The sequence below is a fragment of the Schistocerca gregaria genome, chromosome 8, assembly GCF_023897955.1.
Source record: "Schistocerca gregaria isolate iqSchGreg1 chromosome 8, iqSchGreg1.2, whole genome shotgun sequence".
Lineage (NCBI taxonomy): Eukaryota > Metazoa > Arthropoda > Insecta > Orthoptera > Acrididae > Schistocerca > Schistocerca gregaria.
This window is the reverse complement of record NC_064927.1, coordinates 439,413,216-439,557,394: the sequence shown is the minus strand read 5'-3', so window position 1 is coordinate 439,557,394 and position 144,179 is coordinate 439,413,216. Positions and strand designations below refer to the sequence as shown.

At 41.1% G+C, this 144,179-nt stretch overlaps 2 protein-coding genes across 2 annotated transcripts; one reads left to right on the top strand and one right to left on the bottom strand.

Annotated features, from left to right (window-relative positions):
- Positions 1-24,006: 24,006 nt before the first annotated feature.
- Positions 24,007-82,991, top strand: LOC126284367 (protease inhibitors-like). The gene is made up of 5 exons (XM_049983238.1): positions 24,007-24,146; positions 50,649-50,750; positions 65,456-65,605; positions 73,277-73,396; positions 82,794-82,991. Exons 1-4 carry the CDS (start codon positions 24,068-24,070, stop codon positions 73,387-73,389), a joined length of 444 nt encoding a protein of 147 aa, XP_049839195.1. The 5' UTR covers positions 24,007-24,067; the 3' UTR covers positions 73,390-73,396; positions 82,794-82,991.
- Positions 82,992-103,440: 20,449 nt separating this feature from the next.
- On the bottom strand, positions 103,441-140,791 carry LOC126285234 (uncharacterized). The gene is made up of 5 exons (XM_049984532.1): positions 140,652-140,791; positions 140,461-140,577; positions 129,708-129,812; positions 117,178-117,288; positions 103,441-103,606 (listed from the first exon to the last, which is right to left on the bottom strand). Exons 1-4 carry the CDS (start codon positions 140,789-140,791, stop codon positions 117,231-117,233), a joined length of 420 nt encoding a protein of 139 aa, XP_049840489.1. The 3' UTR covers positions 103,441-103,606; positions 117,178-117,230.
- Positions 140,792-144,179: the final 3,388 nt, after the last annotated feature.

Sequence of the window (144,179 nt, the reverse complement as noted above, 5' to 3'; positions counted from 1 at the left end):
ACTGCAAAGACGTTGAAAAATAATGATTTGTGGAATCGATAACTACATTATCGATCGAAAGTGCGGAATGATAACTGGAATTTAGGTATATACACTCCTGGAAATTGAAATAAGAACACCGTGAATTCATTGTCCCAGGAAGGGGAAACTTTATTGACACATTCTTGGGGTCAGATACATCACATGATCACACTGACAGAACCACAGGCACATAGACACAGGCAACAGAGCATGCACAATGTCGGCACTAGTACAGTGTATATCCACCTTTCGCAGCAATGCAGGCTGCTATTCTCCCATGGAGACGATCGGAGAGATGCTGGATGTAGTCCTGTGGAACGGCTTGCCATGCCATTTCCACCTGGCGCCTCAGTTGGACCAGCGTTCGTGCTGGACGTGCAGACCGCATCAGACGACGCTTCAGCCAGTCCCAAACATGCTCAATGGGGGACAGATCCGGAGATCTTGCTGGCCAGGGTAGTTGACTTACACCTTCTAGAGCACGTTGGGTTGCACGGGATACATGTGGACGTGCATTGTACTGTTGGAACAGCAAGTTCCCTTGCCGGTCTAGGAATGGTAGAACGATGGGTTCGATGACGGTTTGGATGTACTGTGCACTATTCAGTGTCCCCTCGACGATCACCAGAGGTGTACGGACAGTGTAGGAGATCGCTCCCCACACCATGATGTCGGGTGTTGGCCCTGTGTGTCTTGGTTGTATGCAGTCCTGATTGTGGCGCTCACCTGCACGGCGCCAAACACGCATACGACCATCATTGGCACCAAGGCAGAAGCGACTCTCACCGCTGAAGACGACACGTCTGCATTCGTCCCTCCATTCACGCCTGTCGCGACACCACTGGAGGCGGGCTGCACGATGTTGGGGCGTGAGCGGAAGACGGCCTAACGGTGTGCGGGACCGTAGCCCAGCTTCATGGAGACGGTTGCGAATGGTCCTCGCCGATACCCCAGGAGCAACAGTGTCCCTAATTTGCTGGGAAGTGGCGGTGCGGTCCCCTACGGCACTGCGTAGGATCCTACGGTCTTGGCGTGCATCCGTGCGTCGCTGCGGTCCGGTCCCAGGTCGACGGGCACGTGCACCTTCCGCCGACCACTGACGACAACATCGATGTACTGTGGAGACCTCACGCCCCACGTGTTGAGCAATTCGGCGGTACGTCCACCCGGCTTCCCGCATGCCCACTATACGCCCTCGCTCAAAGTCCGTCAACTGCACATACGGTTCACGTCCACGCTGTCGCGGCATGATACCAGTGTTAAAGACTGCGATGGAGCTCCGTATGCCACGGCAAACTGGCTGACACTGACGGCGGCGGTGCACAAATGCTGCGCAGCTAGCGCCATTCGACGGCCAACACCGCGGTTCCTGGTGTGTCCGCTGTGCCGTGCGTGTGATCATTGCTTGTACAGCCCTCTCGGAGTGTCCGGAGCAAGTATGGTGGGTCTGACACACCGGTATCAATGTGTTCTTTTTTCCAGGAGTGTAGTTCAATTGTAGTAACCGATTCCTAACATTCTATGGTTCATTAAGCACATCATTTTTCCATATATAGCTCAGTTCTAGTTACCGATTTCAACCATTATGTGGTTGAATTGTTGGATTCGGTTCTAAACATTCATGGTGGTGTCTGTTTGTTCCATATCATGTCTCCCTACCACTTTCGCGCAACGACGCTCTGATCGTGTTTTTTAGGGAATTAACTAGTTTGAACCTGGGACCTGTTGCTGGTAAGGAGACGCCAGACCACACATGACATGTAGAATTCAGAAGAGTTCAGTGAGACGAGTGATGATATAACCAAATACTAAATGATCTCAGCGTCAGCTCCACTGCACTCCCTGTAAAAGAATCTTAATACTAACTAAATTTAGTGGAAAGGGTTCAAGGCTTTCCTATTTTTAGTTAGCTGGTAAAATAACATCGAAAAAGCAGTTAAGTTTACCACTGGAAATTTTATTCTACTCACAAAACATCGTTTATAAATTGCACTATTGATAAAAGGAAATGTTTTAATACAGGATGGTAAAAACCAACTGCGTTCAACAAAAATGTGAACGAATAATCCCTGAATGGGTTTCCAAGTTCTACAATCGATCGAAGGATGACCTATGCCATATCACATCTATAATATAGGTTTAAATTAAGTTTCACAAAAGAGAAAAACTATCAAAATGGTCTATAGTGACCCTCAATTATCTTTAATTACTTATCTAACTTTTCGTAAATTACAGTGGCTGATGTGGCTTCTCAATAACTATATAAAAGAAAAATCATCGCGTTTCAGATCTGTTCTTCAAGTGGCAAATGTGAACACCATGAGTTTTAATTAACGATCGACACTAGTATTACGCAAAAAGGGGGTGTAACAGATGAGACTTCTGCAGTTCTGAGTGAAGCCTTATGCGCTCAAAAAATGCGGCATCGCGTGCGTTCATTACCTTGTCGGTGTTTAGGCAGCGTCAGGGCAGCGGCGGGCAGCACAGCTCCGCTCACCTCGCCATCTCGGAAGCAACTCTCTCTTAACTTCTCCTTACTACTGTGGCTGTGGCTGTGGCTGTGTTTTCATCTGACCAATCAGGGTCTCAATGTTAACCTTAAGCTCCACCTACAAGAATTCTGTCTATCCAATGAGAAACGTTATACTTTTCGTGGTGGGGCAATGTTTTTAAAGTTTGCAACGTAACAGAGGCGCTAAAAAGTCTCACTCTAAAGCCTGCAGCTGGTGTGGTCCTTTTAGCGTTATCGTAAGATCTATGCTGTTCTTCTGGAGGGCTCTATCTTTTAACATGGGCTGGGGAGTGATCGTAATGTAACAGACACGCGAAAAGGCTCACGCTAAAACTTGCAGGTGGTAGTGGCCCTTTTTGTGTTATCGTAAGATCTATTCTGTTTTCCTGGAGGGCTCTAGCTTTTAACATGGGCTGGGGGGTGGTCCTTGATGTAACAGAGACGCGAAAAAGCCTCACGCTAAAACGTGCGGATGGTGAGCCCTCGTGGATAGCTGGCGACGTGGGTATCCAGTCCGTCCCTTATCGTAGGGCCTTCTAGCTTAACACGGTTCTGCTCTCGGCTTCTGTTCTCGTTTCTCCCCTCGGAACTGCGTCAGTCTCACGGTGGGAAGGTACGACATGCATTTAGGCATTATTGTGATAGTCTGTGGTATTCCATTTGCTCACTCGTTACTCGTATTACTTTGGTTAATTTAATGTCACGATTTATTCGGAGCTATGTGACATACTACTGGATTTGCTTATCATGTCAGGGTTTTCATGGAAGGTGTTGGATTTGCCTGACACCTTACACGGTAACTGGAACTGCTCTCCAGTGTAGGTCAGCTCTAGTAGCATTCTATAATTCACCAACAAGTTGGTTTTTAAGCAGTTTTGGCAACTGTAATAAGATATCTCCGCTTTTAATTTCTCTCTGAATTACCGCGAAACATTTTGTAATATTGGAATCGGTAACTAGAAATTACCTCCTATAAAAGTCAATTCCAGTTACCAATTCCAACTATTCTATGGTTCATTAATTAGATCGTTTTTGCAGGACATGTGGTAAATACCATTTCTGCACTGGTAATTGCTCTCTGAACTTCTGCGAAAAAGAGATATTGGAATCGGTAACTAGAACTAACCTCTCAGGTAAATTCTAGTTACCGATTCCTACTATTCGATGGTTTATCAACTGGATTGTTCTTCGCAGCAGGTGTCTCAAATTTAATAAGATTTTTCCGCTAGTAATTGCTCTCTGAATTGCCGCGAAATGGCTACGAACGTTGGAGTCTATAACTAGAATTGACCTCCTACAAAGGCCAATTCCAGGTACCGATTTCACCTTTTCGATAGTTCGTACATTAGATAGTTTCCCGAGTCGTGAGTTAAATGTAATACCATTTCTGCACTCGTAACTGCCCTATGAACTTTTGCGAAAAAAATATTAATATTGGAATCGGTATCTAAAACTGAGCTCATATATAGGTTAATTCTGGTTGTCGATTCCAATATTTCTTACTTTTTATGGATTTTTCCTTACTTGTGTACATGCTTTTTTTTTTAGGATTTAGGGTGTTGGTTTCTCCATATATCATGTTAGTAATTCGTATCTGTTATCATTCGCTTTATTTTTCCGTTGTTCTGTTGTAATTTAGTTTATCCACTCCCAAAACCCCAACTTTTGTGCGTTTCATCCGTTTAAATGAATAAAATAAATTTAAAATTAACGCAATTTTATAATAGCGTTATTTCACCATGCACTATACTGTAATGGAGTTTAATGGTCCTATGTGCCCCTCCACTCGCTCGAATTGTGTTAATAATTCTACTCAAACATAAACTTCTTCCCCTCTTGTTCTTATTAATTTAACTTATCTTCGACTTGGTTAGATGTAACTCGTGCGTGAATAATAATCGCGTTAAATGTGAGTGTAATTTTATCGCATGGTACATTCGCTTGTTTACGAGGATGACCCGTTCCTTTCATAGATTGCCTCTATGCAGCATCTTTGCCTTAGGTATGACATCATTGGTCAAAGCCAACGAGTGGAATCGGACACTAGAATTTATCCAATTACTCCACGTGGCAGTACCCACGATAACAATACAGAGGCCGTTAGTGATATAAATGCATACACTGTGATCATTGGTACCTTCATTTATTTCTCTACGTCTAATAATCTTCCCGCAAACACGTCATATACACTGAAGAGCCAGAGAACCTGTCACACCTGCCTAATATCGTGTAGGCTTCCGGGAGCACGCAGAAGTGTCACAACACGACGTGGCATGGAGTCGACTAATGTCTGACGTAGTGTTGGAGGGAACTGACACCATGAATCTGCAGGGCTGTTCATAAATTAATAAGAGTACATGGAAGTGGATAACAGCACGTTGCAAGGCATCCCTGGTGTCCTCAATAATGTTCATGCCTAGGGAGTTTGGTGGCCAGCGGAAGTGTGCTCCTGGACCAACTCTAGTTATTCTGGACGTATGGGGTGTCGCACTGTCTCGCTGGAATTGTCCGTCGGAATGCACAATGAACATGAATGTATGCAGGTGATCAGAAAGGATGCTTACGCACGTGTCACCTGTCAGAATTGTATCTAGGCTTTCAGTGGTTCCATATCATTTAAACTGCACACGCCCCACACTATTACAGTCCCCTGCTGACATGTAGCATCCATGGATTCATGAGGTTCTCTCCATACCTGCACACGTACATCCGCTCGATACTATTTGAAACGAGACTCGTCCAACCAGGCAATATGTTTCCAGTTATCAACAGTCGAATGTCGGTGTTGACGGGCCCAGGTGAGGCTTAAAGCTTTGTGTCGTGCAGTCATCAAGCGTACACGTGTGAGCCTCCGGCTCAGGAAGCCCATATCGATGATATTTCGTTGAATGGTTTGCAAGCTGACATTTGTTGATGGCCCAGCATTGAAATCTGCAGAAGGGTTGCACTTCTGTCACGTTGAACGATTCTCTTCAGTCGTCATTGGTCACGTTCTTCCAGGATCTTTTTCTGGGCTCATGTCGGAAATTTGATGTTTTACCGAATTCCTGATATTCACAGTACACTCTGAAATGGACGTAAGGGAAAATCCCCACTTCATAGCTACCTAGGAGATGCTGTGACCAATCGCTTGTGCGCCGACTATAACACCACTTCAAAGTCACTTAAATCTTGATAACCTGCCATTGTAGCAGTAGTAAACGATCTCACAATTACGCCAGACACTTGTTGTCTTATATAGGCGTTGCGGATCGTCGCGCCGTATTCTGCCTGTTTACATATCTCTGTCTTTGGCTACGCATGCCTATACCAGTTTCTTTAGAGCTTCAGTGTAGGCTATTATCTGATGTTTTCTGCACGTTTGTAACTGCTCCACTAAGTGGACTATGAATGTCAGCATAGACTACCGTTTTGCGTTCACGTGCACACACCACAACACCTGACCTGCTGCCCAGGGAAAATAAGAATTAATTTCTTGCTCTTTTCACATCTACTTGGAGCTACTAACCAACCTGAAAACATACTACTCTTGGTAGCCATAATTTTTAATCTGCGAGTTAAGTAAACACTTATGTAACGTTCTTCAGTACACCGTCCTCAGTTACTAATAAAACCATCTGCACACATATCCCTAACACCCTGTATATTCGCACGAATCGTAAGTTTGCATCTAGTCCCGCAAATTTATTTCTCCTCAACACGAAATACTTTCGCATCAATCTTCATATGTCTGTTAAATATACTTCGTAATTACACTACTAAATATTTACGAGTACTTGAAGTTCATTTGGCCATTTACCGCTACTGTTTCCCCGTATGTTAACTATACTGACTGAAAACCACCACTGACTCCTAAGCTCGTTGCTGTTAGTATTGTCTGTGTGACACGACAAAATCCCGTCCACCAGAAAAGATGCGTAACGACAGAAAATATTATAAGGGAAGGCTCATCGGCTACAGCATGCTGCTAAATTGGCCGATGATAAGGCTATCGGTAGCGGTACCCTTACAGGAGGGGTTTCACGGAGTGTGAAGCCTGGAACTGCCCTCAGTCAAGAAGTCGTCAATGAAAACTGCAGGAGAGTACTGGAGAGGCCCTCAGATATTTCGCGGAAAGCCCCGAGTGTACGATCATTTGTTTGTCATAATTTGCCTGTTTCAGTGGTCTCACCATTATTACAACCTGTGGTACAGTGAAATAATAACAAGTCTGCGTAAGTCAAATAGGAAAAAGTTAACGTAGATGAACTTACGAACTTCCATAGAGTTGATGAGCATAAAGCACTGCTTGTGACAATCCCACAAAGAAAATGACACGTAATCACAACGACCAGCTCGCAACGGACGCAAGTGCTGACTGGTTTGCAATAGGACGTTTGGTGGACGACGATAACAAGTGAAACTCGTTAGAGACCCTACAAAGGGGAACTCGTACTCCAGGGACAAAGTTTTGGAGATTGTTTACTGATATTTTCTGATTTAATATAAGAGATCTGTGGCCTCCAGTGCTCATTAGTAAAGGCATCATCATCATCATCATCATCATCATCATCATCATCATCATCATCATCATCATCATCATCATCATCATCATCACCATCACCTTCAGTTCGTGGAGTCGCCCGGGTTCCTGGGTTCGATTCCCGGCGGGGTCAGGGATTTTCTCTGCCTCGTGATGGCTGGGTGTTGTGTGATGTCGTTAGGTTAGTTATGTTTAAGTAGTTCTAAGTTCTAGGAGACTGATGACCTAAGATGTTAAGTCCCATAGTGTTCAGAGCCATTTGAACCATTTAGTCCGTGGAGTAGGCTGCAAAAGCTGTCAACTTGGGTTGTAGTTCATGACGTTTCTAGGCAGACGAACTTCTTGCATTTTTTCTAAATGGTTTCACCAGTGGACTTTATACTTTTTAATTTTGCTTTACAAATAGAAAATCTGTTGCCCTTGTCGTATTTGTTTGTTTTAAACTTTGTCGATCAGTGTGAAAAATTTCATCTTAAATGGTTCAAATGGCTCTGAGCACTATGGGACTTAACTGCTGACGTCATCAGTCCCATAGAACTGAGAACTACTTAAACCTAACTAACCTAAGAACATCACACATATCCATGCCCGAGGCAGAATTCGAACCTGCGATCGTAGTGGTCACGCGGTTCCAAATTTCATCTTAGCTGACGTCATTTCTCCGAGAACATCCACGTCTCGCCTCTATATAATACTGCCGGTATTGTCATTGTTTAATATATCTTCAATTTAATTTACTGTTTGGTTTTATATTTAAGAGTCCTATGGATTGTGCGAGATATTTGTTTAAGTTTGCAAAGTTTCGTTTCTACGTTGCGATCAGTGTTGGTGATATTTCACAGCCAAGATAACTTAAAGCCAATATTTTGCCACTTATCTCAGTTTTCGATCTGATTGCTTTTATCTCTATGATTGCCATAAATTTTGATTTACGTGGAGATATTAGTCCATATTCTTCTGTTGCACATTTCTTAAGCTGCACACTTGGTAAATTACCTTCTGTCTGTTGCACAATGATATTATATGCACTAAAATACTAAGAGCATTGTACCTCTTATAGTGGTCTCATCCACATGGATATTAGAAAGTAATGGTATTCGTTTCGTTTAGTTGTTAAATCCACATTTGTCTCTAATTCTGTGTTGCACTGAAAATACACTGCCGGAAAAAAACAGTACATCCTTCGAAAGGTTTCTAATTCACTCAGGATTTATTGTTCCAACAATGCATATGGGGTGCATGAAATAAAAGGTCAATTGCAAAAGCGATTCTGAGGTACCCATCAGTACGTGGTGTAGCTTCCACAGGCGGCTACACAGGCGCTAACTATGGCATCTAGTAGATCGTAGAGATGGGGAATATAGTCCTGGGATACGTTATGCAACGCTTGCCTGACCTGTTCACGTAGTTCTGTATGAGTTGTTGGTTAATAAATCGCACGAGTCATCTCTCATCGCATCATATCCGACACGTCCTCGACTGGAGACAAGTCCTGAGATTGTGCTGGCCAGGAAAGTTGTTACACGTCTTGCAGAACACACTGAGTTCCATGGACAGCGTGTGGGCCAGCATTGTCCTGTTGGAACAACACATCACCTTCCTGTTCCAGAGACGGCGAAAGAACGTATCTAATAACAATCTGCACATACCGAACGCTGGTTAGCGTCCCCTCCAGAAACACCAAAGGCGAATGAGGGCGTAGCTTTACAGCACATCAGACCATAAAGCCTGGGATGGGACGAGTGTGGCCGGCCGGTATGGCCGAGCAGTTTAGGCGCTTCAGTCTGGAACCGCGCGACCGCTACGCTCGCAGGTTCGTGTCCTGCCTCGGGCATGGATGTGTGTGATGTCCGCGCAGATACATCTGTGTGGCATGGTTACCTGGTTGCTTCACGAGTTTGACCACACTGTCTTCTGGTTGTGAATATTCCCTATTAAACGGTAGACAGAGATGGCGCTTTGGCACACGCGGCTACGGTATCTATTGGCGGACGACGTTGTAACCACTATCAGTGCATCTAATATCTCCCGGGTGGCGAATGCCGTCATCGGATCGTCTTTCCAGGTGCACTAATTTTTTATCCCAGCAGTGTTTTCCACGACATTGCAAATGGGGATAGTGTGTTTGCTGTGTGTTTGTCTGGAAAGGAACGTGTTCCATTCATTCACGGTACTCGCTGTTGGCAACTATAATGCACGCAGTACTGCAGGAGATGTTGTTATGATCTATATTATGAGGAGACGGCTGCTTGATAAGTATACCAAACGCATGTAAATAATAAAAAAACAGGAAATATACTTTGGCAGCATTAATATCAGCCTGTCCTAGAATAAAACATGCCCATTGTTGTTGTTATTGTTTTTGTTGTGGTCTTTAGTCCGCAGACTGGTTTGACACGGCTCTTCACACTATTGTATCCTGTGCAAGGCTCGTCATCTATCAATAACTTGTAAAACCCACATCCGTTTCAAGCTGCTTACTTTACTTGTCTCTTGGTCTCTCGCCACAATTTTTAACCCCCCCTCCCCCTCATTTCCCACCAATACTAAAATGCAACCGTTATGTCGTTACAAGTTTCCATTAAAGAGCAGTTATTTATGACCGAGGGAACATTGTTACAAAAATAAATAAGTAAATGAATGAATAAATAAATAAAGAAATAAAAATGTGATGAAAGCACTATGCTCAACTGTCACCAACATTAACATTTGTAAATATACATAAACTTACAGTACCAGCATTTCCCTCCGTGCCCATTCACACGTTCGTTAAACTGCACAACAAGCCGCGTGCTGAAGAGAGTGGGGAAGCTCGCATGTGTTCGACTTGCACAAAACGCATGGCAATAGACTCTGCTGCATGGACAAAGAGCAAGCTTTCTTTGCGACCACTTTGTTATGTAGCTTAGCAGTGAACAACATGATAATAAGAAAGTGATCATAGTGATTGGAAAAGCAGTTGAGAAGATGGGGAAGAGGGGAAGTTTGACATTTATTTGAAGGCACTAATCCTTCTTCTGAAATTAATTACCAATGTTTGATGATAATTTTCAACAACTACTGTAGTTTGAGGACCAGAAATTAATATAGTAGGACACTGATGAGAAAATTCACAGGAGTTCAGTCCGTCAGTTCACCTGATGATGGCGACATGTTTGATCGCCGAAATATTGTGCCCGTCGGACACTATAGACCGGCAGTACACCCGTGGGTATTTTTATTATCAAATACGCCGGGAGAAACTCAAGAATCACAATAAATTACTTGTTCCGAGAAGTTATCAGCTACTCTAAGATTTTATGGCTTTGGCGAATCGAAGTCTGCCAAAAAGACTGTACTTTTGGTACGTAAACATCCTCACTGCTAAACATCCTCAATGCCAGCACCACTTCTCTTAGAGGTCTAAATTGTATGTATTTTTTGGCAGTTCTGTGAACGAAGAGCTTTTATTTTCTTTTTGATTTCCTCCACAGTTACATTCTGCCTATACTCTTTTAACGTACAGTGTATTTCGTTTAATGCTGCATTACATTCGCCCATATTTTGGTAATGTTTCTGATGCGCAAAAGACACGGCTTCAGGTCACGTTGCTGCAATAAAAAAACTCTCGTCTTATTTGTACCAGGTTGCCACATTCACCCTTATTATTCTCAGAATCACTGTATCAGCACGCCGCGACGACTGTGAAGTACACAGCCGCCGAATTCTTTCCTTCTTGAAAGCACAACACTGTGAATGAACGCTTCGGTTTCTACCGGCAACATTCGTATATCATCGTATGCGCTTTCGCGCTGGGAAACAGACTTGATGTCGGTTCGGTGCAACATGCATCATCAGGCTGGAATTAACGAGTTTAGACAGTGTGCGCAATTCAGAGGACTCTTGCTGCAGGCTAAAAGGAATGTGCAAATGAGCACTTGCATCACAAGTGTCAGAGTAATGAAATCGTTTAAAAAACTGCCGTGAGCTGATGTTACAGGGGCAATACTTGCGCTTTCATGTTGAGCATAAAACAAAAATAGGTAGGAGTATATTTGAAATTGCCAACGGCCTTGCCGTTGTGGTAACATCGGTTCCCATCAGATCACCGCAGTTACTCGCTGTCGGGCTGGGCTAGCACTGGGATGGGTGACCGTCCGGTCTGCAGAGCGCTGTTGGCAAGCGGGGTGCACTCAGCCCTTGTGAGTAGCGGCTTCGCTCACGAAAACTGTCAACGGCCGGGAGAGCGGTGTGCTGACCACACGCTCCTCCACATCCGCATTCTAACAATACCACCACTTGCAAAGTAGGTTAGAAATCAGATTAATAATGTTGCTCACGCAGCATTTGATCGCTTTATCGGGCAACAACAAAGTTATTGACTGAGGATGGTATCGTCAGAATGGAAATAATGAACTCACTGTAAGAAAGTTATTAGTTTTGGCACTTATCTTGAATGGATTCCCACCTAGATTTCGTCGAAGTTGTTATGGCTCATCTTGTTGATTCTAGGGTGATTCCACTTTGACTGCTAGAAGGTCCACATCTGTATTTTAGCAATATTTGAAGACCTAAGAATTGCGTTTTTCAGGAAATTCTTTGTGAGCAAAGAATCCCAGATTAGAATAATGATATGGCAGAAAATATTTTTGACTTGATGTTCACGATCCACATTTTTATTAAACTTCTTGTAAATTCACATATACTTCTTCTTAATTCTCACATCTTTAAGAAAACAGTTTTGTATCAATCTTCATATATTTAATTTCCAATTTAACCAAACACAAGACTTGACTGTTCTTTTACAAAGCGAAGTAACAACTTAACTTCTGCAAAGTGAAACAAAGACTGCTCTGTGCGCATTCGCGCCAAAACGGTTACAAGTAAGTCAAAGATTATGACAGTCCCACAGAAATGAATACACACAAGAACCATATCACTGTAATATATCGATACATCGGAGTGCCAATACATTAATAAAACCGAATGTGAATAGTGTCACAAAAATATGTCTGTTACTTAGCAGAAAGTTTGTACGATATTACTGGTATGGAGAACTGGTACTGGAGTGCCGTAATGGTCACGTAAATAAGGAACCATTACAGCATCCAGTGACACCTATAGGCGGAGGATGATACGGCGATCGGTCAGCACATTTAGGGTCTTCCGCGACCTGTTCGGGAGGATTTTGTTTAGAAATTACACTTCCGCTAGATGACTAAGTGTGACGTACAGATCGTTCGGCGATAGTTATACAATTTTGTAAGAGAGGAGCAAGGACGAAGCTAGAATTTTGTCAAAGTGAGGGCGGGGATCCGATTTATTAAACAGGACCTAAAAAAACTCATTTTTTTCATTTATTCTAAAAATTGCCTATAAACCATTTTATTCCACAATGATCTCAGAGTTTTCGCTCAACGGTGATATAATCTCGTTACTTTGGAGAGCTTCATTTTGGCAACAACTAAGAAGCTGTCACGCTCCAATCTCCCTCATTTGGATTAGTATTTATTTATCAAATGGATTTTAGTGCCGGGAGCCTGCGAAGAAATGCTCAGCTCGTCTTCGATGCAGCTCTTTTCATTTGAGCGGAAGGGCTGCACCTTTAAGGAAACTCTAATCTGTCTGGAAAGAAAGATATTCGAAAAGAATTGTCTGTGGCCTGTAGTAAGAGACAAATCCAGGATTTGCCTAAATTTAAAATGGGAAACAACAGAAAACCATTCCAAGGTTGCCGGCAGATGGATGTAAACGACCTCGCGTAGCGAATCTAAGGATTGCTGGCTCAGCGGCTCAACACACAGAGCTGTCCCAAGTTGGTGGAGAATTTAGTTAATGTATATTGTGTTAAATTAAAATAAAATGAATCACACCAAAAGACTGATTTCTGAGACTGTATGTTTTTTCTTTACGCGTGCTCGTTTAGTCATTTGATAGCGCATGAATGCATGTATAGCTTAAGATTTAATTGTGCATGGAATTGCTACCTTCAATTATTATAGTATTACAAGAGCGTAAATTGATTTTAGATGAAATGGGGTGGGAGGGATCCAGGGCACAGTCGGTTTGGAAGAATTGAGGTAGCCTGCTGAAAAAACCATTTAGAAACGAATGAACTACACATAGTGCTGTCATCACATCAGCTTCCGCTCTTCACAAACCCCTTCCTATCGTTCCATACTGGAACTGATTTTCATAATTGAGTACTGCTGGAGTGGGCAGACTGGGAAATATTTTCCCACCTGGACTACTAATGATAGAATATCTAGCAACTTTTTTTTAACAAACGGAACCATCGTCATTTGGCCGACGTTTTTGTCGATCAACGCGATTTTTGAGCGTCACGGACAACTCCAAGTGTAATTTTATGCACCGATTTAGTGTGTCACTCCAACGCCTTTTGAAATACTGAAACAGTGCAAGCCAAAAGGTCTACCAGGCTCCAAATAACGACTCCAGAGCTAGCATTAAATTGCTATAGACTGATAATTAGGCTCTTATAGTAGCTTTTACAAAGATTAGAAACTATCGCAACAGTACAGAAATAATAAACGGTAACATTTACATTAAATTAATGTGCAATTAAGAACTGGACTGATTAACAAAACAATAAGTGAGCTCATGATAGGAAAACGATTGGGCTTGACTAAAATAAGGATGAGCGATAGCCAATAGTGCTATGGCTGCAGAGATAGTTTAAACCTATTATTGATTTTGTTGACTATCGATAGTATGTATCTTTTTTTGTCGTATGATTGAAAATTAAAATATGTTTCAGTTTCACGACATGGAAACTATACCATGTGAGCAGGTCCAGAGCCCCCCAGACTCTAACTTTGCTTACGTCCTTGCGAGAAGACACCATGTGCTCCATTTGACGAACCTGATGAACTATTATGACTCTAAGGTGGCAGCTTGAATCAATGTCAACTTCACACCTTACATGAGATTTTATTCGTCATAACAAGGAGATGGATATGTCACCCAACATACATTGGCGGTTGTGAGCAGATTTGCCTATCAAAATGTACATCACAAAGGGATGACACTCGATTCGGCAGTATTATCGCACTGAACCCAAATCCTGCATGTCAATGAGCAAAACGTGAAAAAAAGCTGCTGGAAGGAACGTTTTAGTTTGGGGGCAGACGAGCGTTGTGTCGTCACGGCTGGCATACAACGAAAGGCTTCTAACAAGGGGTTTGTGACCCACGGCAAAAGGGACAACGAACGCTCCGGGCGATTCTTGGAGGGGAGCAGGTAGCGCCCCAGCGCTGCTTGCGACGAATAAATCCTTTAGAGAACCGCATTGGGGAGTTTCCAGATGGGTAGAAACAGACCAGCGATGCAGTGGGCCGGCCGGAGTGGCCGTGCGGTTCTAGGCGCTGCAGTGTGGAACCGAGCGACCGCTCCGGTCGCAGGTTCGAATCCTGCCTCGGGCATGGATGTGTGTGATGTCCTTAGGTTAGCTAGGTTTAATTAGTTCTAAATTCTAGGCGACTGATGATCTCAGAAGTTAAGTCGCATAGTGCTCAGAGTAATTTGAACCATTTGATGCAGTTGATCACGTGAAAGGCTCGTGGTATACTCGTAATGTACGCGTGTAAGTTTTAGGCGTCAGGAGCAGGTACAATATGTCCGATTGTCTGAAGTAAACTCAGAAGGGGAAAAAGGGGCGATATTTCAACGTAGTTTAAAGGTAGGCCCTTTGCGACTAGCAGGGATAGTTTCCACAAGATGGAAGGAACGCTCCCATTGGTTTAAAAAAGTCGTGACCTGAAACAAAAAAGGACACAGGTGGGGGACAGTTTGCCTCGAAAGACACAGTACCGAAAACTTCCAGGACTTTTCTCTGAACCAGCGTCAAGTGTAGAACAGGGAGCATCATGCTCTGTATAACGCCAAAAGAGGAATTGTGTGTCAACACTGCGTTCACTTTGGCTGACATTCAGCTAGGAATAAGCTGAAGATTCGGTGAGATCCGATAGCGGAGAAACGAAACAGCCACGTGGTTAATTGGTCTTGTGAGAACTGAGAGGACATTGAAGTATAGACGCTGCTCCATCTATGCACGTGTATATCGCCATATTTTCCAGACTAGGGATGAATGCATGTTTTCTCGCCTAACGAAAAACATACGTCAGTTTCAGCTGATAAAACCAGTAACGATTTTGATTAGCTTTTTATAGGATTTTCAGAGGGCGAGAGCAGCCATGCAGCCGACAGCACATCTCAGCTGAAGGTAAATGCTCCTGAGAGACGCGTAAACTTGTCGGTTCACCAGCTTGCGTCCAGTGTGAGCGCGAACAACCTTGAGCAGTCTTTTACTCATCTTACCACGAAAACTAACCATCCTCCGTAGACTTGATTGTCATCCTAAACAGTACCGAACTTAGAACCGGAATCGGATGATTTGTCGTAATATCGACCAATTCACTGCCGAGAAGTAAGAAAAATCTTGTAGAGAACCTTCTATTTACATTTGATATTGTTGTGTCATTTCTGCTAAACAGGACGTAATGCGTTATCTTGACAACTTGGTTCAAATGGCTCTGAGCACTATGGGACTTAACATCTATGGTCATCAGTCCCCTAGAACTTAGAACTACTTAAACCTAAGTAACCTAAGGATATCACACAACACCCAGTCATCACGAGCCAGAGAAAATCCCTGACCCCGCCGGGAATCGAACCCGGGAACCCGGGCGCGGGAAGCGAGAACGCTACCGCACGACCACGAACTGCGGACTCTTGACAACTGTCCTGAAATTGTCATGTCACTATCTACGTAAACCCGTGCTCTTCTTTAACAACAAAAAAGGAATAAAACAATAGTACAGCTAAACACCGTAGTGCTCTGTTATAGAACAAGGGTCCACTTCTAACTCCAAAAAGTTATTCTAGTGACGCTAACGCACTTACAGGGTGTTTTTTCTGATATATGACGAACGTGAAAAGGAGTGGAGTGTCAGAGAACGTCAAATATTTTAGTCCATATCCGTTCTATATTAGATTATCACAAGTGCCAAGTTGTTTCATAGTGTCTTGAAAATGACTGAAGAGATCGATCGTGGAATAAGTTGAACCTCATATATCTTGCAGTCGTCTGGTGAAAATGTTGTCTGCTCCGCAATTCTGGCGCTGACCAAAGGGGTCAAATGTATACAATAGGACTTACACAACTGAACTTGAAAATGTGTTCCATATTCCTTGCTTTCTCTGCAAATGTACATTAGCTTTACATCTCTGTCTTCGTGTCTACGAAGTATATTTCAGTTGTTCGTTAGTTGACGACAGGTCATCTAGTTTTGAGTATTGGGCAGGAGCAGTGTCCCAGTACGTAACTACGAAATCTAGAGCACATAAATCAGCAACTCTTAGCCAGATTGTAGCATACGACAGAAACCATCTCTATTTACGTCTTGTCTTTCTGTGCTTCAGAAACCGGCTTGTGTGCAGAAGCAAGTGAAGAGTCTGACAGCGGGCAGTTCCCATCCAAGCTTTAGACAGCATGTAAAGTGTGGACACATGTGGCCTCTCTCCGCCAGATAGTCACGTTGACCTTCGCTTTCTCATTGTTCTATTGGAGAACATTGTGTACGTGACACAATTCCGACCGGAGTGTTATACACGTGTCACTATGGACAACTGAATAATTTGTACGTACCTCAACTAAGCACAAATCTACTGTCAGCAAAATACCAGAAAAACACTGTTCGATTTTATTTCGCAGGTAAGGCTGTCGCAATTACGACGCATGCTAAAGAGTAGTTCCTCGCATTCGCAAATGGAATTTACCGACTAGATCAAACATATGACAGAAATTTTGAAGCAAAATCAGTATTGCATCAAAGTAGTCCAGACTTTGGAAATTTTGAAGCAATGCGAACACTGGGGCATTTCATTTGAGGGAGCAATAAACACTCCATTTTCAGTTTTCATAGAGGGTCAACAAAGAAGACTTCTTGTTTCACTGCCTAGATCTAGAGCTACTGAAATTCCCAGGTTAGTACGCTCATTTTTGTGTTGGTCCTTACAAACTAGGTAAATTCGAGGGGTCGGATTCTTCCTTATTTCTATTGCCGACTATTCCAGGAAGGTGTTTTATTTAATCTCAGTAATACAGTGTCTATTCATATTAATGTGAACGGCTGTCAAAAGCAGGAACAATCACCTTTTGCAGTGCGAACCACTTCCAGACGTGCAGAAGAGAGCCAGTGAAATTTTGAAAGGTACCGACAGGGGAGAAATGCCGACTCCACTACTCTGGCTAGCTGCGCTAGGTTTCTGAGCTGAGGATCCATGGCGCGAAAAGCGCAACTTAAGTATTCCTACAGAGTGGATTTAAATCCATGGAGTCTGGTGACCAGGGGAGTACGGTAAACTCATTCATGTGCCCTTCGAGCCACGCAGGCACACTTTGAGGCGTGTGGCACGTTGCGTTTTCCTGCTGGTAGATGACATCTTGCCAGGAAAAACCATCTGCATGTAGGGGTGAGTATGGAGGTGAGTGATACATTGCATTGTCCTGCTGGTAGATGTCATCTTGCCAGGAAAAACAAACTGCATTTAGGGGTGAACATTGAGGAGTGTGATACATTGCATTGTTCTGCTGGTAGATGTCACCTTGCCAGGAAAAAAAAATTTCCTTGTAGGGGTGAGCATGGAGGAGTGTGATAATTACATTGTCCTGCTGGTAGATGTCATCATGCTGAGGAAAAACAAACTGCATTTGGGGATGGGTATGATCCCCAAGGATAGATGCATACTTGTGTTGACCCTTTTGCCGTCCAGGGTATGCAACTGCAGAATGTCCCACGTCATTACCCTCCCCCCTTCGGTCTCGACCACTGGTGGTGCCTGGACCTCTTTGTTTCCAGACGTTTCATGCCATACACATCAAAGACTATCTGCCTGATGAAGCATAAAACGTAATTCATTTGAAAAGGCTGCCTGTCGACACCCAATGAACATCCAGGTGCGGTACTGGCGTGCATATTTCGGCCTTCGTCGTCGATGAACAGCGGTCGGCGTGGGTGAATGAGCCAGGCACCTGATGCAGAGGTCCACACGCAGCAACTGAACGGTGATTGAGGGAACAGTTTTGGTACCTCATTGGTTATTCTGGGCGGTCAGTAGCTCAGCAACTGCACGTCTATTCGTCTGTACACATCTCCGCAGCCGTCGTTCACTGCAGTCATCCGTGGCCCATGGTGTATCACGGGTGTCCCGGTGCCAGTTTTCGATAGCGCCATTTCCCCGTGCATAGCGTACTTTAACCACACTATTCAAAGACAGTGAAGTCACCGCAATTTTTGCTGGTTCCATGGACATTGCAAAAGGCGGGACTTGGGTACTATTAGGGAGTTTGATCACCACAGACAGCAAGGCATGCTCTGTAGCGTGCTTCCATGATGCCGAAAAAGTTAATAACGAGCTCTTGTGGAAGGTCGTTAATTTCTCCACGAGCACAGCTGACAACTGCTGCATGTGCATATAGAGCTGCTGTAATATGTCTCCCAATCACGTCCAACGGGCGCTTGATGGGATTAAAGTTGGGGGAACGGGCAAGCCAGTATATTCGCCGAATATTCTCCTGTTCCAAGAGCAGCTCCTTCATCTGCGCCGTCCGATGAGGTCACGCCACGTCATAATTAAAAGTCGGGGCCGAGTGCACCTCTGGGAGAACAAACATTCGGAAGTTGTACTTTGACCGGTGAGTGGATCATGTTCAAAGATTTGGAGATGAGCACACTCAAGCAACAATGTTCTTACTCATACCATAACACGTGGTCCACGAAAACGATCCTCTTCGAGAGTTTACCTGGGTGCATACGTAAAATTAAATAATTAAGAAGATAATAACATCACATTAATAAGCGTTGCGGTATTTGATTAGCATTTATAGCAATGGAAGGTGTTCGTACAAATGTGTGCTCACAGACGATGTCTTAATGTCACAATCTGTAGTCGGAATGAGATGAAAAAGCTATGGGTGTATTCGTACAATAGGTGACTTTAGTTAGAGTAAATGCCATAGCATGATATTAGGTGAAGGATAGTGAATCTTACAAGTGTATTGTATCACCACCAGAAGTTAACATTGTGTATGAACTACTAGATCACAAATAATATTCTGCGGTTCCTCTCCATGGTAGGTGTTATATAAAAGTTACGGCTTTAGAGTAGACACACAAAGCTTTGCCAGCCATAAAACTGCTAACACGTTAAGAAGTTATAATTTTAATATTGTTGTTGTTGTGGTCTTCAGTCCATAGACTGGTTTGATGCAGCTCTCCATACTACTCTATCCTGTACAAGGTTCTTCATCTCCCACTACCAACTGCAACCTACATCCTTCAGAATCTGTTTAGTGTATTCATCTCTTGGTCTCCCTCGACGATTTTTACCCTCCACGCTGCCCTCCAGTACTAAATTGGTGATCCCTTGATGCCTCAGAATATGCCCTACCAACCGTAGTGAAGTTGTGCCACAAATTTATCTTCTCTCCAATTCTATTCACGATTTCTTTTTTTCGTTAGGGAAGGAAGGAATAAGGTGTTCGATTTTAGGAGGGACTACAGGGCTTTAGTAGGATATATAATTTAAACTGCAGAACTACATGGATTGTTTATAAACACATACCCATGAGAGATGACCAAAGGCGGTAGCAGTAAAAGATGTAATATTTCGAAAATAAATAAAATTATTTAACAATTATTGTGAGAGTCCGTACACTATGGAAACACAGTTAATGTTCAAATTAAATATCTCAGCATCTAAATTGCCTGTATTACTTATTAAAATGTACAAAACTTGAATACATATAATATGCAAGAAAAAAATCCGAGCATGAGTAAAGTCGTGTAGTATGTAAGAAATCGTACACTGTGCAGGCACAGGGAGGCATCAAATACACTACGATAAGCCATATAAAATGTGCTTTTTGCACAGATTGAATAAACCTTACGTATTTATTGCTTAAACGTAAAAATCACATCTTCTGATGCATTTTAGAACATTGTGATGTTTCTGACAAGCGTCATTAATGAGATAAAGCAATTAATTTTAGCCTTACAAAGATTTTATTGTATTAAACCTGAACTAGGTCCCAGATAATCGACGTCAAAATGGCAATTTTTGCGTTGACAAAAGTATTTTTCAGAAATTTTAAAGTATTGTGACGACACAGATGTGCAAAACATTTAGTTTAAGGCCCTGTTGTTTCATAAACTAAGAGTGGTGTATAGCTGGAACGTTGATTGTTTTTACCCAATGCAGACACTGGATGGTGAGAGTAAAACTCGTGATACAGAGATGAAACTTAAATCGATTTTTAACAATGGATTCATCTGTGAAAAACTGGGATGTCGAGCGGTACTTGATTTTATTAGGCATTGTCAGGAGGAATGATATTAAAGGTAAAACTTCTATTCAACAACTACATATTCCTAATTTATTATTTATATTGAATGAGCAAATTCTGTTTTTTTTATTATTTATAGAGAATAAGATGTATACTCATTCCAATATTTTACAGCGAATGATATATAGCTTCGAATGAAATTTAACTATGTGGCTAATGATACAGTCCGTAAACAACTTTTTGGAAGTAAGTAATGCCAACATAGCTGACAACGTTTCGGTAATTTAGGAAATTCATATTCGTAGCTACAGTGTTTGACAAATATTTTGGATGCGTTTTAGTATATCCCAGATGGGGCTACATTGTACTATCGGTACTAGGCTCTGATTGGAGGAGAGGAGAGGAGGGGAGAGGAGAGGAAGGTAAAAGACTGAGCAATGTGTATGCACCATTTTACATATATGATGCATATATTTGACCTTGCAGTCATTTTACCGTTACTTCTGCGGTGTGTGTGTGTGTGTGTGTGTGTGTGTGTGTGTGTGTGTGTGTGTGTGTGTGTGTGTGTGTGTGTGTGTCTATACTAAATAATGTAAATTTGTCACTATTCTAACCGCGCGACTGCTACGGTCGCAGGTTCGAATCCTGCCTCGGGCATGGATGTGTGTGATGTCCTTAGGTTAGTTAGGTTTAAGTAGTTCTAAGTTCTAGGGGACTGATGACCACAGATGTTAACTCCCATAGTGATCAGAGCCCTTTGAACCATTTTGTCAGTATTTTTGTGCCAGAGGCAAATGTTTTTTCTGAAATAATGAATATGTTTGACATTAATCTGAGGGTTACGTAATTTTTTACTGCTTATTTGATGGTATTTATCAGACTATCCTCTGACTGGTTGGAAAGAGGAGGCGATTGGGGTGTAAAGCACACAACCGGTCTGTCTCCATCAATCTGGATTTTTGACTTGCGATGAGCAGTGGAGTACTGCATTTTGTGAATGGTTGGAGATACTGGAAGGAGTGAGATTTTTAAACTGTTTCCAGTGACACAATTGGACTATTTCCGCCAAACTGGATTTTGCGTGGGTTGTTTCTTTTTTAACACTGCGCTATGACAGGATGGAGACAGGTTGGAGGCAACTGGAGGGGGAGAAGGATGAGGAGGCGGAGAGGGAAATGTTGGGGTGTAGGAGGAGAGGAGGGAGGAAAGGGGAATGGGTTTGGCTTGGCGATGCCACGTGTACAATGTCATTGAGTTTGTTACTGAGTATAGTCATCGGTAGTGGATAGGTCAAACAGCGCTGGGTAGTAGAAATTCATATTAATTTTATAGAGGAGATTTTACTTCTCGAAACACTTCATAATACATGAGCATAAGCTACGTCCATAATTTTACAACAGATTGGCGTCAGCGGTATAGGGCTATGATTATGTAAATCCATTCTGTGATGCTTCTTGAAAATGGGGATGTCCTGCTCTTGTTTCGTCGCTAATTACCTTTCGCTGCTCCAGCGACACCTACGATAAACTGCTCCCAGAAGGCAAGCAAGTTGTTTCGCATTTTCTCTATAGAATCTTAAACAAAAATTGTGTTTGCACAAGGCAAACACTTTTTTCCATATTTATATATTTGGAAGTAAGTGCGGATTAAAAATGACCTTCTGTTACAAGATGAAGACAAAAATTCTTTTCTGAATTTGGTTAGTATAGCATCGTATCTGGCAACAGATGCTGTGATGTGTAGTGTCTTTCTGGACTTTCAAAAGCAAAGATGATAAAGATATGAAAGAAAATGAACTGGAGTAAAAAAATGGCAGGAATTCCACTCGAAGTTCTTGGCTGCAAACAGTGCTAATGGACAAGTCAATTGTTTTGAGCAACTCCTCAGTCAAATTTCAATAAAATCTCATAAAAAAGATATTCCCAAGTTCATGCAACGTGATTTTTTTTTCATTCGGATGGGTGATTGTTTTTAGATATGTTTACAGCAAATAAAATTTTTGAAGTGGTAAAATTTACTGAAAACTTTCTTCGTAAAATTCACCAATTGGTTCTTCACATTTTTAACTTGCAAACTGCACTTTTAATGGGTTGGCATTAAGTTATTACTGTTCACTTTCTGGGAGAATTAACGAAAGATACTGAGAAATATTCAAAAAATACAAATTCGGAGGGTTAAAGGGGTTCAGTTTTTGATATTAAGATCTGTATTAACAACGTTCCTAGTTTAAAGGGGTTGCGTTTTTGGTATTAAGATCTGCATTAACAATCTTTGGAGTAATAAAGTATAACCACCTCAAAAATTGGACTATCTCTCTGCGCAATAGTTTTACTACAGCACGACTATCTCTCTGCGTAATAATTTTACTACAGCACGTCATCGACACAAAGGGTAGGCTCCAAGGCCGGCCGGAGTGGCCTTGAGGTTCTAGACGCTACAGTCAGGAACCGAGTGACCGCTACGTTCTCAGGTTCGAATCCTACCTCGGGCATGGATGTGTGTGATGTCCTTAGGTTAGTTAGGTTTAATTACTTCTACGTTTTAGGCGACTGATGACCTCAGAAGCTAAGTCGCATAGTGCTCAGAGCCATTTGAACCATTTGGTAGGCTCCAAGAATACTACCGTCTTTATCTGAGTCGTAGTTATCTATATCATCCTCATATTCATAAAAATCAGCTCTGAAAAGCATTTTCCTGGCACTAGCACTCCACACATTACCATTACTGCCGAGTATGTTTTGGGCAGTGTTTTCAAGCACACGTCCGGACAAAGGTGTAATTAGCGAGATTCTGAAATTAGTACAGTTGTTTCATACAAGTTCGACGAAGTACTGAAGTGATGTTTGGTATATTTTTGTTTTGTGTTTTTAAACTTTTATCTACTGTAAAAGAAATTTCATTTTATAGCGCTAAATGATACATCTGTATTTTTCTCTTTCACTTTACTGCAATGTCTCTGTTTCACGTTACAGATCAGTTTTATCATATAACCTGGATTAAATATTGTGAACTTCAGTTTTGCATTAAATACTGTTTATTTTTAAGTAACGGAGAGGAGGATAAGTATGTAGAACAGATGTTCCGTAGGTTATGTGGCCCCGCATATATCTTCACAGGTTGTAGACAGTTGAGCGCTTATAGTTTCAAGTGGAATATAGCAAGATTCTGATCGCTTCCAGAAGAAAGCGATAATTTTGGCGCAATGCCTGATAGGTAAGCAACACACCTAATGTAGAGGTAACGTGGGTACGACCTTAACTGTCCAAAGTTACTTATGAAAGTGTACGGCGGCCTACGGTAGTTTTATAACTCTTAGAAATTAAAGACAGAACTGCCTTTCTCAGTTTCTCGTAGAACTGTCAACTAATATTAATAAAGCACGTCAATTACCATATTTTGCAAGCAATAACTCAATTTCACATCGAGTGTCCCGAACCACTATATCTAGCCGAAATTTTCAACAGAGGAAGCAACGCAACGAAAAGCTGTGTACTTGAACAATGGTGCGTTGTTTGCATTACGATTTCCCACAAGATTGCGGGCGGTGCGCGCACAGGGTCGGTGGCAGAGGCTATCGTGCTGCGTATATAGGACGGCGCGCGGGCTCCGGAGTGACCAATAGCGCTCGCGACAGCGGCAGCAACAGCAGCAAAGCTACCGGCAGACAATGAGGACTCGAGCCGCGCTAACTGCCGCCGCCCTCGTGGTCATCCTCTGCGTGGGCGTCGCTGCGGGCTTGGACGAACGTGAGTCTGCTGCTGCGTGCCATAAATCGTCCGACGCTTCTCTGGTCTATTACGTACGTGAGTTGAAAAAAAGAATGTTCTTTCAGGTGGAGCACGAGCAGCACCTGTTCATGGGGACCACAGTAAGGCGCTGCGATAAAGTTCGTGTTGTTGTTGTGGTCTTCAGTCCAGAGACTGGTTTAATGCAGCTCTTCATGCTATTCTATCCTGTGCAAGCTTCTTCATCTCCCAGTACTCACTGCAACCTACATCCTTCTGAATCTTCTTAGTGTATTCATCTCTTGGTCTCCCTCTACGATTTTTACCCTACAATGCTAAATTGGTGATCCCTTGATGCCTCAGAACATGTCCTACCAACCGGTCTCTTCTTCTTGTCAAGTTGTTCCACAAACTCCTCTTCTCCCCAAATCCATTCAATACCTCCTCATTAATTACGTGATCTACCCCTCCAATCTTCAGTATTCTTCTGTAGCACCACATTTCGAAAGCTTCTATTCTCTTCTTGTCCAAACTATTTATCGTCCATGTTTCACTTCCATACATGGCTACGCTCCATACAAACACTTTCAGACACAACTTCCTGACACTTAAATCTATACTTGATCTTAACAAATTTCTCTTCTTTAGAAACGCTTTCCTTGCCATTGCCAGTCTACATTTTATATCCTCTCTACTTCGACCATCATCAGTTATTTTGCTCCCCAAATAGCAAAACTCCTTTACTACTTTAAGTGTCTCATTTCCTGATCTAATTCCCTCAGCATCACCCGACTTAATTCGACTACATTCCATTATCCTCGTTTTGCTTTTGTTGATGTTCATCTTATATCCTCCATTCAAGACACTATCCATTCCGTTCAACTGCTCTTCCAAGTCCTTTGCTGTCTCTGACAGAATTACAACCTCAAAGTTTTTATTTCTTCTCCATGGATTTTAATACCTACTCCGAATTTTTCTTTTGTTTCCTTCACTGTTTGCTCAATTTAGAGATGGAATAACATCGGGGAGAGGCTACAATTCTGTCTCACTCCCTTCCCAACCACTGCTTCCTTTTGATGTCCTTCGATTCTTATAACTGCCATCTGCTTTCTGTACAAATTGTAAATAGCTTTTCGCTCCCTGCATTTTACCCATGCCACCTTTAGAATTTGAAAGAGAGTGTTCCAGCCCACATTGTCAAAAGCTTTCTCTAAGTCTACAAATGCTAGAATCGTAGCTCTGCCTTTTCTTAATCTTGCTTCTAAGGTAAGACGTAGGGTCAGTATTGCCTCACGTGTTCCAACATCTCTACTGAATCCAGTCTGATGTTCTCCAAGGCCGGCTTCTACTAGTTTTTCCATGCGTCTGTAAAGAAATCGCTTTAGTATTTTGCAGCTGTGGCTTATTAAACTGAATGTTCAGTAATTTTCACATCTGTCAATACCTGCTTTATTTGGAATTGGAATTATTATATTCTTCTTGAAGTCTGATGGAATTTCGCCTGTCTCATACATTTTGCTCACCAGATGGTAGAGTTTTGTCAGGGCTGGCTCTCCCAAGGGCGTCAGTAGTTCTAATGGAATGTTGTCTACTCCCTGGGCCTTGTTTCGACTCAGGTCTTTCAGTGCTCTGTCAAACTCTTCACGCAGTATCTTATCTCCCATTTCGTCTTCATCTACATTCTCTTCCATTTCCAGAATATTGTCGTCAAGTACGTCGCCCTTGTATAGACCCTCTATATACTCCTAGTGAGATAAGCCTCTACATCCTTACATTTGTCCTCTAGCCATCCCTGCTTAGCCATTTTGCACTTCCTGTAGATCTCATTTTTGAGACGTTTGTATTCCTTTTTGCCTGCTTTATTTACTGCATTTTTATATTTTCTCCTTTCATCAGTTAAATTAAATATTTCTTCTGTTACCCAAGGATTTCTACTAGCCTTCACTACTTCATCCCTCAGAGCTACCCATTCTTCTTCTGCTGTATTTATTTCCCCCCATTTGTGACAATTGTTCCCTTATGCTCTCCCTGAAACTCTGTACAAGCTCTGGTTTAATCAGTTTGTCCACGTCCCATCTCCTTAAATTCCCACCTTTTTGCAGTTTATTCAGTTTTAATCTACAGTTCCTAACCAATAGATTGTGGCCAGAATCCACATCTGCCCCTGGAAATGTCTTACAATTTAATACCTGGTTCCTAACTCTCTGTCCATTATATAATCTATCCGATACCTTATAGTATTTCCAGGATTCTTGTATGTGTACAACCTTCTTTCATGATTCTTGAACCAAGTGTTAGCTATGATAAAGTTATGCTCTGTGCAAAATTCTACCAGACTGCTTCCTCTTTCATTTCTTTCCCCCAATCCATATTCACCCAGTATGTTTCCTTCTCTCCCTTTTCCTACTCTCGAATTCCAGTCACCCATGACTATTAAATTTTCGTCTCCCTTCACTACCTGAATAATTTCTTTTATCTCATCGTGTTACTTGTGCAAAACGCACAACTCTTCGGAATCACTAATGTATTAAATTTCGTGGTTCATTTAAAGACTGCCCATCTGAAATGATTACGAGGCTGCGCTTATGGATCACATCAGTGACAGAACTGAGCTTTTAAATATCTAAGTAGAAATTCTCTCGATGTTACGGTTACGATTATTTTTATACTTTTTGAGCAAATGGTGAAGCTGCTTCCCCACGTATTCACATCTTGTGCTATTGACAAGGGATTTCAGATCGATTCCGTATTCCTGGATTTCCGGAAGGCTTTTGACACTGTACCACAAAAGCGGCTCGTAGTAAAATTGCGTGCTTATGGAATATCGTCTCAGTTATGTGACTGGATTTGCGATTTCTTGTCAGAGAGGTCACAGTTCGTAGTAAATGACGGAAAGTCATCGAGTATAACAGAAGTGATTTCTGGCGTTCCCCAAGGTAGTGTTATAGGCCCTTTGCTGTTCCTTATCTATATAAACCATTTGGGAGACAATCTGAGCAGCCGCGTTCGGTTGTTTGCAGATGACGTTGTCGTTTATCGACTAATAAAGTCATCATAAAATCGAAACAAACTGCAAAACGATTTAGAAAATAAATCTGAATGGTGCGAAAAGTGGCAGTTGACCCTAAATAACGAAAAGTGTGAGGTCATCCACATGAGTGCTAAAAGGAACTCGTTAAACTTCGGTTACACGATAAATCAGTCTAATCTAAAAGCCGTAAATTCCACCAAATACCAAGGTATTACAATTACGAACAACTGAAATAGGAAAGAACACATAGAAAATGTTGTGGGGAAGGCTAACCAAAGGCTGAGTTTTATTGGCAGGACACTTAGAAAATGTAATAGACCTACTAAGGAGACTGCCTACACTACGCTTGTCCGTCCTATTTTAGAATACTGTTGCGAGGTGTGGGATCCTTACTAGGTAGGACTGACGGAGTACATCGAGAAAGTTCAAACAATGGCAGCACGTTTTGTATTATCGCGAAATATGGGAGAGAGTGTCACAGAAATGATACAGGATTTGGGCTGGATATCCTTAAAAGAAAGGCGTTTTTCGTTGCGACGTAATCTTCTCACGAAATTCCAATCATCAAATTTCTCCTCCGAATGTGAAAATATTTTGTTGACACCGACCTACATAGGGCGGAAGGATCACCACGATAAAATAAGGGAAATAAGAGCTCTTACGTAAAGATATAGGTGTTCATTCTTTCCGCGCGCTATACGATATTGGAATAATAGAGAATTGTGAAGATGGTTCGATGAACCCTCTGCCAGGCACTTAAATGTGATTTGCAGAGTATCAATGTAGCTGTAGATATTTCCATATTTCTACGTACTTGCTACACACAATATCCTATGTAATCCTTTCTGTATATTCTACTCGTTGTCTGCCCTCACTGTTTTTTCCTTATACTTTCTCTTTTCAGCGCTGAGTTAACTTTTCCTGAATGCAGTAGTAGACTTGCCACTAATCTGTTCTTTCTTCTCCTAAGGGACTTCCATGTGACACAGTTTATTCTCCTTTTTCCACCACGTCCAGTTCCCAAATTTGATTTTATATTGTTATTCTCCTTCATGCCCCCTCTTCAAATATACCCACATTTAAAATATACCGTTTATTTTGCCGTCTCGGATGAACGTTTTTAAAACGATATGACTGATTTTGACTAAAGTTGATTATCTCCACACTTGATCTTGATACGAATATTTTCTTCCATGCTACCACTTGAATTTAAATAGAAATTGCTATTTCATAGACAGTCTCTGTTTCGCAGCAGTCTTCTTTGAAATAGTGCATATCTATGAAATGATACTGATTGTTTGAATTCACGGGTGGCAGGAAAGAAGTTAGTTCCTTCAAGATCCAAGCTGAAGATGATAATATTGATCGAAAATTCCTTTGTCATGAAAACAATGATCAGCTCACATGACAAAATAGAAGAATAATTTTAAACGTCAACACATCTGCTTAGTCTCTCGTCACGAATGTTTCAATAATAGCGAAATGACTACATCCTCGTGTCAACCGCATGTCTGTAATCTCTATACCACTGGTTACCAACCTTTCTGAGACCATTACCCCTGAATTCAGTTATGTTAGCTATAGTTGAAATCCTTTCTGGGCCCCTCACAACCTTAGTAATGAACAAAGATGTTAATTTTTCCTCTACTGTTGTAGCTATAGACATTACTATTTAACTGTGTTGTATCATGTATTATAACTTTCATCAGTGAACACATGTACTGAGACGGTGCATGCAGAACGTTCAACTATTTGAAGAGGTATCTACAAGATGAAAGTGGGTGAACAGCGCTTATCATCCCCATTGTTCTCATTAGTGCAGTCACTACTTCCCCATAAACGACACCCCAAGTAAAGTGTAAAACGTGAGTGACTTGAAATTTGCAAAATATGTTTAATATATTGATCTATTTGTTTACGAAAGCAGGAATTATACGAAGAGCATAAGCTGATGAACTCAGCTTCTTGAGAAGGTCAATAACATGTTTCTTACAGTTCTAATTTTCGTCAATATATTTGTCAAAAATTTGTGCCATTCTTATCTATTCCCTGACTCTTGTCCGTGTGCTACATTATTTATTGATGTAGCATTGTAGCACAGAACTGAATATGCAGTGCTTTCCCAAAATTATGGAAAATTCCATTTGTAGCCTTGGCGTACGTCACCGCACTCCACCTTGGAATGAGGCGTTGCCTAATAACACTTGATCACTTGGGTTGATAGTCCGTGGTAAGAGGCTCTCTCCTCCCTCTCATCCCCCCCTTTCCCCCCCCCCCCCCCCCAAGCCAATCTATGATATCTGAGGTATACTGTGGGGAGAGCGCAGAAGCTAATTTAATTGATATCTGCACTTTGTTTTAGCGATTAATGAGACGAGTATTGCAAACAATTTCAAATTTTTGTGTCGTGCCTGGACTTTAGCCTAAGATTTTAGGCCGGAGATTTTAGTGTGTTACGGCACGACGGCCTCATATGTTTTATTCCAGCTACAGCTATTTACTGTACTGTTTTATTTCTTTCCACTAGAAGACTCTTCTTTATTCTAAGTTTTACAACTGACAAAAAGTTAAATCTCTTACATAATTACTTAGATCCTAAGATGAACAACATTGATCGAAATCAGTGCCAGCCATGCCATGACATAAATGTGCAACTAAGGCGGCAAAATAAACGTTAAAATATTTTTCCAACGTATGACTGTCATAATCACTGATTTTTATCGGGTGGTAGTTCATTCGTTGTACATAAATTGTCCATTGAATAAAGTTTAATTTATAGTATTAAAAATCATGTTTATTCCACAACATAATTGAAGAGTACTCAGTTTAACATTTTCCCAGCCAATGTCAAGCCCTCACAAACATTAGCATTATAGCCATTTAACCTGTAATATTTTGTAATTTAATTGTGTTTAACACTGTCCATTGGGTAAAGTGTAATTTCAGTGTCAAGAAAGAAATTTGATGCACAATTCTCGATGCAAGTGGGTTTTATCTTTGCTTATAATGTCTGGTTACGTAAGAGCTAATGTTCCTTCTGGACGTTAGTCAGCTGCTCCCTGGAGATAGCGCAATAAGCAGAGAACTAGTTTGAAATAAACAAAAATCGGTGGAACATAAACAGTGTGCTTGTTATTCAAGCTTAAATACTCTTCTAAATCATCATTTTCATTTTCTGGTGCCTTCGTCCATTTAATTATATTTTGTGTCGACCTCTTTCGGTCCACGTACTTACTATATTCATATTTCTTAACTGTCTCTTTCTATTTTGGCCTTTTTTTGATACATCGGCGTTAGAGTCCGCTGGTTATAGGTAATCGCCCGTACATAACTTATAAGTTATTTTTATTTCCTTTCTTTGTCATCTATCCAGGTAGCAGACATTCGTGTGAATCGTGATTCGATGGATAGTGTTACCTTTAATAACTGTGTTTCCATATTTTACTCATTTGTTATATGTTTTCCATAGCTGAATACTGGAAACCGACGAGTGTGGTAAGCAGTTCAGAACTGGCGTGCAGGATGTCTGGTGAATCAGACTAAAGATTGTTCAAATCGCCCTAGAATTCGTTTATCTCCAAGTCTTCCAAACATTCGAGCTGTAGCTTAAGATAATACGAACCGCTGCGCCTTCCACTGTACTTGAGGGAGCTGCAGCGGGAAATAGTGCAGAAGAAGGCAGAAAGTGGAATATTGGAAGCAAACAATTGAGGACGTAGGGTGAAAATGCTACTCTGAGATGAAGAAATTAGCACAGGAGGGAAATTCGTGGCGGGTTGCATCAGACCAGTTATTATACTGGTATTTGAACTAACAGACGACCCTCTGAGAAATCTCTCAAACATATTCAGAACGTTCGCTGTCAGTGCCATCTGGTCCTCATTTCGTCCTTTCAGCGACAAATTAAATGCTTCACATCGACTCAAATGTCCCACTGAAGTGACCATTATTCTGCACATCTGTTTCACATACTTTTTTCCTCGCTAATTATAATCAGCGCCATAATGTTACATTCGTCATTTGTGCGGTTCATTTCCTGCGTTTCACCGTATTACGTTTCAGAATAATTCCTGTTTTTAACTTTCTAACTGTCATTTGGGTGCAAAAAATTAATCAGAAAGATTTTTTATGGTAATCAATTTTGAAGTGACGGAGTATCAGCGACCTTCTTAAACAGCACAACAAAAACAGTCAGTTTCGACTCCAACAAGTACTTATTCGTTCTGGAAATAGGTTGCAGTCAAAAACGGAGATCTACACACCACAAACTCCCTGGAAACTGCAATTGCTGATTGGTGCCTTTTGGTACATAAAGCGGCTCCACGCGTCACAGAGGAGATTGTCGTTTTTGCCTGCAACCGATGACCAGAAGGAATAAATATTTTCTGCTATCCAAGTTGTCTGTTTTTGTTATTCTATGCATTGAGGCATTTGCTCCTTACAAGAGACCGTTTTTGTCTAAATCAAATATTCAGACCCAGATAATGCTCATTCAGTGGAGTTCAGAGTGCTATGTCGAAAAGACCACATTGCCCAAATAATGCACCAAAAATCCTATCTTTTAACTAAAAAATACATAAAAGTTTTTAGTTATTCATGAACTCATATACAACGCCACTGTGGAATGGTGCAATTATCCACAAACCAACATGGAAAGTGGTTTCACCGGCATCACCGTAACATAATCGGCATCCAAATACACTATGTAATCAAAAGTATCCGGACACATGGCTGAAATGACTCACAAGTTCGTGGCGCCCTCCTTCGGTGAAGTGGAAATTCAGTATGGTGTTGGCCAGCCTTAGCCTTGAAGACAGCTTCCACTCTTGCAGGCATATGTTCAGTCAGGTGCTGTAAGATTTCTTAAGGAATGGCAGCCCATTCTTCACGGAGTGCTGCACTGAGAAGAGGTATCGATGTCGGTCGGTGAGGCCTGGTACGAAGTCGGAGTTCTAAAACATCCCGAAGGTGTTTTATAGGATTCAGGTCAGGACTCTGGGCAGGCCAGTCTATTTCAGGGATGTTATTGAATTGTACCACCCCGGCATTGACCGTTCATTATGAACAGTTGCTCGATCGCCTTGAAAGATGCTACTGCCATCCCCGAATTGCTCTTCAACAGTGGGAAGGAAGAAGGTGCTTAAAACATCAATGTAGGCCTGTGCTGTGATAGTGCCACGCAAAACAACAAGGGGTACAACCTCCTCCATCAAACCACGACCACACCATAACACCGCCACCTCCGAATTCTACTCTTGGCATTACACACACTGGCAGATGACCTTCGCCGGGCATTCGCCATACCCAAACACTGCCATCGGATCGTCACATTGTGTACCGCGATTCGTCACTCCAGACAACGTTTTTCCACTGTTCAGTCGTCCAATGTTTACGCAGCTTTCACCAAGCGAGTCGTCGTTTGGCATTTACCGGCGTGATGTGTGGCTTATGAGCAGTCGCTCGACCATGAAATCCAAGTTTTCTCACATCCCGCCTAACTGTCATAGTGCTTGCAGTGGATCCTGATGCAGTTTAGAATTCCTGTGTGGTGGTCTGGATAGATGTCTGCCATTACACATTACGACCGTCTTCAACTGTCGGCGGTCTCTGTCAGTCAACAAACGAGGTCGGCCTGTACGCTTTTCTGCTGTACGTGTCCCTTCACGTTTCCACTTCACTATCACGTGGATCTAGGGATGTTTAGAAGTGTGGAAATCTCTCCTACAGAGGTATGACACAAGTGACACCCAATCACTCGACCACGTTCGAAGTCCGTCAGTTCTGCGGAGTGCCCCATTCTGCTCTCTCACGATGTATAATGACTACGGAGGTCACTGATATGGAGTACCTGGCAGCAGATGGCAGCACATCGCACCTAATACGAAAGACGTATGTTTTTGGGGTATCCGGATACTTTTGATCCCATAGTGTATTGTGTGTTGGTGCAAATTCAGATGGGTGGATGACATCAGAATACCTTCCAAAATTAATCTGAAATGTCTTTCCAGAAAAAGTAGATGTAAGAACTCTAATAATAATCGATAGATGGATCGGTCACAAAGATGAACTTGCATCCGATAGAGTGATACTTGATGGTAATATAACTATCAAGTTGGTTTCCTCTGAAACAGAGTATTGTGTGCATAATTGTTGGTTTTTTATTTTTGTCAACCTAAGATTTATGCCATACATTATCATGATTTTCAGCCTTCATTATGACTCATCTCGCAAATCTCTTCATTTTAGGGTGGCTGTGTGTGTTTCAATGCAAAACATGCTATCAAAAAAAAAAAAAAAAAAATGGCTCTGAGCACTATGGGACTTAACATCTGAGGTCATTAGTCCCCTAGAACCTAGAATTACTTAAACCTAACTAACCTCAGGACATCACACACATACATGCCCGAGGCAGGATTCGAACCTGCGACAGTAGCAGTCGCGCGGTTCCGGACTGATCGCCTAGAACTGCACGGCCACCGCAGCCAGCAAAACATGTTATCACTTGCTTGGAAAACGTCAGGACACTAAAATTAACAGATTTGACAGCGTTCTCAATAACGCGACTAGCAATGGATAATGGCGTCGAGTTGCCGATGAATGTGAAGTTTTCCCTTTTCAATTTTCAATTGATTTCAACTCATTGATTTAAAAATATCATGTTTGCTGCGAATAGTTGATCCTTCCTGGTTGACTGATACTTTTTTCCTTGTGCCCTGTAAGAAAATTTCGAAAATGGCAACAGTATTAACAGATTTTCAGCTCGCTATGCTGAAACAATATCATATTACCATTACTGTTGCCCTGCTTGGGCATCGGGGCTGAAGTTGACAGACGACCGGTAAGAATTTTTTTGTGTGTTGTAGTGGGAATAGAAAACAGAACTCCTCTCATCGGACACTAACAGTCAAGGGAAACCACGGAAGACCTAAAGGTGGATAGCCATAGGGAAATTAGAATTTCACACCTCCAGGATGTGAACCATTCAACTACCTCACTCGGCGCATCGGCCGGAGACCACATGAGACCGCAATGATTTTACTCTAACGCACGCCTGTGTGTCGACAGCTGCCCAGAGTCAGCAGTGAAGATAAACAGTGACCTCTTCGATAAGCCGCTACGTTTGCCAGCAGACATGGTCGGTTTATAGATCCACTTCTGGAGGAACGCCTTGATAAAGTCGGCCGCAGTGCTAGACGAAACGATACGAAACAATCTATTCCTTGTATGATTGACACAGGTACCCGAAAATAGACCGTCTGTCACAAATATTTTCCTAAGTGATAAGTTACCCGTTTGTTAGCCCGAGTGTTCTTCCAGCTTGGGCAAGGGTCACAACGTCCACCCAACGCGCCCCAGTTTTTATCTCTGAGACAGAAACCTTGGCTTGAAATGAAATCCTTGTCTTCGTCAACAAAGTAGCCAAATGACAGAATTAACGTACAGATGAAACCGCCACAGGTCACGTATTATATCGGTCGTCAGATCGGAGCGTCGTCAGGTGGGTGAAAAGTACAGAAAACATTAGCATCAGGTAAAATGGTGCCGAATGGTCCTTTAAGTCTCTACCGCATTGACACCATAACAACGAATGTAAGTTACCAGGTTCTAAGCCAATTGTACTGTTTAGCTTTGCCTGATGCTATTGCCCTATACGTCAATTTTTAATCATCCGAGAATGCTCACGTCTGACGAGCGAAACTCGTCAATAATTCAATTAGAAAACGAGCGACCTGTACAACGATCGCTGTATCGCCTGACGGTCATTCCTGCACTACACAAATAATAGTGTTACACTGTTCGTGTTCAACGCAAGGTTACGCACGAGGTGTATTCAAAAGGTAGCGGGAATTTTGTAAGAACGCGTATTGCATTATGCCGATTCGATATTTTTCGTTGTTGTGTTGGTAAACATGAGTAGAACGTGTCTGTTTAATGTCAGCCATATCCGACATTAAGTCTGTTAACAGCTGTCAAAAGGTCACAAATGTTTTGGTAGTATCGGCGATTATTTATTTTGTATAAAAGTCGATCTGTTGCATGTTGCTTTTGATGAGTCTGCCATGAGCAAAAAAATGATTAACGAGCGGTGAAGGCTGTGAAGACTTTGTATTAGGGTTACGAGCAGCTTGGACTCCGAGCACCTCATCAGACAATGGAATCGTGGAATAAACGAAAGATATGGTTATGAACTCTCGCCGATTCACAAGTAGACAAGTTGCTGGTGATGTCGCCATACTGGATGGCTCATGCCATAAAGGTTTTCACATTTTTTTGTATTAAACGCGTGATAGCGAAATTTGTTCCTTAAACTGCTGAATTTTGAGTAAAAAAAGCGGCACAGCAAATATAAAAAAATAGAGCTATTAGTGAAAGAAAATGAGAGTTTTGAAGAAAAGATAATAGAAACTTGATTAAAACCATTTGCAAATGTCATCGAGCGGATGTGAGAAGTTGCAGTGAAAATCAGGTAAGAGAGACAACTGAAAACAATATAAGTTTGAAGCAACCAAGACCGAAACGTAAGCTGTGTACAAGATATATTTCATTAATTAAGATGGCAAAGTAACAGCAGAGAGAGATGTTTGTACAAGCATTCCGAGACGTTTTTACTTATTTGTGCAGTCTATTTCATCTGGCAAAGTTAAGGCCTTCAGGCTCCCTTTTATACTCAATTAGACAACCCCAGTGAGTTAACATAATTATGAATAGTATGTTGTTGTTTTTGTCTTCAGTCCTGAGACTGGTTTGATGCAGCTCTCCATGCTACTCTATCCTGTGCAAGTTTCTTCATCTCCCAGTACCTACTGCAACCCACATCCTTCTGAATCTGCTTAGTGTATTCATCTCTTGGTCTCTCTCTACGATTTTTACGCTCCACGCTGCCCTCCAATGCTAAATTTGTGATCCCTTGATGCCTCAAAACATGTGCTACCAACCGATCCCTTCTTCTAGTCAAGTTGTGCCACAAACTCCTCTTCTCCCCAATTCTATTCAGTACCTCCTCATTAGTTATGTGATCTACCCATCTAATTTTAAGCATTCTTCTGTAGCACCACATTTCGAAAGCTTCTATTCTCTTCTTGTCCAAACTATTTATCGTCCATGTTTCACTTCCATACATGGCTACACTCCATACAAATACTTTCAGAAATTACTTCCTGACACTTAAATCTACACTCGATGTTAACAAATTTCTCTTCATCAGAAACGCTTTCCTTGCCATTGCCAGTCTACATTTTATATCCTCTCTACTTCGACCATCATCAGTTATTTTACTTCCTAAGTAGCAAAACTCCTTTACTACTTTAAGTGTCTCATTTCCTAATCTAATTCCCTCAGCATCACACGATTTAATTTGACTACATTCCATTATCCTCGTTTTGCTTTTGTTGATGTTCATCTTATATCCTCCTTTCAAGACACTGTCCATTCCGTTCAACTGCTCTTCCAAGTCCTTTTCCGTCTCTGACAGAATTACAATGCCATCGGCGAACCTCAAAGTTTTTATTTCTTCTCCATGAATTTTAATACCTACTCCAAATTTTTCTTTTGTTTCCTTTACTGCTTCCCTTTCATGCCCCTCGACTCTAATAAGTGCCATCTGGTTTCCGTACAAATTGTAAATAGCCTTTCGCTCCCTGTATTTTACCCCTGCCACCTTCAGAATTTGAAAAAGAGTATTCCAGTCAACATTGTCAAAAGCTTTCTCTAAGTCTACAAATGCTAGAAACGTAGGTTTGCCTTTCCTTAATCTTTCTTCTAAGATAAGTCGTAAGGTCATTATTGCCTCACGTGTTCCAACATTTCTACGGAATCCAAACTGATCCTCCCCGAGGTCCGCATCTACCAGTTTTTCCATTCGTCTGTAAAGAATTCGCGTTAGTATTTTGCACCTGTGACTTATTAAACTGATAGTTCGGTAATTTTCACATCTGTCAGCACCTGCTTTCTTTGGGATTGGAATTATTATATTCTTCTTGAAGTCTGAGGGTATTTCGCCTCTCTCATACATCTTGCTCACCAGCTGGTAGAGTTTTGTCATGACTGGCTCTCCCAAGGCCGTCAGTAGTTCTAATGGAATGTTGTCTACTCCAGGGGCCTTGTTTCGACTCAGGTCTTCAGTGCTCTGTCAAACTCTTCACGCAGTATCGTATCTCCCATTTCGTCTTCATCTACATCCTCTTCCATTTCCAGAATATTGTCCTCAAGTACATCGCCCTTGTATAAACCATCTATATACTCCTTCCACCTTTCTGACTTCCCTTCTTTGCGTAGAACTGGGTTGCCATCTGAGCTCTTGATATTCATACACGTGGTTCTCTTCTCTCCAAAGGTCTCTTTAATTTTCCTGTAGGCAGTATATCTTACCCCTAGTGAGATAAGCTTCTACATCCTTACATTTGTCCTCTAGCCATCCCTGCTAAGCCATTTTGCACTTCCTGTCGATCCCATTTTAGAGACGTTTGTATTCCTTTTTGCCTGCTTCATTTACTGCATTTTTATATTTTCTCCTTTCATCAATTAAATTCAATATTTCTTCTGTTACCCAAGGATTTCTAGCAGCCCTCGACTTTTTACCTACTTTATCCTGTGCTGCCTTCACTGCTTCATGCCTCAGAGCTACCCATTCTTCATCTACTGTGTTTCTTTCCCCCATTCCTGTCAATTGTTCCCTTATGCTCTCCTTGAAACTCTGTACAACCTCTGGTTCTTTCAGCTTATCTAGATCCCATGTCCTTAAATTCCCACCTTTTTGCAGTTTCTTCAGTTTTAACCTACGAATAGTATGTAAGCAATACATAATACAATATATATATATAGTAATGCATATACGGAATTTAAGAAATATCAGTCTTGCCCCTTTCTTCAATGCGTTCTTGTTGAATGTGAATCGTGACATCTGACAGCAACGTCTGACAACTGCATAGAAGGAATTAATCTGAAGAAGAAACTGAATAGTAAGAGCGAGAGCGGAAAATAATGGTATAATATTAGCAGACGAGATGGAAGGAAGAAAACAGAAATAGCAAATGATGATAAAAATATAAATACCTTATAATATGACAGAGATACGGATCACTGTTGGACAGAAAGGAAACAGCTGGGATACGCCAAGAAGGAAACTGAATAGTAAGAGCGAGAGCGGGAAATAATGGTATAATATTAGCAGATGAGATGGAAGGAAGAAAACAGAAATAGCAAATGATGATAAAAATATAAATACCTTATAATATGACAGAGATACGGATCACTGTTGGACAGAAAGGAAACAGCTGGGATACGCCAAGAAGGAAACGACGCTGATCAAACAGGTAAAGATTTAATCTTTTCTTGAATGCAGAGTTGAATAAGACGTAGGTTACAGGTAAGTTCCTCCGCAGTCGTATGGCTGAAATGGACAACAGACAGAGAAAGAAAAAAGTTGTAGCCAGGACTCTGGACATAACCGATCGCTTATTGCAGTTACGGTTGTGTAGTTCAAGAGGTAGATCAGATACATAAATCGCTGATAATGAAAATGACGTGCTGGAAGTAATACGAGATGAGAGGCATAATGCCGTCCGAAGTATGAAGAAATAAAGGTGCGAAATGTGCAGAAGCAGTCAAGTGGACAATTTAAATGGGAGGAAATAATGGTCAAGCGCAAACACACATCCGCATTGAATCTTCTCAAATTTCCACGTGGTCACGAAAGATGACCAACACATAGTAAGTATTAGTTCGCTACTCGGCCGTCTAGAGGACGACATGGTTAAGTCAGCTACGTTCCTGCACCCCAACAGGCCCTTCCATTTGGACAGCTCCTGCCGTTAACATCAAATGTGAATCATTCCCGCCACAGGTCACCAGCGCTGCACGCCAAGCACGCATAGGCAGAATCATCCTAGAAAATCAGTCTCATACATGTTTTATCACTGTACTTAGAATTAAATACCACGATCGAGGTCTCAATTGAATGACATTCGACAATGAGTGAAGTATCGGAAATACTCCCTGCTGACGGGTGTGGTTCTGGAAATAGAAATATCTGTACCATAATTATGACTTGACATACTCTTCCCTTTGCTGTCACAGTATTCCAAATCAAATCCATACCTTCCTTACGACTGGACATAGTCATTTACTTTGCACATGTCGGAACACACACATGCACACTTTACAAGCCTGATGCTCAAGGTGAACCTATGATGCATCCCCTACTACTAAGTACAATACTCCGCCAATAAACGATTGCCAGCGAAATAATACTGCGTGTTAGTATAAATCATGTTTGTCGACCTTACGTTGCTTACCTCCTTCAGCTGCTTTTGCATAGCATTCGAGATGATCGATTCAAAGCTTGTTGTAAGGAGCAGTCAAGAAGTTTCCGTTTGATGACGTTGTTGCAGCGTATTTGCAACGCAGCGCATCACCGATGTGGGTATACAGGGTGTTACAAAAAGGTACGGCCAAACTTTCGGGAAACATTCCTCACACACAAATAAAGAAAATATGTTATGTGGACATGTGTCCGGAAACGCTTACTTTCCATGTCAGAGCTCATTTTATTACTTCTCTTCAAATCACATTAATCATGGAATGGAAACACACAGCAACAGAACTTACCAGCGTGACTTCAAACACTTTGTTACAGGAAATGTTCAAAATGTCCTCCGTTAGCGAGGATACATGCATCCACCCTCCGTCGCATGGAATCCCTGATGCCCTGATGCAGCCCTGGAAAATGGCGTACTGTATTACAGCCGTCCACAATACGAAGAGTCTCTACATTTGGTACCGGGGTTGCGTAGACAAGAGCTTTCAAATGCCCCCGTAAATGAAAGTCAAGAGGGTTGAGGCCAGGAGAGCGTGGAGGCCATGGAATTGGTCCGCCTCTACCAATCCATCGGTCACCGAATCTGTTCGTGATGAACACCAATCTGTTGATGCTACGTACTGATGTACTGATACTGTAGAGAAATGAGTCGCATGTCAACACAAGCACCGAAGTCAACATTACCTTCCTCCAATTGCGCCAACTGGCGGTGAATCGAGGAAGTACAGTACATACTGACGAAACTAAAATGAGCTCTAACATGGAAATTAATCGTTTCCGGACACACGTCCACATAACATCTTTTATTTATTTGTGTGTGAGGAATGTTTCCTGAAAGTTTGGCCGTACCTTTTTGTAACACCCTGTATTATCAGACCAACAGCGCGGTTACACGTCACCGACGGTACACCCTCGTAATAAAATTTCCGAATTTCGAAGGTGACTCGGCTAAGGAGCATGGTATGAAACCGGTATAAGTAACTCCCTCACGCCGCCGCCACTAGACATTTTTCCAGTATGTACAATGTATTCTGTCTCGATGCTATGTCAGAGGTTCTGCAGTATATCCACTGAGTTATGGGCGATGATTGATTGAGAAGGATCGCAAACAGTAGTAGATGGTGTGCTGACTGAGGTCTTATGAAATGTACACTAGGATTCCAGATCTCTAGTGCTACGCTTTCGGTAGAAATGCTATCTGGGATTTTGGATCAAGTCGTTCCATTCAACCACATACCTGCGTTGGATTCTATGGAGAAGTCCTTTTATGATTACAGCCACTAGTGAATCATATTTCTGGTACTCTCATACATCGAAACGAGTCACCTTTCTCGAACATGTCTGCTATAATAAAATCCAAAAGTGGTTTTAGATAGTCCCTACGAATCTTGCAACTTCTGACATTTCTGCAGCATGTGATCGTTCCAATGTAAGTCCGTACTCAGTAGAAGTTCGAGAAAGCTATATCTACCACCTTCTGCAACCTGTGTAAAACTAGTTTAAGCTGAGTTACTGCGAGAGAACTGTGTTTTGACATGAAGCAGCATAAAAGATTGCTGTATGGTGTGTCAGGTGGCAGTTGACGATAAATAACGAAAAGTGTGAGATGATCCACATGAGTTCCAAAAGAACTCCGTTGGAATTCGATTACTCGATAAATAGTACAATTCTCAAGGCTGTCAATTCAACTAAGTACCTGGGTGTTAAAATTACGAACAACTTCAGTTGGAAGGACCACAGATAATATTGTCGGGAAGGCGAGCCAAAGGTTGCGTTTCATTGGCAGGACACTTAGAAGATGCAACAAGTCCACTAAAGAGACAGCTTACACTACACTCGTTCGTCCTCTGTTAGAATATTGCTGCGCGGTGTGGGATCCTTACCAGGTGGGATTGACGGAGGACATCGAGAGGGTGCAAAGAAGGGCAGCTCGTTTTGTATTATCGCGTTATAGAGGAGAGAGTGTGGCAGATATGATACACGAGTTGGGATGGAAGTCATTACAGCATAGACGTTTTTCGTCGCGGCGAGAGCTTTTTACGAAATTTCAGTCACCAACTTTCTCTTCCGAATGCGAAAATATTTTGTTGAGCCCAACCTACATAGGTAGGAATGATCATCAAAATAAAATAAGAGAAATCAGAGCTCGAACAGAAAGGTTTAGGTGTTCGTTTTTCCCGCTCGCTGTTCGGGAGTGGAATAGTAGAGAGATAGTATGATTGTGGTTCGATGAACCCTCTGCCAAGCACTTAAATGTGAATTGCAGAGTAGTCATGTAGATGTAGATGTCATGTAGATGTAAAAGACAGTACGGAAACTGGGAGGAGGATGAGGATTTTGCTACTGCATTGCAGTGCGTTCCCAAACTACAAACAGGTACTACAGACCCTTGTCCCTCAGGGCCCATTCAGGTCTATCAGCCCTACATGTTACCGTCGTTATTCTGTTCTATCCAACAGAGAAATATTATGAACTATTAAAGCTCCACTAACTTCATCCGATATAGAACTTGATAAGATTTTTACCTCATCCCTCCCGTATTTCGAAAACATACCATCTGCATGGCGGCTTCGAGCACATGTGACGATCCTATTAAATATACAGGTATTGATCCACTGCACAGACCAGTTTAAAGTTTCATCGCCTATACTGTAGGAGGATGACTGGACCCCACAAACTGTACTATAAGTCCAAGAGACCCTCCCTGCGACTCTGTATCGTTGTTTGAAATTTTTTCTGGTGTAACACGCTTGTTACACTGTCATACAGACTTCGAGGTCTGTGTCAAGTTCTAAACTGACATCAACACTTTCTGATCCATTGCTTCTCACAAAACTAGACGTCGCATGGTATAAGTCAGGTTGTGACTGCTGCTACCGTAACACACCAAACACACAAACACTTGATGATTTTAAGTAAAAGACAGTTACATCTTAAGGAAACTAGAAGAGTATGGCGGTGTTATGGAGACTTTCCAAACTGCAGTCCGAAGATGATTGACGACTTCTACGCTTAAACTTAATTAGTTTGATACTTAACTTTAATCCATTAATGATGAACGTCGCTCTTGACGGCACATGAGTCACAATAGTATCTGCTCAGAAGACATAGTAACTGAATATGGCGCCTTGCTAGGTCGTAGCAAATGACGTAGCTGAAGGCTATGCTAAACTGTCGTCTCTGCAAATGAGAGCGTATGTAGTCAGTAAACCATCGCTAGCAAAGCCGGCTGTCCAACTGGGGCGAGTGCTAGGGAGTCTCTCTAGACTCTGCCGTGTGGCGGCGCTCGGTCTGCAATCACTGATAGTGGCGACACGCGGGTCCGACGTATACTAACGGACCGCGGCCGATTTAAAGGCTACCACCTAGCAAGTGTGGTGTCTGGCGGTGACACCACATTTATCTGTCACAGTGACGGAATAGCTGATGGCTCTGCATTCTGTTTCGACTGATTTCTCATTTTTCGGTCATGTATGCGATTACTGTTTCGGTGCTAGCCATCCCCAGAAAGTGATGCGCCTCGACCAAAACTCTTTCTCCAACTCAAACAAGCGATGTCAGTCAATCATTATGTGGTAACCACTAGCGTACCAGAGGACAGATGGGATGGAAAAGACACCGTCGGTGTACTGCAGTAATAAGCATTACAGTTTGAAACGTCCTTTTTAGAACAATTTACACAAGACTGTGCTTAAACTGACACACAATATTTTTTTGCGCAACGCAATCTGACTTTCAAAAATCCCTACAAAAGAATGACCCTGACTAACATTAACCTATACCTTTCACAAATCACTTACCTTACCAAAAATCTTCGTTACTCGAACTACTGCAATACAGCGAGCGCCACTACTGCCAGCTAAATAAAAGATTCAAACTACGGAAGGCACTAACTACTGATAGGCATAGTTAGCAAATGAAATAATTCGATAGAGAACAAACAGTGTATTTACCTTAATAGTCAAAATATATATGATAGTTCATGACATCCAGTCTTACAAATTACAAAACTCCGCCATCTCTCTCCCCACGTCCACCACTGCTGGCGGCTCACCTCCAACTGCGCAACGCTACGCTCTGTTAACATCCAGCTGCCCAACACTACAATGGCGAGTATTACAACAATGCCAACCAGCCGCTGACTGCACACAGCACAGCCATTGATTTTTCATACAGAGCGCTATGTGTCGTAACCAATAAAAAAAAAACTAAACAGCCTACTTAGAAGTTGATAGCGCGAACAGCTTTAGCAGTTTTACAGTAATTTCAACACCGACCAATGATGTGGCAGTATGTTTCCCCAATTTCAGTATCATAGGTAAAGCGCCCCTTCTCTAGTTTGCGAGTATCATTGCGAATGTAAATAGATGACTGTGCAGTACGTTCATTCGTTGTTAATTCTCGAACACATTCATCATCAAAATATACCAGAGAGCGCTCTACATATTTCTAACACCTCGAGCATAGTGCATAATTTAGTCCTCACCCATCCAAGTGCACAAGATTTCCCCAGATGCACCCATGTCGAGGAGGTTAGCACTCATTGTGGATGGATGTGTTGTGATGTAATAGCAGACTGTTAAGAAGAACAAGAAATGGGTGATTTTTATGAGCGGTGGAAATCCAGATGGATGGATTTCGAAGCATTTTACATAAATCAACTACGCTATCAATTTTAAAATATTGTTCTAGTGTCTGTGATCAGTACCAGGAGGGTACTGGTTAGAGAGATCATAAACACACGCACTCCTAAGCCTACGGGTTCTGCACTTAAAACAGGCTGTAATGTTAGATCGCTTGAGTTTCCAACCCATCAGTCGTGTGAAATGTAGCACTGTTAATATTTCAATGTAAGAAATATATTTCCAGCGCGTGGTATACATCCTTCTTGCAGGTTTCTCTACGATAAACTATGGCAACAAACTGCAAAACAAAAAACTACTTCCTTAAAACAGTGGCTCTGTGTGATGCATACACATGTAGCTTTCCAGAGATGTGTAGCGTCCACTGTTCACATCCGATCACGGTTCAGAAATTGTACTACGCCCACATCAGTCCTATATAAAATGATCGTTAGTAACGGAGAATACCTCTTACAGGGGAACAGATAAACTTATAGCAGCAGTGTCCGACATGTGAAATTGCAAGAGATGCAGCCACTAACTCTGTAAACAGCACATCTGTCACGCAGATGAATACACGGGGATTGCAGTGTCTCACAAAAACCTATCGCTAGCTTAGTTATGAAACTGACGTATCGATTTTACACGCAAGATGCGACAGAGGAATGGAGTACATCGCAAAAATCTTCGTTCGTTTAGAGGAATGTGTCACGTTTCATCACACATGAGTTGGAAGTCCTCTGATGACCGAGGGGTTTACTGTTAGCGATTGCAAGTAGATACTGCTCTGAAACGCACACAGAACACTCGGTTGTATACGAGTCGAACGCAGGCTTTATCAAACAACTGATGCTTCCTGACAGAACATCAGTAAAAAATGGTCAAATGACCTGCAACAACTTTTCGCAGTATCTCTCTAGAAAGCATCATCAGTCTACCATTAAATCGTACCTCGTTACAACACCGTCTCAACCGACCACTCCATCCACTCTACGTCATCCTTTACCGCAGATGCAAGTACGTTTAGAGGCAGATGGTTCTCTGTCGTCCTAAAAAGCATAATATACAATAGTCAACTTCCGTGTTTCGCTGTTACGTCAATAGACATACAGTAGAATGCTGCCTCGACGGAGAAAAGTGATTGTTTCCCTGGTTCCCTTCTCTTCCATGTCGACGTTTTCTCCGATTCATCTTGCTGTAGCATACTTGTTCCCATATACAAATTGTTCAGTGCCAACCAGAAGACACGCAAGTACTTCCTTAATTTATCCGCATTTCGGTGTATATTCCCACAATTTTTACGTATTTTTCGCAATTCTATCGTATTTATGTCAGTTCTACCCATGTGATCATGACATAACCTATCGTTCCGTGTTCTAAAATAGCTTGTAAATGTAGCACAGCTGCCAACACCTAGCGCAAATGCACTGATCGGGAGGCATAGTATAGGACTGTACTCAGTTGTAGCCAGTCTCCTCCACTCCACATATTCCACATTTGCACAGCGTCTGCTCTGTTTTCTATGTGTCTGTGCATGTGCATGTGTCGCAGATATAGAAGTAGCGGAGAATGTAGACCTTGGAACACTTTTCACACATTCTGTAATAGAATTTCGGCATCTGTACTTATTCCGTTGTGAAAGGGTAGCATTCACTTTATGCGTGCTACAGTCTTTCTCTGAAATCACAAAAAAACTGCGGAAACTTAAGGTTTTTCTCAAATGTGGGAAACGTTTCCAAAGTACCATTCGGTCATGTGCCTAGGAAAAGTATTCTGTTCAAATTTAAAGGTGTTGCAATCGAGATACGTCTGTCACTACTGTTTATAACAGTCTATGCAGTTCGTTGTTACTCTGCTAACTACAATAATCAGTAAGTGAAATCCACGGAAGAAGAAATATTTCCAAAGCTGGTTACAACTCTGAAAAATTTTGAAAAATATTCAAGACAAAAGGAAAAGAAGAACAAAAAAAAAAAAAAGCGACGCACCACGAAGGAATTGGCCGAATGGAACGGAAATTTTAAGACATCATTTACATGTATAAAACGTTCTCGGTTTTCCAGCTGCGTCAATTGGAATATAATCCTCGAGCTTTCGACGGCCATCTCCGCCATCGAAAGCTTGAGGATTTAATTCGAACTGACGCGGCTGGAAAACCGAGAACGTTTTATTCATGTATGCCGTCGTGAAAGACTTCAAGGACACATAATTTACATGTACTAACAAATAAATGATTGCGATTTCACAAAAAGTGTATGATTTATTCAAGTGAAAGAGCTTCAGAAATTGAGCGTTAATAATGCGTTGGTCCACGTCTGGCCCTTATGCAAGCATTTATTCGACTTGGCATTGAATGGTAGAGTTTTGGAGTTTTTGGATGTCCTCAGGGATATCGGGCCAAATTATACCCAATTAGAGCGTTAGATTGTCAAAATCACGAGCTGTTTGTAAGACACTACCAACAATGCTTCACATATTCTCATCTGGGTAGTTCCTCAACTGGGGAGTGATCCGGCGACCTTACTAGACAAGTCAGGGTTTGGGAAACACGAAGACAAGCTGTAGGAACTTCGCCGTGTACGATCGGGGATTATCCTGCTGATATCTAAGCGAAGGGTGGCTTGCCATGGAGTGAAACAAAACGTAGAATATCGTGGACGCACCGCTGTATGATAAGAGTGCTGCTGATGACAATCAATGGCGCCCTGCTATGAAATGCAATGTCACGCAAGACCATTAGTCCTGGATGTCGGGCCGCAATGTGGGCGACAATCAGACTGTCATCTTACCGCTGTCCGGGGATCTCCAACCATCTCGGAATTTTGACGATCTAACACGCCAATTGGACAGAATTTGGCACGATATACCTGAAGAAGACCAACAACTCTATCATTCCTTACCACGCCGAATAACTTCTTGCATATGGGTAAGGTACGCCATGCATTACTCACTTCCTTAGTGAATCTCTTTCTTTTGAACAAATCATCCAATTTTTATAGAATTGTTATAGTTTGTTTGTATATATACAGCACATTCACTGATTTCTGTCGTGTTCGGATGATTCTTTAGTGGTGCTTTTTTTTGTCTTAGAGTGTATAAGCTATTTGCAACTGACACAAATTTCTATTTTCAAGATGGGGAAAATTTTTAAGACATCAAAGGAAGACACAGCTGACTTGAAAATGTTGCATAATAGACAACCTTCTTCCGTTTGGAAGTAGAGGATGGTACAAGACCGACGACGTATATCTCAACCGTCCAAGCATGATGTAACTACCTGAAGTTGTTGTTAGATCAGTTACTGCTACAATGGAAAGATATCAAGACTTAAGTGAGTTTGAACGTGGTGTTATAGTCGGCGCACAAACGATGGGACACACCATCTCCCATGAAACGATGAAGTGGGGAATTTCCGTAAGACCATTTTACAAGTGCGCCGTGATTATCATCCATCCGATAAAACATCAAATATCTGACATAGCTGCTGCCGGAAAAAGATACTGCAAGAACGGGACGAACGACGACTGAAGAGAATAGTTCAACATGACGGAAGTGCAGCCCTTCCGCAAATTGCTGCAGATTTCAATGCTGGGCCACCAACAAGTGTGAGAGTGCGAACCGTTCAAGGAAACATAATCGATACGGGCTTTCGAAGGCCCACTCGCGTACCTATGATGACTGCACGACCCCAAGCTTTACACCTCGCCTGGGCCAGTGAACATTGACATTGGACTGCTAATAACTGGAAACATGTTGCCTGGTCGGACGAGTCTTGTTTCAAATTGTATTGACGGGATGGACGTGTACGGATGATGAGAGAACCTCACGAATCCATGGACCCTGCATGTCAGCAGGGGACTGTTCAACCTGGTGGAGGCTCTGTAATGGTGTGGGGCGTGTGCAGTTGGAATGATATGGGACCGCTGGTGTGTCTAGATACGACGCTGACAGGTGACAGGCACGTAGGCATCTGGCCTTATCACCCGCATCCATTAATGTCCATTGTGCATTCTGACGTACTTGGGAAATTCCAGCAGGACAATTCGACACTCCACGCGTCCAGAATTGCTACAGAGTGGCTCCAGGAACATTCTTCTGAGTTTAAACACTTCCACTGGCCACCAAACTCCTGGGCATGAACATTTTTGAGCATACTTGGGGTGCCATGCATCACCCTATTCAGAAGAGATATCCAACCCCTCGTATTCTTACGGATTTACGGACAGCCCTGAAGCATTCATGGCGTCAGTTCCCTCCAGCACTACTTCAGACATTAGTCGAGTCCATACCACGTCGTGTTGCGGCACTTCTGCGTTGGGGCCATACACGATATTAGACAGGTGTACCAGTTTCTTTGGCTCTTCAGTGTTGTTTTAAAATGCAGAATTTTACTCATCATAAAATTCTGCAACGGAAGATTTAGTAATACCCTCCCGATAGATTTTATATACAGTGTTATACAACACTAAAATATCTATAACTCGTAATATTTACAAACGCTTCACAATAAGAAAAACAGTAGAAATGGCGGGAACTGGTTGCACTGGTTCCTAGTGGTGATTCCTTAATGTAATTCTAAACTCTGTCAGTAGACTGAAACACCGACAAGCAAATATTATGTCTTCCTAAGTACACTATTCTCCATGTAACAATACTCTCCCCTACGTATTAATCGAAAGCCTGTAAATAGCTATCGTCTTGCTGACACTGTACTGTTACCCTCTAGTGGATATTATCGTCAGTAGCAAATGAAGGAACTACGTAGGGAATCTTTAAAAGTGTATATGAAAATCAAATGTATAGTATAGGGAGGAAAATATTACACATTTATAATAATGTAACGTTGAAGAGTTTATAAGTTTCGTAATTAGAACAGCTGAAAACAACGAGTTGAATAGAGTAAAAAGAAATTGAAGAGTGGTTTTGGTCAGCTAAAGAAGAGTGCTTTTAGTCAGCTAAATAGCCATTTCGAAATTGTTTTCCTTTACTGTTTTTTCGGTACACAGATATAATAACTTTGGGGACAGATTGTAAGTCTGTCTCACTTCCTTCTTAACTGCTGTTTCCATTTCATGAGTTTCAATTATTTCAGCTAAAATCTGGTTTCTGTGCAACTTACAAATAATCTTTTGCTCTCTGCATCTTATCCCTACTACCCTCAGAATTTCGGAAATGTGTTCAAATCAACAGTGTCAAAAACTTTCTTTATGTCTACAAATGCTGTAACGGAGTGTTGTCTTCTTTCAGAATATCTTCCAAGATACGAGTAAGTCGCAGGGTCAGCGGTGCGTGGCCTTGCGTTTTCCTACCCTTCTTTCCCTTGATTTCGGCTTCTATAAGCCTTTCCATTCTCCTCGTAAATAATTCGTGTCAGTGTTTTGCTACCAAGGCTTATTCGCAACTGTCAACACTTGCCTTCAGATCAGTTAAGTTATAATTCAGTCCATCTTACACAGGTATTATTTAAATCTATTGAACCTATTGAAGCGTACAAGTTTTAGTTATCTTTTTCTTAGTGCATACGTAGCTGCTATTCATTTTGAACCTAGCTAATAATTATTAGCAATTTTTGTGTGAAAATCTACAATGTCGAACCAGTTTTTCAACTTTCGGCAGTGAAAGAATCATCGTCCTTTTCTTATTCATGTAATCTTGTACCAGAACGAATATCGATACAGTAAAAACTGCAAATTTTTCGTAGAAACAGGTTAACATGGGAAGGCCATCAAATCAGAGTAATACGAAAATGTCGGGTAGTGATTAATATCAGAAAAATGTATCCATGAAAATAATCCAAATGTAAAGCTATTACAATCTTCTATTATGTGCCCCGTCTTCCCAAAAGGTTCCGGGACTGGATAGTAACAAAGAAAAGTAGAGATGATTGTTTTAATGCTTCGCGTGTGCTGCATAGTCTCCTCTCAGGTGGGTGCAACGCACAGAACTTTCGTACACCTGTGGGAAATTTTCAGAAAATTCCTGCTTTGGGATGCTGTTCAACTCGTGCGTCATATTCACAGCTTCTTTGGGCTTGGCGAACCATTCTTCACTATGTCGTTTTGTGGTACGTTCTTATTGACAACACCAAGCCTCGTCACCCGTCATGATTTTTTCCATAAAAGAGTTGTCCTCGTTCTGAATTTCAATCAAAAAGCGACAGGCATCCACTCGTCGTGTTTTCATTCGGCAGTCAAAGCGACGAGACAAACTTTGTACACAATTTTGCCTTCTTCAAACCATTCTGAGGAATGTCTTGACTACCTGATTAAGAAATGTTCAGATCGTTGCTCCACTTCGATTTGCGACAGTACTTGACACACTGGGTGGATACGCCCAGTACTTAACACTGCCTGCTTAGAACTGACAGCTCGATAGCACATCTGTTGTTTACAGCTGTTTGTTCAAACTTCCACCGTAGTTACCGCTTTGACGTCGCTTGTACGCTAGGAATAAAATCAGTCTCGGACCTTTCTGGACGGACGGTGTAAAACCTACTCTGTTTACATTAGTGCGAACGGGGAATGTGTACATATGCATAATGTTTGTGTTTTCAGCGTGCACTCCCGGTGAGGTGAAGACGAAAGACTGCAACACCTGCAGATGTAGTGGTACTGGCATATGGGGATGTACTCGCATGGCTTGTCCACAGCCTGAAGGTAGGTCTGACGTATGTCAACATGGTCTTTATAATCAAAATCAATATATAACATCTGTAAGCAATTTGCTATAACGAAAACCTGTTTGACATATATACGTCGTAGAGGAAATACGTTACTTAAAAAAATTCATTTCGTGACACTGATTGCTCTGTCGCTTATTGGATTAGTGTGGACTAGATTAAACAGCAGTACGTAGTAATTCAAGTGGAAATGTACTTCCTGACAAGTGAAGAGATGTAACATTGTGTATCTGAAACCTCTGAACAACTTCTCACTTTCTGTATCCTTTTCAATATGGAATACTTGAATCCAGTATGTACCAGAATTGATGTATGAGCTAAAACTCTCATAGTTTATCTAATTTATAGTTCTACATAAGAAATCATTTGTACGAGAACATTCTCTCTTTATTTCCTTCTTTGTTACTTTGTTGTGCACACACTGGAACAACTGAAAAGCAAGCAGCAGAAACGGGGTAAGTCACATTTTCACATTTCTCAGGATTGTCTATTTAATCTTTCAAGAGTACAAAAAACATATAAAGCTCTCCAGTCGAATGCAACCAATATAAATATCAATTGAAATTATGTGATAAGTACATCTTTACCACGAACAGAATATGGTAAGTCATTCATTTTTTTTTGTATTCTTTCGTTCATCTTTGTGTTGTTTGTTTTCGTTAGTCTTGGATTTTGGTCCATTACGTGGTAAACTGAAACAGAAATTTCTTGCGGCTCGACCACGCAACTGTCTAGGTTCTTGAATCCCAGCATAATTTTCATAAGGTACTGACAGGAGCTTGAAAATATACCCCTAGATTTCTTTATTTGCAAAACTGTCGTGTTTACCTTACAAAAAGTTTCATATTACTAAAAACTTACCATGCAATGCTCGGTGGGGCCATAAGAATTTGTCAGACCCTTCCGGTTGATACCCAGGTTCGACGTCTACCTGTCGACCACTAGAACGTTCGAAATCTACTGGTCTTCAGGCGTCATTGTAAGTGGCCACATAGTTGAACAGATTACCTTTCTTCAAAACCCGAGCTTCTCTAAGCCATCGCGTCTTGAAATAACACTTTGGTTTCTAACATGCTTTTAAGAAACGTCGCCCAATCTCGTACAATTTCTTGTTGAACTTGAATGACTTTTTAAGGCTTTGGATTCAGTCTTCCAGTTTGCAAAGCGTTAAACCAGTCTTTTGGTAACTCTTCAATAACTTTCTTTTTTATCAAAGTTTTTATAAGTTATTGAAAATACGATTTTGACACTATCTAACCTCAAACGGTACGAAAGAGATACTGAAAGGGTAAAACACTATATAGTTCTTATTCTGTCCTGAACACGAATCACAGAATATTACAAGAACTCTTACTTTCGAATCAAGGATTTCACTCACATAATGATGAAAAAAAAAAACTTCATTCTTCCCTTTTTTCCTATGTATTCAGTCTAATTATAAAATATTGCATCAGTGTAGGATATATGATAAGTATTGGAACTGCAACACCGTACTGAGCGATGAAGACCTTTTGAGAAATAAGAATTGCACTCATGGTATCATTTCGTTTGTTTCTTACAATGTCTGGGAAAGAGCAGCCTCTGGTATTGGAATCATTATGCCTAAGCTTTCTACGATAAATTAAAGTCACAGAAATCACAGTAATTACATAGGAAGATTGATAATTCCAGCTACCTAACAAAATTCTTGATAAGCTGTTCTCCTCCGAGAGGTCTGATTTGTTTGAAATACTCCAACAACGAGCATTTGCAGTCGCTCCCGTACGAAGACTGATTAACAGATAGCTTTTCAACTTCAGCTTGGGAGAATCCACATGTTTTAAAGATCCAAAGAGAACAGCACTACTATCACACCTCCAGATAAACACTATTACTGTAAGGAAATAACACAGACTAAGAAAATCAACCGATCAAGTTTCATGTCGCAACCCAACTGACCTAACAGGTGCAATGCAAACATTGGAAGCAAACCTAGGACTTGCCTCGTTCTTTGTCTGAGAAGATCAACTTACAATGTTCTTTCCCTTACCACTACAAGTACAAACATTTGTATATCGGCGACTTGCCATGTTATTAGAAAGACATTTCAACTACCTTGCAGTACAGAAGATTGGCCATTAGAATATGTCATAAACGCATTTCCTAACTAAATGGACTTACCTCGTTTTTTCTGTGTGTTCTCCATTGTTTTGCTTTCCGTTCGAATTTTCCGATTCGAAACAAATTATATGTGTTTTGAGCAGTCAGTTTTTCTAGAAATATTCTTAATTTCATGCTATTAGGAATGTTTTGCAAAATACCCATTTCCTGCGTCTGACAGATTGTTCGAAAGAGCTGAATATTCCGGTTTAAATTGCGAACTAACGACGAGAGGCTGTCCCGTTATTATTGGTTATTATGATGGTTGAATCAGATATGGCGTTTTCGCGCATCATTATTGCGGTGGCGGCGCCTCTTATTTAACAGAATCTGCATATCAGCAACGGCCCATTGCTTTTTTTTAGTCGTCAGTCTTCTGGATGGTTTGATGCTGCTCGCCTCAAACTCCTCTCCTGTGACAACCTTTTCATCTCAGAACAGCACTTGCAGCCTACGTCAGCAATTACCTGTTAGATGCGTCCCAGTAACTGTCTTCCCCTACAGTTGCCACCCTCTGCATCTCCATCAAGCACCGTGAAAGTCAAGGAAGCGTACATCGTTAGCACTGGCGCATTCCAGCACGACAACCTCTTATCTCTCAGGCAGCGTTTACGCCATGCGTTGCTCGCTCGGGTGTAAATCTTGCACCACACAACAGGAACAAGATGCATTCTCTGCCAGTGTCGGAAGCCATCTACTGGTGTCTTAACACATGTACTCTAATTACGTCCCCTCCCCCTTTCTTGTCAGTGTTTCCCCTTTGTTTTTGTCTTCTCCGATTCTGTGGAGAATTCCTTATCTTGTCAGTCAACCAAGCATTAAGTGTCCTTCTTTAGCACCACATTTCAAACGCTTTTATTCTCTTCTTTCCCGGCTTTCCCACTGTTAATGATTCACTACCATATAGTGGTGTCCAGCAGGTGTATATTCTCAGAAATGTCTTCCTAAAATGAAGGTCGATGTCTAATAGTAGCGATTTTCTTTTGTCCAGGAACATCCTCTTTGCCTGTGCTAGTCTGCTACTTAGTCGTCCCTGCTTCGTCCGTCCTATGAAATCCTAAACTTCATAAACTTCGTGGTCACCAATTTTGTAGTTAATTTTGTCGCTGTTCTCATTTCTGCTGCTTTTCATTACTTTCGCCCTTCTTTGGTTTACTCTTAACCATTATTACGTATTCATTAGATCGTCCATTCCATTCAACAAGTCCTGTAATTCTTCTTTACTTCCACTGAGGATAGCAGTACCCTATCACTGATATCCTTTCACATTGAATTTTAGTCTCGCTGGTCAACATTTCTGTTACTTCCGTCATTGCTTCTTCATTGTGTAGATTGAACAGTATGGGTGAAAGACTCCATCCCTGCGTTACACAGGTCCTTTTTAATACTTAATACGAGCTCTTAGTTCTTGGTCTTCCACTCATATTGGTCTGTCTTTAGTTGTTGTGACGTATGTTACCTGTTTTTCCCTATGTCTCACTTCTATTTTTCTCAAAATTATTTTCCACCGTTTTACGCTGTCGAACTCTTTTTCTTCTTCGACATACCCAAAGAATGTGTCTTCATGTTTATTGCGTCTTACTTCCATTACCAGTAGCTACATCAGAATTTTCTGGCTTGTATCTTTACCTCCTCAGAGGCAGAACTGATCGTCGTGTAACAGATTCTTAACTCTCTTTTCTATTCTTTTATAGATTTTTCCTGTCATCAACTTGGATGCATAATCTGTTGCGCTGACTGTGCGATATTTCACTCACATGTCTGCCCTTCCTATATTCGGAAATGTGTGGATGATGTTTTTCCGTAAGTCTGACGGTACGTCGCCTGTCTTATAGATTATACGAACCAGCTAGAGTATTGATTTGGTTGGCACTTCCCACAATGACTTTAGAAATTCCGAAGGAATGTTACTTATGCCCTCTACCTTATTTGATCTCAGTCTTCCAGAGATCTTTTAAATGCTGACACTAACATTGAATCCTGTCTTCCATATGAACTCCCATTTCTTCTTCTATCACGTCATCAGATAAGTTCCTCTTAGAAACTTTTAGTGCACTCTTCCCACCTACCGGCTCTCGTTTAACAGTGGAATTCCTATTAAATTCTTAATGTTGACGCCTCTGCTTTTTATTTCGCTGTTTCGGAATACACGTGCCAGTTCGTTACTCATCTCAAGCCAAGGAAGTGGACACTGAGTTCTGTAGAATAACAATATATTATTTGAGGTCATGATTTTTCAGGGGTTACAATCAAAGCCGAGTGAAGCTTGGCACGCCATGTCCGGTTCTACTGTAGTGAATATCACGGAAAGTATGAAATTCTTTTGGCAATCAGAGCACATTGCCGATGATAGGAAAATAAATTTAACTCTCCCCTTACACAAAAAGTGTAGAACTAATGTAAATAACTATAAAGGATATTCATTACTATCAGTCACAAGGAAAATCAAACATCCCTGTCACGAACCCGAAGATTCGCTTGAACATAACAATGGTTTGCTAAATACCTGGCAGATAAAAAAACCCTAGGGATGACCAAACTGGCCCACTAACAAGTCACATACAAAATTTTATACGCAACAGCACGACCCAAAAAGGCGGAACACATTCAACAAGATTTAGATCAGATAGAGCTCGTTCGGAGCAAATTTTCGACCAAAAAAGTTTTAAGGCTTCAAAACATTTAACTTTTGACTTAAAAAGAAAACTAAATTACTCTTCAATTGTTCATTATTCTAAATTTTGAATGACTTGAAGTTTTAACCAAGACATCATTGCAATCATAAGGAGTAGCAAATAAAAATCAAAAGTGATATATATGGGATTACCTCTCTTAGTTAAAACTGAGGCGCGGCAAGAAGAACGAGTATCTCCGTTTTTCTTTAGCTTTATGCCCGGGAAAGCAGCTTGACATGTAACATATCAGCAGACAACAAACAGACTGAAAAATTTGAAAAATGGAAAAAATAGATTTACAGGGTCCAGACGGAATTTTAATGCAATCATAATGATACAGATGACATATCGAACAATCAAGCCAGTCGCAGAATTTAAGTTTCTTAATGACATAATTAAAGAAATTTAACTGAAAAGAAAAATTATCGTCTCACTCATAAAATCTTCAAATAGAAGCAAATTTGCAAGCACACAAAGCAGAAACATTAAAATTCCATCATTAAAATAGAATGTATGTAAGTAATCGAAAATATAATTTTGAACGAGGAAAGAGATATCGAAAACACTGAAACAGAACAAAAAAATTGCGTTGACGCAAATGTATTATCAGGGCTAAGATGCAACCAAGGCAAAACAGTCATAGTGAAATTAATAATTGCAGTTCAAAAATGAAAATAGTACCAAGAGAATGAATAAAGACTTAAAGATAAGAAGTTGGCTTATATGAAAACAAGAGTAAAGCAAGCACGGCCAATGAAATTGCGTGGCGTATTAAAAGAAATCTGAAACTGGGGATTCCCTTTGTGACATTTCAACGGTGATGGAATTTTCCATCCAGCTGGAAAACTTCAAAGATCACAATACATACTTTTAAAAGATGTAAATAAAAACACAGAACGTTTAGGAAAGTGTACGTCTTTCGAGAATCAAAGAATAACACGTTCACTGCAATTGGTACTGAAATAAGTAAAATGACTCAAGTCGTTTGGACCAATGCATTACAGTCCTCAGCAATACACGTACACATTCCTGGTGGATGTTTTCTGGCGTCATACACTTGCTTCCTGTTTGATTGTTTTCCGGTTCTGGATTTATCTCCTACAGCCTAGGAAAGTGCTTCCTTGTTATATGGACCAGTCACGAACACGGCATTTCATTTTCTTTAGTCACAATGACGTGCTCCACTCCAGTCTGTTTCCCGATTCATTATTGTTTGTTTTCTGTGTCTCCCAGTAATTCCTATCATACACCTGTCCGTTGTTCATTAAGTAGACCTCAGCTGCTGAGCGGCATTCACTTCTTAAGTCCACCATTTCTGCCAGAAGTCGATACTAATAATACTACAGCGATCGGGGTACACTTCCATTTCCGGACAAACTAGGACGGCCATCTTGTCTTTTACCCTTTTATTAACCATCCAATGATTGTCTTCGGTTGTCCTAAACATTAAAAGTAGTAATAGTAGTGTTAACGGTAGATACACATTATTTGTCAGGCTGCGAGCTAACATCCCAAAGATGTTCGGGCACACATGCAGTTCCTCTTCGTCGAAATGTCTTGGCTCTAACTCGTCTCCGGGTTGAACCGCACGTGTCGCATTACACGCCTTAAATTAGACACTTGTGACTCTTTGGTTAAATTGTTTGGCTGAAGCAAGTTTGCGAAATACAAAAATAACATAACATATGATAACAGTAATAATAATATCGGGAACTGAATTAACGACCCGTAAATGATGTAGGCCACACAGTTGCGATTTGGTTAGGATAATGTTTGTTCAAAAAGAAAACTAATAGCGAAAGTGTCGTATTTAGAATTACTCTTACAGTCGAGCGCATATCCGTTTGACACAGTTCGATCACTCACAATCTCATCGCAAAACACAAGTCCAACACTCCACCTCGATATTTACACTAGAAGTTACAGTACACATTAGGCGCGCGGCTGCTCACCACTCAGAGACTAAGTACCGCGATACCACACAACACGAAATTTCTTGAGTCGTTTCACTTCCTAGCTGCCTAAAGAATGACTGTCCGCTTTCGCGTCTCAATCGGAACTGTCCAGTTTGGTGTCTCCACCCGAAGTGTCCGCTTTCACGTCTGCACCAGCCCTGTCCCTCTGTCAGTCCCCTGCCGTGTTTCCCGCTCGCCGAATATCCTCGCTCAACTGACTAGGGCAGTTCCCTTTCCTGAAGCCGTCCATCTGAATGGCTACAGCTTATTCCACATTATTTTACGATATTTAAATAATCAATGCTTGACAACTTTCATGTTCTAAATAAAGAAACAATAACATCCATTACACAACAAACGTAAAATTGTTTTACATAAAACCCGTACAGTTTCGTTCTTTGCTTTGACTGCCACGGCCAGTAGCACTGCACCAATGAGCTCTCTGATAAATAAACAAAGAAAAAAAAACTATTATGCACTAAATTTTACAACAAATATTCTATTACCCAATGATTCAATAAGGTGTCGTGCTGTCATCGTTCAATGTGTTTTGTGTGGAGGAAATGATGATGCCAGCCGGAGTGGCCGTGCGGTTCTAGGCGCTGCATTCTGGAACCGACCGACCGCTACGGTCGCAGGTTCGAATCCTGCCTCCGACATGGATGTGTCTGATGTCCTTAGGTTAGTTAGGTTTAATTAGTTCTAAGTTCTAGGCGACTGATGACCTCAGAAGTTAGGTCGCTTAGTGCTCAGAGCCATTTGAACCATTTGAAATGATGATCTGATGCTTAACTGAAAATACTGATAATTTAAATTTACTATATCTTTTAAAGAAAAAAAGTTGCAGAGTTGTTATTTACAACGTTTGTCATTTTAATGATGCGCTTTTATATGAAATGTCGATCGTTAAGATCGACCAAAGCATTCAGATTTTAGCATTCAGTTCTTAGTTACAAAACTTGTTAATTTCACTTTAACAGTCAATCCTAAACTATTATAGATATGATCAATATTCAAGTTTTATTGAGATCACCATGAGGATGGCAGATTAAAATTATTGTGGCTTCATTCCCTTCATAAGTACAGAATTAAATAGTTTCCATAAATGTTTCCCCTTATGGCCGATCTTAGGTCCGCCATATTAAACACTGCTATGTCTCCCTGGCCACAAACGCCTCTACTGGGTTTACCTATGACGTAGGTTCTCGTGTGTCTCACTCGCACACTACAACACATAGGTCTCAATAGACAATAGACGCCTGTGAGTTTCCCCATCTCACGGTGAATCTGCGCCCTTTGTGGCACACGGTCCTGGATGACAGGGTTCGTTTCACAATTCCTGTATGCTGACTTTTTCGACAATATCTTTAAATGAGAGTACAATGCTCTGTAACTCACAAGGACAACTAACTTTTACTGAATGCTGCACTGCACTTCAAACTGAGGTACATGACACTATTTTTCAACATAGCCACCAAGTCTTTGAAAACAACTGTCACGACGTTCTACCAACTGTTTCAGTTGCTCGACGGCAGTAATCCACTGCATGAATTATATGAACGCGAGGTGTAATCCACTCCTTGGTGACGGAGCCATTCGAGAATCTCTGTGCGAAAGTCCTTATCGTCAGAAAATCTGCGTGTGCTCCGAATTAGCTCTTCGACTGCTTGGACATTTCCGTCTGTAGGCGGTGTCCAGTGGCCTTCTTTCACTATCATCATTGCCCACATCTGTGCGGCCTTGGTCACATTGTTGGCATCATTTAATTATGGCTGGCCGTGACGTTTCATTTGATTCATATACCGCCAGAATACCGGTTAATGTGTGCACTATTTAGATATTTTGCCCTCAAGAATCGTAGTGTCCCACGTGCTTCAACTTTTTCCACTTGGCAGGTCTTTCCACTCCCACACTGTGATACAGCCTGTTGTCTGTACCGCAACAGAATTGTGTTTGAGGGAAAACCCCGTACATGTGCTCCCTTCTGACAATGCGCCACCCGTGTTACGCAGTTCCTAATGCGAGACTACATGTGCGACCTACTTTTTGAAGTCCTCGTAGAAGTAGCACTAATAGTAGTAGTAGTAGTGGTAGCTCTATTCCATGGATCAGTCTTACAAGGACTTTGGATACGATATTATAGCCTGTTAAAGCTTCAGGCGAAAAAACCCTATTTCATATTTACTGGCATGTACTTACTTACAGGTCTAGTTTGACAGGGATGGAACAAGTAGATCGTGTGGCCTTATGGTAGGAAACAACCTGCTGGTATTTTACTTGAAGTAAATGAGGGAAACCACTATAAACCTAATTCACGATGGCTTCGGTGTGTTTAAAACATCTTAAACTCATTCGATTTATCCTTCCGGTACAACAATTTCATGCTGGAACATTTTTGCAAAAGGATATACTTTATGACGTAAAAAGATTGTGCTCCACTGCTCATTCATTTCTCAACACTAACAAGTGTTAAAACTACACACCACACGTATTATTTATTAATGTAAAAAGCTGATGCTGCACCTTTAATTCATTTCTCAACACCAATCGCTGTGTTTACAACACACACTCTATCGTTTGACAACAGGGTCATCACGATGATGTCTGATTTCTATCTGATGTACCGTAGCTTCTGTTTTTCTTGCATGAAAAGTTGTTGAGCTCAAGAGGATAAAATGTTCTTGATATTCATTGCAGAACTTTAGTATAAGGCTTCCCATAAAACTGAAAAAAAGTATTGTGGTGCAACAGTGCGCTGTAAAGTGACATATTCTTTTATTACTAAACGTATTACATTTTTTACAAACCTCTATATTATCTAGGTATCCTTCATTGTATACTTTATACACTTTTTAATAGTTGTTAAAAGGGTTTTAATAATTTTTCAATATTTGGCACTTTATTATGCAATTTTATGTTTCAGTAGAAAATGGCTTTTTGAGTTTTATCTCTATTCATTCTTGGTAAACGGAAAATCAGTCTACATGTAGTTCTGGGTAATACATAGAGCTGTATGTGCATTAATTATCAAAGGTATTTTTATGTTCATAACTGTTTGGAAAATACACTCACGATAAACATTTAAAATAACAAATGATTTCACAGATTTTTAAGTGAGCCTGAACAGCCTTTTTTCTTATTATTCATATGGCCATTTACTGTAGTTTGAAATTTACATTCATGTTTTTTTTATCTGTCCCCGAAAAAAGAACTCCATAGGTCAGAATGTATGAACTGTAAGTTACTAAAACACATTGGCTGTTTCATAATGATAACAGGAGTCTGATAGCATTGCCTTAGGATGACACTGTGTTTGAAAGTACCTTTATATGCTCACACTGAGAGTCAATAATCATTCCTAGAAATTTTTCTGCCCGTTACACATTCCATACAGTTACCGTCTACATTTAAAGTAACAGTGTACTTTTCTACGATACTGCAGTGCCTGTGTTATTCCGAATTACGATGCAATGTTCCTTTGGACATGCGAAAATTTGTGCCGGACTCGCACTCCAACCCAGATTTCGCTTCTACTTCGAGCGGTCGCGTTACCATCAGGCTTTCCGGTCACGGCTCCCCGTCCGAAGCAAACTTCCATACGCCGTAAACCATATGTGTACACCCGTACTCGTACATTCATTGTGTGTACTCCCGTGCAGGCTAGTCATTTTACCGGAAATGCGCTTTTTCGGTGTCGGCGGATAAACGCGATATTGCAGTGCCTATGTTATTCCGAATTACGATTCAGCGTTCCTTTAGACGTAGATGCATGGATGACAAAATATGGACGTTTGACTGTAGCCGTGAGTCGCGCTAGGATAGCCTAGTGGTACCGCTCACGATAAACGTGCAATCTGGATTCGATACCCAGTCCGGCCCAGATTTTCACTGTCGTCATTCCATTATATAGGTGATGGTTGTCCATACTCGCAACCGCGAATACATCTCATGTGTAATTTTCTCTTTTCACACCGAAATTCCTGGAATATGTTTCCTGTATATTGAGTGTAACTGTACCCTTATTCTATTATGATCAGTTGCAAATTTGCTTGTGGTTTACACTTTTTTTCTGTGCAAAGAGTTCTATTGTTTTCCACTTGCTATAATATTGCTGTCAACTCTGAAAATAATATTTTCCCCTTACTAACACTACTGGGAAGGTCATTTACGTAGCTCGCGAGCAGTATTGGTCCCAATGCGCTACTTTGAGAGTTCTTTTATTAATTTACGTGAGCTATTGTGAAAATGTGAAACATCAAAGTAAGGCAACAATTAAGCTCTTCAGAATGGCAATGCGCTGCCAAAAGACGTCGTGGAGACATATTTAGTACATACTGAGTTGGGCAGCAAATTGTTCCACTTCTATTAATATCATTGTGTTACACAGATATTACCAGTAAGAACGTCAAGAAAATTTAACATGTGACTGATTGCTAGCATTTAGCAAGCAGTGTACGTATGTTGATTTCAGTCAACAACATAGTTTTATGATTCAGTAGCATTTTAATATCAATATTTAATAGGCGGACATTGTTCGGCAATATTGTCTTATCGTCGGATGCTCATATACTGACTGTACATTAATTTGTCTTATTACATTTACCACAGTGCGATGTTTTGTTATTGTTGGATGTGTCAGCGAGGTTATATGGCGAAATTCTGTCAGATGTCTGAGAGAAAAATGCAGTCAAATGGCTCTGAGCACTATGCGACTTAACTTCTGAGGTCATCAGTAGCCTAGAACTTAGAACTAGTTAAACCTAACTAACCTAAGGACAGCACACACATCCATGCCTGAGTCAGGAACCTGCGACCGTAGCTGTCGCTTGGCTCCAGACTGTAGCACCTAGAACAGCACGGCCACTCCGGCCGGAAAAATGCAGTCCATTTCGGACATGTAGCGCTCTGAACATAATAAACATCGAACTTATTCAGATCTTTCTTGGAGGGGTTGGATCCAATAAGTACACATCACGTATGTCAAATACTAACAGATAAAATAATTTAGCCGGCCGAAGTGGCCGTGCGGTTCTAGGCGCTGCAGTTTGGAACCGCGGGACCGCTACGGTCGTAGGTTCTAATCCTGCCTCGGGCATGGGTGTGTGTGCTGTCCTTAGGTTAGTTAAGTTTAACTAGTTCTAAGTTCTAGGGGACTAATGACCTCAGAAGTTGAGTCCCATAGTGCTCAGAGCCATTTGAACCATTTTTGAAAATAATTTCCACTCAGCAGATGAGCACCTGATAATGGTAGAACCGCGTTATTCCTCGAATGATATTGAGATCAAAACGTTACTGAAGCAGGTAAGAGTGTTGTTTATACGCTGAGGTGACAAATGTCATGGGATACGTCCACATGTCGTCTCAGACGTTTTTTGCCCGGAGTATTGCAGCGGCTCCACGTGGTATGGACTCAACGAGTTGTAATAAGTCCTCTGCAGAAATACTGAGCCATGCTGACTGTAGTGGCGTCCATAACTGCGAAAGAGTTGCCGATGCAGGACGCTGTGCACAAAGTGAACTCTCTATGATGTCCCATAAATGTCCGACAGGATTTATGTCGGGCGAACTGGGTGGCCAAATTATTCACTCGAACTGTCCAGACTATCCTTCAAACTAATCGTGAACGATTGTGGTCTTGTGATAAGACATCGTTGTCTGGGAACACAAAGTTCAAGAATGTCTGCAAACGGTCTCCAAGCAGCTGGACATAACCATTTCCAGTCAATGATCGGTTCAGTTGGACCAAAGAACCAGTCCATTCCGTGTAAACGCAGCCCACACCATTATGGAGCAACCAGCAGCTTGCACACTGTATTTTTGACTGTTTGGGTCCATGATTTCGTGGGGTCTGCTCCACGCTCGTACCCTGCGATCAGCTCTTACCAACTGAAATCGGGACTCGGCTGACCGGGTCATGGTCTTCCAGCCGTCTGACGTCCAACCGATACGGTCACGAGCCCAGGGGAGGCGCTGCAGGCGATGTCGTGCTGACAGCGAAGCCACTCACGTCGGTCGTCTGCTGCCGTAGCCCACTGTACTAACATAGTTTAGTTTAGCTTAATTATGTCATTTTCCGTAGATCATTTTTCACGATTATGCTATCGACCTGATGTGGAACAGGTCAGATTACAAGATATATATACACACATGAATAATATTACAGAAATTTTTAGTTCTACACATGCAACTACATTTAGAGGTACAATTTTTTTTTACCATTTCTGAAACAGAAACTTGTCCATGGAGTAGAAGGAGTTGTCCAAAAGAAATTATTTTAAGGTAGATTTAAAACTTTATCTGCTACCTGCCAGACACTTTATGTTGTTGGGGAAATGATCAAAGATTTTCGTTGCTGAATAATACTTTTTGACCAACTGACAGCTTCAATTAAAGCATAGGAAAGGTCATTTTTCTCTGTAGTGTAGTACGTATGAACGAACATCAATGTTCTTCGCAAATTGAGATGGATTATTTGTAAAAATTTCATTAGCGAATATATGTACTCTGATGGTACAGTTAAAATACCTAACTCTTTGAAAAGGTGCCTACATGACGTCCTTGGGTGAACACCACTAATTGTTCTCACTGATCCCTTTTGTGCAATCAATGCTTTATGTCTAAGTGGTGAGTTACCCCAGAAAACTATTCCATAAGACATTATTGAGTGGAAATATGCAAAGTACGTTAGGAGACTGATCTGTTTATTACCAAGACTAGCGATTATACGAATAGTGAAAGAGGCTGAACTTAATTGTTTAATAAGCACAGTAATATGCTTCTTTCAGTTCGTCATCAATGTGAAGACCCAAAAATTTGAAGAAACCTACCCTATTCACTGAGACCTGTTAATATGCTACATCAATTGTCGGTGTGACTCTATTTTGTGTGCAGAACTGGATATAGCGAGTTTTTTTCAAAATTAAGGGACAGTCCATTTTCTGAAAACCACTTAATAATTCTTTAAAAGACATTCTTAACAACTGCTTTTTCTGGAATGGAACATATTATAACACTCGTGTCATCTGCAAAAAGTACTAGTTCCGCTTGCTGAACGTCAAGTGGGAGGTCAGTCATATGAATAAGGAACATCAGAGGACCTAAGATTGAACCCTGTGGGAATCCCTCTGTGATAACTCCCCATTCACTAGAATTTACCACCCTCCCAACATTATTTGTACTATTCAGCACAACTTTTTGCCTTATGTTCATTTGAGTATGATTCAAATCAGCTGTGTGTATAGCCTTCAATTCCATACAACCTGAGTTTTTCTAAGAGTGTAACATGATCCACACAGTCAAATGCCTTGGAGAGATCACAAAAAATACCAACTGCCGATAATTTGTTATTTAGGGCTTGTACTGTTTGATGGGTAAGTGTGTCATACGTCCACATTGTTTTATGCGGTTATTTCATGCAATTTGGCCTGTCTGGTGGCATTGGAAACTCTACTCTGACGCCGCTGCCCTCGGACTTTAAGTGAAGGCCGTCGGCCACTGCGTTGTCTGTTGTTAGAGGTAATGCCTAAAATTTGCTGTTCTCGGCACACCATTGACACTTCGGCTCTCGAAACTGACGATTTCCGCAATGTAATGTTCCGTCCGTCTAACTCCAACTACCATTCCTCGTTCAAAATATGTTAATTCTCGTCGTGCGGCTATAGTCACTTCGGAAACATTTTCACACGAGTCACCTGACTACAGATGACAACTCCGCCATTGTACTGCCATTCTATACCTTTTGTACGCTATACTACCGCCGTCTGTACATGTGCATATCACTATCCCATGACTGATGTCACCCCAGTGTACAGTCGATTAAGATCTCATACAGATCCACATAACACAGTGAAATTTAAGCATCTTGACTGCTGACTTATGGTGATGCAAATCTAAAAGTTGACCAATGTCCACAGATGAGGGCGTGAAGGTGGCTGTGAAGCGGAACGCGCAGAACTGCGTCCCCAACACGACGTTCAAGCTGGACTGCAACACGTGCACTTGTAACAGCGCTGGCACCGGAGCTCTCTGCACCCTCAAGGGCTGCCCGAAGCGCAGCCGCAGAGGTACGTGGTAGCGGCAGCACTCAACAGGCGAGCGGTGCACCACTGTGACGATATCTCTATGCTTGGACATTAGTATTATTATCAAACTGAGGATGAGTTACGTGACGAACATCGTAGCTTTAGGAGAACTAAGGCCATCATAAAAGACAATTCTGAAATTGCTGTTGATAACTTACGAAATACGAAAGTGTCATAAGATTTTACGACTTAGAAATTACTTACGGGAATATAGAGTGTTGCATGATGTTCGAAATCGTCAGTAAAACACCATTATGCTATACAAGACGGATGGCCCGCAATATTTTGAATTAGAAATACAGTCTAGATTGTGCAAGTTACGTTTATCGGTGGCCGGTTTCAGTCCAAAGGCGGACCATTTTCAGACTGTACTCCAAAATGTAGAGTACTATAAATACAGAGGGAGGAACTGATAAAATGTGAACAATGTAAGGAAAACAAAACGAAATTATACCCAAAATCGTGTGTAGACAGATCCACGGAGCAGGAACTGCTAAAGCCTCCAGATTCTGTCAACTGGTGGAGAAGCAACGATGTATTGTGGGTAAATAGCGTAAGCTCCACCCCTAGCCGTGGCCAACAGAATTAATGCATACTGAATGAGTGAGGATAAACTTTAGTTACTAACTTAAAAATGATATCTATTTATACGAGTACTACTAGATAAGTTATTTGAAACTTCCTGACAGGTTAAAAATGTGTGCCGGACCGAGACCCGAACTCGGCATCTTTGCCTTTCGCGGTCAAGTGCTCTACCATCAGCGCACACTGCGCTGCAGAGTGGAAATCTCATTCTGGAAATATCCCCTAGCCTGTGGCTAAGCCATTTCTCCGCAATATCCTTTCTTCCAGGAGTGCTAGTTCTGAAAAGTTCGCAGAAGAGCTTCTGTGAAGTTTGGAAGGTAGGAGACGAGGTACTGGCTGAATTGAACGGGTCATGAATCGTGCTTGGGTTGCTCAGTTGGTAGAGTACTTTCCCGCGAAAGGCAAAGGTCCCGAATTCGAGTCTCGGTCCGGCAAACAGTTTTAATTTCCCATATCAGCTCAGACTCCGCTGCAGAGTGAAAAATCTCATTCTGCAGTCCAGTGATGTTTTGTGAGTCCCTCTCGAGTTCGCAGACTTGAGTGAGGCCTTGTGTCATGAAGAACGAGAATTTCGTGTGCGTTTTTATGGCGACGAATACGTTGACGTCGTTTCTCCAATTTCCTTCAGAGTTGATCGTTGCTCCATGAGGGAGGACATCAAACAGAATAACCTGTTCAATATCCCACAACACCGTCGCCATGACATTACCGGCAGAGCGTGCGACTCTGAACTTTCTTTTCTGAGGAGCTGTGGTCTGGCGCCACTCCAAGGACTTCCGTTTTGTTTGTGGTTAGAAGTGATGAACTCATGTTTCATCACGTGCGTCGACGTTCAAGAAAAAATTGTCACTCTCAGCCTTGCAATGCGCAACCAATTCCGCACAGATGGTCCTTTGTTTCTCTTTATAGCCGACTGTTAGACAGTGACGAACCCACCCGCCACACACCTTTGAGTACCCCAACTGGTTGACACGTATGTCAGCCCTACCAATAGAGACGTTCAGTTGCGCAGCGAGGTGTTTCAATGTGATCCGTCGATCACCTCGAATGAGAATGTCCGCACGTTCAAACAATGCAGGAACCACAGCTGAGGGCGGTCGGCCGGCATGCGGAAAATCGCACAGGTGTGCACCACCTTGTTGCCGTAATGACAGACGCCTCGCCGAACAACTCACCGTGATTTTGTTCAGTGCCATGTACTCCGTAGACATTCTGCAAGCGCCTATGAATAAGTGTGATTGTCTGGTTTTCCGCCCAAAGTAACTCAATGAGAGCTGTCTGCTTGCAACGCGCCTCCTTTATAGTCGCCATTTTGAAGGCCCCCCCCCTCCCCTCTACTGGAATTTCATTAAACTATAGTGGCTAAAGCCTGAGTATTCTGCGATGTCCCACTTCAAATTACGCATCTTTTGAACAGAAACTGGCTGAGAAAAAAATGCGTAACATTACTTACTGAAAGCCCATCATAGTATTGGTTGTAAGATTAAGCACTATTATATTTGTAACTCAAAGAATTAGAACATAAAATAGCATACATTAAAAAAATAATTAGGTATCACGTGGAAGCTGGTAACCTAAAATTTTGTAGACACGTTAACCTATATAACTAGTCATTTCTTATAAATATACATAGTGTTCCAGGGAGGGCAGTCTGTCATTAGCTTTTTACTGTACGCTATTTTATGTTTTCATTTTTTGGGTCTCAAATATAATAGTGTATAATCTTACAATCAATACTTTACATACATGGTATTTTTAAGTTAGTAACGAGTGTTTTTCATCATGTATTCAGTTCATTATACTGGACATGCTGACGTGTGGAGACGACTAGGGGCAGAGCTTCTGCTGTTTAACCACAGCACATGGTTGCTTCTCCAGCAGCTGACAACATCTGGATGCTTCTACAGTTGCTGCTCCATGGATTCACCTCCGCACATCAACTCTGGATGTAACTTCGTTTTATTTTTATTGCATCGTTTACACTTTATCCGTATGTCCCTCTGATGGCCTACCTTTGGATTTAAACCGGTCATCAATAAACGTGATTTATGCGATCCAGAATGTTTTTTAACTACAACTGTGAAAATCCATCGCTGTTTTCTCCAAAATGCTTTCGAAAACATGTAGTATTTTAAACTTTGTTAATTAGAAATGATTGATGAAGCTCTACCGCGTTATAGCAATGCCCCTTTTCGTTGTTAAGTACTTTTACTGCTGCCAGCGACGATTTTCTTTCATTTATGTCTTGTACGATTCGCTTCGGGAAGCAATTTTCATTCTCAACTGAGATTTTCGTTTATTTACGCGTGATGTTTTCGATGTGTGAATGGCTGCATTATTCTGTTGCCCTCTGGTATTCTAGCAGTCCGCTTATGCGGCAACTCACACGTAGTAAACAGAACTCAGATAGTTTGCAGTGCACAATGCTCGTTGAAAATAATGTTTCAGTTTTTCGGGTATCAGAAACGAATTTTCCAAAAAAAGGAGAAAAAAACAGTGATTGTCAGCCGCAAAAGTTATTTTTATAAAAAAAACAGATGTAAAGTATGTACAAAAACCGAGGAGGGTCAATAAGAACGGAAGACCAAATGAAACGTGCTCGAATTGGAAAGGATGTATCGCACAGGCACAGTCTTTTTCTAGTGCTCCTTAACCTGTACGTCGGATAGCCACTGACGGAAAACGATAAAATGTCGGGAGTGAAATTCTGTGTAATAGGATACCAAGGATAACACTCCATGATGAAATTGCTATCCTCTATGTAAGTGAGGAAGATTTAGAGGACTTGTTGAAATGAGTAAACAGTCTAATGAACACAAAATATTGGCTGATAATACAACAAAGAAAGCCGAATGCAATGACAAGCAGCAGAAATGAAATTAATCAGTCACTAGTACATTTGTAAATAGAATATATTGTAAACTAAAACAAATTCCCATTTTCAAAACAGGTAAAATAGTTAAGACATCAAAGAAGTTCAGTTCATTTGACAGTATCACGAGTTCCTCAGTAGGAAACCGTCTTCTGTTTTAAGGTGGACCTACAAGGTGGTGTGCGACCGATGAATTACGACTTAAGTGTCCACATGTTATGTAAATAGTTCTAAACATGCAGGGTATTTGTTTTAACAGGAGAAAACTCGATGACTGGAAAACGATGCATCGTACGAAAAATGTGTTCTAGGTGAAAAGATTATTGTTAGTACAGGCGGTACCGGTCTGTATTATAACTAGCCACCTCCTAACCATCCTTCCTGTCTGGGGGGGCGGAAACTTTGTATTTTCATATACGAACCTGTCATTTTTATTATATATTCGGATTCTACGCAAAAAAATTACGTACGATTTAATCATACGATTGTGCTCCATTCATGGTAGGCGGTACTGTAATCCACAAATATCGCGTGTGCCTGTTTTTGCAATTAAGAACCGATGCATTTGATTCTACGTCTCATTTACGACGTATATGTAAATCTTTGTGCTATAAAGGTCAATATTTATGTCACAGATTTACTTTACTGTTTTAAATTTGACTGTACAGTGCCAGATCATTACCCTTTTCAGTATCTGGTGAGAAACCACGTTTAATGTGATCCAACGACGTGGAAGTACCAGTAATAGTTTTCTGTTCCAATCTGGATGCTTGATTTCGGTGAGTCCTGTTATCTGTCATAAGTGGGATGCTTGGTTTCGTTGAGGTGCGGCTGTCACTATCACTTCATGGACAGTTTACCTTATCGCAGTGGCTGCGGTTTGTATTCTGCCGGTAAACGCGTAGCGCCCAGCGCAAGAATTACGAGAGTCGGATGGAAACACACACCGAGATCAGTCACCCTGATAGCGGGGTTCGAGAACGGCCATCGAAATCAAGCATGGTTTGAGGACTCGACTCAATCAACCTTACAGAGAACAGAAAACTACAGTACCACTCAAGTAGCTTGTTAGTCAGAAATGTCAATGTGTAACACATTATTTGTACTGTACAAGCACATTTGTAACATTCAAGTAAAGTTTGAACGTCAGTATCGGCCGTTAGAACACAACCATTGACATTTACATAGTGAATGAAATGTAGAATCAAATGTGTCGGATCTTAATGGCAAAAAGAGGTGCTGGTGATACATGTCTATTACAGCGCCATCTACCACGAATGGAAAACAATGGTTAGAGTTTTTTAGGGTAGAATCCTAATATACAATAAAAATGAGAGCTTCGCATTTGAAAACACGAAGTTGACCACGCAGGAAGCTTGGTTAGGAGGTGGGCAATTGTAGCACAGATAGAACACCTTTTCCGTAAGATGCATTGTGTCAGAGATATTTAGTAATCTCCAAAGACTCTCGGTTGGGGAGTGGGGGGAATGTAGCATTTTACTCACCACGGAATTCTATAAAGTGATTAACTTTAATATTCGGACACTAAGAGATTTTTACTTTGCTGCATCATAATTGTATTCTGAATAAAAGAAAAATGTAATATACCCATGTATTATTAGAAGGTAGCTGTCTGGTAAAAAATGGTATGAATGATGTTTACACAATGTATACCAGTCGTTAAAAGAATACGATTGAAGTAAAGCACTCCTCGATGGTCATGTTACTTTAATATCCTGACAGATGCAGTGCCGCAGTTGTTTTCACCGTTCACACTGAGGTAAATTCTTAGAGTCAGAAGGCAAGTGTGTGTTTACAAGCGCAGTCGACTGTTCAGACGGTACGATGCCATGCAAAACTAATACTAGTTTTCAGATACGACAGCTCGCGATTTGTCCACAAAACGAAAGCGAAATCATATAAACAACTTGCTGCCACGCTTAAGTAAGAGTACTATGGCAGGTATCGTCAGACGATTCAAAAATGAGGACCGTATCGACTATATACGGCAAAAAGGCCAGCCACCCAAGCTGTATGCACGTGACAGGAGGCAGCTAATACGGAAAATAAAGAAGGATCCTGCACTCAGTGCACCCAGATTAGCACGAGAGCTGCTAAACGAGACTGGCTAGAAGGTACATCCTCAAATGTTCAAGTGTGTCTGAATTTCTAAGGGACCAAACTGCTTAGGCCATCGGTCCCCAGACTTACACACTACTTAAACTAGCTTATGCTAAGAACAACACACACACCCATGCCCGAGGGAGGACTCGAACCTCCGGCGAGAGGGGCCGCGCAGTCAGTGACATGGCGCATCTAACCGTGCAGCCTCTCCCCACGGCAATACACCCTAAAACGGTTCGCAGAGCATTGAATGGAACTGCCTACAGCGGAAGAGTGGCCAGGAAGAAACCGTATGTAAATGAACACAATCGAAAGAAGAGATTGTACTTTACCAGGGAGTTTATTACGAAGGATGAAATATGGTGGAACGACATCATTTTTGCCGAAGTAAGTAGTTTTAACGTTTTTGGGTCGGGTGGACGAAGCATGGCGTGGCCCAAGGAGAACAAAGAATTTACAGTCACAAGTATTAAACTGACTGTAAAGCATGGAGAGGGCAGCGTTCTTGTCTGGGGCTGTATATCGATATTTGGAGCGGGCGAATTGCTGATCATCGACAGTACTATGGACAAATATGTCCGACTGAACATATTAAAGAACAATTTACGAAAAAGTGCTGAAACCATGGGGATTTCAAACAAGTTCAAGTTTGGCAAGGACAATGACCCAAAACATAAGGCTCGCAATGTGCAGGAATATTTGTTGTACAATTGCCTCAACATCTTACAACCACCACCTCAATCACCAGATCTCAATCACATTGAGAATGTGTGGGGAGAACTGGAGCGACGTATTAGAAAAACACCAGTATTGTCCAAGGAAACACTGAAGAGATTAAAAGAAGAATGGGACAGCGTACACGTGGACTATTTAAAAAAAGATCATTTGCCGCAGCGTTTTAAAGAAGTGATAAAACAGAGTGGCTACCCGACAAGATACTTAAACATTTAATGTTACGCAAAATCTTGTCTTGAAATCATTAGTTCAGCAAAGTGTCCGAATATTAAAGTAACTTGAATATAGGACCAAGTTGTATTTTAGTAGTATTACAAAAGAACTTACGTTCGTTATCTTAATAAAGTTTATGTTATTATTTACGAGACACATCACGGTATATAATACTTGGTTTATGTTTTGTTTGTTTTGTTACGAATAAAGTAATGATGCTACAAGGTTAACGTATCATAATGTCCGAATATTAGTGATTCACTGTACCTCAAGAATTAACAATACATTCCAAATAGCTGTAATATATTAGACAGCACTGAAATATGTAGAACGCGAAATATTTACAAACTCTGCGCAAAACACGACCTCATGTCTACCCACAAAAAACCTGTAGAAAATGGTGGAAACTGCTTATGGTGATTCTAAAATCTGTCGCCAAAGTGAAGTATCGATCAGAAAACACCATGTGTTGCAAAGTACTCTGCTTTATAGGTACATCTCTCTCTCTCTATACAACTGGCCTGTAGTGGCAGCTTACGCCTGTTAATGTATAGCTTTACTCATTTGAAACTCATGAATGCTCTCCTTCATGATGAAATTTGAACTAATATTACTACGAGTACTTCTGACATAGCCATGTGGACCAAAAACTGAGACCATTTAGTTTTGAATAATACAAATAATTTCAATGTTGATTGTAGCTGCGGCGAACAGCAATACAGCGACGTGCTTTAGTTTGATGATGGCGTCTAATGACTCATGTAGGAACTGAAAGCTAACAGTCTTGTGAAAGCTGATCTCACCACCGTCAGGTACTGCAGAAGAACACTGCAAATGGTGACACGGCCCAGGTTGGAAAATGGAGCAGGCACTTCGTGCGCCGGAGTAAGAATTAGCACTGCTTGTATACTTTATGTACAGATCACTGCGATGCCACTGGTATGCATGCGGTACTTAGCGTGCAGCAGTACTGTAGTAACAGCATTACTTCCGGGCCTCTTACTTTACGTTTCCCTACTTGATACAGTTTTTTTGTGATCTTTGCCTAATTTGTGGAAATCAGCTTGCATATTTGTCGCGTACCAGCTGTGTGAGTATCTGGCGAGCGTGTTCACCTGTTGCAGCGATCGCGTGCACTCCGGGGTCGGTTTTCAAGAGGGGATGCAACCTGTGCCAGTGTATGCTCGACGGCCGTTCCACAGTGTGCACTCACATAGACTGCCCACGAGAGAATTAGTACTGCTGTGAGTACCTACATGCTTGTATTTATTGTTGTATATTGTTTGCCACTCGGAAAAAATAAAAAAAATGCGGTTATAGACTAAAACAAATACCTTTTCTGTGCTGATTGCTGTTGCAACCGACAGTATGTCGAGGATCTGTAACGTGCTGTATATCTTTTTTATTGACACAAGGTCACTGAATACGACATTACATAAAATCAAAAATTTCTGAACAGAAAAAACTACAATAATAAAAATAAACAATACATTGAACGGAAGGTAAAAAGTACAGTTCTGCAAAAAGTATAGTTCTGGACGGGTAGGATCCGACCGACCGCCATCTCAACGTCTACCAATGGCGTCACTGGATGCTTTGCAGAGGGGTACGTGATCAGCACACGGCTCTCCTGGTTGCTGTCGGGTTTATTGGACAAACACATGTCAAAATACAATAAATGTGAATAATCTAAGATCATTATAATAACAACAACAGTAATAATAATAATAATAATAATAATAATAGCAATAATAACAACTCACAGTATTCAGTCTGGTTCTAAAGTCATCTTCTTTCAAACACCTGCCATAAAAGACAAGACCTGAACACCTCCAACCTCCAACCTCGGCGAATTCCAAGTTCTCCATTTTTCCATGTAACGGAAAGCGCAACTAAGGATCAAGAACACAATGGTTGTTAGAAATGCCAGCGTAGATTCGGATAATTACTTTTCCAATAACAAAGTTAGACTAATTCTGAGATATACCAAGAAGATTCGCCCCCCCCCCCAAAAAAAAAGTTCGATAGGGACAAGCTAAGCAGCATCCAAGGATTCACCTACAATCTGCAAACTATAAATCTGCAGGTCTGTGAGAACAACCACAATAGGGTACAGCCACAGGACCTAAGTGCACTGTCCAACACACGAAATCAAGAAAGCTAGCTTAATGAGACAATGAGTGAGTTGCGCCAGTAAAGCTAGGACAGGATGCTTAGTAGAAATGGAATTGGGAGAAAAATGAAGCGAATAGGATCAGTTTCCTAACTAAACGTGAGAAAATCTGGATCAGTAATCACCAGCGGGGTGAAGCTTACTTTAGATAAGAATTAATAGGTACTGATTGAGCAAGACATTAAAAAATATCACATAATATCTATAAATACATACAGCACAATGTGATCAAATACAAACCCCCAAACATACATTGCAAAGAATCCAAAGGAAAACTAGTTCACAGTGTGGAAGGTAACTGCCAGATTGTAGGAAGTTATTTTGAATGTCTCACCAAATGTTGGTCTCCAGGGATCCCATCATTTGCGAAACAATTCCAGTATCAATCCTCGTTCATCTCTACCAACGTAGGGGGAAATCAGTAAGATCATCAACGTACTCAAGGACAAGGTACCATCTACATATACGGCAGATGGCTCTTGAGCTATGAAAGTATACAGGACAGGCAATCGATAAAGTTGTTGCAATTATTAAACAGCTTTGGGAAAGCGAAAGACCTCAAGTGGGCGACCACTCTCATAATTCATCTTCTACATAAGGAAGGGGACAGAACACATGTAAGCAACTTCTGTGGCATCTCTCTCTCCTGAGAAAACACAATTTATGAGAAACATAAAATCAGCTCTGGTATCCCTAGCTGTGTAGAGAGGAATATGTGGTAGCTTTTTAAAATTGAGGGTGAAACTGCTATAGGAACATTGCTTGTTATTTCTTCTGTTTATTTATATTTGGACTGATTACAAAACTATTGTCACCTGCAAAAAGAACTAATCCTTCTTGATGTATATTTGGCAGAAGATCGTTTACATATATCAGTGCAATAGTACACCTAAGAGTGATCCTTGTGGTACCCCATTCATGATTTCTCTCCATTCAGAACAATGTCCTGGGACTATATTGTTTGAATTACTATGTACAGCTTTCTGCATTGTTTTGATTAGATGTGACATTGTCTATTGGTCAGCTGTACCACCAATCCCATAAAACTTCAATTTATCTGGGAGAATTCTATGCTTCAGAAACTGAAATAGTGTATCACAAATACATACTATTATGCCACCTTTATACAAATTGAGATATAGACAGGGTAAACCCAAACTCCATTAACAATTCTTCAAGGATACTTTCCTAGTATTTTGGTATAAGGTGCCTATGGTTTGCCGTGGATAGTTACACAGTAATAATGTAACTATGACTCATTCAGTTCGTTAGGAAAGATACCATTGTTGCTGTGAAAATACCTTGAAAATAGTGGAAAACCTGTAATATACAATAACAAAAATGCGCAACACAAAACACAGAAGGAAAATTACTGTGATATAGTTGCAGTCACTGTGAAGCAGCTCAGCATATGGTCGTTGTGTCGCTCTTCCACTGTATTCTGTACGATATACGTACATACTTACTTAGTTGGCTACCTAGTTAGTTACTAATTTGGCCCCACAAACTGCAGTCGGTTTTTGGACTCGCCAATCAGCCTCCTCCTTCTAGATCTGTCCATGTACTCTTCTCCAGTTAGTCCCATCGTAAACACATCTTCTCTGATCCCATCAGTTCGTCTGTGTTGCAGTATTCCCATCGGTCTGTTGCTTCTCATGTCTTCTCCCAGCACCTGACTGGTGATCTGGCCTTCTTGATGCTTTATGTGCTAGTATCACCTGTCTCCTCTCTCTAATCACAGCCCCAATGTGCAACGTTTTATAAAATTCCTAAACTTGGCGGTTTTACATTTTGTGTTATGATTGTTTCCATCTTTTATTGCTCCAAAAATCTGCCTCATAGCAGCATTCTGAAATGTTAGGAGTGTCATAGTGCAGGTCTCTACGCTGTATAGGATGATGAGTTGTATTTCTGTACAGTAGTTTGTCGATCTCTGTGGAAACTGGGACTTCAGTAGCTTTCTATGTGCAAACCTTGTCCTGTTCCCTGCCTCAATTCATTATTTCCTGCTCCATCTCAATCCTTTCACTGAGTTTTGCCTCTGGAGATTTGAATTTTTTTAACTCTTTGAAAGATTTTAACATCTACATCTAAAGCTCTGTCATCTTTCTCTCTACTCACAGTGAGGTATTTGGTCTTATACAGACGAGTAGATAGAATTTGTTGCTTCTGAGTCACTTATTTACATTGTATATGTGATTCATTTGTAAATAGCTAAATTTTCGTTTTCATTCTTAACGAAATTGAAAGTTGAGATAACTTTGTATATAATTTGAGTAGGTGACTCAGAACCTACAGATTACATCTACGATTCCAACCTTTATTTCTAGTTCACCTGATCAAAATTATTAATAAAAAAGCGAAATTTTCAATTTTTTCATTTTTTGGGAGTAGAAAATAAGGCCATTAATAAAGTTATGAGAGTTGGGTATCAAGCTCAAAATTGTAGGATTACTACAGAAAAAGATATGTCTAAAAATTTAAGGAAGGGAAACAAAATATTTTAACACAAATGTCTAATTTCCAGACTCATGGTTGTGGCTGGACATTAAATATAATTATTGGTGAGAAACTAGGAATTAATAGACATGTTCCACAATGAGGCACATCTGACAACGAAAAGCGAGAAAAAATAAAAATAAAAAGCATCTGTTACTGTGGAAAATAAAAATAAAAAATCTTTTCTGTGAGCTATAAAATTACAGTGTATCTGCAAATGGAAATATGGATAGAGTCATGAAACATTAAAATGTTAGGGCTGATATTGATCAGAAACTTGAAAATTTTGAATTTGCCATAGTGGTTGATAACATTTCAAAAATTGAGGCTAAAATTAACAAACCTATTAATGTTTATTTATTTGATGAAAAATATCAAGTGTATCGATTAAAAATAACAAAACATAAGAAAGAGCAACATATAAAATTCACATGATTGGTTCAAAAATTATATCAATGCTTGTTTTGAGGCAAACTGAAAAAAAGTAAAATTTATTTGTGATGTGTTGATTCTCCACTTCATCTGTAACGCAGTAAGTCTCAAAAATTATCAACACACACAGAATGTTTCATTTGTTATTTATGCAGATTTTGAGATTTTGATATTAAAAGTGCCTAATTGTCACCAAATCCAAAAATGAAAAAAACTTTAAAGTTTATTCAAAATTATTCTGTTCTATCAGAGTATGATTTTAACAGAGAATTGTACAAGTATATATTAAAAAATAAGTATAAATGTAGCAACAAAAAGATAAATTTAACAAAATTAAACTTAAATAACTGGTTTTATACTATTTATTTATTATTATAAGAATAAATGTGCACAAGTTGTATACTATGAAATATAAAAAATTTGAACCAAGTATTTTTATTGCTATATCAATTACCCTGTAAACACAAGGACCAAGTCTTATATCAAGGATCAAGTTATCATAAAAAATACAGTGAACACATGAAAAAAGGGTTTGAAGAAATTGGAAGGATTTATCCTGAAATTGAAGAAATGAGACCATTAATGGTTGCAGAACAGTCAAGACATACATGATCTAAAATATGCTCATTATCTAGACAGTATTATACAAAAAACAATAAGATACTTCATCATCATGGTCATTTAAGAGGAAAATATATAAGTCTATTATTTAATGTATGTAATTTACAACTGAAGAAATCTAATTTTGTAGCAATATAACTGAAGATTTCTAATTTTGTTGCAATTTCTGTACATGATCTCACAGAACAAAATTCTTATTAGTTCATAAAAGAACTTGTTTATGATAAAAAACAATATATTTGATACCCAGTAATGAAGACATATTAGTTTTGGCAAGACAACAGAAAATTTGAAGATGAGATTTACTGACATATTTACATTCATGGCTTCATGTCTTGACAAACTGTCGTCAAATTTATGGAAGAATAAGATGAGAAACATTAGGAAATTTTTCCCCGATGATTTAGACAATCTAGTGATAAGAAAAGGTGTCTATCCATATTATTATAAGGATTCTTAGAAGAAATTCGGAGGAACACAGTTCCAGCAAAAGCAGAATTTTACAAAAACCTAAATGACTGTGAAATAAATGATGAAGATTATAAACATGCAAAATTAGTTTGGGAAAAATTTAATATAATTTTTTGTGACTATCACGATTTGTATCCTTAAACTGATGTTTTGTTATTGGTTGATCGTATGAAAATTTTAGAAAAACTTGTATAAATAAGTATGACATGTTCCATCTTGGAATTTTCCTGTACCTGGGTTAAATTGAAATGAAATGCTAAAAATGACTGGACAACCACTACGATTATTACATGAGGAATAAGAGGTGGTGCATCCCAATGTTATGAAAGATTATGATGTAAAAAAGTTTTCAAATTACTTGGCATATTTAGATGAAAACAATCTGTACAGTTACACAGAGAAAAACTTCCTGCACCTTTCCTCCTGATTCAAGGGATGGCGCTGCAAGCAATGTGGGATAGAAACTACATCTATGGAAGTAGAGGGCACCACTTCACTACGCGCCATTTCGCTGTTGCTATGATGTATTCCAGCCAATCAGAATCCGTCCCTTACATATAAAAGTGGGAGCCTCGCTAATTCACGACAGTCACTTTTAGCCCTGATGACGACCATGGAGGTAGTGGTCGAAAGCTTGGAGTGTCCTGAATTGACGCGGAATGTACACCAAGAGATTTTTATTCACACTATGTGGGATTTGAATGGGATGGTCCAGAATCGTATGACTCTAAAAAATAAGACACTTAACTGGGTATGTATTTCAAACAGATCTAAAATATCCTAAAGAACTGCCTGATTTACGTAAAGACATACCATTAGCTCCTGAAACTAAAATTGTGCCTGTACCTAAAGAAAGTAAGTTGGCTTCTCTGGACAATGAAAATAATTATGAAGTTCACTATACAAACCTTAAACAGTATAAAGTGTTTGAAAAAGGACTTTACAACTTTAAAAATTCGTATAAATGTATTGAAAGATGATATAGAGCAGAGTTTAGTGTTATTTTGTAGGGAAACGAAAGATGTTGTCCCTTAAACTAAAGATGTTATATGTGTCTTCCATTGGTTATCCTGCATACGTCCCATCAGAAGTTCCTCCCAAAAACGGTAAGCACTATGGGACTTAACTTCTGAGGTCATTAGTCCCCTAGAACTTAGAACTACTTAAACCTAACCAACCTAAGGACATCAGACATCCATGCCCGAGGCAGGATTCGAACCTGCGACTGTAACGGTCACGTGGTTCCAAACTGAAGCATCTAGAACTGCACGCTACACTGTCTGGCAGTTTCTTCCCAAACTCACTGTATCATAGCAGATGTAACTTGCTCAGTGGTGGTGTAAATTCTTGCTCTACGTTCAGGTAGAAAAGCTGGCACAGGAGGTACAAACACGATATCTTTGATGAATCCGCTTACAAAAATCGAATGGTGTCAAGTCGGGGGAAGTGAGGGCCATGCAATTGGAGCATCACAACCAATCCATTGACCTGAAAAGCGGTCACTGAGAAAATCCCAGACGTGAGCCAGGTAGTGGGGGTGGTGCACCAACATGCATGAAGTACACATTTCGTTCTTGGTCATCTTCATAGATCTGTGGTATCAAAAATTGTTGTAATGTATCGATGTACACTATTCCATTGATGGTTCTGTCATGGAGAAACTTACTGAGCACCCTATTTCTACAAAACATTTATGCCCTCATAAATTGTAGGTCTACTTAGAGGATCTTTAGCGCACTTGGTACGAAAATTATGCTGGGCTGTTGTCGCTGACTGCGATTCAAAACACACAGCTAGTATGTTCGGGTCCAGTGACTGCAGCCATCTTTAACACAATTGCTGACAGCGCTCCATACCGTGCGATTCGGCAATAGCGAACTATCCGAGAGAAAATTTGATGTATTTCCATACAAATTGGCACTACAGTCACCTCTGTATATACTATGATTTATTTTATATGTATTTAAACGGTTTGGTTGATTGAGAAATGAAAGCAAAGAAAGATTTTGAAAAAGATTTCAACAAACTGATGGACATTTTAGTATTTGGGAAAACGATGTAAAATATTAGGAAAAGAGTGGATATAAAACGAATTTCAGATGGAGATAAATGTTAGAAATTTGTGGCAAAGCCAAACTTCAAAGGAAGATCAATATTTTTTTGAAAATTTTGGTGCAATTCATATGAATAAAACTAAAATTTTGTTTAAGAAACTTGTCTGCATTGGTATGAGAGTATTTGATTCATCTACAGAGGTGATGTATGATTTTGACTATATAGTTATAAACTTAAAATAGAATTAAAATATGATAAATTTGGTTTTAGCGACCATCCAGCAGATGTATATTTCACAAGAAAACAAGAAAGTTGTAAAAAATTGGATGTTGTAGAAAAAATGCATGTAACAGAAAAGAAAAGGAAGATATTTGTGGTCTGAGAGCAAAAATGTATTCTTATAAAGTTGGTGACTGGATAGAAAAAAATCGAATGGTATTAGGAAACATGTTGTTTAAAATAAAATAAGCTAAGAAGATTATATAGATTATTTGTTCAACAGCACAGAACATTACAGAAGTATGAATTTAAAATGAAGCATGAAACATCAAATTTCTTCAATTGAGGTAAACAAAAAGCCATTGAGTGCCTTTTATGATAAAATTTCTATTCTGGAAAATAAAATAGATGCATTGCCACATGGATGTTATTGATTATTCTGTAATTCTCAATGTGATAGGGTTCACAATTGTGCTGAGTTTTTTTTTATTTCTGGAAGCCTTCAGCCACCATTCTCTTTATTTCATGTATGATCATATAATTTCGGCTTTAGGCCATTTTCAAGTATGTTATGGATGATTTATTTGTAATAGATTACATCATGTATGTCATTGCCCCTAGACGCTAATAAAATAAATCCAATATGTTCACACTATATTAGGAGTAACAATGTACATAACAGAATCTACAACTAAAAAATCATCCATAAAATACTTGAAAATGTCCTAAGGCCGGAATTGCACAATTATACGTGAAATAAAGAGAATGGCAGCTGAAGGTTTCAAGAAATCTTTCAAAAAATTATTCATTATTATTACATTCAGAATCAAATACTTCAATTCCAGTGTATTGCATATGGTTTCTGCTCTCTCTTCAGAAGTATATGATATATACAATTTAATAAGAAAAACAAAAAAAATGTTTAATAACATTTTTTCTGTATAAGTGGAGCCTCTACTCGAGAAGCTTAATAATGCAAGCAACTCTATTTTTTTTAAATAGTGAGCTAGAAGTAAATGTTTTATATTATATTACTGGATGTGAATATTTTAATAGCAGATGGAGAAAAATTTGTATGGGGTTTAATAATGAGTTTAAGAACTAGATATTTGAAATTAATAACTAATTGTGACTTTCATTTTTTGAAGATGGGCAGATTAAATCAGATACAATGGATTAAATACAATGAATAATAATAATACTGAGTTTCATGATTTTGAATTTTTATTTTAACTGAGATTTTTTAATTTTATTACTCTTACATGCCAGTGTGCTGGCACTTACATTTTTTCACAAATGAGTCAGATCTCAGTAGTTTCTTACAAAATCTTGATTGATGCCGAAATTATTATTTGAAAAATAAAATTGTTAAAAATTTGTATATAAAAACTGTTTTTATTATAAAATAATGTTATGACAGGGAGCATTGTATGCTGATAGACCAACTGTTCCTCTACTGTGCAGTGTACACAATGCTAGGAAATGTGTTTGTGTCCTTACACATTTAGTATTTACATATTTTAAACGCCACACCGTAACACTGCCTCCTCTGTACTTCACTGCTGGCACTACACATGATGGCAGGTAATGTTCTTCAGCCATTCGCCTAATCCAAATCCTTCCATTGAATTGCTATAGGATATAGAGTGATTCATCTTTCCCAATCACTCGTTTCCAGTAACACAGTCATTGTGCTAGCTACCTGCTGATAGCACTTTGAACACACAAGTGATTTTTTACGCTTATTTCATACCATTTCTTATAACCACTCTTCATAGTGGTCGATGGTCCCAGTCCATCAGCGTGTGGGGTCTGCCTGGTCTTGGTTTGGTCATGGCTGTTCCTTAGCGTTTCCACTTCTCGTCACCAACAGTCAGGGAGCTTTAGAAGTATTGAAAAGTTGCTGACGGATTTGTTACTCAGGTGACAGCCAATGACTAGTGGACAGTCGAAGTCACTCAGGTCTCCTAGCCGGCCCAATCTCCTCTTTCTGCGTCTTTGTTGAGAAGAAAGTATTCCCAACCTCCATTTACACTGGTGGGTTTGTCTCCCATGATATCTAGTGGTCAATTGTCGTGCTGTTATGATACAGGATACCATGAACTGATGTTGTCTTTGTGGAGCTCGTGACCGTATTGTCAAATTTCTAATAATCGACTCTCTCTTTGCAGTTACCAATCAACGAAGGATTTTGGAGCTGCCCTGACTCAACAGCCATGTGGTGAAACGCTGGAAACTTTCCTGGGCGTGGGAGCAACAGCCTGTGATACTCGTTTCTCATCAACTCTGTCCTCCTCTTTCGCACCTTCTGTTTCTGTTTCAAACAAAAACCAATATATTTTCTGTTAATAAAATGTCAGGGTTGTGTATCTTCGCCATTCACTGACAGTTTCCCTACTCTCTCAAGAGTCGTACTTCTACTTTATTAAACACAGAGGAAACAATGAGACAACTGTGGTAATCGCTACACTGCAACCATCTCATATTATTTCTTACAAACATTAGTTTTCTACTTAGGTGATATTAAGTGTTGGTTATTATTTGTGTGGTTTCCAGTGCCAGCTACTACTCTTTAGTTCATGAGAAGTTTAGCAATATTATATCCTCTGCATAGCAGATATTCTTCAGACGTTTCAGTTTCTATATTGCCTATACGACTTTGTTTAGTGGGGAAACCCACATCGAAGTAAAATAATCGAGAGTTTTCAGATCATGTTTCACAATCAATTCGACATAAAAATTTTCGTTGTGATATTTTTTTTCGAGCAAAGACCTTATACAGCAGGTCTAGAGCCTCTGATATACAACCAAAGAAACAAGTTACCATGGTGGAAGAAGGGGCGAAATAATACGTTTTTCCCTTTATTGTTATTTCATCCCTCCCTCACGCAGGAAGTAGGTCGGCGGCGGTTGGGAGGATTGGAGGGGGGATAGGGACGGGGCTGTTATGATTCACTATCAAGAAACATATATGAAAGCGGTTTTAAGAGCTGACTAGTTCTGAATTACTAAATTTTATAAATTGCATTTGTGATGACTTTTCTGAGGTGTTCTTAAATAGGAGATGCCACTTTCTTTAAATGCTTTTTTGCTAATTGAGAAGTCAGTAATAGGCGTTGAGTGTTTAGAAAGAATGTGTGGCTGACGGAGGTGGCCCAGGAACAGAGCTGTTCGAAAGTAAGAGAAAGAAACGGGGATATGAGGCACTCTTTCATATGGGGGGGGGGGGGGAGGGAGGAGTGTGCTGTTAAGGCTGGGAGGATGGTTAAATCACTGGGCGGATTTCGTGTTTAGTTAGGAGGTGGTGCTGTAAGTTTCGTTGGATGAAAGTAGATGTGAGGTGGGCTATGCTAATGCCAGCGGTGAATAGTAGTAGAGATAAACAGAAATGTTGGTGTAAAGTCTGAGGCAGGTATAGGAATCTCAAGGTGTTCTCTCTGAGAGAGGGGGATAGGGTTAGGGGCGGAAGGATTAAGAAGATTATGCAGGAGTATGATGTGGCAGAGGACACAGATACAGAAGACGAGGTGCAAAATGTTCGAGGATTTGGAGGGAGGGTTAGAGCTTTTTGTGTTGCGAAAATGATGTCGTCTTTGGCGTAATAGTGGTTTAACTTCACATCGACAAGTTGTCAAAAGCACATATTCGTCTTTAACACTGAATAGAAGACATGTCAAACAAAATCATTTTTCTTTTTGTTCAACATTTATCCTTCCGCTTGTGATGGACAATAGCCCAACCGTTAGTTGGTGATTATTACAATTATGTTAATTCTGTGCCCATATACACCAGTTACGAAGGGGACGACAATGGTGTCCGCTCTCTGCTGTACTCTTTGTTGTGTACAAGGGGAATTCAACAAAGCAGGTTGGTTTTATTCAGGGTTCTAATACACCACAAGATTCCCCATTCTTTTGGCTACAAAACCTTATTATTTCCTCAAGACCTGTATGCTCGTATGGTAAGACTCTACACGTTAACGTCGGAGCCAAAGTTTTGCTGCATAAATAACCTACCCATAAACCACGTACCGCTTCCCATCTTTCATTTTGCACAGGTGGTCCTTCGTTGCTCTTCTGTAGGCGGCGAGGAATGCATAGGGTACACACACTGAGTGTCCCAGCTGTTGGACGAGTGTGTCAGCACTACCAACAGAGACGTCCAGTTGAGCAGCGAGGTGTTCGACTGTAACCCATCGATCAACTCGAGTGAGAGTGTTCGCACGTTCCCAGTTTGCAGAAGTCGCAGCTGTGTGGGGCCGGCCGACCTTGCAGATGAAACACACCTCACCCGACTGCTCACCATGCTTTTTTAACTGCCAGGTTTCCCTTTACATTCTGCAAGCGCCTATGAATATCTGCGATACTCTAGTCTTCCGCCAAAAGAAACTCAATGGCATCACCGATACAGACGCCATTTTGAAGGCTAGACAGCGTCGCCACCTATCCGAACTTCATGAAATTGTAGGGGCTGAAGTGGAAATATTCAAAGATGTCCCACAACAAATTCCGCTCTTTCCAATCAAAACTGACGGAAAAATTTGCGTGTTGCTTTTCTGGGGAGTACATGGATAGCCAGTGCAAGTGATACCTAGGCCGAGTTTTCTGCAGATATGCAAGGAAAGCTGAGAATCTGACTTAGGTTGAATATAGATATCAAATCATAAATTAAAAGATTCTAAAGTAATTAATAATAATGCGCAATGGCCTCGTCTAGACCAAGCATTCGTAACTTATGTTGTAGAGTATCCTAGCTTAAGAATAACGACGAAGATAATGATACTCGTTGTTATGCACTACCGGGAACGTATAGAAATTAAATAAATTGTAAAGTGATTGTAGAATCGTACAGAAAAGGGCAATAAAGAATAAAAAATTGAAACTACAACAAATTGTTTCTCACCACACATTAACATAAGAAACTATATCCAAATACTTGTGGCGAGAGCAGAAAGTGAAGAACAAGCTGGGGAAATACGCATTCTCGACTGCGTAAAAGATAGCAGAAAAGGAGACACTATTGACACTGAAGATACATGCAAAAAAATGAAAATAAAAGTAACTCCGAAGCACACTGATGAATATAAACAAAAATGCTTCATACAGAAACAAATCCAGAGACCACAATACCAGCCAGAGTTTGGAAAGACATGACGGGAGAAACATGGGACTACACATCTGAGTACGGGTGAAAGTGACGATGAACTTACTTTAGCCTTCGTACTTCGTTCCGTGTTTTCATCAGAGAAGTTAAGAGCCATTTCATTAATAGGAGAAGATGCTACGGAAAATTGTAGATTAAGTATGTGCAAATCTGGACATTTCCTATTTTTTATTTATTGTCTTTCAGTAAACCTGTAAAATGTCTAATAAGACAGGCAATGAAGATAAAAATAGCGAAGAATGCTTACATTCTAATCAGTAGCAATCAGCGCTAATATTTTCAGTGAGTTTATATACACGCATCAGATTGAAAAGCCAGGTAAGAGGATGGTGCGTGTTGCACTGAATTGTTGTTGTCTTCACTTCGAAGACTGGTTTGGTGCATAGCTCCACGCTAGTATATCCTGTTCAGGCTTCTTCATCCCGAATAGCTACCGAAATCTACATCCATTTCAACCTGATTACCGTATTCAAGTCTTCCCTCTACAGTTTTACTTCCAAAGCTGTGTCATGTACACGAATACCATAAGAGTACGTATCACCAGTCACTGCTCATACTTTATGTTGCTGAGCTACCCATACACGACTGCCCTCTCAGCTTGACTTCTGCAGGAGCTTTTTGGTATTGTATAAACTCTGCTCACCTCGGTATCTTTTTGGATAAGCACCTCCCAGAAAAATGAATTGATGGAGCGTGTTTTAACCCCTGCCTATGGTCTGCTTCACTCTGGAGTCAGCTGCGCGACGTTGTGAAACTTTATGTATGGTCAGAACTACAATTGTGATGGATGGACATGAGTCTTGGATATGTAACCCAGTAAGAAATACGGCCGCGAAAGCGGGATTTAGGTTCCAATGCGAATCACTGTGAAGTGTGAGGCATAGGATAATTTTCATCGCAACTCTTATTAAGTTTATATCCCGTTCGATTCACGCATGGTAACTGAGAGACTGGTTGCTTTTGCGTCTATGTGCACTTACAAATACAGAATTAATGTTGCACAATAACGTTTAATAGTTCGATATGAACCGGCTTCCGGGTTTCTAGGTCATCCTCAGATAATTTAAAACTGAACAGGCAGTTCACACGACATCATCTGAGTTAATAGGCGGATAAAGATTGTTTTTCAAAGATATGTGACATTTTACTACTATACATCGATACAAATATAGAAGCATATTGAAACAAACGCAGAGGGTCTGAACAAATGAATCACATTATTTCATACTCAAGGGTAAAAGTGAAGGATTGTATAGGCGAAAAACGTCGAACAAGTGAACAATGGCACAAACTGTTATCTTACATGGACGAACTGGGAAATGTGATGAAAAACCCGTGAAAAAGCGGAGGGGGGAGGGAGTGGACGGGGGAAAGGAGTCTATTAAAATGCGGATGGGGAACGCATAAAAAAGGCATATTACATAATGGTGAGAAAAATATTAATTGGATGCTGCTTAGTCTGTTTGGTCACTAAGAATCATCTCAGTTTTTTCTTGGTGTTTACTAATAGTCAGAATTTCAAGTAACCTTATGTTTTTGCCTCTAATTCCTCTATGGAGAACATCACATTTAAAATAACAAGAATGACATTCAAAGGGTATTCAGCAAAGGTGCAATTTTTCTTTTTTTCAGTCTCCAGTTCTTTTCATTCTCATTCAGATTGGTTCTACACCTCACACAGACTGCGGAAATATATAAATTACACTCTGTTTTAAAGGTAGAATCTTGTCTTTACTGTTGAAAAGAATTTGAGCAATACTATTGCTAGCATAATTTTTTAATTTAAATTTGTTGCGGAATATGTTCAATGCTTTAATAAAAAAGGATGGAAGTTATTGCAAGTGATCAGCGGGAATTACAGGATGTTTCGAAAGGACTGATCCGATTTCACTAAGCTATACAGGGTGGTTCATTGATAGTAACCGGGCCAAATATCTCACGAAATAAGCATCAAACGAAAAAACTGCAAAGAACGAAACTCGTCTAGCTTGAAGGAGGAAACCAGATGGCGCTATGATTGGGCCGCTAGATGGCGCTGCCATAGGTCAAACGGATATCAACTGCGTTTTTCAAAATAGGAACCCCCATTTTTATTACATATTCGTTTAGTGCGTAAAGAAATATGAATGTTTTAGTTGGACCACTTTTTCCGCTTTGTGATAGATGGCGCTGTAGTAGTCACAAACGTATAAGTACGTGGTATCACATAACATTCCGTCAGTCCGGACGGTATTTTCTGCGTGATACATTACCCGTGTAAAAATGGACCGTTTACCAATTGCGGAAAATGTCGATATCGTCTTGATGTATGGCTATTGTGATCAAAATGCCCAACGGGCGTGTGCTATGTATGCTGCTCGGTATCCTGGACGACATCATCCAAGTGTCCGGAATGTTCGCCGGATAGTTACGTTATTTAAAGAAACAAGAAGTGTTCAGCCACATGTGAAACGTCAACCACGACCTGCAACAAATGATGATGCCCAAGTAGGTGTTTTAGCTGCTGTCGCGGCTAATCCGTACAGCACAAGCAGACAAATTGCGCGAGAATCGGGAATCGCAAAAACGTCGGTGTTGAGAATGCTATACCAACATCGATTGCATCCGTACCATATTTCTATGCACCAGGTCTGCCACCGGGAACAAGAGAAATCACGGGGACGATGACAGATTCTTTGCACGCGTTCTATTTAGCGACAAAGCGTCATTCACCAACAGCGGAAACGTAAACCGGCATAATATGCACTATTGGGCAACGGAAAATCCACGATGGCTCAGACATGTGGAACATCAGCGACCTTGGCGGGTTAATGTATGGTGCGGCAGTATGGGAGGAAGGATAATTGGCCCCCATTTTATCGATGGCAATCTAAATGGTGCAATGTAAGCTGATTTCCTACGTAATGTTCTACTGATGTTACTAAAAGATGTTTCACTGCATGACAGAGTGGCGATGTACTTCCAACATGATGGATGTCCGGCACATAGCTCGCGTGCGGTTGAAGCGGTGTTGAAGAGCATATTTCATGCCAGGTGGATTGGTCGTCGAAGCACCATACCATGGCCCTCTCGTTCACCGGATCTGACGTCCCCGGATTTCTTTCTGGGGGGAAAGTTGAAGGATAGTTGCCATTGCGATCCACCGACAACGCCTGACAACATGCGTCAGCGCATTGTCAATGTATGTGCGAACATTACGGAAGGCGAACTACTCGCTGTTGAGAGGACTGTCATTACACGTTTTGACAAATACTTTGAGGTTGACGGACATCATTTTGAGCATTTATTGCATTAATGTGGTATTTACAGGTAATCACGCAGTAACAGCATGCGTTGTCAGAAATGATAAGTACACAATGGTACATGTACCACATGGGAACAACCGAAGTAAAATGTTTAAACGTATCTACGTTCTGTATTTTAATTTAAAAAACCTACCAGTTACCAACTGTTCCTCTAAAAATGTGAGCCATATGTTTGTGACTATTACAGCGCCATCTATCACAAAGCGAAAAAAGTGGTCTAAATAAAACATTCATATTTCTTAACGTACTACACGAATGTGTATTAAAAAGTGGGGGTTCCTATTAAAAAAAAGAAAAAACTGTTGAAATCCGTTTGACCTACGGCAGCGCCACCTAGCGGGCCAACCACAGCGCGCGGCGCGGGATTAGCCGAGCGGTCTTAGGCGCTGCAGTCATAGACTGTACGGCTGGTCCCGGCGGAGGTTCGAGTTCTGCCTCGCGCATAGGTGTGTGTGTTTGTCCTTAGGATAATTTAGGTCAAGTATTGTGTAAGCTTAAGGACTGATGGCCTTAGCAGTTAAGTGCCATAAAATTTCACACACATTTGAACATTTTGAACAACCATAACGCCATCTGGTTTCCCCCTTCAAGCTAGACGAGTTTCGTTCTTTGTCGTTTTTTCGTTTGACGCTTATTTCGTGAGATATTTGGCGCGGTCACGATCAATGGACCACTCTGTGTATCACCTATATCGATGCAAATAGTGTATTGGGGGTTCATTATAAGTTACCCACAGTAGTGCGAAGTTATTAGTTTCAAATCTACCGTCTGTTGTTACAAGAGTTTATATTTTACATTCATGCAAATATAACAGTGGCGTACTTCTTAAATTACCTTCCAGATAAAAGTTGTACGACAGACCAGCGCTTCACAGTGAGACTCGTGCCACAGTTTTGAGAGCATGTTTGAGTCACTGCATTCAATGATGTTCCTATGTGGCAACGCACTCCACCCAGTGTCGTTGAAAGCGTATGCGCAAAGACGCAGAACCTGAGGCAGCTCACTGTTAAGAAATCCTCTTACACGAAGGTGCAACTGACCTGCACCTGCTGAAACGGATAACAGAAGACGTTTGTAGCTGTTGTGTTGCCTCCTTCCTGACTAGCCACGCATTGGGTGAAATCTTATGGGACTTAACTGCTAAGGTCATCAGTCCCTAAGCTTACACACTAAAAACCTAAATTATCCTAAGGAGAAACACGCACACCCATGCCCGAGCGAGGACTCGAACCTCCGCCGGGACCAGCCGCACAGTCCATGACTGCAGCGCCTGAGACCGCTCGGCTAAACCCGCGCGTCTGTGCGATGAACAAGCGAGCTATCTCAGTCTGGGAGACACCTATCTCCAACTGCTAGTATAGGCAACATATGGCAGGTGAACGTCTATATTCGACGCTGCAATTAAAATACCACTTAGGTTTCATCTTCATTAAAACAGTCTTGCAAAAACTGACGAATCTTTTTGAAACATCCCGTACAATAAATTACGAAGTTTATAGGAAGATCATCTGTCTGGGTGGAAATCTGGAAATACAAGCATAGGCAGATGATATTACAGCTACAGGAGGTGAACAAAAGGTATAGGTGCACCAAAAAAACAACACACATTACTATGCCTAACACGGCGCAGTGAAACCACTGGCATTCAAAAACAGCTTCCAATCCTCTCGGAATTGATAAATGCAGGTGCCGTATGGATTTAAAGGGAATCTTATACCGTTCTACCAGCAGAATAGTGGCAAGTTTGGGTAACGATGATGGGGGTGGGTAGCGATCACGGACCTCTCTCTCTAAAGTAGACCACAAAGCCTCAGTGCTATTGAGATCTGGTGACTGTGACAGCCAGGAGATATCTGACAATTCATCCTCGTGCACACAAAACCAATCCTGGGCGATGTGATCGCTGTGAACAGGATCCCTGTCGTCTTGGAACACCGTTTCGGAACAAACATTGCACCATAAACTGGTCGCCCAGCCCTTGGCAGTAATGCCACCTTGAAGGGTAACCGAAGCTCCTATGAAATACCACGATATGGCTACCAAATCATCGGTGAACCCAAGTTATGTTCCACTCTTGGGACCTAAACTCGGCCGGAAGTTGGAAACAGTGGTAAACAAGACTAGTGCGCCATTCTTCCATTGCTCCCCAGTCCAGGTTTTACGGCTTCGGCACCGCGTTTTCCTGTTAAGCGCATCTGCATCTCTGATGAGTGGCCTTTGAATTCAAACTCACCCTGCAGTTTCCTGTTTATGGAGAGCCCTTTCTCATATTTTGATGCCGACAGGGTTCTCGAGAGCAACATTCAGTTCTGCAGTGACTTTTGTAGCTCTGGTCTTCTTATTTTTCGTCACCGTCCTTCTCAATGACCGTCCATTGAGATCACTCAACACACACTTTGTCCGCGTTGAGACTTAGCGGATGATAGTTTCCTTCTTTTTCTGTATGCAGTTTAATATCATCGATCCAGCGTCTGTTGAAAGACCAGACACGACACTTCGGCTCCATTGGTTTAGAAGTGCGCACCATGCGAGCACCAACAATGTACCTACGTTCGAATTCACTTAGCTCCAACATAATGCACTCACGACTACATTGCTCTGATTGCGACTGACACTTGCAACGTACTGAGGACGTTGCACATGTGACGTTCGTGGTCAAATACAACAGCACAACCTGTAGGCTTGGCTAGGGTCTGCATTTTTGTTCAAGCTCGCATTTCCCGCGGCGTTTTCATACTTTTATCATACCTTGTGTAGTACAGTCAAGAGGAGAAGTGATGAAAAGAGTGAAGCAGTGCAAGGAAGTTGGGCTTGTGAATCAACATAGAAAAGTTTCAAATGATAGAAGGATGAACAATAAAGTGCCTGGGGATCTACAGGCGGGAGATATGAGGTTGTAGGTACTTGAGAACTATAAATGCTTGGTATCATGATTCAAGTGGAGGAATAATGTCTAGCTAGGAGTAAAGAAACGAATAGTTAATGCTTCCAAATCATATAACAACCTAACATCAATCATTAAATAAAGGGTAATCTCTGTTGTTGTTGTGGTCTCGAGTCCAAAGTGTAATCTGATGGAGTTGATGGAGTTCTCCGTGCACTTACAGCAGAGCAGCACGTCCTCGAGAAAAATTACGGCAGGTAGTTTCCTCTTGCTTGCAGCCGTTCGCAGTACCAGCACAACAGGGCTGTTTTGATTGATCTTACAAGGCCAGATAAAATCATCCAGACTGTTGCCCCTGCAGCTACTGAAAGGGGTGCTGCTCCTCGTCAGGCACCACATGTTTGTCTGGCCTCTCAACAGATACCCCTGCGTTGTGGTTGCACCTACAGTAAGGCTAACTGCATCGCTGAGGCACGCAAGCCACCTCTCCAACGGCAAGGTCCGTGGTTCTTGGGCTGCTTTACGAAAGTTAAAATGGAGGCACTTGGTACAGTAATTGCCCAATACAATTATGTGGCATAGAAACAATGAGTGTCACCAACAGCGATAGACAAAAACAGATTGTGTTGTCACCAACAGCGATAGACAAAAACAGATTGTGTTGTCACCAACAGCGATAGACAAAAACTGATTGTGTGTGAAAGAAACATCATGAGAAATATGCGCTATGATGAATCAGCGCAATATTGTACAAAAAGCAAAGGCCATGGGACTGCAATGACCTAGACATGTTGCCATCATGTAGATGGTATTCCAAATGTAGTGTTGGTAGGAAGACCACGACCTAGATCAACAAGGAAGGATGGAGAACGGAAAGACATGCAACAATTACGGTCCACAGGAAACGAGACGGAAGCTGCACAGGACGCGATCTGATCGAGGTATTTTGTAAGGTTGCTGCATGGTCTGTAAGTAAGTAACTAAGTAGAAACACTTTGGGGCCCTTGAAGTGATGCCGACTGAGAGTTGAGCTATTGAGTTTTGCCGTCGGGAAGGACTTATATATCCTTAAGCAGAAGCAGTAATTAGCAGGATGTTCTTGGAAAGCATCGTGGGTAGCCTTCACGTGAGTCGACATAAATCAACTGCACTTGTTCTCACGGCGTTTCACCTCGAGCACACAACACAATGGGCGGCTGGAGCAGTGAGAATTCCGACGCTCACGTTAGTTGGCAGTACAGCTTTCAGTGTTAGAAGCGTCATTTAGACCGACAGCTTGAAGGATTGCAGATGAGTCCTTGAAAAGTCGCGGGAACATGCTGATAACAATTCTGTCAGTACGGCAACCAGAAACCGTTTCATTGCCTTGCAACATTAATGAAACTACTGTGGAGAGACTGCAATGAATCACCGACTCAAACAGGCAACCCACAGTGGAACATTATGCACAGCAAACACATTAAAATTACACTGCGGTTTACCAGAATTCATAAGTCTATTTACGCTCAAAGACGACTAGCTACAAGTACATTATGCAAGATATCCGGTGTATAGTGGCCAGGTATACCAGAGTATTCGGTACCATCTGTCGATTTTGAACAATGACGTTATCACAAGGCTCTAAATGCAACACAGACATAATTCGTAAACCGTTCGAGCCACCGAAACAAGGTTCCCGTCTAACTAGAATACCCAAAATGAGTAAGTGTATTTCTTCGCCATTAATATTCAAAATTTTGCTTGCATTAGTTGCTAGTAGACCTTTCGGGATGTGAGGTCGTGGTCCAAGACCGAGCGAGGTGGCGCAGTGGTTAGCACACTGGACTCGCATTCGGGAGGACGACGGTTCAATCCCGCGTCCGGCCATCCTGATTTAGGTTTTCCGTGATTTCCCTAAATCGTTTCAGGCAAATGCCGGGATGGTTCCTTTGAAAGGGCACGGCCGATTTCCTTCCCTCACCCGAGCTTGCGCTCCGTCCCTAATGACCTCGTTGTCGACGGGACGTTAAACACTGATCTCCTCCTCCGTGGTCAAAGAAACTCTTCTGTTCCTGACGTTTCGTCCAGGACTGCGCTGAACATTCTCAGAGGCGCTCCAGTGCTGAATCTTACCAACTGATCGGTCAGACGTCCGAGAGCGATAAATATACTGCAGGAAAAGGGGCGTGGACGAAGTAATACGTGATGAGCAGAGATAATCCTTGTCAAAGATAAAACTTAAATATCGATTGTCGTCTTGTCGAAGATAAAATTGCCTAGCGACTCTGCAGAGCTGCTGACCATATGTCGCTAAGTTTCATTGCCTCCTCTTCCCTATTAAAATTATGCTCATGCTTATAAATATCAATGGCTTCTCTACATAGTTGTGGATAATAATTTGACGTTGTAGATAAAGTTTGTGTTTCAGAAAACTACAGTTCGTGGTTTCCTGACTGAAGAGCATGCTCTGCTACAGCTGATTACTCTCTTTTTCCTAGTCGACAAAGAGTTTTGTGCTCTTTTAGCGGCTTATTTAAGCTCCCCTTGGTAGTTCAAATGTAAACTTTACCACATGTACACTGAATTTTGTATACACCACATGTCGACAGAGGATGGCGGGAACAGCAGGGTTTCTTGGACCAGGACCTCACATTCCGAAAGGTTTACTAGCAGCTATGTCATCCGGCCGTGAAAGCCTTCATTCTTTGCTTGTATTTCCATCTGAACCGTTCCTTTAACTTCTTTAATTTCAATTGATAAACGTGATTTGGCGAACTGCTGGTATCAGATACAAACTGAAAGCAGCGCTCGATACATGGTCTCATGCAAAAACAGTACCATCTGTGTCAAAAAATGCGTTTCTGATGATTGCTGTATGGCGATTAATGTAATTGAAGTTACAGAAATTGCATTTGGGATCAAGACGAAGACTATAGTCAAGAATAGAATGTGATGTACAGAACGTTAGGCTGAATCTATTATGTTGTCTCTGCTAAGAAATGTTTTGTGGTAGCTGTTCCACAAAAATAGCACTGTAGAGCAGTTTTCGAATTGAAAGCATATAACACAGAGATTTAGATTTCTCATTTAACTGAATAAAATATTATTACACAAGTTACAATTTATTGAACAAAAAAATAAAAAATAAAATAAATATCCTCTAGCACATCGGTCTTTGAATTCCTCTTTCTTTTCCAAGGAAGTTGCAGTTTTTTGGCTTCATGGTAGTAGCTTACACAGAGAAATGCATTATCTTATAACAGCATTAGCTTTTACGTTGTTGTTGTTTGCCTACATCGACCGTAGCAATTACCATGAGAGTTCTGTTTATTGCACTACAACTACGGGTACAGCCTTTGTAATGCTTTAATAGGGATGTTGGCGATTTTTTTGTTTCCTGTTGGCATTAGTATAGCTATATAACCAAAACTATGTTTTTTATAAAATAAAGTTGTATTAAAAATGCACAGCTCTCTTTGACGTTTGCATATCTCGATAAAACGCTAACGATAATCGCGCATGGTCTTCACATGATACTGTACACTTCATGTCACACACTACGGACCTTAAGACAGCGTGTTCGTCTGCTGCGATATCTCGTTGACGAAGATCTGAAAATGGTTTTCCGAACTTCAACAGCTCAAGAATCTGCATAAGGCGACATGACGTAAGAAAAGATCAGGTTTGGATCAAATGAGATACTTACGAAATCGACCTTCCCTGAAATCGAGCTCACTTAAAACTGCCAAAGTTTCATTAACCATTCTTTTAAATGCGTCAGTGAATCTGAAGTGGTATTGGGCAGCGCGTGCTTCGGTAGGTGACTGTTGACTCAAGCTGGTGTCCTGTAAGCTGTGCCAAATGACATTTGCGCCAATTGATATATACACCCAGAAAAGGTCGACAAATCTTTCCGTCTGCAATTAGTGACTTTCCCAGCAGTTGGACGAACTGAGGCCTCTTACGTCGGGTACTGATGAAGAGCATTGGAGATGTACGGACCAGAACTCGACTACCAAAATATTTTCAATCAAAAATCATCTCAATTTATTTTATTTTCTATTTGACGCATTTACAAAAGGTTTGCTTATGACCGAACCGTCAAAAACTACAATGGAAAATATAAACACGAAATTACGGTAAATAAATTTAATAATGGTGTCTCTTCTACGTGACAAAGCATTTTTTTTAAATTAATTGAAAATAAAATATGGTCTTTATCTGAGGATCGACGTATGGTGAATGTAATGCGTCGTAAAAATAACTAAACGGCCAGAAGTGTGCGTGTATACGGGTGGGTGATAAAAATTGTATACTGTGTGTCCCAGAGGCAATGATCAATGTTCAGGAATATAAAGGAACGATCATTCGAAGCAAAAAACTCCCATAAATTTGGGGTCTAAAATGGGTACCTTAGGAGCTTTGAGTACTTGTTCAGCAGAAGAGTTGTGTTTCACAGAAGCGAAGATGAACAATTGCTCAAAGCTCGTAACTTATGCACTTTAGAGTCCACGTTTACTGGACTTTTTGGTTTGGCAGTGGTGTGTACAGGTCGTCCAGGGGAGAACGGCTCGCACACGTCGTATTACGTTTAGGTGCTCCAAGGTGGACAGAGGAATTGTCACATTGTTGTTGTTGTGGTCTTCAGTCCAGAGACTGGTTTGATGCAGCTCTCCATGCTACTCTATCCTGTGCAAGCTTCTTCATCTCCCAGTACCTACTGCACCCCACATCCTTCTGAATCTGCTTGGTGTTTTCATCTCTTGGTCTCCCTCTACGATTTTTACCCTCCACGCTGCCCTACAGTACTAACTTGATGATCTCCCGATGCCTCAGAACATGTCCTACCAACCGATCCCTTTTTCTAGTCAAGTTGTGCCACAAACTTCTCTTCTCCCCAATCCTATTCAATACCTCCTCATTAGTTATGTGATTTACCCATCTAACCTTCAGCATTCTTCTGTAGCACCACATTTCGAAAGCTTCTATTCTCTTCTTGTCTAAACTATTTATCGTCCATGTTTCACTTCCATACATGACTACACTCTACACAAATACTTTCAGAAACGACTTCCTGACACTTAAATCTATACTCGATGTTAATAAATTTCCGTTCTTCAGAAACGCTTTCCTTCCCATTGCCAGTCTACATTTTATATCCTCTCTACTTCGACCATCATTAGTTATTTTGCTCCCCAAATAGCAATACTCCTTTACTACTTTAAGTGTCTCATTTTCTAATCTAATACTCTGAGTATCACCCGACTTAATTCGACTACATTCCATTATCCTCGTTTTGCTTTTGTTGATGTTCATCTTCTATCCTCCTTTCAAGGCACTGTCCATTCAACTGTTCCTGTAAGTCCTTTGCTGTCGTTGACAGAATTACAATGTCATCGGCTAACCTCAAAGTTTTTATTTCTTTTCCATGGATTTTAATACCTACTCCGAACTTTTCTTTCGTTTTCTTTACTGCTTGCTCAATATAGAGATTGAATAACATCGGGGAGAGGCTACAACCTTGTCTCACTCCCTTCCCAACCACTGCTTCCCTTTCATGTCCCTCGACTCTTATAACTGCCATCTGGTTTCTGTACAAATTGTAAATAGCCTTTCGATCTTTGTATTTTACCCCTGACACCTTCAGAATTTGAAAGAGAGTATTCCAGTCAACATTGTCAAAAGCTTTCTCTAAGTCTACAAATGCAGGAATTATGACAGGGCAAACAAATTAGTGACACACAACTACACACGCTGCAGTACTTAATTGAAATTGTACAGCAACTCGCTGGATGCGCTTGCGGACATGTACAAGTAAGCAGTCGCCTGCCAAGGCGTGCCGTACTGAATATTATGCCAACAATACTATGTTTATCCTGGGCGCCACCATGTCGATAACTGTAGTGATAGGGTTGATAGAAGAGATAGCGAAGTCCAACGGAGAGCAGCGCGCTTCGATACAGGATCATTTAGTAATCGCGAAAGCGTTACGGAGATGATAGATAAACTCCAGTGGAAGACTCTGCGGGAGAGACGCTCAGTAGTTCGGTACGGGTTTTGTTGAAGTTTCGAGAACACACCTTCACCGAGCAGTCAAGCAGTATATTGGTCCCTCCTACGTATATGTCGCGAAGAGACCATGAGGATAAAATCAGAGAGATTAGGGCCCACACAGAAGCATACCGACAATCCTTCTTTCCACGAACAATGCGAAACTGGAATAGAAGGGAGAACCGATAGAGGTACTCAAGGTACCCTCCGCCACACACCGTCAGATGGCTTGCGGAGTATGGATTTAGATGTAGATGTAGAATATGGAAACCAAAGAGCTTGTAGTAGAAGAGATCAGAAGAAGTGCTGTAAGCACAGGCCATGGTTTCTGAACTTTTTTGCCTCGAATTATCGTTCCTGACATATTCCTGAGTACTGATCATTCCCCATGGCAGAGCCTGTATAAGTTCTCCTCCCATTCCTAACGCTACATGCATTCTACCTCCATATATGACTTCAAGCTATTTATGTTCTTTGTAATCAGAATTCTGCATATCATTGTCAGTATTCCAAAGTGGGGGCCATGTGAGCGTTATAAAGCTGTGTATTAACTAAGACACACTTTAAAAGAATCGAGTATATGTAAAGACACATAATAACAGGGTGAGAACGCAAAATTTTTCATAGGATCATAAAAGAAGAAAAAGCAAGAGCTAAAGGTCAAAACAAATAGAACCAGGATAAAATGTGTGTGGAGAGAGTGTGCGACACAACATTGTCTCTACCACTGGTGTCACACTTCCTCAACTGTTGTCACAACAGGATGATTACGATGCTGGGCAATTGCATGCCGGCGCCGACGTGGCTGAGAGAGGGTGGCATACAGAGATAACACGGACGCCGTGACTTACTGAGCGTATAGTTTCCAGGGTTACCAAGCTCAAATTTCACAGATTTTTGTATGGACGTCAATTTTAGTAGGAGCAATTTTCATATATCGACATTAGCTGTTCACTAGGAAAACGAACAGCATGAACCAGTACAAAGTGGTTACGGTATGTCTTTATTTTTTATGATTATGAGAGGGCTTGCCCCACAATGTCGAAAGTAAGACTTTTTAAATTTAACTTTTTTGTGGTGTGGGCCTAACGTCTATACATTTCCAGCTATTGACAATTCACACAGAATTTCTGCCTATCATCATACAGATGCAAATCTGACCTCTCTTTGTTAATGATGAACCTACGTTACTCTGTGCATTATTAGGTCTTGAAAACAAGAGAACACGGAAACAACGCTTGGTTAAGTTGGCGAATTGTTTCGAAAAATCTGTATGGGAAATTCTCTGCTTATGAGGCTATTTGGAGGCTACACATCACAGTTTCATCTCTATCACCACAAAACCATCGAGTAAAGGAGCATGATTCTAGCTCTCTCTTGTGGAGTTATTTTTCTAGTGAGCTATCAGCACCAATGTTTTAAGGCACGACACAGATAACATTACGTGGGAAACGAATTACATGGATGTGAGCGTATAGTTTCTCTCGTATAATAGAGAAAAACTCGAAAGGGAAAAGCAAACAGTAAGGAGGTTTAGGCACAACATCAAACCAGATGTGATGAAAAAGTCTTGCACTACAATGTCTTCAGGATTATATTCTGCTCATTGGTGCTTGTGTGCGTACTTCGCTATGTGTAGGCAATTTAACGTTCCTGTCACCGATATTCCTAGTCACTAACGCGTGATGTGTGTATTTGTAGATTTTCATTTTGACTTTTCTGTACTTGTTACTTCTGCTTTCGGAGGAAGTGATAGCTTGCTGTTGGTACAGTAATTGGTACACTAGATGAACACGCAATACCTCAAGCATTTGCTGATAACAGCATTCGCGCATAGAAGACATTTGCGATCACTCAAACAAATGCATTGTTTAAAAAAATACCACATTGTTTTGTTTGAAATGAAGGGCCACTGGCTTAACACATATGATTTATGATTGTATAGAGCACAGTTCATGAGAGCTGTAGACTTAACGTTTCTATATCGATAAATAAAATTTCCGTCCAGCAATAAGATCATTGTCACAAGGAATATCAAACAAGAAACTGTACGTAATTTTTATTGTTGAATTTCACACAAAGCTGATTTCTGGTTGTCGAGCGTAACGAACCTGACATGTTCTTCAGTTGCGAAGCGGATCGTGGATGATTGTTCACAAGGAAAAAAGTCTTGAATGACATTTAAAACCACTGCTAAGTGAAACCACTGCTTAACGAGACTCGATGAGAGACTAATAACTGTACTAAATACAAGGAAACTGTATAGGGCTAAGGTTTTCTTTGGTTTGTGCAGGTGAGCGGCTACGGTCAACATTTTACTATCGACTGGTGACTTGGTTGTGAGTTCGTGTTATAACAGGCGCGGAACTTGGAAGATGCTTCCTTGCCTGTAACATTTACTGTTTGTACTTAATTGGTATATTATCGTCGTTATTAGCACCAAATTGCATAGGATGTTTCGTAGAAAACTCGAAAGCCACAAATGACGCTGTACATAGCTGTATAGAGAATTTGGTTTCATGGTCTGTACTCGTGCGTTCAGACGTTGAGAACGGAATCCCCGGATGCCGGTGCCACTGTGACTGCAACCTTAACCCTGAGATAAGCACGATGGTACTTCGGAAATAAATAGGTAGTTACTTACCGTGTGAATGGCTTAAGGCAAAAGGCATAATACTACATTCATCATACAGCCAACAAATGATTTAGTACATTTGCGTTGTCTACTTGCACAACGCTTGAAAAGGTACACGAAATCAACTCACCTACATTTTTGGTCGAATTGATACACAGGGGATGCATTAGGTGCATGAGGAATGTTCAAGTGGTGCTGACACATTTGAAAAGAAACACTCTTTGGAAGTGGCCAGAAGTTTTTAGACCAGTTGTCTATGAAAGAGATGGACAACGGCATCTGCAGCCGTGAGAGATGATGTCAACAGTTTCGGCATATTTGTTTTTGATTTTCTGAGTAAATGGGGGCATTAGTTTCTGTCATAATTATGGAAGGTACGCATGAAACGTTTACCACAGGAACTTTTAAATTTTTTATAAATATATGTAGTTCAGTCAAATGTCTGCACCGAGCGAGGGTGGCGCAGTGATTATCACTTTGGGGCACATCCTGGAGAACGACGGTTCAAACGGCCTCCTGCCATCCAGACGTAGTCCGCCCCCGGTAGCTGAGTGGTCAGCGCGACAGACTGTCGATCCTACGGGCCCGGGTATGATTCCCGGCTGGTTCGGCGATTTTCTTCGCTCAGGGACTGAGTATTGTGTTGTCCTAATCATCACCGTTTCAACCCCATCGACGCCTAAGTCGCCGAAGCTGCGTCAAATCGAAAGACTTACACCAGGCGAGTGGTCTACCCGACTGGAGGCCCTCGTCACATGCCGTTATTATTATTATCATCCAGATATAAGTTTCCCGCGATTTCCCTAAATCACTCCAGGCAAATGCCGGTACTATTTCTCTGAAAGGACACAGCCGATTTACTTGCCGATCCTTAACAAAAGAATCCATCTCTAATGACCCTCTTGTCGACGGGAAGTTAAACGCTGATGTTTCTTTCTTCCTTCGAATAGCAGCGAGGGATTTAATGGTAAATGAGAAGAAATTTCAATGATTTAAAAACATCAGCTACGTATGGGAGGTTGATAGAAATCAACGGGATGAGTGCAAAATGTGTGCCCTACCGGGATTCAAACTCCGGATCTCCTGCTTACTAGGCAGGCGCTCTAAACCCTAAGCCAAAGAGGACACAACAATTACGGCGGCTGCGCGGACTTATCCCAATCACGCTCCCTAGCAGACGCACATTCCCAACTTACTCCACACACCACGAAAGCAGTGCTCCTGTCCCTTAATCTCAATGCTAGTGGCAAGGCCTATTCCTGCATGAGTTCGAGCGTATGTGTGCATTCGCTTGTGATCGCCGTAATTATGTATGCGAGGTGTCTGTTCTTTCGGGCATGTCCAGTACGGCTTCTTCAGCAACAGTACACGGTGTAATACCAATCGAGTATCTTCAACTTGGTGCACAGATGGGACAATTGCCTCAATGCTCACGGGCATTTTAGCTGATTGTCATAACGATTCCGTACTATACCGTCTTCGAACAGAATTTTTGGTCACACCTTATGTAAGTGTACTGTGTTTAAACAGATGAGTGCGATTTCATCAACAATACAAAACGACGTCAGCTTTCCATGGATATTCGTAATCGGAAATCGGGTATTGAACAACCCTTATTTTGTGCAACAAATTGAAAATTTGTCCGTACTTCTATACTGTGTTGACAGGCGGCTTTGCATTGTTACAGAGAGGCCGGACACCAAAATATCTTCTGAGGTAAAAAAGTGTTCTTTTGGTAGCATTTAGGATTGAAGATAAGGTGTTACTAAATAACTGTGCGTCATCAGCATTGTTTAAGAGTTGGATAGAGTAACTTAAATCTATAATTTCTGCTCATTTTGATGAAGCAGATATGTCCGTACAGATGAATCGAATGATTGTTCGCAAGTTTATGGATGCACCACTTAAAAATCCGAGTAATTGATACCTGCAGTATAATAGAACTATTGACACGTGATTTAAGTGCAACTGCAAGAATAATTTTCCAGATGTGGATCTAGTATTCGGATGTACAGGGTGAGCACAAAGTCTTGCCCTGATTATGAAAATTTATAACAGAATAACCGTTAGACATAATAATTTACATTTGACGCCGTTACGTAGGTTAGTGTACTAGTTTTTTTTTTAAGACCACTTACGTTAGTAAACCTCAACGTGTAATCCCTTGGTAGCTCGGAGAATGTCGAGGCGGTATTCCAGTCCCTGCCAGGTGTTTCGTAACATGTGTTCTGAAACATTACTCACAGCAACTTGTATCCTAGCCTTCAGTTCGTCGACGTCAGCAACTGGTGTGGCGAAGACTCTGTCCTTGATATAGCCCCAGAAAAAAAAAAGTCATGGTGCGTAGTGTCTGGAGAGCAGGGTGGCCAGGGTGTTGGACCGTTCCTTCCAATCCACCAATCCGGGCATTTCTCCCCTCTCCAGACATTACACACCTTGACTTTTTTTTCTGGGGCTATGTCAAGGACAGAGTCTTCGCCACATCAGTTGATGACGTCGACGAACTGAAGACTAGGACACAAGCTGCTGTGGGTATTGTGACAGAACACATGTTACGAAATGCCTGGCGGGAACTGGAATCCTGCCTCGACATTCTCTGAGCTACCAAGGGAGCACACGTTAAGGTTTACTGACGTAAGTAGCCTAAAAAAAAAAAACTAGTAACCCTAACCTATGTAACGGCATCAAATGTAAATTATTATGTCTAACGGTTATTCTGTAATAAATTGTTATAATCAGGGCAAGACTTTGTGCTCACCCTGTATATTATTCAGTTTCCATAGGTAATAAGATGTGACAAGTAAAGTTAACAGAATTTAATTTTCGATGCACTGCCAAAACCGTCATTTTCCAGTTTCTCCTATATACTGATTACGTCATCAGGAAGGACAAAGCTGTGTGCCCCGAGGGTGTCCTGTGGTCTGTCAGCTAGACTGGACGCTCCATGGATGAGTGCTGAGACGATTCCTGCGAAATAAATTGGAAACAATTATGTAGTGAGAACAATGGTGAGCAGTTGCGAAATAGAAATTGTGTCTTTACAGAAGTTTCCTGTGGAGGCTAGAAATTTACATACTGCCTGTACCTAACCAGACATGGTTAATATAGAGAAGACAAAAACTGTAGGAAAGGCTACAACTTACACTGGAACAGTTAAGGAGCTTCAGACGGGATCATATGCACCGTGTCATTACCATTATTTTGATGCAACTTGCTTACATACTTTCCTGTTTTGTACTTCATTGGTCAACTAACCTAGAAGAGAAATGGACCGACTTAAGAAGCACCATGCTTTCGAACGTCAACAATGAGCGTGCCGAACTCAACGTGCTGCTGAACGCACGGGAATGATGCAACTTGCGCATACGGTACGTGTGCTTCGACGTGGTATACGCGATCGAAGCGGCAGTTGTCGGCTGTATCTAGCTCGTTAATCACACTAGTCGCGAAATGGACGGGCGTAAGATTTCTACGTCAGTTATATTAAAACGCATATTTCCTTACTTGTTCGTAAGCTAATCTCATTGCTCTGTCTGTGGTACACAGAAATAAAAACTTCAATATCCATGAACATATTAAAAGCAAAAAGGAAAGTATCATGCCCAGTCAATAAGGACGGCTTATAAAAGTTCCATTACAAACAGTGCGAAAGAAATAGCTGTTGTTCTCCACATAAGGTAAAAAATATTTCAGCACTCTCGCTTTTTAGTGAAATTCTAAGGTCACTCGTAATTGATCACCATTTCTGTTCAGTAACAGGATCTTTACAACATACTAAATACAAACCCTAAAACAAGAAAGTGCAAAATATCTTACTGCTAGTAGTGCAAGGTGTCTTGCCCATTAAGTCATCCGAACTAACCCAACCCTCAGAAAGAGCGCACTTATACTTACATAACATCGAATATTGTAGCGTATACTTTTGTTAACCTAATAAGAAAACGCGAAGGTTACTAAAACGATGGTTAGCTGTAGCGAGACGTGAACACCTCCAGTAATTTCGTAGAATCCTCAAACTCTACTCATTACGCTACACCGACCATGAATAATTTACGACCATAATTTGCATCTATCCATTTCCTGAAAGCCTTAATAGTAGATGTGTTACCAACTAATATTTAATTATAACAAACTGATCAGAGAACAATGCATTTTGATGGATCCTCAACGTACCGTTGCTTTGGAAAGGCATACTTTCATAAAACGCAAGTTACTTTAATTCTTTAATCTTCAATATGATAGTTCACGTCATTTTATTACAACAGGTCATACAATTAACGACGGGTTTCCTAGAGATTTTCAATTTGCTGGTGCTAAGAAACGGCATATACGCATATGGGTTTCAAATGAAAGCCGATACGGCTTCTGGTGATTGTACTGAAAGCAGACGTAGGTGGCGTTCTTCCATTTCACTGGTCTACGTTCAAACGCACGTTCAAAATACCCGTCAGAGTATTTGACATATTGGATACTGCTCTGCACGTTGAGAAAGACTCAACAACTTGCGTTTTCCACGCTATGACATCATAAACGGCACGCCCGCCGCTCAACTTTCGAATACACGGTTCATGCGCCGACGGCTTTAGAGTGTCTTGTTTGCTTTCTGCGTTCAGTTTTCAGAATGTGTTATTAAGTTATGGAATCATCTAAATCCTTTACTTTCAGGGTCCTTCATACTAGGGAAGTGGAAACAAGTCGCCTAATATTGATTAGTTTTTAAATTCTGGGGATTATCTTCGGTTGTTGTCCATTTACATGAACGTGCGAACTTTAGCCAACTACGACACCCTTTCACTCTTTTCTTCCGAAAAGGTCCTCATTAACTCACTGTTTTTTTCTTCTTTTCCTTTGGCCACCTTTTGCCTGTTTTTTTTTTCTGGACTTGTTCAGTTTTATAGTTCCTGATTTTCTTCCTGAACTGTTTTCTGCTCTTAATGTCTTCTTTTGAGATTTCCAATCATTCCATGTCTTCTTGTGTTTCTTTCATCCAGTTGGTCTTTAACGTACTTGCATTAATAATGTTACATATTTTCTTAGTGAGTCTGGTTGCACCCATCGACAAAGATGCCCGTAGAACTTTATACGCCTTTTACTAAATTTATCTGTGAGATTGTCCGCGTTTTTCGAAAGTTCCTTTGAAGGTCGATTGACCCAAATTGCGTCTGGGAGAACAACGCCCGGATTTTTTAAAGTATTTTCCGTTCTTATTTGTCGATGTTGAGAATTTCCGTCTTCCCTCTAATTACTGTGGTTTCTGCCGCATACAAGACTTCTGGTACAAGAAACGTATTGTAGTGTCGCAGTTATACATTACGAAATGCTGTTCTTTTGTTGTAATCGTTTGATGTCAGTTTGTACGCTTTTTGCGGTTTTAATTTTATTCTGTGTTGGAGATTGTATTCAGCCCTGTGCATTGGATGGTTTCTCCTAAGTTCCTGGAGTGAGTGACCTGTGAGGTTTTTTTCCATACTGTGTTTTCAGTGGGAGTTTGCCTGTTGTTTGGGGTCCACGTATTGGACTTTTACACAGGATATTTAAAGTCCAGTTTTACAAAGAGATTTTATGCAGTCTATCTAGTATTAGTCTGGCTTTATTTTATTTTTTTATCAAAACAGCTAGGTCATCTGCAAAGATGAAGCACTCGTCAGGGACTCTTTTTCCTTTTTTCTTTCCAATATGGACACCTTTGATCTGCTTTTCCAATTATCCGATTATCTTTTCCAGTATCATGTTGCACAAGAGTAGCGGTAAGCCACCTTATTGTCGGACTCATGTGTGAATAACGAACCCTTCTATGAATTAAGGTAGTTTCCGATAACGAGACCTGCATGATGCTACTGGACTACAAATCCCTCTAGGATTATACTGGGGTTGTCTCTCGAGAGAATTATATTTATTGAAATCCATAAATGTGGCTACTGTGTTGTGGCATCGTTTGATCTGTAGTATGGTTTTGAGATACCAGTTTTGTTCAGTACTGATTTTCCCTTTTCTGAAAGCCTTCTGAAACTGGACTACGAGTGAAGCAGCTTGTGGCTCGAATAGTTTCACCAAAGCTTTGTATAAGTAACTGAAAAATTCAGCTGTATTTGTTAGGATCTCTTTTGTCTATTTTCATAGGCAGCGGATGCATTAATGTGCGTTGTGTGCATTTCTGGAATTACCGACGTCAGCATTCTTAGAATTCCCTTCCCTCTCCCCCAATTCCTGGGTTCTTCACCGTCCTTTGTGGCCAATGGCGTTACATGTGTGCATAGACACCATTCTACTCTCAACCAATTAGCTGTGGGCGTCGGCTCAGTGACGTTTCAGCCGCTGGCATGTAAATTGTGTGATAACCACCTTTGGAAATTTTAATATTTATAATTCGACTGCATGAGCACTATCATTTGCTGTTCGTACTTCGTCTAGTATGAAGCGCTACCAGCAGCAACAGCGATCAATTGGAGCGAAGTGTAACAGTAAGTATTTGGTAACTGAGCCATGTGGCGAGGTCGGTATCTTGTACATGGCATTACTTGTTAACTGAGCTATGTGCCGGGGTCGATACCTTGTACCTGGCACCTTTGGGTGTACTGGAAGCTAGCGCTGTCTCGTGGAGGGACGGTGGAGGCGACACTCGGGCAGAGGCTGGTGTCGAGTCTTGATGAGGACACCGCATGAGGCAGAGAGTACTTTTTGTTTGGGTTAGTGTGACCAGCTTTCCCCGCGTACACAAACTGAAGCAGCGGAACCCGCGTGCTGGCGTTGTTGTTATACAGCTATGGCAGGGATTGCGGCTTGCCAGCCGTTTGATGAGTACTTTGAGCCGATATTTGCCAGCCTGCTTGCCATGCTTGGTCGAAGACAGAGCTTGGGATCTGCTGCTCCCTTTATTAATAATGAGTGTTCTTCGACATTTCTGTGACAGTGGTTTTGGCTGCTGGCTCCGTTGTGCGCTGCCCTAGTTTAGTGATTATTGCTTGCTTGGTGCTCAACTCTCTGCCGTCCGTTTTGCAGCCTGCTTTAGTAACATTTGTTTTTGATCTTTTGTCACATGTGCTCAACATTCTCCCTCGTTGCTAATTCCTCTTAAACTTAAGGGGAGACAGGCTAGAGCCATCTTCCCTATGCCAAGGTATTCAGGTACCGTTTCTGAACAAACTATTAAACATAAAACCTTGAAACTTGCTATGCATATTTTCAGTTATAATGTCTTTAATCTAGTGCAAATAAGACACCTAGAATTTGTAGAGACCGTTTGACATTTTTTCAAATATTTGGTTTCTTTTTTTAATAACATTTTTATTTGTTTTTAGCCTACCTCAAAAGACACGCACAATGCCAAATGTGCATGTGCTTGTTCATTTGTTGTCTTGGAACAACTGTACAAAATTTCAACGTTCTGTGACAAACCACTCAAGAAATAATGGTACCTACAGGATAAAAAAAATGTAGTTTTGAGAAAATATGGTTTAAAGTTTTATTTATATATTATTTACAAATTTTTGTTATAGTACATACAATTAATATTTCGCTGCGTCACATTCAGCATCATCTGGATTGTAGGCATTCTCCCTTCTTTTATTCTTGGCTCTTCTTCTTTTTCTCTCTTCTTTTGTGCTATTGAGAGCAGCTATGTCCACTTTACGAATTGTTGAAAAATCGACATTACGCAACGCCAGTCTAGTGTTTGTAGCTGCATTTACTCCAAGTCTCTCCAGTACCTCAATTTTTCTTGATGTTCCATCATTAAAACACAAAACAGCGTATAATACCCCAAATTTTAAAGTTTCATAGTGTACAAAGACCGTTTTCGGTGGGCGATTCCAAATCACAGAGTTGAAACTTTCATTCAAATTTTGAGTTTTTCCATTTAAGCAGTTCTTGAGTAGATCAGTACTAGCCAAGTCACTAAATATAGTTTTTATTGCACTCATAACTACTGGAGGTAAAGAGTGTTTTTATAATGTTCACCAGAACATAATGTCCAATTATATTTTCACCAAGTTTCAGGACCGTTTGGGCAAAGGTTGTGTTGAGGGGTCTTCATCACTTCATACTTTATGCAAAAATATTGCCCATACAGCTCTTCTCATATTTTCCAAAACATTACAGTTCCTTCTTATGCCTAACCCATAGTAAACGTGCAGCTTATCTATTTCACGGTTTGTAAGACGTCCTTTTCCTCCAAGTTTTTTTTCCATCTTCTAATTTATTTCCTTCCTTTTCCTTTAGAAGCTTTCTCAGCCTTGAGCCAAGTTTTTTCTGAACACGTCTTATGCATTTCAGTTTCATAATCTGAATGTCAGAGCCATATGGCTTCTCTTCACAGATTTTTGCGAAGGCTTTACTGTCGCCATCACCGAGATATTTCGTGTACATGACACCTCTTGCACTGACAAAGTACTGAAATATTTTTCGTACTCCAGCCACCTCCATACCCCCACTTGGTCCACTATAATTTGTTTCACAGACGTGTTTTGCTCCTTTGTCATTTTGAAAAACAAAGCAAAATTTACTCATCACTTCTACACCTAAAAATTTTCCACTGTCAAAAGATGTGACAGAAACGATGCCATTGAGAGACGTATACCCTCGTTTCTGACTCGAACCATACAAACAAGCTGTTACGTGTGTGGAATTATCTTCGGTGTTTTTATTTATCGCTTGCTGAGCTGCTTCTTTCATTGATAAGTTACACACCTCACTGACAGCTGAACCAATGACTTTATTATAAACTGAAAATCGCGTGGGAGGCTGAGGAACATCTAATAGTGCACAGAAAATCTTTCCTGCCTGCATACCTTTACCTATTGTCCTGAGTCCATATACAATGCGTATATTATCGACATATAACTTCGTTGGACCTAAGCTAGACGTCATTGTTGCCGCAGTATATTTGCACTTGGCACATTCTAAAACTAGCTGACTCACAATACCCTTGCGAATATTTCTATTCTCACCCAAAGATATAATACCACCACACTCCATACATCGTGTATGTGAACTGATAAATTCACTCCCTATCCTAAAGTCAATTATAATATTTGCACAGTTTTCTCTGTTTTGAAGGTTTTTGTGACAGTCAAACACATAATCATGTTTTATTTTCAACTTCATTCTTGATGCACTTACGGGTTGCTTGTTTGAAGTACGTGGAAGCAGACATTCTTCTTGTTTGCTGCTTTTATTACTTGTGTACTCATTTCCCCTGAATCTTGTCTTTGGTGAAAACTTCTTTATTCTCGGCATTTCCTTTGCAGAAATGAATCACAACAGCAATTCACGTGTGTAAGTAAACAAAACATAGTGATCGCCGTCTGTTGTCAAATGACGTTCAGTTGTCACCCTGATTACAGTCTGGAAAACCAATGAAATGTAAATCAAAGACACCAACATCACAAGGACATACCACGAGGTCGTATGCACGAAATATTACAGCAACACGAAAAGGGGTGTGGCACTTGACGGACTACGCATTGTAAAACTGACTATATTTCGGAAAATTATCGTCAGATTTGTATGAAACAATGCTCATTTCTTAAATAAAACTACAAAGCATTTGAAATGACCATAAAAGAAATTTCGTTTTTTTGAGCCGATTTCGCGCATGTCTCCCCTTAAGTCTTTTAGTATTATTTGCGTTTAATTCTTTTAAAGGGTCTTGCGACCTGTATTTGTTGTTTTTATTTTAACTGTTCAGTTTTATTTATCAAGAGGAGAGCTCCTCTTGGTATTAGTGACAACCGATGTACAGAAGAACTAATTATTTGTAATTATTGTCAAGTTTTAGGTAATAGTTGCCAGAGTAATACGTATGGAAGTACATCTTACTTGTTGGCGTGTTTAGCTTAAATTCTCTAACCGAGCTTTTGTTCTCCGTTGAGTTAACTGCTAGTAAGTGTGTTGCAGCCTGATAAGAGTCCTTGCATTGTTTGGCAAACTCGATTAACTTAAATATAAAATTTTTGGGAGGTTAGTGTTTATGTTTTCATGCTGTTAAATTTTCTCGTGCCGGCTTCTTCTCTAGCCTTGAGTACAGTGTTTCTTGACATGGCCCAATGAACTATTGTTTTATACCTCCTTTATTTAAGAGAGGTATTATGTATGTTGTAGTTAGGCCAGTGTTAACTTCGCACCTTGTTGCCACGGACCGGGTGCCATAGGTCTATCCCGGAGTGTAATGCGCCGTCCGCGGGGTTGCACCCTATTCTTGTACTGAGTCAGTTCCCCTTAATATATTGTGGTCTAAGGAACCTCTTTGAATAAATGGTTTTACTTGAAATTTTGGAAGAATGAAGAGTGCATATATAAGAATAGACTTAATGCCTGAAGCAAGTAAACCGCTTTCATAAAGCTTTGGTACGAGGATTGGAACTTAAATAGTGGCAAGTATTTATTTACAGCTCGTACCAAATAGATACGTGTTGCAAAGTTTTACTGACCTTCGAAATAGTCACCAGCATTGTGTATAAACCCTTGCCAGCGATATGGAAGTCGTAGGATACTCTTAGCAGTGCCAGTTGTGTTGACAGTTGGAGCGGCGCGGTCTATTGCTCGACGAATTTGTAGCAGTTCTGAAGCGAATGCCATTAAGTGTTTCCTTCAGTTTAGAAATCGAGTTAAACTCACGAGGGCTTAAGTAAGTGGTACAGCACTTTGCAGCCCCATCAGCCAAAGAAATCAGCTTGTACTATACGTGCCTGAGCATTGTTCTGCAAAGTGATGGTAAGGTCCTGCAGTAAGTTTCATCACTTCTGTCTCTATGCTGTTCATTTTTTGGAACACAACCTGCGACTAGTTTAGAGGCAAAAGTGATGACACTTTCTGCATGACCTGACCGTCATTTTGCAGGACAATGCTCAAGCTCGTACAGTGCAAACAGTTACTGATTTGTTTGGCTGATGGGACTGCTAAGTGCTATACCACCTACTGCACTCTCCTGACTTAAGTCCTCGTGAGATCAAATCGATTTCTAAACTGAAGGAAGCACTTCACGGCATTCACTTCAGAACTGCTACAAATTTGTCGGGCAATAGACCGCGCCGCTCGAACTGTCAACACAAGCCAGCCGGGGTGGCCATGCGGTTCTAGGCGCTACAGTTTGGAACCGCAGGTCCGCTACGGTCGCAGGTTCGAATCCTGCCTCGGGCATGGATGTGTGTGGTATCCTTAGATTAGTTAGGTTTAAGTAGTTCTAAGTTCTAGGGGACTGATGACCTCAGAAGTTAAGTCCCATAGTGCTCCGAGCCATTTTGAACCATTTTCTCAACACAACTGGCACTGCTAAGAGTATCCTACGACTTCCACATCGCTGGCAAAGGGTTATACACAATGCTGGTGACTACTTTGAAGGTTAGTAAAACTTTGAAACACGTATCTATTTTGTACGAGCTGTAAATAATTAGTTGCCACTATTAAAGTTACAACCCTCGAATATAATGCAGATTTAGTTTCTTAACGTAAGTGAACCTTATTGTAGAGCTGCACTGTTTTAGTAACAAGGATTTAGTGCCTGAAATTATTAAACTGCTTCTTGTGACACTTTTGGAACAAATTTGGCTTCTAACTGTGGGTTAATCTTTTCTAATATTGCACTGATAGAAAAAAAATTTATTCTTGCAATTAGTAAATGGCTATCGTCAAAAGAAAGGATCTTATCCAAATTTGTGATATATTGGTTTGATGTATTGCAGTTTGTGAGGGCGTTATTTTGAAGAAACAAACGATGTTCAGTTTGGTATCCATTCCTCCTCTCATTAATTTACATTCTTGCATTTTTAGCGAAACCCACAAATTTCTGTACACGTGTCACAGCACTCTAACGAGGCATGAGGGCAACAACTAATGTTGCACTACTGCTGTACTGAATTTTACAGATGTGTTGAACTATTGTGATAAATTAATAATGTTACGACATTCTCTGTATGCACTATATACTTAATGTGTCTATACTTGTGTTGTATTATTACTGTTACAGCCCTTGTGGTGCTGGCCGAACTGCTGGAACAGGACACGGATGTGATTCTCGATGCGCTACCCATCTAATCTTCAGTATTCTTCTGTAGCACCAAATTTCAAAAGCTTATATTCTCTCTTTATCTAAACTGTTTATCGTCGAAGTCTAACTTTCATTCATGGCTGCACTCCATACAAATACTTTCAGAAAAGACATTCCAAAAGTTAAATCTGTATTTGCTGCTAACAAAATTTATTCTTCAGACAATTATTATTAATTTTCCTGCCAAATAGCAGAACTCATGTACTGCTTTAAGTGTCTCATTTCCTAATCTAATTCGTCCGGCATCACCTTATTTAATTCGACTACATTCCATTATACTTCTCTTTCTTTTTTGATGTTCATCTAATATCCCACTTTCAAGACCCCGAACATTTCACTCAACTTGTTCTCTAAGTCCTTTGCTGTCTCTCAGAGAATTATAATTTCATCAGCAAACCTGAAAGTTCCCATCTCTATCCCTGAGATTTAATTCTTACTCCAAATTTTTCGTTGGTCTCCTTTATTGGTTTCTCAATGTACAGATTGAACAATATCAGCGATAGGTTACAACTCTGTCTCACTCCCTACTCAACCACTGCTCCTCTTTCATGCCCCTCGACTCTTATAACTGCCATCTGGTTTCTGCACAGGCTGTAAATAGCCTTGCGCTCGCTGCATTTTACCCGTGCAACCTTCAGAATTTGAAAGAGAGTATTCGAGTCAACATTATCAAAAGCTTTCTCTAAGCCTCCAAATGCTATAAACGTAGGTTTGCCTTTCCTTTACCTTTCTTGTAAAAGAAGTTGTAGGCGCAGTATCGCCTTGCGTGTTCCTGTATGTCTCAAGAGTCCAAAATGATCTTCTCCGAGATCGGTTTCTACCAGTTTTCCATTCTTCTGTTCAGAATTTGTGTTTGTATTTTGCAACCATAGTTCGGTAATTTTCATGCTTCTCAGTACCCGCTTTTATTGGAATTAGAATTATTATATTCTTCTTGATGTCTGAAGGTATTACGCATATCTCACACATCTTGCACGCCATATGGAAGAGTTTTGTCATGACTGGCTCTCCTGAGGCTATCAGTGGTTCCGACGGAATGTTGTTTACTCCTGGGCCTCAGTGCTTTTTTCAAATTCTTCCCACAGTATCGTATCTCCTATCTCATATTCATCTACGTCCTCTTCCATTGTATATCCTACCCTTAGGCACACTCCCTTGTACATACCCTCTATGTACTCTTTCCACGTTTTAGCTTTCCTTTCTTTGATTAGCACTGTTTGTCCATCTGAACTCTTGATAGTTATACAGCTGCTTTTCATTTCTTCAAAGGTTTCTTTAATTTTCCTCTAGGCAGTACCTTTGTTTCACCTTGAGGTATATACTTTTTAATCTTTACGTTAGTCCTCTATTGATCCTGTTTAGCCATTTTGCACTTTCTTTCAGTCTCATTTTTTAAACGTTTGTATTCCCTTTCGCCTGCTTCATTTACTGAATTGTTATATTTTCTCCTTTCATCAATTTTTTCTTTTCATCAATTTCATTCAGTATCTTCTGTGTTATACAAGGATTTCTACTAGGCCTTGTCTTTTATCTGTTTGCCCCTCTGCTGCCTTCACTACTTGATTTGTCAAAGCTCTTCTACTGTATTCCTTCCCTCTGTCTTGTTTGACCACTTCTACATTCTTGTACGATACAGAACTCCATATAGGCACACAATAATAAATATCAATAATAGTAATACCGATAAGTAATATTGAAAACAAATAATAATAATAATATTGTTAGATAATAAATAACATAATGCAAATAATAATGTTATAAATAATATCCTTACATAAAAGGCGATTTCCTGACTGACACGACTTATCACTCACCCACTGACTCCTCATCGCCTAGGCCAAACCGATAAGGACAGAAACTTGAAATGTGGAGAGGATGTTGATCTTACAGTGTAGGCGTTGCTCAAGAGAGGAATTTTTCGAAATTCCACCCCTAAGGAATTGAAATAGGGCATGAAATGTTTTTGGAAGTATGTCGCTATTTAGGTAATATTGGAGCCAGACCTACGAAAATTGGTATTCTGTTTCTCGATAGTAAATACAGAAATATATGTTGAAGTATTTTTGAAAATTTAACCACTATGGGGGCCAAATAGCGGGTGAAAATTTATTTGTAAATAAATAATTTTTAAAGAACTACTAATGGATTTTTAAAGCTACACCTATGAAAAATTCTATTTGTCTTTTCGGTTACAAATAAAAAGAAATTTGTGTTTTGTGTTTCTGGAAACTGAACCCCTAAGCGTTGATTAAATGTTTTATGAAATATTTCATTGTGAACGCATTTTCAAGGCTAAAACTTGCACTTTGATTCTCAGTTAGAAATAAGGAACACACTCTTTTCGGAAATTCAACCCCTGTGGGGTGAAACAGAGGATGAAATTGTTTTTGGGAATATTTCATTATGCAATCATTTTGAAGCTACATTTACGAAAATTTGTTTTTGGCTTCTTTGTTAGATAAAAAGAAAATACTAATGTAACTGTTTTTGAAGATTCATGTGTTAATGGAGTGACATGGAAGGTTAAATTTGGTTTCTCAGTTATAAAATGTCGACCATTATATGGGTAAAATAGTGGATGAAAAATTTATGGAAGTAATTCATTATTAAAGAACTAGTAAAGCACTTTTGAAGCTACATCTAGGAAAACTGGTATTTGACTTCTCGGTTGGAAGTTAAAAAAAAAGGAAACACCACATGTCTCAGTGTCTTTGGAAATTCAATCCCCTATGGAAGTGAAATAGGGGACGAAAATTCTAATGAAGTTATTTCATTAGGAAAACGTTTTCAGAGCGAAATCTATGAAAATTTGGATTTGCTTTCTCTGTTCAAAATTTAAAAAATATGTCTCACTGTTTTTGGAAATTCAAACCCATAGCGGGCGAAATTGGGAGTGAAGATTATTAATAAACTGTTTCGTTGTATCAAAAATTTTGAAAGCTAAGTGTATGAAAAATTGTATTTCACTTCTCGGTTAAATATAAAGAAATGTGTGTTAGGGGGTGAAAGTTCCTATGGAAATATCGCCATAAGAACACAAAAGGCACAATTAACAAAGATCTTGGACTCCATCTACCAGAATCGCATTTTGGCCAGGAGTACATTCGGAAAAAATGGTTCAAATGGCTCTGAGCACTATGGGAATTAATATCTATGGTCGTCAGTCCCCTAGAACTTAGAACTACTTAAACCTAACTAACCTAAGGACAGCACACAACAGCCAGCCATCACGAGGCAGAGAAAATTCCTGACCCCGCCGGGAATCGAACCCGGGAACCCGGGCGTTGGAAGCGAGAACGCTACCGCACGAATACGAGCTGCGGACCATTCGAAAAAGACCATGCTTCTATAGCCTACATTAGCATGAAAATTTTAAAAGGTGTTGCAATTGTATACAACATAAAAATTTGATTCAACAAAAAGAAAATAAACACGCAAACAACGCGAGCGAAGCAGCGGTCGCTAAGCAGGTAATATATAGTTAATATTATGTAAGTCTCCAGGCTGTAAGCGGAAAAACTCTCTTTTCTAAGACAACTCGACGCTAGTCCTTGACAGTGTTAGGCTAACATATAACACCAAAAGATTCTGAAGATCCATGCAGATGGATCGAAATGTCGACCGTGTAGAGGAATCATGATGCGCCCCAGTAACCCAGAAGATTTTACCTTCAATGAATAATATTGTTTCACCACTCAGATTTCGTGATTCGGCACTGCAGCTCAGTCGGCCTGAGAAGAGGATATTAGGCCCAGAGTGAGAGAGACAGAGAGAGAGAGAGAGAGAGAGAGAGAGAGAGAGAGAGAGAGAGAGAGAGAGGGAAGTACTGACAGACGAAGATGGAGGTAGACATGACTCGGTCGTACAAAATATTCTCCAAACACAGTGGCCAACACCGGCAACCCTTTGACAATACGTTGGCAACTATTTAGTACAGTTTGCTCCATCAGAACGATATATCGCAATACCACAGTGTACTGGAACCACATTGCGTCAGTGTTGTTGGCAACACTAATTGCTTCCGCACATTGCCGTAAAATATGGCCGTTGTGAAAGCGTCTTAAGTTATTCGCCATTAGTACTTGCAACTATGGCTTATTAGACTGACGGTTCAGTAAATTCGCACTTGTCAGCAGATACCTTTTTTTTTAGAACTGAAATTATTACCATCTTCAAGAAGTCTGGCGGTATTTTAGCTGACTTATGCAACTTGTTTCCCAGATAACAGTTACGTCATGGCTGGCTCTCCTATGAATCTCAGTGATTCTGAGGCAATGTCGTTTATTCTAGCGGCTCTGTTTCGACTTAGATCTTTCAGTGCTCTGTAGAATTCTTCTCGCAGTATAACTCTTATCTTGATCCTTCTTTCAATGTCATAACAATTCCATTCCCGTTATGTAGTCCATCAATACGTTACTTCCACCTTTCAGAAAAGTAAAATGTGGCCCAATTACCATAAACTTCCAGAGTAAGACCAGCTAAGGACCGTACTCACCATTCTATTTGCCAGGGCATGTCCTGGTGCACTTGGCCGTTTCTCCGTCATCGTCACAGACGCACCTGCTGCACTTCCTCAAGAACGTAGTCCCAGGCGGGCATCTCGCCTCTGTGGAAGAAGAAGAAGAACAAGACGAATATGACAACAAAAATTACTAAATTTTAATATGCCGAACATGCAAAACGGCTGTACTCCAAATCTTGTAAACAGAACACAGCACGTCGTTTTTAACGAAGAGAAATCTTCATACGTAAAAGTAAGACTCGCCCGTAGGAAGTGGTAGAAACCGTAAGTAATTAAGGGCGTACGTGCAGATATTGTTCAAATGGTTCAAATGGCTCTGAGCACTATGGGACTTAACATCTATGGTCATCAGTCCCCTAGAACTTAGAACTACTTAAACCTAACTAACCTAAGGACATCACACAACACCCAGCCATCACGAGGCAGAGAAAATCCCTGACCCCGCCGGGAATCGAACCCGGGAACCCGGGCGTGGGAAGCGAGAACGCTACCGCACGACCACGAGATGCGGGCGCAGATATTGTGATCATTGGTACCTTAATATATATCAAATTGAGTGTGTCAGTTGTTTTTCTCTGCATTTAACAGTCTTCCCGCAAACACGTCAAATAATTTACTACTCGATGTTTTCTGCACAGCTTTAACTGCACCACTAAATGGACTATGTCTGTCAGTACAGACTAACTGTTTTGCGTCCATAAGTCCACACTTCTAACACCTACTGCCCAGGGGAAAATAAGCACTAATGGATTGCTGTTGCCACATGTGTTTGGGAGTACTATCTGTTGTGACCAGTCGATACTACTTTCGACCAGCCACACCTATAGATAACCCTGGCGCTACAATGTATTGTAAGGTACGAGAAAGCTACTACGGTAGAGTGTAGGAACTGATTTGCTGATAAGTTTGTGTTCTAGTACCACTATAGGAAAATGATGGCTTATATAAGGTACTGTGTTTCATATGCAGAAGTTTTGTATGCATACGATTTATACGGTGAACATGTAGGTCCCATAACTTTGGGACACAAACATGGAACTGTCTAAAGGGCTGATGGTCGCCAGTTGGGAGATATAACACGAAGCTGCTTTGGACAGGACGAATTCACACCCTAAGCTTAAGCAAGCCACCAGTTTAGCTGCGTAATGGACACAGTACTACCATATTGTTTTGGCTGTTCGTATGTCCAGTAGCAGTCTGAATTTCGGAGGATCGAGTTCCCCCAAAAGGTGGGAGGAGGGGGGAGGGGGCCAGAGAGGATGTGTCGCGGCAGCAGCCTCGGGAAAATCTTCACAACCAGCCAAGGTGTGTGCAGGCCATCAAACTATAAAATCCTGCTGCTGCGGGCTAAAATCATACGGTTGAAGCATTTTATGATTCAGCAGCGTACCATAGTGATGGTTACCACATGCCGTGGCACGAAGCTGTGCTTCTGCAGCTGCCTATGTGACCGGAGCACAGATACAGCGACTACAGATTCTTCCCGTCCAGTCATTAGCAGCCCTTGGACTACCGATTTCTGACTTAGTCAGGCGCTATGGCTGTCTCTACGTCTGTCATCGGTCAAATGTCTGGTCAGGCAGCTAAAGTCGCATCAAGCAGCACCGGCTACGTAAAGCCACTGGTCTACGAACCGCCACATATATATGATGGTACCGAGCCTCCAATTGGCAGAGTTGAGGCGACACCGCCTCCTTAGTGACTCGCGTGACACTCCAGCCAGTCTTGTAAGGTCCTGGTCTCAACGCAGCGCGTCTAACTGCCCTTGCTAGTCGCCTGGGGCTGCCTGCAGTATACACGAGCCCAACTGTAAGTTCGCAGGCTGCCGAGCTGACTCCAGGCTTGCGTCAGTAAAGCCACGCCCGCCACCGGCCGCTGGGGCAGCAGTCCGCTGCCTTCGCATACTCACCAGCTGTCCGGCTTATGGGCGCAGTCGTCGACCACCTGTATGGAAACAGCACTTCATAAGGAATGTCGTTATTGAGCTATCGTTCTTGACTCCGCACTCACAGTACTGTAAAAGCACATCTCACAAATCCCACACACGCCCTTCTAGGGCAGAAGTGGCTGACATACAGGTTATGGTGTCGGTGTTGACTCAGCAGTCCCAACTCTCGACTCTTTCTTTAGTTCTGAAAGAAATCACAGAAACCAATAGTGTGACCTAAAAGTCTGGTAACATTTGGAAATTCAGTACTTTACATAATAATGTAGGTAGAGAGGTAAAAATTGACACATGCTTAAAATGGCATAAAATGTTGTTGAAACCAAAAAAAGTGTACCAACACATGGCGCCTGGTATGATACAAAAGCTGTAATTAGAATGACAACGGATTTTTTAATACGGTGGATGTTTGTTATAACAAACGCCCAACATGTCAACCATCACTCATCAACAATACCTGTAGCCGCCGTACTGTACAGCATATCAGTGGGTGTGGTGAAAAACTGCCGTTGGACTTGCGACTTCAGGGTACACCACAACCAATAATCACAAGGATTGAGGTCTGGGAACCTGGGAGGATAAGCGTGTCGAATGTGGCGGCTCATCAATCTACCCCCATCATACGATGTGCGCAAGAGATCTTTCACGCGAGTTGCAATATGGGGTCCTCCTCAGGGGACACCGACTTAACGTAGCACTGTCCGTGGGGGTGAGATGGTTTGCGTGCTGCGGATCCGAAGGGCTATGTCGACGGTAGCGTAGCTACCAGCAGGGTCACCCATGCCAGACAGGTCAAAGGGGAGAAGCCAGACGAAGTGTGGCCCACGACGACCTATCATTAGCCTGTCTCCCATACTATCCTATCCTAAACCTTTCCTTTTTCCTTACCATTATCAAACCCTTGCCAGGGATATTGCGAAGTCGTTAATGGCAGTTACGGCGCAGAAGAACCACTTTGGAACGGCTCAGCTGGCGGAGGAGGAACCCTTTTCCCCGTAACGGCAAATGAGGAGGGGAACTACTGCCTTGTGGTGAAGAGGGATCTTTAAAGGCTGAGGAAGTAAACCCTGAAAGAAAATCCTCTGGATGCGTTAGGCTTAGCAAGCCAGCAGATGAGAAAAAGTTGTTATTGCTTTCAATCAAAGAAAGGGCCTCGGATTAAAAATACCTAATGTAGACAGCACTTCTTGTTCCCCTAGGACGAATGACAGCTCTTTACAGCCTGACAAAAAAACCAAGGATCGCAAGAAGATACACTAAACAAGAACAGAAATGGTTCAAATGCTTCAAATGGCTCTGAGCACTACGGGACTTAACTTCTGGGGTAATCAGTCCCCTATAATTTAGAACTACTTAACCTAACTAACCCAAGGACATCACACACATCCATGCCCGAGGCAGGATTCGAACCTGCGACCGTAGCGGTCGCGCGGTTCCAGACTGTAGCGCCTAGAACGGCTCGGCCACCCCGGCCGGCAAGAACAGAAAACTAGGACCCAATAAAAGGACAAAAACAATTTGAGAGTGGGAACGTTAAATGTAATAACCTTGACAGGAAAGACTGAAGAGATTGTAGACATGATGGAGAGGAGAAAGATTCATATCCTTGAATTCAGTGAGACCAAGTTGAATGGGAAAAAAACTCTAAATTGCTGAGAGGTGGGTACAAATTATACTGGCAGGGTCACAATAAACAGGCAAAATATAGAGAGGGGTTTGTGTTTCACAAAGACACTGCCCCAGATGTGAGCTTTGTAAGTGAAAGGATAATTAGAGCAAGAGTGAACTTGGAAAAGAATAATTTTACTATGCTCCAAGTGTATGCACCTCACCAATGGTGCTGAGGAAGAAAAAACGAAATTCCTTGAAGAAATGGAAGACCAAGTAAGAGAAGATAACATTATGATAATTGTGGATCTGAATGCTCAGAGCTTCACGGATAGAAATGGATATGAGGAGGTGGTGGGCCCTTTTGGATACGGAAGACGAAATGTTGAGGGTGAAGAAATTCTAAATCTGTGCATAAGAAATCATCTTTTAGTGAAGAATACATTCTTCAAGAAACAAGATAGCTATCAGATTACTAGATACGGCTGGGATGGCAAATCTAAGACGGTTATAGGCTATATATTAACGGACAAATTAATTGGAGGGAAAGTAAGGGACACTAAAGTCATACCAAGTGAACATTTGGATAGCGACCACATGTTATTAGTACCTGACCTAAATTATAAGATGAAAAGTTTGAATGCTGTACAAAGAACGCCAGAAATTAAGGAGTGGAAATTGAAAGAAGAAGAAAATAAGAAAAGTTTCCAAAATCTAGTAGCACAAAAATTCCCAAAAACTGAAAGGGGTAGTGTAGAGGAAGAATGGATTTAAAACATCAATTTAGTTAACAGTGCTGTGCAGATATGCGGCATATAAAGGGTAAAGTGAAAGACAAAGAAAGCAGTTGATGGAACGATAGGGTAAAAGGTGGGATTAAAAAACTTAATATTGCAAAGAAAAACATGGAGTTTGAAAAAAGAAATCAAAGCCATGGGCTGGTACCGATGAACACAAGGTGACAACACTGGAGAAGAAATACCGACAAAAAAAAAAAAAAAACCACCAAGCAAAGAGAATTGTGAAAGAAGGAAAGGAGAAGAGTTGGGAAATATCCACCCAGAAACTAGAGCAGGATAGCAAAGGGAACAAAAAACTACTATATGGGCTATCGAAAAGTAAAAGATCTGATCGAGAAGACATAAAAGTGATTGAAACAGAGGATGGGGATGTTATCAGGGACATGTAACGTATCAGAGAAGAGATGAAGAATTACTTTCAAAAATCTTACTGAATGGGGAAGGTGCACAAGAAAGTGACACAGAAGTCATTGAATTAGAGGAAGAGCAGGATCCAATCTCTTCGTTAGAAACTGAGAGTTCCCTGAAACAGATGAAAAGTGGGAAGGCGGCTGGAGTAGATGAGCTGACGACGGATATGATTAAAGTCGCAGGATCCATGGAATACAGTGGTTACACCGGGTGATGGGGATGATATGGAAATTAAACAAAGTGCTGGATGAATGGAAAAAAGGAGTTATAATAGTAGTAGAAAGAAATGCACCAACTACCGAGAAATCACACTGTTATCACACTGCCTTAATATAATAATGGAGAAGGTCACAGAAAAAAGATTGCGGAAAATTCTAGAACACCAATTACAGGAACAACAACATGGGTTCAGAAGGAATAGGGGAACAATAGATCTCCTTTTCTCCCTTAGTCAGTTTACGGAGAAATACTGGTAAAAAGGAAAGGACTTGATAGTAGTATTCATGGATTTGGAAAAATCATATGACAGTGTACCAAGGGATAAAATATGGGAATGCCTAAGAAAAATAATGTTCTTGATTCATTAATTAAAAAAGTCCAGATGCTGTACGATGTTTGTGAGAGCAGTGTATAAGTAGGAGGTGGAAGATCAAAATGGTTTAAGACAAAGAGAGGTGTTCTGCAAGGCAGTTTTCTCTCCCCTTTACTCTTCATTACGCTTATGGACACTATCATGAAAGAAATCAAGGAAGAAGAAAATGATTTCAATGCTTTTGTTTCTGCTGATCACATCGCCATTTGGGGAGGGATAGATATGGAGGTTCAGAGGAGAAAAGATAACTGGAACACAAAATTTAAAAAATTCAAGTTAAATGTGAGTAGGTACAAGACAGTGGCAATGAAGATGAGCAGGACACCCACACATTGTAACATCATACTGGAGGGGGAGAAGGTTGAATGTGTGAAAAGTTTCAGTTATCTGAGTAGCATCATATCACGCGATGGAAGTTCCAACTAGAAGTCTTAAACAGAACAACAGAAGGACCTAGCTTCTTCCACCAAGTACGAAATCTAATCTGAGACAAGGAAGTCCCTCAAAGAGCCAAACGGACCATACATAAAACTTATCTCCTGCCAATCATGATGTATAGTCTAGAGGCCTATATCATAAATAAGAGATAGGAGAGTCAAATACAAGCAAGTGAAATGAAGTTCCTTAGGTCAGCCCTACAAAAAACTAGGAAAGACGGAGTCAGGAATGATTATGTAAGGAGAGACCTGCAGACATTGACTACAGAGGAGAGGATGAATGCTTTGAGATTGAAGTGGTTCGGTCATGTGAACCGAATGCACGCCAGTATTTGGAGATGGAGGTACCAGGAAAAAGACCAACTGGGCGGCCTGGAAAGCGATGGACAGATCAGGTTAAGAAAGATCTGAGAGGAGAGGAGTAACATGGGATGTAGTGTGTAACCGCTCAATGTCATTCAATACGATCACGGCGAAACCCCTCGATCGACGTTAACACTCGTGGTGTCACTCGCCTTCATACTTGGCAGTGGACGTTTGAAAATTCGTGACGCTAGCTCAATGGTCGTCAATTGATTTAAATGTATTTCACGGCTGACTCTTGATTCAATTACTGCCACGGGGGTGAGGAGAAAGAACACATCCTGGTGGTACAAGCATTATGCGTATTTAAATGTTCGATTAATCTGAATGGTTTGCAATGTTCCAGCGATTCTATTCGAATTATAAGCTGATGTACCGACAATGACCACTTTCGCAGATAAACATGCAAGTACGTAATGGATGTTCAATTTCTCAATATAGTTCGTCGTACTCACACATTATACATCCGCTGTAAGAACAATTTCATGCATTTACATTTTTTCTGTCCCACGATATTGGTTAGCTAAATATTATGACGATACGTTGCATACAACTTCCACAGTCAAGACTACGTAATGAAGCCAAAATCGGGGATAAAATTGAAACGTAGTTTGTTTATTAACACTTCTCTTTTCACTAATTAAATATGAAATATGAATCGGGATTGGAGGTGATGATCCTATCCTTCTTTTTTAGTATTTTAGGTCCCCGTTAATTAATATCTGATAGTTAATAAGCGAACTATTTTTTATGCTGGCACGTTGTTTGTATCAGTTACCTCCACAACCGTCCAAGGGTAAGATTCTATTAATGTTTCGCGCACACGCGTTTCACCATTTTATAAAATGCAAAATTATGTAAACTATGGCTTTTCGTTGCGCACAACTTTCATGGGTTCCACAACCATAATAGTTTCCCAAGAGTATTTTTCCATCTAACACAAAGTTCGAATTATGTTGTCGTATTCATTTTCACTTCACACGACAATAAACGTCTCTGATCACTTCGTCACACGTAATGTATTTGAAACATGCTTGCAGAGTCTGTAAATAATGTCCTTAACGAATTTCGCAGTCGCGTACCACTTTTTCATCGACTAGCCCGATCGCGATAACTGAAGGTAGAGAGCGCAATAATGTGTTACATGTTCTTTTATATGTATTAAAAAACAAACGCGCCCCTATATCTTTCTATCCCGCTTCGTCTTTGCTACATTGCTTTTTATTACTTTTCATTATATTGATTCTTAGTAATACTGTGCAGTTATTAAAGTTTCGTATTACTTTCCCCTTTTTAATTCTTCCCCGATTTTAATTAATATGGTGTTAATTGACACGCCTGTCCTAAAAGTACTGTTATAAGTGGAGAGAAGAAATCTATACCAGCACAGAAACCAATGGAGGCATATTGTTCACAATGTTGCTACCCGCCTCGCTGGAAAGAAATCCTGATGATGATGATGATGATGATGAGCAATATGGAGTGGAGCGCCATCCTGGATAAAGGTGTTATCTCCCAGCAGGCGTTTATCAGCCGGGCTGGGGATGATGCGTTTCTGTAACATATCGGCATACTCATCGCCCTGACAGATTGAAAACATCCCTCCAGATTTCCTTGAAGAAAAAGCGTCCAACCACGATTGATATGATAAGTCTACAGCGCACTGTGATACTGTCGTCATACAATGGGATTTCTTTACGATTTTCGGTAGCCGAGATCCTGAACTTGTGGGTGTTGACAGACCCTCTGATTATGGAACGGGCTTCGTCATTCTGTAGCACGTTAGACAACCAATAGTCATCTTCTCCCATTTTTCGAAGTGCACTTACCGTAAAAGCCGATAGCTAACAACGCTGAATTTTTTTACGGATAGCAAAAACAGTTGCGAGTGGAATGCCTGTGGGAGAGCTGCTTCTAGAGCGTTGACTTCTCCATGCGGTGATGAATCTGCTAAAGTCTCTATATCTTCCTAAACTGTCCGAGCAATAGTGGCACTTGTATCTAGTCACCCACTACGGGGTCGATCGTCTAAACAACCCCTGGCTTCGAAGTTCCTGATCATTTTCTACACAGCGACATTTGATTCAGGACCTTCAACCGTTCGAATGCCCTTGTTATGGTGACTGGATCGTTGAACTGCAGCAGCGAATTCCCCATTCTGATAGTAAAGCTTCAGTGCCGTGCACGCTGGCACAAATGACTCCCTCACTCGCTACAGCTCGTTTTGTTCACGACTATCATGCGACGTCGCTGACGTTTGCTACACAGCGTCATCTGTTGGCCAGTTTTTGCACTCTTCTTAGTTTTCAATAAAACTCCAACCATTTCAGGCATATGTGTCAATTTTTATCTCTCTACTTACATTATTTCATGCAGTGTTCTAAACGAAGCTGCATCTCGCTGGTTGTGTGCATAGGGATCATGGAGATTTCTCATCATGGCTGTTGACGATAGGCTCTCCAAGGAATGAAGTGTTATTCTGGACATGGGATAAATTACCTGCTAATGGATGCCATCACATTTCTGGGATGGGAAGTGCTTTCCAGGCACTGATTTCTTTAGTTGTTAGTATAGATGCAACTGAGAGAATATGGCACAGAGAGTGGATATTTCTGCACTCTGTATTCAAAATTCCGTAACATTGCCATTATTAAAGCACCACGCGCATTGTCCTAACCGTCAGCCAATTTGCTATTGGACTCCCAAAGTTATTGCGTATTGTTTTAATCTGATACTCCAGAAGGCTTACAGAGCAACCACTAGTTGTGTTCAACCATAAACCATAACCAAAAAGGGGACATTTTTGAAATCGACCGTGACTCTGCGATCACTTGCAAAGAGCTATTTCACTCTGTTCTGTCGTTTGGTTCTATTCTTTATGCCATTCTTACGAATACAGAGACGGCTGTACAAGTCCTGCCTAGTTTAGACTGAAGTAAAACAGAGGCGCTCAAGAAACTTAGGTAGGCAACGTTGCAAAAACGTTATACTATTCTCGCCAATACCTGATATGTTAATTTAGATAACCGATACTCTTGTCAGACTATGTTTAGCTATTTTGTCCCCATCATACGATCACGAGAGTAATACAGTAGAGTTTAGGTCACGTACTGATTTTTGCAAACATTCTTTTTCATTCCATGCAGCTCATTTCAGCACAGGGTAGTCCAAGTGCACCATGCAGTGAACTGAGAATAATGCAGATGACGCAGTTGGAAGAGCGATAGCACTTTCACGTCAGCTAAGCGTTACGGGGCATTTGGTAAACGAAACACAGCCAGAATTAAATGTAATTTGCCTGTGGATCTTCTCTGGAGAGCAATAATGTATGCAAAGTAGCTCACGGAATGTAGGTTTCAAAGCTGTGGCGTTTGTTTCTTTTGTCGATTAAAATAACATGAAAAATGCACTATGACCAATTTTTATATGTTTGTGGGCCATCTCAGGAGAAGTATTACGTCCAAAGCACATAAACGCGCAAGAAATTTTATACTGCCCATGTACAAAACTATTTCTTTTACTAAAACTAAATAAATACACTTTAACTAAGGAACCACGGAAAATGGCTAAAGTGACGATAAATAAATACGTTGAAGACTAGGTGCTTACGTCATAAGTATTGTTTAGACTTTAGAGTGACAATGTTATGAGCGTGTTTAGCGTCATACGTTGTGTTCCCTGACGAACTTGGCGGAACTGTTCAAATGACTTGCGAGAATTCAGCGTTAACGAGTTTCTGTTATACGCAACAGATATTTCACAGAGACACAATAGGGCATACTTGCAAATTTACTGTTTGATAAGATCCATGGAGAAAGACTATTGCGTGACTACAGAGAATTAGACATAAACGCAAAATAGTCCAACTTAGTGGTTCATTGTAGTACGGTGTAGGATCACTCTGCAGTATGAAATGCAGGTTTTCCTGTTATCGTTTTCGGTAAAAGTTGACGCTCATGGCAGTTAAATGGTGAAATATTTAATCGGTGGTTTCTGTTATTTAGGAACGATATTTAAAATAGATGACATTAATATCAGGGACGGACACCTGATTCTACACGTTAGCAGCACGTCATTACACGGCTGTTGTCATGTTCTACGTCCCAAAAACATTTAAGGTGCATGTCGATCTGTATCTGTTAAACGGCAGAAGTGAAGGAATTTACCTCTGCACATTAGTTATAAATGCTTGTCTGTGTGCTCTGCTGTGTGGTACAGTACTAAAGGCTGAATATTCAACATGTACATTAAATAAAAATACGTACACCATAAACAAACATTTAGTTAGCTTCACAAACATTTGTTGTGAAGAAAGAAAATTTTTACTCTGGTGACCATCGTTAACAAGTTAATTAAAATATTGAAATGTATGTTAGTAAATAAAGTTTAAATTTGTTACGGGAATATTTCAGATACAATTAGATTCATTATCCACAACTTTGGAGTTACTCTTATTTTTCGTATTCCTAAATCGATTGCATGTTCTTGATATAATGCATAACATGAATGCGTAAATATTGATAAGTCTATATGTTCAAGGCAGAACTAGTAATTTATTTGTGCTTATGTCATATTTTAGAACATATGGTAATCAAAATAGCTTTATATTAGTGACTACATTTAAACTCAACGTAAAAAAGTCAGTGAATCCAAAAAATAACTTTTATAAGACAAAAAGTCACTGATAGCAAGAGCATGTAAATTTCAAAAACAGTAATACAAAAATTACCCAAGCGGAGCGGTTAGTATCCAAAAATTAATGAAGGCTCTAAAATTATTAAAGCACGTAGTCTGCTGGAGTTAGCCTGTAGAAAGCTTAGGATAATTGCTGTCATCCAACCAGCGTGCTATTATTTCGAAATAGTTTGTGAAGAAAATATTCTTGGAACACTGAAATCAGCAAATAATTTTATTATACTAGCGCTTTCAGAAACTATTTTAAGTGCTTGTGAACGTTTCTGACTTCAGGAAAAAGAAGATTTGGGCTATCAACTTGGAATCTTACATGAAAGCTGTTTAATCAGATCAGTACATAGCAAATAATATTGCTTGTCATTCTGACGTGAACTTTCGATTAGTGCAACACATTTCATTTCTTGCTAAATAAGCTTGGCAGTCAGACGAACATTGTTACAAGTCTCATGTAAGAACGTCTTTTGTAAGAGTATTATTATGTATTTTGAATAATCTACTCAGTCTTTTTTTATTTAAGATGTTCATATTTACATAATGTTAGTAATTTAGGAGTCGTAGAACACCATCCTCGGACGTCCATATGGCTGTTCAAATCAACTGACCGTGGAACAAATCGAGCATCTCAAATTGTAGAATGACCTTGGAAACCATCTTTAAATGCAGACGATTCAAGAAGATTGTGGTATCATTCACACTGCTGTCGATACAGATACTCCTCTCTAACAGAGTCGGTCTGATAATTGAGCTATATAATTCAGAAATCATCTTCGTAAAGACAGCCGAGTGGACATTTCCAAATCTGTATTATTAGTAGATGAACTGACTACCTGGAAAGCTGAATAGAACAAACAAATAATATCCGTTGTGCAATAACGTCACTAACATCATAAACAATCTAGATTTGAATGATCTATTATTGAGTTATGTAGTATTGTGTGATACAAACAAAGAAAACTTTGTTGGGAACATCCTGGCACATTAAAACTCTGCAGAACCAGGACTCTAGCATGGAACCTTCTCCTTCAGCGGACAAATTTTCTACCGAGGTTTCTTTCCGATCTGTTTCCTCGTAGTTATATCGGCAGTGGTTCTTTGCGGTGTCGCAATAAATATGTCAAGTTCTCTCGATGAGAACTTCACTCAATTTTTTTTATGACAAGGGGTGGCCAGTCCCACGACAGAACCCGCTGAGCTACTGTGCTGGCGGTGACCTATCCAAAAACGACTCACGACCAGCCTTCACCGTTTTGCTTCCGGCAGTACCTCACCTCCTACCTTCCAAACATCACAGAAGTTCTCCTTCAACCTTATGGGACTAGCTGTCGTGGAAGAAAGGATATCAAGGAGATGTGGCATAGCCACAGCCTTGGGGATCGTTTTCATAATGAATTTTCAACTCTGTAAATTTGTGAGGGCGGATGGAGATTCATACTTCGCTCGCTCAGTCTCTAGAGCGCTTTCCCGCGGGTGGCAAAGGTTTCGTGTTCGATTCGTAGAGTGGCATGCAGTTTCAATGTGCCAGGAGGTTTGGAATCAGCCAACACTCACTTGGAGAGTGAGGATTCATTCTGAAAATTATGCTGGAGTTTCATACTGCGATAATTCTAAGCCAGGTACAATGCTGTGTCAGTTGGTGACGGAGATTGGCTTACGTCTTTTGTGCTTGCCGCATATCCTGAGAGTGCACATCCATTGTCCACTGTCGATGCAGAAACAATCGTTGCAGTCTTTCGTCGTCGTATCGCCAGGAGTACACACTGGAACAGCAACGAGAAAAGGGACCTGATTATGAACATCAGTTTGTAAAATCTGGATTGCAAATTCTATATTCAGCCTTACATTGGATACCAAAATGTTACATGTACAGTTCTGATTTAATTAATTGCACATCGAGATCTTAATTTTTAGAAGAATTAATCTGTATTATGTGGGTAGTTTGAAAAAAATGAAGAATTTGTTGTTTAACTTCGTGGAATATTCCGACTTCAGCCCCTATCATTTTTCTGCCCCTATAATTTCATGAAGTTCCCATAGCCGGCGGTGCTGTAAGTAGCCTTCAAAATGGCGTACGAAACGGAAGTGCGTTCTAAGCAGAGAGCTGTCACTGAGTTGCTTTTGGTGGAAAACCAGAACGTCGCAGATATTCATAGATGCTTGCAGAATGTCTACGCAGAGCTGGTAGTGAACAAAAGCACGGCGAGTCGTCGGGCAGACCTCGCGTTCCGGCCGGCCGCACACAGCTGCGACTCTTGCGATGTTCGGAAGTGCGGACACTCTCATTCGAGGTGATGGACGGTTAAGTCACGGCGACAGTCCTTAGGGACTCTGAAGGGGCTATTCTACTTGGTTTCCTCACTCATCAGTGAATGATCAGCTCGGAAGTATATTGTGCTATCCTCAGAAAACTGAAGAACCAACTTCAGTCCGTTGGTGTCACACAAATGCAAACGAACTTCGTCTTCTCCACAACAACGCAAGTTCTCACAAAGTCTGCGCAGTCGAGAGGCGCTCACAAAACTTCACTGGACTGATCTTTCCTGTCTACCCTACAGCCCGCATCTCGCACCATCCATCTGTCAGGCCCAGTGGAGGAGGCACTCTGCGGAAAGCAGTATCTGGATGATGGGGACGTTACTGATGCGGCACAAATATTTTTCATTAATAACTGAACTTCCCCCGTAGAAGAGAATTAAAACATGATATAGTACTCACACAATCCTCGACGAGAGATATTGGGAATATGTTAGAGATACAGGATAAAATGAAATGAAACATTAATCTTGGTAACTACATGTAGTGCACAGTTATCAGTTAGTATTTTGCAGTCGAATGAGTACAACAAAAAATAATTTGTTTGTGGCTGCTCAAAGGGCAAGTGTTTCCCAGGGTGCACCGCCTGGGATAATTCGTATGTACGTTGGGCTGAGACCGTAGGAAATCAAAAGATCACCTCCAGGACGGTGTAGAAGCGAAATTTCTGTCTGTCGGCCAACTTCGTACGACAAGTAAAATGAAGCCGCACCTAGGGATCCTAAGCACCATTTGTGATAAACAAATGATATATGAAAGGCAAAGTCTTCATTATTTAGTAATTTTTGTAAGTTTAGAACTCTGTTTTCTGTGCTGTTGGGTATCAATGTCAGTTGTGGGCATCGCAGAGAGAGAGATATGTCAGTTGTGGGCATCGCAGAGAGAGAGAGAGAGAGAGAGAGAGAGAGAGAGAGAGCAACCTCTGGTACGCAGCTATTACAGATGCCGAAGGTGAAGCTCTTACGGCCAGCTTGCCGGGAGTTTGACGGCAGTCATTTTGTACGCATCGCGAACAACCTCTTATATTGCTATGGTATAGCACTACCTTCAAAATGAATGTGTCTAAACCTCAGCAACCAAACATGAAACATAACGCATCGAAAAATATCTTGAGAGCTGACTCTAGATTTAGTGTTATTATCATTTATTAGCAAAGACAGCCTTATATTTAGTAGTTCTCGTTGTGGCATTGGACTCAAATACTAGGGGCGATCCAAAAATTTCTATTTAAAGACCGTACGGTCTGGAATTCGTATCCCAATCAAGGAAAAATCGCCTTAAGCATGGACGCAATCATCCCATGGACGCACCAGGTTGAAGATAGCTGTTGGGTAAACACGGTGTCCTGTTGCATGAATAAATCTATAGCTGCCTGTTGCACATCCTCGTCCGAGAAGAGCTGTCGACCCTTCAAGATATACTTTAAGGGACCGAAGCGCGTTCATCGCGTGGGGAGAGATCAGGACTATAGGGACAGTGCTGAAGTGTCTCCCACTTGATTTGGTATAATGGATGAGGCTCGCCTTCCAGATCGACCGGCGTCAAGTGTCGAATAGCAACCACCAAGGAAGGAGGCGCACCATTCCACAACAGTGGTTGTCGACAGACATGCTGACCATTAGTTGTTCTTCACTCCGTAGTGGGTGTATACCAGCGTTTTCCTTCGGCAGTCAAGAAATGTTTAAGAGCACATTGGTTCTGTCTGGACGCATTTGGTAATAACGTGGCCATAATTCATGTTTCCGAATTTACCGCACGCACGTCGGAAAGACGCGAATGCCACAGTAAACCCTTGCCTAAATGTCGGTGCTTATACAGCGTGCTACAAAAAGGTACGGCCAAACTTTCAGGAAACATTCCTCACACACAAATAAAGAAAAGATGTTATGTGGACATGTGTCAGGGAACGCTTAATTTCCATGTTAGAGCTCATTTTAGTTTCGTCAGTATGTACTGTACTTCCTCGATTCACCTCCAGTTGACCCAATTGAAGGAAGGTAGCGTTGACTTCGGTGCTTGTGTTGACATGCGACTCATTGCTCTACAGTACTAGCATCAAGCACATCAGTACGTAGCATCAACAGGTTAGTGTTCATCACGAACGTGGTTTTGCAGTCAATGCAATGTTTAAAAATGCGGAGTTGACAGATGCCCATTTGATGTATGGATTAGCACGGAGAAATAGCCGTGGCGCGGTACGTTTGTATCGAGACAGGTTACCAGAACGAAGGTGTCCCGACAGGAAGACGTTCGAAGCAATTGATCGGCGTCTTAGGGAGTACGGAACATTCCAGCCTATTACTCGCTGCTGGGGAAGACCTAGAACGACGACACGTGCAATGGATGAGGCAATTCTTCGTGCAGTTGACGATAACCCTAATGTCAGCGTCAGAGAAGTTGCTGCTGTACAAGGTAACGTTGACCACGTCAGTGTATGGAGAGTGCTACGGGAGAACTAGTTGTTTCAGTACCATGTATAGCCTGTGCAGGCAGTATCAGCAGTCGATTGGCCTCCACGGTTACACTTCTGCGAATCGTTCATCCAACAATGTGTCAATCTTCATTTCAGTGCAATTGTTCTCTTTACGGATGAGGCTTCATTACAACGTGATCAAATTGTAAATTTTCACAATCAACTTGTGTGGGCTGACGAGAATCCGCACGCAATTGTGCAATCACGTCATCAACACAGATCTTCTGTGAACGTTTGGGCAGGCATTGTTGGTGATGTTTTGATTGGGCCCCATGTTCTTCCACCTACGCTCAATGGAGCACGTTATCATGATTTCATACGGAATACTCTACCTGTGCTGCTAGAACAACTACCTTTGCAAGTACGACACAACATGTGGTTCATTCACGATGGAGCTCCTGCACATTTCAGTCGAAGTGTTCGTACGCTTCTCAACAGCAGATTCGGTGACCGATGGATTGGTAGAGGCGGACCAATTCCATGGCCTCTACGCTCTCCTGACTTTCATTTATGGGGGTATTTGAAAGTTCTTGTCTACGCAACCCCGGTACCACATGTAGAGACTCTTCCTGCTCGTTTTGTGGACGGCTGTGTTACAATACGCCATTCTCCAGGGCTGCATCAGCGCATCAGGGATTCTATGTGACGGAGGGTGGATGCATGTATCCTCGCTAACGAAGGACATTTTGAACATTTCCTGTAACAATGTGTTTGAAGTCACGCTTGTACGTTCTGTTGCTGTGTGTTTCCATTCCATGATTAATGTGATTTGAAGAGAAGTAATAAAATGAGCTCTAACATGGAAAGTAAGCGTTTCCGGACACATGTCCACATAACAGATTTTCTTTCTTTTTGTGTGAGGAATGTTTCCTTCAAGTTTGGCCGTACCTTTTTGCAGCACCCTGTATACCCACATCGGTGATGCGCTGCGCTGCAAATACGCTGCAACAACGTCATCAAACGGAAACTTCTTGATTGCTCCTTACAACAAGCTTTGAATCGATCATCTCGAATGCTATGCAAAAGCAGCTGAAGGAGGTAAGCAACGTAAGGTCGACAAACATGATTTATGCTAACAATCATAAGAATTTACTAGTCCAGGAACCATGTTCCTCCAGCAGCAAGGTTTCTTTAAAAGATCAGATTGAAACAGCTCTCTGATACAGTGTTTCTCATTCTAAAGCTTTCTTAAACTCTCATTTCCTACCGAGAGAGATTGACAGTATGTTACATACTATGTTTTCCTGATGAATTTTTTTACAGCAGTAAAGTGCTGTGCAAAATATGAATCCCCTGTGGATAAAGGATGCAACAGCGATCAGTATCCTCCGTCAATACGTATGTACCGAACATGAGGGATTGACAATGTCCTCCATTGATATCTAACATCCCCCACATGAGGTTTCGACTACAGTGCAATTGATTCATAAGTCATGTACAGATCAACGTAGATAGGTTTTAAAATTTTTGAAAAAAATGCAACAGCATTGTATGAAGAACGTTTCGTACCTAGTACCTGCAATGGAAATTGATTAATCTACAGGTAGTATAGCGGGAGTTGCAAAACACTTCGGATTAGAAGAATCCGCTCTAGTGTTCCTATTAATTTCTGTGTCTTTTATGACATTTTTATGTGTTTGTTAGATGTAATGGAACACTGAACGCAAGTGAGCGTGTGAGAAAAGGATGCAGGACTCTTCAGCAATTTAACATTAACTACGAAACGAAAAGAAACGTTAATCAGATTTGTTGCCTCTCTTAGAAGCTATAATTACTTCAGTATGTCAACCATTTGCAAACAAATAAAAAGCATCGATACGTTAAGAATTGAATGTCGCCTCATTATACAACAACTTTGATCACGAATTTGTGTATCTAAAAACGCTGTAATCCTAGTTACATGATATAAAGGTACTAGTCGGTGAATCTGAAATCTGAAGATGATTAGATTGATGAAAAAATAAATGTTTACTGCATCTCTCCTTTCAATAGGAATTGTACAAATTTCGCACTCTTTTTGACTCTGGGTTGGCGGGTTGGGTCGTTTGTGGGAGGAGACCAAACAGCGGGGTCATCTGTCTCATCGGATTAGGGAAGCACGGGCAAGGAAGTCGACCGTGCCCTTTCAGAGGAATTATCCCGGCATTTGCCTGGAGCGATTAAGAGAAATCACGGAAAACATAAATCAGGATGGTCGGACGCGGTATGGAACCGTCGTCCTCCCGAATGCGAGTCCAGTGTGCTAACCACTGCGCCACCTCGCTCGGTTTTGACTCGGAAGGAGCAGCTGAAAGGGTAGCACTGTGTCATTGTTTGAGTGAAACTTCGAAAAATGCATTGAAGTTCTGTGCTGCAGTCGCAACAGGAGGACCCAATATGGCCGGAAGTGTCACTTGACGCATCTTCACCCAGTGAGGAAATAGAGGCTGTGCCAGGTTGACGGGAAAGGGAGAGCCGTACTGTTCCTGTACAGAAATCAACCGGGAAGACCTAACAGAATCATCCCGTAGTGGACGATGGGCCGAGACTCAATGTCAGCGGTATCACTCCTCCTGTGGTACGGTGATCGACTGCGCTTATCAGACAGTACAAGTGTTCAAAACGCCACAACCCAAAATAAATAGAAAAAGCAGTACATACGAACGAATACGCTGCGATCGAGAATGCCACCTGTGATAAGAGAGGAAGCTCTCACATCCCTTGATCTCATCCCAGTAAGTGAATAGAGGTGGAAATGGACTCAAGCAACCCAACTGGAACTTCGCAACATGCCGTGCATAACTTCCGCAGCCGGCTTTCAACCAATGCGTTAGGTTTGGTCAACCAGGGCAGGTGCGCTGATGCTCGTCCCAGGCGGAACGTAATATCTTCACTGACATCACACCACACAGCAGTGTACCCTCAAGCCATATCTGGTACATCCCATTACTGTAGTTAGTTGTATTCAATTACTAGCTGATAGACCCGGCACTGACAGGATATTCATTTTCCAAAAAAAAAAAACAAAAAATGGACTGTGTTTGTAGCGAAGTACCAAAAAAATTTCATCTTCATGTATTCCTGAAAACGCTTTTGAAATTATGAAACAGTCGTACAAAGAAATAAGCATAGTGTCCAAATATACAAATATAGTATCCAAATTAAGAAACATCACCTCCTACTGTTAGCGTACGCTGAGCGCAGCTACTCCATGTGTCTACGACATGACTTTGTAAACGTCTCTATGACAACACGTCTACAGACCCCTTATAGACGGCTATCGGTTTCGCCTACAGCAGCTTGCGCTTCGCATTTGAAAATTATCAAAAGGACTGCCACGTGTCAGGGATTTCCTTAAGTTGACTCGACTTTAGGAGTGTCTTACTTAGCAGTACAGAATAAATGTTTTAAAATATCATGGTTGATGCTGCATTTTTTCATGTATCTCAGTTTTTATGACGTCTTATCTTTTCAAATATGTAACATACAGTGCTACATTTCTGTAGGCAAATTCAGCGGGATACGTGGATAGTGTCAGCGAAATATGTTCTGAAAAGAGTTAGTAGCAAAGAAGTAATAAATTTAAACATCATGCACACTGCGGTAGTTTTTCTCGCATCTCAGTTTTTATCACGTGATATCTTCTGAAGCATGTGTTTTACCATGATATACCTTTGTATGTGCATTTAGTAGCATATATGGATACTGTCTGCGACATTTATTGTTGACGGCCGGAGTGGCCGAGCGGTTCTAGGCTCTACAGTCTGGAACCGCGCGACCGCTACTGTCGCAGGTTCTAATCCTGCCTCGGGCATGGATGTGTGTGATGTCATTAGGTTAGTTAGGTTTAAGTAGTTCTAGGGGACTGATGACCTCAGAAGTTAAGCCACATAGTGCTCAGAGCCATTTGAACCATTTATTGTTAATAGAGTTAGTAGCTCAGAAGTGGTACATTTAAACGTCGTCCATGGTGTTTCAGTTTTTCACGCATCTCATTATTTATGACGTCATATCTCGTTAACTGAGATAAGTAGGTGGTTCTTACCTCCACAGCGATAGTTGTCTGACGGTAAGGGACATGTGTACCAAGTTTGGTTGAAACCGGTCCTGTGGCTTAGGAGGAGAAGTGGAACATATAGACATATACACACATAAATACGTCAGTTTTTGTAATAAGTATGCATATTAACAACTTTCATGTCCAGCTGCTAAATTGGTGGTAGTTTTCGTTATTATTATCGAGTGTCAGTTATATACTTTTTATGTTTTACACGTCTAAAGGGTGGTCCATTGATAGTGACCGGGCCAAATATCTCACGAAATAAGCATCAAACGAAAAAAACTACAAAGAACGAAACTCGTCTAGCTTGAAGGAAGAAACCAGATGGCGCTATGATTGGCCCTCTAGATGGCCCTGTCATAGGTCAAACGGCTATAAACTGCGTTTTTTTAAAAATAGGAACCCCCATTTTTCATTACATATTCGTGTAGTACGAAAGAAATATGAATGTTTTAGTTGGACCACTTTTTCCCCTTTGTGATAGATGGCCCTGTAATAGTCACAAACGTATAAGGACGGGTTATCACGTAACATTCCGCTAGTGCGGACGGTATTTGATCGTGATACATTATCCGTGTTAAAATGGACCGTTTACCAATTGCGGAAAAGGTCGATATCGTCTTGATGTATGGCTATTGTGATCAAAATGCCTAACAGGTGTGTGCTATGTATGCTGCTCAGTCTCCTGGACGACATCATCCAAGTGTCCGGACGATTCGCCGGATAGTAACGTTATTTAAGGAAACAGAAAGTGTTCAGCCACATGCGAAACGTCAACCACGACCTGCAACAAATGATGATGCCCAAGTATGTGTTTTAGCTGCTATCGTGGCTAATCCGCACATCAGTCGCAGACAAACTGCGCGAGAATCGGGAATCTCAAAAACGTTGGTGTTGAGAATGCTACATCAACATCGATTGCACCCGTACTATATTTGTATGCACCAGCAATTGCTTGGCGACGACTTTGAACGTCGTGTACAGTTCTGAGACCCGGCACAAGAGAATTTACGGGGACGATGACAGATTCTTTGCACGCGTTCTATTTAGCGACAAAGCGTCATTCACCAACAGCGGAAACGTAAACCGGCATAATATGCACTATTGGGCAACGGAAAATCCACGATGGCTCAGACAAGTGGAACATCAGCGACCTTGGCGGGTTAATGTATGGTGCGGCATTATGGGAGGAAGGATAATTGGCCCCCATTTTATCTATGGCAATCTAAAGTGTGCAATGTGTGCTGGTTTCCTACGTAATGTTCTACCGATGTTTCACTGCATGACAGAATGGCGATATACCTGTACTTGCAACATGATAGATGTCCGGCACATAGCTCGAGTGCGGTTGAAGCGGTATTGAATAGCGTATTTCATGACAGGTGGATTGGTCGTCGAAGCACCATACCATGGCCCGCACGTTCACAGGATCTCACATCCCCGGATTTGTTTCTGTTAGGAAAGTTGAAGGATATATGCTATCGCGATCCACCGACAACGCGTGACAAAATGCGCCAGCGCATTGTTAATGCATGTGCCAACATTAAGGAAGGCGAACTCCTCGCTGTTGAGAGTTATGTCGTTACACGTATGGCCAAATGCACTGAGGTTGACGGACATTATTTTGAGCATTTATTGCATTAATATGGTATTTACAGGTAATCACGCTCTAACAGCATGCGTTCTCAGAAACGATTTTCACAAATGTACATGTATCACACTGGAACAACCGAAATAAAATGTTCAAAAGTACATACGTTGTGTATTTTAATTTAAAAAACCTACATGTTACCAACTGTTCGTCTAAAATTGAGAGCAATATGTTTGTGAGTATTACAGCGCCATCTATCACAAAGCGAAAAAAGTGGTCCAACTAAAACATTCATATTTCATTACGTACTACACGAATATGTAATAAAAAATGCGGGTTCCTATTTTAAAAAAACGCAGTTGATATCCGTTTGACCTATGGCAGCGCCATCTAGCGGGCCAACCATAGCGCCATCTGGTTTCCCCCTTCAAGCTAGACAAGTTTTGTTCTTTGTAATTTTTTCGTTTGATGCTTATTTCGTGATATATTTGGCCCGGTCACGATAAATGGACCACCCTGTATATTTGTGACGTTATGATGTTAATTTGGATGGTATATTTTAGTATGCATGCCAAAGGATGACTAAAATACCAGCTCTGTTCTTTTTGTGAAGAAACTGCCTGTCCAGTGTAGCTGGACAAATTGCACTGATTTATTTTAGTACGCAGAGGCTTCTCACTCAACGAAAGCCTTCAGAAAGTCGTGAAACGTGAAACCAGGCACCTTACCTCCTTCCACGGCTCTTAGGGTGTTGTGCGTGAACAGCACTGGTCCGTTTTCGATAGCAGTTTGGAGTACATGAAACGTACCCTTAAAAAATTAATCAATTTATGTGCTGAAAAACCTCTTACATTATTTTATTTACAAACAACTGCGCAGAGCTGAAAGTACTCAGACATTTCACTCTTTACCTATTCTGATCAACACTAAACTGACAGCCAATATTTTTAGCGCAACGCAATCTGACTTTCAATAATCCCTACAAAAGAATGGCCCTGACTAACATTAACCTATACCTTTCACAAATCACTTACCTCACAAAAATCTTTGTTACTCAAGCTACTGCAATACAGCGAGCGCCACTACCGCCAGCTAAATAAAAGATTCAAACTACTGAAGGCACTACCTACTGATAGGCATAGTTAGCAAATGAAAGATTTTGATAGAGAACAAACAATGTATTTACCTTAATAGTGTTCAAAAGTTACTGTCCCTGATGGACACAAGTGCAGATCATACGCTCTCAAAACTCCGCCATTTCTCTTTTCACATCCACCACTGCTGGCGGCTCACCTCAAACTGCGCAACGCTACACGCTGTTCACATCCAACTGCCCAACACCACAATGGCGAATATTCCAACAATGCCAAACAGCCACAGACTGCACGCAGCACAGCCACTGATTTTCATAGAGAGCGCTAGATGACGTTACCAACATAAAAACCTAAACAGCCTACTTACAATATTTCATTACGTACTACACGAATATGTAATAAAAAATGCGGGTTCCTATTTAAAAAAAACGCAGTTGATATCCGTTTGACCTATGGCAGCGCCATCTAGCGGGCCAACCATAGCGCCATCTGGTTTCCCCCTTCAAGCTAGACAAGTTTCGTTCTTTGTAGTTTTTTCGTTTGATGCTTATTTCGTGAGATATTTGGCCCGGTCACGATCAATTGACCATCCTGTATATTTGTGACATTATGATGTTAATTTAAATGGCATATTTTAATATGCATGCCAAAGGATGACTAAAATACCAGCTTTGCTCTTTTTGTGAAGAAACTGCCTGTCCAGTGTAGCTGGACAAACAGAGGCTTGTCACTCAACGAAAGCCTTCAGAAGGTCGTGAAACGTATAACCCGGCACCTTACCTCCTTCCACGGCTCTTAGGGTGTTGTGCGTGAAGAGCAGTGCTCAGTATTAGATAGCAGTCTGGAAAACAGTAAGCCCTTCAGAGTTCCCGCCGTAAATCTGTTGTCTGGGACTCACCTTCGGGCTCCTCTGCACGCGCCTGCAGTACCACCAGCAGCAGCAGGAGGACACTCGCTGCGAGCGCGGCCTTCATGGCTGGCGACGCCTCTGTTACTGCTGCCGCGGCCCACACCGCTGCCGGGCGTCGTTCCAGCCCACCAGCAGCCTACCAGGTTTTACGCGCCTCTCTTCCCCCACGCACCGCCTACCTGTTTACGTTCGCAGGGTCGACGAGTTCACCTGCTGCTGTTACGTTAGCTGGTGAATTACTGCCCGACACGGGGCAACGGCTGACCCACTGCAGTCGCGTTCTCGAGGAGCCCGGTTCACATCCTACACTGCTGGCCATTAAAATTGCTACACCAAGAAGAGATGCAGATGATAAACGGGTATTCATTGGACATATATATTATGCTAGAACTGACATGTGATTACATTTTCACCCAATTTGGGTGCATAGATCCTGAGAAATCAGTATCTAGAACAGGGATTCCCAAAGTGGTCGATATCAACCCCTTTGGGGTCGATATCGGTTTCCTAGAGGTCGACATAAAAGAAAACTGATTTTGGGGGTCGACAAGGTCTAAAAATCGAACCCTATTAAATTAACACAAGTTCTTATTTAAGTTCTGGTTACAACGCAACATTGAAACACAGCATCCTACATTGTGGAACATTGCAGAAAAATACCTTATCGCTTTTCCATGATCATACCTAGTTGAAAAAAGCTTTAGTGTGGTAACAAACATTTTGACTAAACAAAGAAACCTTTTGAAATCAACGAACGTGGAGATTTAAGGCTGCAACTCACCAATATTGAACCGGATGTAGCTAGATTGGTAGATAGTCGCCATGTTCATCCATCACAGTGAATGTTTTATTTTCTCTTTGCGAATTAATACTTTTTTAAATATAATTTCCTACCTACTTAAGATTCTTTAAGTACTTAATTTGTAATAATCATTGTAAATTAAACTTGATATTTACTGAATGGTATGTCTTTTTATTTTGTTAAATTTTAATGAGAAAATGAAGTCAACTTTACTCACTTAACCAAGTGCAAAGTTTTCCAATTGGTAATTTAGTACCTAGGTATTTTGTATCAATAGGAAAAAACTAAAGATATGCCCGCTTTTCATAAGAGTCTGCTAACTTAAAGCATTGCTAATTCTTATTCTGTCTTCTTCTATTGACCTAGTTCAGAATGAAAAATAACACTCTGAAGCAGCTGTTTTATGAATAAGGGGGTTGATCTTAAAAGTAGGTAATTTGCCCATGGGGGTCTGAGGTAATAGTTCATTTTGGAAAAGGGGTCACTTGTTCAAAATAGTTTGGGGATCCCTGATCTAGAACAACAACCTCTGGCCGTAATAAAGGCCTTGATATGCCTGGTTATCGAGTCAGAGCTTGCATGACGTGTACAGGTACACCTTGCAGCTTCAACACGATACCACAGTTCATCAAGAGTAGTGACTGGGGTATTGTGACGAGCCAGTTGTTCGGCCACCATTGACCAGACGTTTTCAGTTGGTGAGAGATCTGGAGAACGTGCTGGCCAGGGCAGAAGTCGAACATTTTCTGTATCCAGAAAGGCCCGTACAGGACCTGCAACATGAGGTCGTGCATTATCCTGCTGAAATGTAGGGTTTCGCAGGGATCGAATGAAGGGTAGAGCCACGGGTCGTAACACATCTGAAATGTAACGTCCGCCGTTCAAAGTGCTGTCAATGCGGACAAGAGGTGACCGAGAGGTGGAACCAATGACACGCCATACCATCACGCCGGGTGATAGCCAGTATGGCGATGACGAATACCCGCTTCCAATGTGCGTTAATCGCGATATCGTCAAACACGGATGCGACCATCATGATGCTGTAAACATAATCTGGATTCATCCGAAAAAATGACGTTTTGCCATTCGTGAACCCAGGATGGTCGTTGTGTACACCATCGCAGGCGCTCCTGTATGTGATGCAGCGTCAAGGGTAACTGCAGCCATGGTCTCCGAGCTGATAGTCCATGCTGCTGCAAACGTCGTCGAACTGTTCGTGCAGATGGTTGTTGTCTTGCAAACGTCCCCATCTGTTGACTCAGGGATCGAGACGTGGCTGGACGATCCGTTACAGCCATGCCGATAAGATGCCTGTCATCTCGACTGTTAGTGATACGAGGCCGTTGGGATCCAGCATGGCGTTACGTATTGCCCTACTGAACCCACCGATTTCATTGCTAACAGTCATTGGATCTCGACCAACGTGAGCAGAAATGTCGCGATACGATAAACCGCGATCGCGATAGGCTACAATCCGACCTTTATGAAAGTCGGAAACGTGATGGTACGCATCTCTCCTCTATACACGAGGCATGACAACAACGTTCTCCAGGCAACTCCGGTCAATTTCTGTTAGTGCATGAGAAATCGGTTGGAAAGTTTCCTCATGTCAGCACGTTGTAGGTGTCGTCACCGGCGCCAACCTGAAAAGCTAATCAGTTGCATATGATAGCATCTTCTTCCTGTCGGTTAAATTTCGCGTCTGTAGCACGTCACCTTCTTGTTGTAGCGATTTTAATGGCCAGTAGTGTATTTCGGCCACTCAGCTATGGGTTATCAGTTTTTTGGCCACTGCCAGTTTCCTGCTTCTCGTTTCTTCTAGACAGAGCTTGTGCTCCGTCTCAATAGACGTCGTCGTCGACGGGACATTGAACGATAACCTTCCTTCCCTCTTTTGATCCTAGAAATTGCCTCATCTGCAATTAAATGCTTTTCATTATGATGCCTCGAAAATACTATATTTAATACCAGGCACAGGCCGTTTTCTTTCCTGACTTTTATACGGAGAATTTCATCGAACCGGCAGGTATTAAAAAAATCTCACAGACACTTCGCCTCCAAAAAAATAAAAAAAAAGATTAGGGTTAACGCAAAACCTCTACTACAAAAAATCTGTGTCAAGTGATACACCTACCTTTAAAAGAAAACAACAACTTTCAGGCATCAAAAAAGAAAAGAGGGAGATCATTAGGAAAATTCTAGGAGGAAGACATACCCAAGACGATTATAGGCTACAATCAATTAAAACAACAGAGCAGTTTTCAAATATCGAAATTGATATTAGGAAAAGGTGAATGAAATTCTTTGGTCATCTGAGCCAACTACCAAAAAATCGACAGACGAAGAGAAGAATGGATTATGTAGCCTCACTTAAGAATTCCACACCTTGGCTAGATGAAATTCGATAGGACTTAAATGTTTCATATTTTCCGGCCATTATGCATAGTTGTGCTCACAGATCCCGTGGAAATTCCAATTTTGGAGGCGATGTGTTTCACATTCATTTGGCGATCGTCCAAAACATCGTTCTCCGCTCTAAGTCCAGCCAACATTCTAGAAAGAGACACAAAGTAGACAAATGGGAAGTTATATCAGAGCAAAACAGTACAGACGAAAGTGGTCGGATGAGCATAAACAAGTCTTTACGGAAAGAATGAAATCCTATTGGAAGAACAAGAAGAACTCAAAGAAAAATTGAGCGAGTTATTTGCTTATAACATCTTACATTTCTGGGGAGAATTCGCCAATATACGAGGTGCGACAATAAAGTAATGAGACTGATTTTCTTTTCAAGATGTGGCAACTCTGCAGGCTTGTGTAGGCACAATATCTTTGACCTTGGTCTTTAAGGTACTTCTTGCCCAAGCAGCAATCAATGTAACCGCTCAGTTGTGAGTTGTGCTGT

Bases quoted from the DNA above. Each gene is read 5' to 3' on its own strand.
- LOC126284367 (XM_049983238.1), top strand. From the start codon at position 24,068: ATGAGGACTCGAGCCGCGCTAACTGCCGCCGCCCTCGTGGTCATCCTC. The intron at 24,147-50,648 runs GTGAGTCTGCTG...TTGTGTTTTCAG, and splicing joins CGCTGCGGGCTTGGACGAAC to CGTGCACTCCCGGTGAGGTG. The intron at 65,606-73,276 runs GTACGTGGTAGC...CACCTGTTGCAG, and splicing joins CCCGAAGCGCAGCCGCAGAG to CGATCGCGTGCACTCCGGGG.
- LOC126285234 (XM_049984532.1), bottom strand. From the start codon at position 140,791: ATGGCCAGCAGTGTAGGATGTGAACCGGGCTCCTCGAGAACGCGACTG. The intron at 140,578-140,651 runs GTAGGCGGTGCG...GACGCCCGGCAG, and splicing joins GACCCTGCGAACGTAAACAG to CGGTGTGGGCCGCGGCAGCA. The intron at 117,289-129,707 runs GTAAGCCAATCT...CTTCTTCCACAG, and splicing joins ATGCGGCAAGCACAAAAGAC to AGGCGAGATGCCCGCCTGGG.